The sequence below is a fragment of the Misgurnus anguillicaudatus genome, chromosome 2 (assembly GCF_027580225.2).
Source record: "Misgurnus anguillicaudatus chromosome 2, ASM2758022v2, whole genome shotgun sequence".
NCBI lineage: Eukaryota > Metazoa > Chordata > Actinopteri > Cypriniformes > Cobitidae > Misgurnus > Misgurnus anguillicaudatus.
The window spans coordinates 30379595-30482507 of record NC_073338.2 but is presented as its reverse complement, the minus strand read 5'-3'; the positions used below and the strand labels follow the sequence as shown (position 1 = coordinate 30482507).

Sequence of the window (102913 nt, the reverse complement as noted above, 5' to 3'; positions counted from 1 at the left end):
TACTACAAATAGACAAAAGAGGCTACAATTTGCACGAGCTCATCAAAATCTGTTGAGACATTCAGGTGGTAGAGTCAGAATATGGCGTAAACAGAATGAGGACATGTATCAATCATGCTTTATTACCACTGTGCAGGCTCCTGGTGGTTGTGTAATTGTGTGGGGGATGTTTTCTTGGCACACTTTAGGCCCCTTAGTGCCAATTGGGCATTGTTTAAATGCCATGGCCTACCTGAGCATTGTTTCTGACCATGTACCCATCCTCTGATGGCTACTTCCAGCAGGATAATGCACCATGTCACAAAGCTCGAATCATTTCAAATTGGTCTCTTGAACATGACAATGAGTTCACTGTACTAAAATGGCCCCCACAGTCACCAGATCTTAACCCAATAGAGCATCTTTGGGATGTGGTGGAACGGGAGCTTCGTGCCCTGGATGTGCATCCCACAAATCTCCATTAACTGCAAGATGCTATCCTATCAATATGGGCCAACATTTCTAAAGAATGCTTTCAGCAGCTTGTTGAATCAATGCCACGTAGAATGTTCTGGCAGTTCTGAAGGCGAAAGGGGGTCAAACAAAGTATAAGTATGGTGTTCCTAATAATCCTTTAGGTGAGTGTACATTGGCACTACACCAGAGATATGTGCTGCTTAAAGGGATAGTTCACCAAAAAATAAAATGGTACCACTCATTTCATTTTTATATTTGTTGTGATTAAAGCAACTATCATAATGAAATGATATCATGTTTTGGAGGCAAAAAGGCAATCTGTCAGGTGTTCGAAGAATTTTGGCTACCACTGTAAAAAGCATTCAGATTTTTTTACTATAGGTCAAGAGTCATAAAAAAACAGGATTCCAAATTATTCACCTTACAAACACAATACAAGAAATTACTGAAAAAATACTCAAGTGGGCCTGTCGTAACTTTTTTCAATGATTATATTTTAGAATCAGTTTTTGTGGAAATGATGCAGTATATAAAAAAAGAAGACAGAAACTTACTATAGCTAAATGTCACTCCACCCCATACTTCCACACTGCAGATGAAACATTTTTGGGTGCATCTCTAAATAATAAACATCCACCCAGAACATCACCTGAGCCCGTGATCAATAGGACCCCCTTGCTTAGCTGAATCTTTTGACAATAACTGCAGCATTTTTGGAACTAAAGGTTCATATACAGTCCTTAGAAACTTTGCATATACATGATAAGCAGTTGGAAAAAAACATTTCTTACACCAAGGACTATAAACGTATAAACCATCAGAAGCCTTTTTGAGGATTTACATTCCAGATCTTCTCTAAACGTTAGCTCTTTCAAAATAACAAAATAAAAAGTTAGACCCGAACAGGATGGGATGTACAGAATGTTCGTAAAATAAATATGTATACAAATGCAGCTTGGGGGTGGGCCTATGAACTACAAACTGTTCCATGTAACCAGGACTTATTAAAAAATAAAAGTGGAAAACAGGGCACAGTCAATTCAGTCTTTCTAGGGCACAAGTGACGGGACAGGAGGGGTGTGTGGCTTATACACATGGTGAGGGGCTAATTCCTCTCTTGCACAAACACAGTTTCTTGCGGACACAATCCTGCTTCCTGCAATGTGATGTCATAGTCCAAATGAGCGAGTCTTCGACGGGGGAAGTTGGTGACAAGTTCAAAGCGTTCATTGGGGAACCCCTTCGACTGGACATGTCTTACCAGTGCCTGCAAAAGTAAAAAAAGGATTATTGCATACAGTACAGATTAATACTTTAACTAAATACTGAAAAGGAAACTATAGAAATCCTAAAATAATGCACACCATGAGCTTAGCTTTAGCAGACAGTGCTATCTGTTCCCTCTGGCCATCTGGGTATCGCAGCATTAAGCGGGCTTTTGGACCTGTAGACAGACATATTAGTTATGAAGGTATTAGATGTATTTTTGTGCCATTTAAAGGTGCAGTGTGTAAATTTTAGCAGCATCTAGTGGTGAGGTTGCGAATGCAACCAACGGCGTAGTCCCCTGCTCACCCCTCGCTTTTGAAACACATAGAGAAGCTACGGTAGCCACCACCAGACAAACATGTCATTGTCGGAGACAACTTGGTGAAAAAATTTGTCCGTTAAGGGCTTCTGTAGAAAAATGGCAGCACAAAATGGCAACTTCCATGTAAGGGGACCCCCGGTGTATGTAGATAAAGGTCTTGTTCTAAGGTAATAAACACATAACGGTTCATTATGAAATGTCTTTATACACCCCTGATAATATAGTTTTGTATATTATTTTGCATTTCTTTCAACAGATTCTTCTAAAAATTACACACTGCACCTTTAAGGTAATGTGATTATTTACCGCTTCACTACTGTCACCAAAAAGAATAGAAATATTAATTTTAAAGGTGCAGTGTTTAATTTTAGAAGGATCTCTTGACAGAAATGCAAAATAATATACAAAACTATATTATCAGGGATGTACAAAGACCTTTCATAATGAAAAGTTATGTTTATTACCTTAGAACGGGACCTTTTTATCTACATACACCAGGGGTCCCCTTATATGGAAGTCATCATTTTGTGCCGCCATGTTTCTACAGAAGCCCTTAACGGACAACTTTTATTACTAAGTTGTCTCCGATGATGACATGTTTGTCTGGTGGCGGCTACCGTAGCTTTTCAATATGTTTCAAAAGCGAGGGATGAGCAGCGGACTAAGCCATTGGTTGCAATTCTCACCACTAGATGCCGCTAAAATTGACACACTGCACTTTAATAATAAAAGTTACTTTCAAACATGTTTCCTTGAATGCTACTCCCGTTTTAACAAAAATATAAACAAATGACACGCTTCAGTTTCACATAAAAATTTATTTACAAGAAATGATGTCATACCATTATCTTCAGGGTCTGCTGTGCTGGTGCCAGTCGGTTCTGAAGGATGGTGTGATATGGATCTGTGGTTCTCTCCAAGCCTATCATGGGACTCTGTCTGTCTGTGAGTAAAACCTGTTGGCTCTAGGTGGTTCTTCTTACTCTCCTCTTTCCTGTAGCACGTCTCTTTGTGTGGGGACTTCCTGTGATGGGCGGGGCTATCCGGCCTGGTGGGTTGGGCTGTGGAAGGGGATACCTCTTTGGAGACATGTCCGTCTAAAGAATCCTCCTCCGCTCCGATCTCATTATCCGAGCCATCCACCGAGATCAGGCCCTCACTGTCAGAGAAAGGCTCTGCATCAGAATCATCATCCGAGCGTGACTCTGCCTTTTCCTTGGTAGACTCATAGTGCGTTTCTTGAAGAGAGGCGCGGATCGCTGCCTCTAACTGACTGTCTTCACTGGCGTCTATTAAACTCTCCTGTATAGAGAGATAAACAACAACACTGCAGTGTAAACAAAACATCTGCTTAAAGCTTTTTTAGGACGTCTGTGGACTGTGAACTCAAACCTACAGAACGGGCACGTTTGGCAGGAGGTTGACTGGACTGCCCATCCAGCTGGCCATGCTCTGACAGGAAGCCTGTGACCTGATCCAGGAATGAGGTCACATCTAACTGGTTCCACTCAACCATCTTTTGTCCTGCAACAAAGCATGCAAAAATAAGACATCACATGCCAATAGTATGTAAAATTTATATATATATATATATATATATATATATATATATATATATATATATATATATATATATATTTATTTATTTATTTATTTATTTATTTATTTATTTATATATAAAGCACAAATTAAGAGTTTGGTTCCAAAATGCAATAAATCCATTTTGACTAATTTCGGAAAACCTGTTTTCTAAACCAAGAAGGTGACAAGATGAAAACCACTATTTTCTGTTATAAACTTTCACATAGCATCTTTAGGTTTTAAAACATAAAAAAATTAAATCCATAATTTGATTTTTTAAAGATTTATTATAACAATAAATAATTTTTTACACAAAATGCAATAAATCCATAAGTTTTTTTTCAAAATACTATAAATCTATTGAATCAATCAATAAATATGCATTCATCTTTCATGTTATATTAATTTATTATTTAAAAAAATAAACATTAATGGCATTAAACAAAACACTTAATTTGTCATATTAATAATATACTTGGGACGTCGCTCCTGAACTTTTTTTCACAGCGATCAGCATTTTCGTTGGCTTTGCGTAAAATAATGGAAAGTTTTTCATAAGGTCGCCTGGGGTCAATTTGTTAGCATGACAGAAGCTTGATGCTGTCAGGAGAACAAGCAACCGGCATTTTTCCGTCTCCCGAGCGCCTCTCGCGTAAATTATTAGATGTTGATGGCTTGCGTTTCTTTCCCGTCACAGAAAACCACCACAGGTTTATCAATGCCATGAAAGTATTATTTTGTTTTTGTTTGTTTGTTGATCACAAGTAAAAGATGAGGAAAACTAGTATTCTGTGTATTCAACATGCCGCCATTATTGTTTACAATGCGTGGAATGGTGCGCTGCCATTTGTTGAGCGGATTAATTGCATTCTGCAGAAAAGGAGGAGTGGCGTTTATTGCGTTTTGAGAAAAAAGGGAGGAAAGATGACAGAATAACATGGCGGATATTGAATTTTACATAAAATTAAAAATTTACTTTTGAATACTGACCTGATACAATATTGATTTTGGCGGTAGCTCGTTTTTTTAAAATGGCGATTATCGCGTTCAAATATTCTTGTTTTTAAGTTGACATTCTAAGGTCAAAAAAACATTCATGTACATTTACAAGCACACTTTTGTTATTTTTAAAATGTCACAATATTATTTTAGGAAAGCTGAACATTCTTTAAAGGTCACGTTCTTTTGTTCTTTTTAAACCCTAGTTAGCGTGTAGTGTTGCTATAATAGCATAAATAATACCTGTAAAATGATAAAGTTCAAAGTTCACTGCCAGGCGATATATTTTCTTTAACAGAATTCCCCTTTCAAAGCCTACAGTGAACGTCCGGTTTGGACAGCCCTCCATTTCCTGCTTTAATGATGTCACAGTTTTCTGACTAAACTCTGCCCTCAGGAATACGTCAGTCGCCAGCTAAGCTAACGGCAAGCTAAGCTGCTATCAAATCACAGCACACTAAACAAACTACACAATCAGAACTCGATACGTATTTCTGAAGGAGGGACTTCATAGAACAAGGAAGACATCAGCCTGTTTTGAGGACAGTGAAAACAGCACTATACAAATAAATTGTGTGAAAAATACTGCGTTTTTTACAAGTGAAACATAAACACATGCAATAATGTGCGCTGTAAACACAATCAAAGCTTCAAAAACACAGAAAGAACGGGACCTTTAATACGTGGATCAACAAAAAACAGCAAGGCAGGAGGAAGAATGTCTATATCACTTTCCCCGCTAACATTCTTCTTTTAAATATTCGATTACACATTACACATCATAATGGTTCATGTAAATGTACTGATTGAGGGTTGATTACACCCAAGGTCCCTTACCTGTACGTGGGTCCAGAATAGAAATATATGGGAACTTGTTAAGCTTGTAAAATTGAATGTACCTCTGCCCTTCCTCACTGTCATGGTAGACCTACAAACAAAAATGGCCTAAATGTAAATGCAATCCATCAGCTCACATTGAAACGTTTTGTCATGGATGGACAGGGCATTTATGTTTGCATAAACATACCTGCCAGAATATAAAATGTTCTCTGATGATGGTTTTCACAGCATCATTGCTCCACACGTCTCTGTTCAGGCACTGGCAGGCAAAATCCTGGACGTTTTGAATGTTGATCATCAACCATTTGTTTTCAAGCTGACCACTGTCTTTTGCCTGAGGTAAGATAAACACATGGTAAGTAAATACACAGTAGATTATAAATGCCACCTACAAATGGATTTATTAAAAATCATAGAAACTACCGTCTCAAAGCTGCCTTTGTGCATGAGTTCAATAGGAGGGCGAAAAAGATCGGCTAATGTGCTGAGCTTCTTGTCCATAGCACTTCCGTTTCTCAACTCCTGCTCCTGTCGGACTACAGGGACACAGAACAACAGCAGGGTTGGAGGACGCACCTGCTCACTGATTCTTCAATATGTCTGAGTAAGCTTATGTCATCAGCATGCCTCACAGGTACTCACTGGTTTCAGTCTGAAAATCCCGAAATCCGTCAAAGATTGATCGCGCTGGTCTACGCCTCTTTGGTACTGTGCGAGAGAGAAATTACTAGTTGATATAAATAGAACAAGTTAGACTTGTTTCACAAACCTGTGCATATTTCTGTTTGTGCACATATTAAGTAAAGGTTAAACAAATGTGACCCTGCCTGAGAAAACCCAGCTAAAGCCAATAGCCTCTTTCACAGACTAATTTCAGAAAATTCCCATTGATTTACCAGAATGACTTTACCAGTCAATACAAAAATGTGCAATTCACACACACAGTGACGTTCTGTGTTTTTAGTAGTAAGATATCATTCACACATCGGTACCAAAAATACTGGTAAACTTGGTGAGAAAGTGGAAATTATCTCTAAACTGGTGCACAGAAGGTTCAGTGTTGTTTTGGCGGGTTTATGACTACCGGTACATATTTAAGGTCCGAAATTTGTTGTTGTCACTTGTGTTGCAAAAACAAGTGAAACACAAGTGTGTGAAACACAAGTGTTGCCTGTGACCAAATAATGTATCAGAAAGTGTCCGAAGGATGTGCGCACTGAAATTGACATCACTGATTTACCAAAAAGGATCTGTTCAGACATGTTAACTGAAATTTACCAGTAAAGTCTGTACAGTATGTTTGAAGGTAACTATTTTTTTGTTGTTTTCTACATAATGTACATGCTTAACCTTATTGGGGTGGGTTTCCCGGACATGGATTAGCTTAATCCAGGACTAGGCCTTAGTTTAATTAGGAAATATAACATGTTTTAACAAATATGCCTTACTAAAAACATTACCTGTGTGCATTTTGATGCAAAACAAAGGGCCCTGATGTATTTTAAGATACGTTAGTGCAAGTTGTTTTCATTTTGGACAGCTTTTAAAAATGTTTTAGTCTAGGACTAGTCTAAACCCTGTCCGGGAAACCGCCCCTTTATCTTTAATATTGACTTAAACTGGGTACGGTCACATAAAGTTTGTTTGTTTGTTTATTTAATTATTATTGCAATTTGAGGATCTATGGCTATATGCATGGTGAGAACCGTTAACCAGTCTACACACAAGTTAGGGAAAGAAAATGTGTCATCTTCAGTATGCCTATGCATGTCTTTGGGCCTTGGGAGGAGTCCGGAGTACCGAAGCTGAGAACATGCAAACTCCACAAAGTAAGGCCTCCTGACTCAGATGAGGCTCGAACTTGGGACATTCTTGCTACTCACTGACCCACCCAAGGTGATGTCATAAAATTAAACCAAACTTTGATTCTCCTATCTCATAATTATATGAGACGTCAGCCTTGATTTTACAGGCACAAAACCCAAGTATTTTTATAGAATATGTAGAAATATGGTTTAAAAATCATTGCTTGAACAACAAAATATTAGGTCTCATTCAAATATTGCTTGAACAACAAAATATTAGGTCTCATTCGTTAAGAATGCTTATACCACGGGACTGTTGAATGCTGTATACTGATTGGCTGAAAAATGTTCTGTGGGTATGCCTTAATTTCTGATAACCGCACACCTAACTTGTCAAATTTCTTAAAAATAGGCACCAGAGCAATGTTTGTGGTAACCGTGGTATAAGAGGAATAATTGACTCCGGTCCTTTGAATTATTTGAAAATAATGAACACTCCGCTTCGCGTCGTGCCGCATTGCACCTTGGGTGTGCATTATTTTCTTATAATTCAATGGCCCGTCATCAATTATTCCTTACTTATAACACTGGTCTGTTGAATGCTGTATTCAGATTAGTTGAGAAATGTTCCATGGGTGTTGATTATTTTCAGTAAACCGCACAACTTAAAAATAGGCACCAGAGCAATGTTTGTGGTAACCGTGGTATAAGAGGAATAATTGACTCCGGTCCTTTAAATTATTTGAAAATAATGCACACTCCCCTTCGCATCGTGCCGCATTACCACCTTGGTGTGCATTATCTTCTCATAATTCAACGGCGGTCATCAATTATTCCGTACGTATGCACAAAAAAAACCTAAAACCACTCGTACGCAATAATCACATACACTATAATAAAATACTAGGCTATAATTATAAATGTTTATAATAATGTTAATATATAATATTTACATGATTATATTTTATATTATAATATTTTCTGTATTATATATTATATATTGTACATGATCTATATTATTTTTATTATAATATACATTATATTATACATTATTATAGCCTACTTATTTTTTCTACACATATAAAGATGCACATAATGACAAATCTTCACACTTTCCTTCCTCCCTTTTTAAATGTCTATATGAAAGTGTCTGCTTAATGCCTAGTGCAAACATCATGTAAATGTAATTAGAAGTCCAAACTCAATCACTTGATCTCCTGTTGGTTTATTTTTAGATACAGATGCGCGTCTCTGTCATATTAATTAAATGTCATATTTGTTAACGGATCCAATACTTCTTTAATGTTACTCCGGTCGGTGGACAGCACTGGCTTCCTCCAGCGACAGCAAAACTTTCAAATAAAAAAATGCTAGCAAAACAGATCTTTACAGATAATAAATATGATCATGGATTTATTTAGAGCTCTTTTGCTTCTATGACAAACTGCTCTAAAATGTTCTGTGCCCCAGCGCTGTGGAAAGCCCTTATATGGAGCTAATTTGGGCGTGTTTTATGCAAATTACCAACCTTGTGCACGCGGCCGCTCGTGTAGCATACTTCAAATTCACTAACGTAAGAACAAGTATAAGAACAAACTCATGTGCTTACGAACGTGTTGTGAATTAGGCGGAAAGTTTTCGTTAGAGGTTCAATTGTGCTTATAAATACGAAAAACGTACGCAATTATTAGTGAATGAGACCCATTGTTATTTAGTGCCTGTATGTAAATTCTGACTATTATAAAGCCTTAATTTCCTTATGGAGTCGCAGATGCTATCCAGTAAAGCTTATGCTCTGCTTACATGTGCAGCGTGAAACAGGCATAGTGTATAGACATCTGCAAGACACAACAAAAAATAGGCACTGTGTTACCTCCAAACAACGGCTCTGGCTCCACCAGAATATCTTGCTTCTGAGGAATTGGTGCTCGAACATCATCCCTGCCAGAAAGAAGGACAAACTATTCAAACAAGCTGCTTCAGACTGACAGGACAGACTGACAAACAAACATCTTACTTCTGCAGAGCAGAGAGCATTCACTACAATATTAGGCCACGTGAAGTTACTCACTCTGCAGGTGGATGTCTGCTGCTGGAGGCAATGGCTGAACTGGAGCTTGTGCTGGGTTCCTCCGCGATCCCACCTCCATCCAAAAACATGGTAACTGCCATCTCTAGGTTGTTGTTGCATGCTTCTAGCATATGCTTCCCTACACTCTCTGTAGCTCCTGCAAACAAACATACATACACATTTAATACCTTTAAGTGCATTTATAATGGGAAACTCACAGGAACACCTTTTTTGGTCCAACATGTGAGTCTCCAAAAATAATTATAAGATCTCTTACAAAAATTGACCATGGTAATTATAGTTTCACAAAACACAAACAGTTATTTGCCACAGCTGTCATCAAAAATAAAAAGCACAGATTTACATGAAGGTTATAACAATAACCAATATTTCTGCTTTAGAGACGGAAACTTTATTTTGTTGTAGGCTTAGTAAAGGAATAAGTTATTTTCAATACCTATTTGACCCATTTTTACGTTTATTTGTCCAGTTTATTCACGGTGTTTCTTTACGAGTGTACTATTAACAAAATGTTGCCAACATGGTGATTTTAAATTTCATTTCATTCAACGTCGTAAATGTACTGATAAGAGAAGAGCTGCGCTCAACTTTCGCTCGTTTTTAATCCTAAACCCCGCCCCCTTCAGCAGCGCATGCGCACATCCAGTGCATCTTTCACCTTTGCAAAAAAGTGTCGAGAGCCCAGCTAGCTAAACAGAGCTAGGTATTTCTTATCAGCACAACCAAAACGACAAAATGATACATATTTTCACGCGAGGCTTTACATCTCCCTCTTTGTGCACGTTACAGAACAGTTACATTAAACAGCCCGTGTCTGCTAAGCACACGCATGTGTTTATCTTTCACTTTGATGGGAGTTTGAGAGCACCACACACACGAAACGGGTAATTGATTTAGGATCTGCCTACACAAACCGCCATGTTGTGGACCATGGTTTATCATCCACACTTGCTGAAGTTATCCAACATAGTCGAGGTGGCTGAAAACATCCCAACAATCACAGTCAACCTGTAGCGTTTAAATGTGAACTGCTGTCACTGATCCAAAACACACACTGCATAAATAATCTAGCTTTTACGAGTGGCGTGAATGTAAAGGTGTTACACAAACACCAATGATGGAATAACAGAAGAAACGTTACAATCGCCTGCACAAAGTACACTTCGAGAGAGTTTAACATGAGCCTCGACATACTTTCAGTAGACTACACCTAATGGTCATTTATATGTTCTGATTTTAGCATGCATTTAGACCCATTAAAAGCAAGTGCAAATAGCAGCTAGCCGAAGCTCTCTTTCGTTACAGTCTCTTTCCTTTGCATGACAGAGGGGGCAGTAATGATGATGAGTCTCGATCATTCCTCCCCACGTACCGCTTTTAAAGGCGCCCGATTCTTTATAAGCAAAATACTCTAGGTAAAAAGCCCGACAAATGTAAAATGTCAATATTTACCAGTTATGGCTGTGAACTGTTGTATTAACCCATTAACCCCCGGGGCTGATGCGTCTCCGAGAGTCGCCATCTTGCCGCCACTGACAACAACACGAATGCACGCATGCGTGTCGTTAACCAATCAGATTGCTTTCTGCCTGTTCCTTAATGCGTCCCACTGGAATTCTGGGTAATGTAGTTCTTATGTAGTGTGGCTTGTACAATGAATTCGGTATATATTCTACGGAAATGTCAATTTTTTCTGTCCCTAGCCTTTATACAGACATATTAAACTTGAAAAACACTTAAGATTACACATTTTTTATATTTGAAATGAAACAATACGTCATTTGAACAATTACACCTTCTTGAGCCATCAATGTAGCAATATTTGATTTTTCTTAATTAATTAGAATTCCAAGCACCACAGTCATGTACAGAGGGAAAATGCTTTATTTTGAGATCGAAAACATGTTTTCTTCCATTTAAAATACAATAATGTGTCCATAACTATCAAATATATTATGTAAATTACATTAAAAAACAAAATGCTAAATAAATATTATAAAATGTATAATGAAAGTAGTGGTCCCCTGGAGTTGTGTCACTGGTGTAACCTTTTAACAAAAAAGCTCTTATTTTTAAATAAAAATCATCACTTGACTTCCTTCTTTCACTTTCCTGGAGATCTATGAAGATAAACACATGGTAAGTCCACTGCCTCTTTTAAGTTGAGAGACAGCAAGCTCAAATCGCGGCAGTGGCACTTCCGGCATCAGTAGTGGCACTTCCGGCATCTGACTCATTTTGAGGCGTCTAGTAGTGGCAGAAATCAGTTTCAGTTATCAGAAATCTTTTCATTTATCTCATGATTTCACATGAAGCTTTTAGTTTAAGTCACTGGTATGGCCTCCTTTATTGTTTGGGAATTGCAAAAAAATTGAATACAAATGCATTCCACTACTTAATTTAGTGAGTATATAATGATTGACAACATGTGGTTTGATACTTTGCAGCAGCAATCTTGTAAAATGCAGTTTTCATTAAAATTGTCACTGGTGTTACTTGCCTTATGGGTAACAACAGTGAAGATCAGTAACACCAGTGACTGGTGATTTGTTGTCACTGGTGTTACTGTGTTTTTTTTCTTTCAAATTAAATAAAATCATGTGACATGATGATGATTTTAAATGCATTGAATTCTGGTACACTTAAGAATTAAGCTTTAAAGCTGAAAAAAATAATAAATAATATTTCATAAACACCTTTAATATTGATAAAGAACTAAGGTAACACCAGTGACAAAAAATGGTGTATGCAGTCTTTAAGTACATGCACACAAAAAAATAAAAAATCATTAAGCTGTAATTTATGTGTACTCATATAGTCAAAGAGTAATCTAATAATGTGGTCTAAGTTTAAATGTTAGAAAAAGAAATCAATTTTAAGACATAACAAAAGTGGACGTTTCTGTAGAATGAACCATAACGTGCTCACTCAAGTATTAAAACAGGTTTAATTGTAAAACAAATAAGACAAAATTCAAATGCGTAAATTGTTCAAATTCAGTTTATTATTTATAGTACATTCAATCCAGAAACAGTCAAACAAACTTGCTTGTAAAAACAAAATGTAAGCTAATAAAAAAAATCTATGCTTTCATCCTTGACACATTAAAAGGGACCGTTTATCCCTTAAAATGAGACCCCTTACACACACACACACCTCCAATCAAGTATGAATGGCCTACCTGACAGTCACAACACAGTTGAAAAAACTTCTAGCTGTGTGAATATTTTGAGTGCATTTTAAATAATGTTTCAGAAACGTCACATATAAAAAATAAAAACAAAAATACAAATGTAGATATTAAAGAGATAGTTCACACAAAAATTAAAAATATTTATTCACCCTCATATAGCTCTCAACCTGTGTAAGTTTCCTATTCTGTTAAACACAAAAGAAAACATTTTGATAAATTATATAAGCACACAGTAGATGGTACCCATTGACTTCCATAGTATTTTTTTTCAACTACAGAAGTCAATGGTTACCATCATTTATCAAAATATCTAGTGTTTTACAAATTAAAGAAATTTATTTCAGTTTAAAACCACATGAGGGTGAGCAAATAATAATAGATTTTTCATTTTTGGGTGAACTATCCCTTTAAGGCTTGGTCTAAAATTGCATTCATTACAACTTAAGATGTTGCGGCATAACTTGTTTTTTTTTTTAATAATTGAGGCTGCTAATATTTAGTATCAATGAAAAGCGAACAAGTGTCATCACATAAAAAACAGTTGTGAACTCCAAAACTTAAAATAAGTTTAAAAGAGCTTTTAATATATTCAACAGTGTTTCAGCATAGTGCTGCAACCAAATATATGAAACAGAACTGATATGCAAGTTTAATCCATTGCAGCATAGCCTACATATTGCTCTAGTGAGCAGTCCCTGTAGCGTTCAGTGCTAGATCAGGTGTCACAGGAATAATTCTAGTACCTGAATGCACAATGAACACTGATCTTTTATCACCCCATATAGTCAACAAGAATTTACAACTGATGTAAACCATACCGGGTAAGCTGTATGGTGATCTCTAATATTATACATGCCTCTTTTGTTTATATAAGACGCTGCTATGATGAAGCAAGAAAGATAGTTACAATACAATAATTTCCTAACCATAATGCAGCAACGGTCACTATTAAACCATTCCTAAACCGCAGAAGTCAGCTTCTTTCCTATCACTCTTTTTCTGCTTCAGTCCTAAATTGAAAATAAATTAATATTCATTCACACTATAGCATACGTCAGAGTATAATATTTCTGTGTGTAAATAAAAGGTGCCAGCACATTGAATGGCAACACTGGGAGTGTGAGATTTTCTTATTTTTTGTTAAAAAGCAAATTTAAGACAAACAGGGCAGAGAGTGTTGAGGTCAATGATGTAAAGATAGTGCTGGAGATGTGTTTATAATCTGCATATGATGGCAGGGTGAGGGAGGAAACAATGGTGTGGTGCAGGTGAAGTGAAAGGTCAGAAACGGATAAAGGTTGCATCAATCTGCCTGACACTGGGCAGTGCCAGCATGATCTTGCGTCTGTATTGAGGATCCTTCTGCAGGGGGTTTCTCTCCAGATAGACAGTCTCTAGATCTTTGGCATTCTTAAGTTCATCCAAGTCAGCCCAGTTTTCAATCTGGTTGTCATTCATCTGTGAGAGATAAAAATAAGTATAAATACCAAAAAATAGAGAATCTATCAATGCACCAATTCATGGAGAAAAAACAACAATGCCTTTCACACAAAGCATATATTTAGTTATTAATTGGATTTAAATTGATATTTTATATTTAAAAAAATGTATTTGATGACAACTAAGTGTTATTTTTATGGACAGCTACAAAATGTTTTTTATGCAAGTATACCATACATAATATGCACAACTATTTCATAGCTTACCCAGAATTCTTTTAAATCAGTCAAGTGGCTAATATTTTCAATCTTTTTTATCCTGTTTGCAGCAATATCCAAAGTTGTCAGCTTTTTCTAAAAAAAAACAAAAAAAGAGGGGAGAATAAAAAACTAAATATTCATATTCTGGAACAATAAAAAAAACACAGCTAATGTGACGAAAGATAAGAAAACAATGAAAATCCCTAATGCTGCGTTCACACCAGCCGCGGTAGAGGTGTCAAGCGTGAGTGATTTCAAATTGAAGTCAATGTGAAGACGCGTTGACGCACGTCTGGAGGTCTCGCGATGCTAATGAGGCATTTAGCGTGGCGCGGTAGACGCGATTACGCCTCCTTCGCGTGTCTAGTTCGCGTGAATCAGGAGCTTGCTGACGAATTGGTTAATCAACTGTTTTGTCCTATTTTCTTACCATTGTCGCTTTGGTTTAGGGTTAGATTTACATGATATGACATCCTTACAAAAACCCAACTCTAACCCCAACGCCAGGCGACAATTGTTTAAAGTTTAGAAAATATAAAAGAATAAATCAGAAAAAATATTATAAACCAATAGTTAAATTGACATACTAACGCAAAGACCAATGTGACTATCCCACAGAACTTTGGGAGATAATGTTGGAATTTCACGCGCGGCTTTCACACGCGAATGAAACGAGTAAACTCAAATTGTTCAAGCGGCAAACTAGATGCAATAGATGCGAATTTGACGCCTCAAACGCGGTTGGTGTGACCCACAGTAAGGAATAAAGGTACAGTGAAGCAGAGGAAATTCACATATACTAGATAGTTTGACATATAATTTAGCAAAGCATCTTATCGATAAATCCAAAGCTGTCACCACCAAATAATCAAAAAGAAAAGGCTTTCACATCAGTGGGCATCCATAGTGGGACTTACGTTGTTCTCCAGGCCTTCTATGACTTCAATGCCATTATGACTCAAGTAAAGCTCTCGCAGGTTCCCAAGATTCTGGAGTCCCTCCAACTTTGTGATTCGATTACTCTGTCAAGCGGAAACAGATGTTAACATTGAAATGAATGAGAAATTAGGATTTGGAAAAATACACTCACCCAAAGGATTATTAGGAACACCATACTAATACTGTGTTTGACCCCCTTTGCCTTCAGAACTGCCTTAAGGTAAAAAAAACTATTTGGTGTTGCTTTAATTCTACGTGGCATTGATTCAACAAGGTGCTGAAAGCATTCTTTAGAAATGTTGGCCCATATTGATAGGATAGCATCTTGCAGTTAATTTGTGGGATGCACATCCAGGGCACGAAGCTCCCGTTCCACCACATCCCAAAGATGCTCTATTGGGTTGAGATTTGGTGACTGTGGGGGCCATTTTAGTACAGTGAACTCATTTTCATGTTCAAGAAAACAATTTGAAATGATTTGAGCTTTGTGACATGGTGCATTATCCTGCTGGAAATAGCCATCAGAGGATGGGTACATGGTGGTCATGAAGGGATGGACATGGTCAGAAACAATGCTCAGGTAGGCCGTGGCATTTAAATGATGTCCATTTGGAACTAAGGGGCCTAAAGTGTGCTAAGAAAACATCCCCACACCATTACATTAATGAGAAATTGAACAGGTGTTCCTAATAATCCTTTAGGTGAGTGTATTCCCTATTTAGTAGAAGGATACCTGGATACTGAGAACCGTCAGATTGTGCAGTCCATCAAGGTTCTGTAGCCGACTGATTTTATTTGTACCAAGAAACAAACTTTCCAAAGATGCAAGAGAATCCAGATTCTCAATAACCTGAAATAGGAATTACATTTATCAAATTTAAGTTTCATCCTACAGTACTAACAGAAAAATGTTATTCTGAATATTTGACATATTGACAACAGATTTGTCCTTTTATTCCTCACCCTGATACGATTAGAGCCCAGCTCGAGCATCTCAAGGATGGTTAGTTGATCAAGGTTGGCAATGGTTGTGATCTTATTATGAAGCAGGAAGAGCTTCTTCAGTTTTGTAAGACACTCCAATCCCTCAATCTTTCTCAATATGTTGAACGATACATCTAACTGCCTGTAAATCAAAAATTAGAAGATTTATCTACTGATCTTTTGTACTGTATTGTGTGAATTGTCTGAGAATAAGGCCATCTGAAATTACTTCAGCTTTGATCAACAAAGATTACAACGACTTACTCAAGCTCTGTTAGCGCCTGAAGATTTTCAAGTTTGCGAATCTGGTTGTCATAAAGGTCAAGTTCCTTCAATGAGACAAGGCTTTCCAAGTTCTCAATCTGTTTGATGAGGTTTTGTCTGAGAGAAATTGTCTGTTGAATAAAAGTAAATAACTTAATCACTTGTGTAATAAGTAACTTTAAAAAAAAAAATTCAAGGAAATGTGTGAAGTACTCTAGATGCATAATCTGCAAACGCAACTGTTTAATACTCTTACCTTTACTTTCCTAAGGACCTCTAGACCTTCGATCTTCCCAATTCTACAGTGAACTAGATCGACATCCTAGAAGAATAAGCAGCGCTTAGTATATACAAGTAGTAATAAGGTTTTTAGTTTATTTTGGTCACAAACCCTGGCATTTATCCTGAATTACCTCCTCATCTGGGTCTAAGGTTATGGTGTCCATGTCAACCGGTGACTCCTCTGGTACTAGAAATGGGTAAAAGAGTATCATATTCAGTTAATAAAGATAATCTTTTCATTTCTTTCCTCTGACACTTCTATAGTGCTAATGAAATGTCTCACCAGTGGAAGGAGCTTGTAGAGATTCAACCTCTCCATTGAAGCTCTTTCTTTTGGTTTCATCATCACCAGATTCCTCAGATTCACCCCTCCTGTCAACTATAAATATATGATATTGAAAAGTTTAGAAACACAAAACAATTGTTTTGTTTGCTCAAATGAAATAAATAACAAACTTGATTATAAGCTCAGCATTTCATCACTGTAAGTTAACATAGATGAAATGTTGAACTGCTGTCTCAAATAAATCATGCATGATCATTCATACTTAATTGTGATTTAATCAATCTAAAAGGACGATTTAAATGCCTCAGTGATGCACTTAACCTTATAAAACAATGCTATTTGCAAGCCCATCCTACACACACGCCCTGATCCCAACAGTACATGCGTGCTAGCAAACTCTGCTGATCAAGCAAATGAAAACTATCAGGGTCATCGGAAAAACCTCGATGTGTAAAGTCCGATACTTTAAATTCATACATTATAATTGATTCATCTGAACAGGTACTGCTACTGCGAGCCTGTGGGCTACACTAGCTAACTTAACCAGAAAGATGTGCGTGCATTGACACCACGTACACGACTATAAACACAACTAAACAGCTAAAAATGAGATGTGGACTAACAACTGTTGTTTAAATACACCCAACGGAGACATCGGTTAAATAAAGCATATATTATCGTTATTTTAATGATGCACACTCACAACTGGAGTGTATTGAGTTAACGTTAGCTAGGTATTTCACGTAAACATGCATTACACATTACAGTGTAAATAAATGATATGAATGTACCAAAATAGTAGCAATTAGAAAACACAACCCCCGTATTACTTATAAAGGCGGTGAGATGCGTTACTGTTCATTTATGAAAAAATAATCGTTATAAATATACAAGTCATTTTACCTTCCATCTCTTGAGGTTCTCCGACAGATAAGGTCGCCATTTTCTGCTAGACCCGCCCACTTTCTGGATGATTGACACCCGCATGTACCAATAGAAAATAGAACTGCGTACGTACTATAAATAATTGCAATTATATTATTTTAATACACGGCAGTGTAAAATAGTCAAGATGTTCTGAGAATAATTGTATTATTTATTCATATTATTATTATTTATAATTATATAATGGGTGAAATCTGGTCCACACTCCACAGCAGGTGGCGATAATGCACCTTATTATTGGTGGCATTTGGTCTCTTTGGGGAAAACTGCTTTATTTTGTTCTGTCTTGTATGTCCAGTTATTGTTCAGTATGCCAAGCAAATTATTCGTCATTAATATTACAAATATATATAGTTATTTGTTTGCATGATAAAACAATTAAGACACTTAAAAGCATTTAAAATGTTTAATTTTTACAAACTGACATAAAACAGTGACATTAACAGTTCTTTGACAGTTACTTAATAAAACACAAATTAGTCTGCCTTTTCATTCTTTGATATAATAACAGTTATGTTACAGTTTCACAGTCACGTATTTGCTATAATTAAATGCTTGACATTATATGCCATTGACTCACTGTTCATACTGTCAATTGTGGCACAGTTTTTGCCAAAGCAAGTATAGCAGGTTGAATGCTTTGATCACACGGTGAAAATAAACTTCAGTTTCTCCTTTCTGCAGCATTTTGCATAATGAGGTACATTATTAAAGGTACATATTAAAAACACATTTAACCTGCACAATATAAACATACCCAATTAAGAAGAAAACGAAGACAATAATTCTTAGATAAATTATTCCATTATACTAATGGAAGCACAATAACCGTTATATCAATTAAAAGTTAGAGAGCTCAGTTTTTTAAAAATTCTCACCTCTATGTAAACAACTAGATTTCCTCTAGGGTGAGAAAATGTATTGTGGGAGATGAATAACCATTTCTTGTATAAAAGCACCCCAATAAAGGTACATTGTGAGTTTAAAAAAAAATACTTAAAAAAAAACAGTAGTTAGATAAAGGCACACAGTGACTGATTTGCTGAATTACTGATTGGCAAAGTCAAAATACCACATATAGATTCTTGGCATAAAGTAGGACGTAAAGTAGGACATAAAGCAGCCTGCCACCTGTCATAATAATACCATAACTTATGATGTGCACATTTCCAAACTAGAGCTCCAGTTTGGATGCCATTCAAGTGTTTTTCTTAGTAAGAGACTTGTTACTCGAATTGTTACTATGAATTGCCCCACAGCTGATCACATGAACATGGAGTTGGTCTACTACATAGTGATGACTTGTAGTTATTCAGGGCTGGTTGTACCAGTGCATGGACCGCTGCAGAGCTCTTTCCCAGCTCTGAAGTCCACTTCTGTATTGCCCTCCCTTATCCCTGTCTGCTTTATTCCATCGAGGAAGAAAATGTTGGTCAGTGGACTGTATCTTCTTGAGCTCCTCTTTGTTCCTCCAGTAGCCTAATGGTTAATAGAAAACAGGATTATAATAAAAGTAGCTCCAGCGCAAATGAGAAAGAAAACAGATTAAACATATTTTAAGGCAAATAGAAATATCTTCATATATACTAATTTTCCAGCTCTTCTAGAGTTAAACTGATTTTTACCGTTTTGGAATCTATTCAGCTGATCACCGGGTCTGGCGCTACCACTTTTAGCATAATCCAGTGAATCTGATTAGACCATTAACTTCATGCTAAAAATAACCAAAGAGCTTTGATATTTTTCCTATTTAAAACTTGACTCTTCTGTAGTTACATTGTGTACTAAGACCGACAGAAAATTTAAACTTGCGATTTTCTAGGCCGATATGGCTAGGAACTATACTCTCTTTGTGGTGTAATAATTAGCACTTTGCTGCTGTAACATGGCTGCAGCAGGCGTAGTGATACCACGCACTGCCCGAAAATAGTCCCCGGCTATTGAAAGTTACTAAGGGGACTATTTTCGGCTGCTGCAGCCATGTTACTTATTATGGCAGAAGGAGAGTATAGTTCCTAGCCATATCTGCCTAGAGAATTGCAACTTTACATTTTCTGTCGGTCCTAGCACACAATGCAACTACAGAAGAGTCAAGTTTTCAATAGGAAAAATATCAAAACTCTTTGATTATTTTTTAGCGCAATGCTAATGGTCTAATCAGATTTAATGGATTATGCTAAGCTATGCTAAAATTGCTAGCGCCAGACCCAGAGTTCAGCTGAATGGATTCCACAATTGTAAAAAATCAAATGTTTAACTCTAGGGGAGCTGAAAAATTAGTATATTTTAAAAAAAAGTGGAATGTCCCTTTAACAGTTGCATAACATGTCTGAAATAAAAAAGCAAGGTGTGATGCAACATCATACTCATCCATCTGAGGCATGTGATGTATAGTGTGACACTTCCCATTCAAAGTATTCAAAAACTTGATTTAGCTGTTGCATACTTCAGTATGAAAAATAATATACAAAGCACATTCCAGGCTTCAATGCTTACCGTATTTTCCGGATTATAAGTCACACTGTTTTCATAGTTTGGCGGGTCATGGAACTTAAGTTCAGGTGTGTCTTATACGTCAAAATTATTTCATATGAACCAAGAGAAACCATTACCGTCTACAGCCGCGAGAGTCCGCTCTATGCTGCTCCTGTATTTATGTAATTCAATGGATTCAGTGATGCCGAATGACTTTGGGACCTTTTTGAACTTGATTTAGCTTGTCGTGTTAATTTAGCCTTCCAGGTGTGTTCTGTATGCTATTGTGTATCGTGTAAATAACTGTTTATGTTACTTTAACATGTAAGGACAACTATTCACCCTGCTGGTCTGTGCTATTGTTTAGTTGAATATCTTGCTTTTCAAAAATAAATGTCTGTTCTTCAGCTTGGATTTTGTGGAATAATTTTCTAAATAAACGCGACGTATAGGCCAGTGTGACTTATATACGTTTTACCTCTTAAAAACACAGTTTTGACTGATGTGACTTATACTCCGGAGCGACTTATAGTCTGGAAAATAAAGTAGTGCACGTTTTATTCTGGTGGTTTTGTTAGAGTAAACTTTTGATTGTATTAAAAAGTTACTTATTAGCTACAATTAGGCTACTCGCCACAGTGCACCTAAATATTTTTTATGGCTTTCAGTTGCAAATGTGACTGAAATGATCACACTGTCAAACCCTGAATCCCTATTTTAAAAGTGACTGGATTCTTACCTGTTCCTAGCCCTGCAACAAAAGCAGCTCCAAGGCAGGACATATCAAAGTGACTAGGCCTTGCTATTTTCCGTCCCAGTAGATCGCATGTCAGTTGCATGATGAAGTCATTAGTACATACACCTCCGTCTGCCCTATTAAAATAAATCCACATGCAAGTGCAAATCATGTAGGGAGTTCAGATCTTAGGGTGTATTTTAAGAATTAGGGGATTGAAGCCCTTACCTGATTTTAGTGATGGGAATACGTGTTTCTCGAAGCATGACATCAAATAGCTGCTTATTTCTGAAAGATTAGAGTCAAAATCCCTGTAATTATCCAGCATCTATGTATTAGGTATAATATGTATTAATATTTGTAGAGGTCATATTCTGTAGGTAAAAAAATTATGCTTTTTAATAGAGTCGATGAGAAAAAAAAAACTGTTGACATTCATTAACAACATGAAGGTACTCAACCTCTGAAACCAAAGTATTCTCATATCTTAATACCACAGGCTGTTAAATGCTTTATTCTGATAGAGTGTTGATCATTTTTCGGTAAAACACACACCTAACCTGTCAAATGTCTTTGTTAATGTTTGTGGCAACCGTGGTATAAGAGGAATAATTGACTCTGATGCTTTGAAAATAATGCACACCTGCGGTGTAATGGCTTTGGGTGTGCATTATTTTTTAATAATTCAACTATTCCTTACATGCACAACATTATTCCAGACATATACAACATTTAGAATAAACAATACTGTTTACAACATAATAATACTTTTTAAACAGTACTATAAACAAAGGTATATTATGCTAACATAAACATTTTAGCAATGAATGTTAGTCATGTTATTAGTTAAAGTGCAGCGCAGTATTTACATTGCCCCATCACTGTCCTATTTGCCTCTGTTTGTAAACTGCAAGGGTTCAAGGTTGTGTAGAGAAACTTCATTTACTTAAAGGTACAGTAACACTAACACAAGTCTTTGAAGCAACATAGTCTGAGAAATCATTGATTATTCAGCTGGCCAAAACTTAAAAACCTTAAAGTTAAAGTTTTCTTTGTGAACCAATCCTAAGACTGCAGTTGGCATAACAGATAATCTCATGTAAGAAAACGATCTGGGCCATAAGACATTTAATAAAATAACATACCTAAATGCAATAGACTCTAGAATTGCTCGGACCAGGTGACTTTTGGTTGTTGAAGGTTTTAAGCCCATGAAAGAAGCACATGCTTTTGGATCATTCAAGGGGGCCTATGACACACAAACAATCATTTAAGCATTCAAACAATAAACTTAATAACTGGGTGGGGTAAAATGTGATTTATTTGTACATATGTGCAGGTGGGTTTGCTTTATAAGTTTGTTTAAATAGCTCAATCTGCACACGTCCATCCTTTAAAGACTGTGGGGAGGTTTCCCGGACAGGGCTTATCTCAGTCCAAGACTAAAATGGATGTTTAAGCTGTCTTAACTGAAAACAGATTGTGCTGACATATCTTAACATATATCAGTGCCATTGTTTTGTCTCAAGATGCACACCAGTATTGTCTTTTATAGAGGCAGTTTTCCGGACAGGGTTTAGAATAATCCAGGACTAGGCCTTAATGATATTAGGACAATACTGGTGTGCATCTTGAGACAAAACAATGCCACAGATATATGTTAATATATGTTACAATATCTCATACCTGTAAGCCACTGAAAGAAGGCACAAAATACACTCCATCCGAGTCTGCCACACTAGTGGCTATGGCTTCTGTCTCCTTCACATCAGAAAAAAGCTCTGTAAAACAAAGTTTACTAAAGTCACTAAACAAAACCTAATACATGTAGATGCTACGTAAGATGCACACACATAATTATTAAATATCTGTCTACATTTGATATATCTGCTGTTAAACACTTCCTCACAGACTCACCCAGATCCTGTGCCCATTTAATGGCAGCACCTGTTCCAGCAGCATTACCTTCAGCCAGATACACAACTTCAGCACCAATCTTCCAGCCCACCAGAGGATAAAGACCTATTCAGAAAGCAGATGACTGATGTTTGACCATAAAGTCTCTTTGTGTATGTTTCCCGTATTAATATATATACACACACATAATAATAGACCAGTATGAAAACAAAGAGGAAGATTGATAAAACATAATAATTGTTGAAATATGCATTAAAGGATTAGTCCTTTCTCTTTAAAAAAATCCAGATAATTTACTCACCACCATGTCATTCAAAATGGCATGAAAATGTTTTTCTTTGTTCAGTCGAGAGGAAATTGTGTTTTTTGAGGAGGGCATTCCAGGATTTTTCTCGTTTTGATGGACTTTAATGGACCCCAGCACTTGGCAGTTTTGGTGCAGTTGGAAATGGCAGTTTTTAAAGGACTCTAAACGATCCCAAACGAGGCATAAGGGTCTTATTTAGCGAAACGATTGTCATTTTTGACAAGAAAAATAAAAAATATGCACTTTTAAACCACAACTTCTCGTCTCCATCCGGTCATGTGACGCGCCAGCGCGACCTCATGCAATGCGTCATCATGTCAAGAGGTCACGGATGACGTATCGAAACTATGCCCCAGTGTTTACAAGTGTGGAGAAATAGAACCGTTCCGACGTTGTTGTATGTCGAATGATACTAATTAATGTCTTTTGTGTCAGTTTATTATTTAAAATGGTCTGCAAATGTGCGTTTCATATATGTAACACGTGACCTTTTCGACTTCATTACGCAATTACGTTAGGTCGCCCTGGCTCGTCACACAGCCGGAGGAAGATGAAAAGTTGTGATTTAAAAGTTTTTTCTTTTTTACAAAAATGACAATTGTTTCGCTTATGCCTCATTTGAAATCATTTTGAGTCCTTTGAAACTGCATTAAAACTGTTAAGGATTGAGGTCCATTAAAGTCCATTAAAATGAGAAAAATCCTGGAGTGTTTTCCTCAAGGAAACAGTTTCTTCTCGGCTGAACAAGGAGGGACGTCAACATTTTGGATGACATGTTGGTGAGTAAATTATCTGGATTTTTTTTAAGAAAATGGACTAATCCTTTAAGGGTCTTGTGAGAAATGCAGTGTAGCTGTAAACTGTTTGTATGGTTCTGCAGTCTTTAACACTAAATAAAGGTAACTGTAAGCCTTAAGTTATAGCATTGCAAAGTGCATACCAGCCACAGACGTATGTGGTTTGCTTCCCGTATTAATGTCCATAAAGGTCCCCGTTCCCATTGTGATTTTCACATCACCCGTGTCAAAACAGCATTCTCCAAACATGGCTGCCTGTTGGTCCGCCATCTGTGACAAAGACACAAGTAGAGTTGACTTTACAAATCAAACCCACAATCGTTACAGGGGGGGGGGGGTCTATTGGCGTTTCATGCATTCTGACATATTTGTTAAGGAGTTGGATTCTCATGCTAAACATAGGGAAAGTTTTAAAAAGCCAGATGGACGTATGACAAGTGTCTTTTTGTGCCGAATACTCTTTGTCAGGGATCGTACAAGTTTCTGAACGTTTTTTGTCTACTGAATCTGTTACATCACAACTTGCGGAGGTACAGTGGAAGTCCTTTTAGGGGAACTTCTCACCAAAAAGCGCCAACCAGAGCAAGAGCAATAGCCCATCGATGCTCTTTGTTTGGTTTACGGAAATCGTGGGTAGCTCTGCACAGTATTTGTCCAGGACAGATTTGTCATTTTGTTTTTAGATCACAAAGTCAGTGTGACCAAAGAAGTGTGTTTTTATTTGTGAGGAAAAGATTACCATGTTCCTCTTCCCACAGAACCCAGCATTATGGGAAAGGTGCATGCAGTTTGTTTATCCGGGGCAGCACAGAGTTGTGCAAGTGAGCACAGAGTTGTGCAAGTGAGCTTGTTCCCGGCATTTTGGTGACAAATGTTTTATAAACAATGACCAGTTCGACGCTGGATTTGCAGAACGATTAAAACTGAATGATGAAGCGGTCCAGTGCCGCAGGCGGCAGGTAAAACTGCATGAAATATCTGTTTTATTGGCAATCGGCACATAAGAGCATATTATGTAAACAACAAAGTATATATTATCAAAAGTTATCCAGGGATAATGCGATGATGTATTGTGTATGTTGCATGCTTGTGACTCGCTCCACGGTAGACCTGATCTTTCTTCTATGAATCTGACAAAACTAAAGACTCTTTGGAGATACGAATGATGCTATATTACTCTATAGGTATCCAAGATTTTCATGAGATTGGCAGAAATATGTGTGCATTATCTGACCTTTAAACCATATCTAATTGTGAATGAAAACGTTCATACTCACAACACACATGATTGGGATGGGTACTCCAAATATGGACGGATCAGATGAGCCAAATTTGTGACTGGATATAAAAAAGAGAACCTTATTGTTTAGTAAAAAAATGGACAAGCAAGGAAATGTGAGCTATTCAGAAAGCACAGGAGACACAGTACCTTGTGTTCTCCACCCTGGGGAGGATTGAGAGAGGTATAGAAAGCAGCGAGCACAGAAATCCACTCCAACACATCTGGTATGATCACACAAACACATTGAGCGCAGTTGGCGTTACCACCAGCATACACTATTTAAAGGAATAGTCCACTCATTTTCAATATTAAAATATGTTATTACCTTAACTAAGAATTGTTGATACATCCCTCTATCATCTGTGTGTGTGCACGTAAGCGCTGGAGCGCGCTGCGACGCTTCGATAGCATTTAGCTTAGCCCCATTCATTCAACGGCACCATCTAGAGACAAAGTCAGAAGCGACCAAACACATCAACGCTCCTCCCATCCAAGACGAGTAGTTATACGAGCAAGTTTGGTGGTACAAAACAAAACGCAGCGCCTTTCCAAGCGGACCCAAAAGAGGAACTATATTCTACGGCGCAACAGCACCCTTGGGAGTACCTCGACTCGGCGCAGTAACACCCTCCCTCTCCCATTATGAGAGTGAGAAGGGGAGCGGACTTTTCAGTATTAACAAACACATGTTCAAGTCGAAGTACTCCCAAAAGTGCTATTACGTATCCAGCGCTTATGTGCACGCACACAGATGATAGAGGGATGTATCAACAATTCTTAGTTAAGGTAATAACATATTTTAATATTGAAAATGAGTAGACTATTCCTTTAAGGCCGAAGTATAGTCAATTTTTATCTGTACGTGGACCAAATTATGCATTTTCGTCATCTTTTTGTTACAATGCGCATGCGTTGGTGTACACGAAAGATATCGTCAAATAAACAACTCTTTGCAAGGTTGTATACTCGACTATGCACCCATGTTCACGTACACGTAAAAAAAACAGACTATACTTCAGGCTTTACTCAGCATATAGAGAAAATAAGCCTTATTGCTCCAAACCAATGTTGCTCTAGTCCAAACCTGTATGATTTTCAATGTTTACCAAAATGTGTTATTTATAATTGAATGTGTTGAAGTCGAAAACTACATTTTTATTTTTGGTGAACTACTTCAATTTTTAGTTTTTTCTATCTGTCTCTCGCTCTCTCTCACTTCTCCGCAAATGTGTTTTTACTGAAGTCCAAAATCCAAAAGGTAATGACCAGTTAAGATGACAGCAGTTACACCAAAACATTAACTGACCTGGTATGAATCAAATATTCCTGTTGCACTGGCATTAGAGTAGTCTGTTGCATGCACCGTGCCTGTACATACACAACAATAAAACCAAATTGTAACACGTTGAAAACAAGAAAATGCCCTATACATCCATCACTGTATAGGTATAATGGAAATATATTGTAGTATATGATTATCTATTAATAAAGATTGGTGTGACATTAGCCTTTCACAGAGGTTGTGGGAAAATGGCTTCCTAAAAATAGCGGCAGCCAGTGATGTAAGCCGTTCAGATTTATTGCATGCTTTTACCGTGTGCTTTCATTGACCAGGTCACTATAAAAAGCTTCTTAAAGGAATATTCCATTTTCTCAAAAGAAAAATCCACACAATCCACTCACCACCATGTCATCCAAAATGCCGATGTCCCTCCTCGCTCAGTCGAGAAGAAATTATGTCATTTTAATGGACTTTAATAGAGCCCAACATTTAATACTTAACTCAACACTTAACAGTTTTTTTCAACGGAGTTTTAAAGGTCTATAAATGATCCCAAACGAGGCATAAGGGATCTAGCGAAACGATTGTCATTTTTGACAAGAAAAAAAAAAATGCTCTTTTAAACCACAACTTTACGTCCAGGTCCGGTCCAGCGCGACCTAACGTAAATGCGTAGTGACGTAGGGAGGTCACGTGTTACATATATAAAACGCACATTTGCGGACCATTTTAAACAATAAACTGCCACAAAGACATTAATTAGTATCAGTTCCTCTTTCAAGACGCTTGTAAACACTGGGGCGGAGTTTCGCGTTCGTCCTCTGTGACCTCTTGACATCATGACGTATTGCGTGGGGTCAGCTGGCGCATCACGACACGATCTACATGACGAGAAGTTGTGCTTTAAAAGTGTATATTTGTTATTTTTATTGTCAAAAATGATAATCGTTTCACTAGATAAGACCCTTATGCCTCATTTGGGATCGTTTATAGTCCTTTGAAACTCCGTTGAAAAAAACTGTTAAGTGTTGAGTTAAGTATTAAATGTTGGGCTCTATTAAAGTCCATTAAAATGAGAAAAATCCTGCAATGTCTTCCCCAAAAAACATAATTTCTTCTAGACTGAACAAAGAAAGACAATAACATTTTGGATGACATGGTGGTGAGTAAATTATCTGGATTTTTCTTTTTTAAGAAAATGGAATATTCCTTTAAGGATCTAATTGGTTCCTTAACCCATTGATTAGTTACCAAATACTCACCTTTAGTAAGTTTGTAAAGCAACCAGGTGTCTATGGTCCCAAAATAACAGTTGCCATCTTCAATTGCCTGTCTTAACTGTGGAGAAAAAAGGATAAAGGTTGGCTAGGGATATTTTTAAAGAGGACCGAGTGAATGATGATTAATATATTTTCTGGTTTACCTGAGGGAAATTATTCAATGCCCAGACAAGGCGCAGAGACACATGCTGGGTGGAAAAAACAACCAGGCTGGCTGCAAGGAACCGCTTCTGTCTGGTGAGGAAGTGCAGTATCTTCATCACACCATGTACCGTCTGCCATAACAAACAGAACAAATGTTGTATAGCAACATCTTTTCTTCACCTCGTCCTCCAAGAACATCTTAGATCTTTTACAAAAGACCACCACCAACATTTTGACATCTAGCCTAAATGACAATAAAATACTATGAAAACAATTTCCACCTGTTAAAATCTGTTCTTTTAATTATTGCATACACAAAAGATGTTTAAGGTAATGTCAACTGAAAACAAGCAGGGAAAGCTTTATTCTGTCCATTGGCGGGGCAACCAAAGAACTTGAGCTGACATATGAGCAATATCTGATTACACTGGATTTCCTACAGCAAGATCCATCTAACCACTAAAAAGGGAAACCAGCTGATTCAAACATATAGTAAAAAGGTAACCTATATAGACAAACTAAGTTGTTTTCAAAAGGTGCTTTGTGTTCATGCATTACATATTAGGCTTACAAATGAAAGACATTATGTTTGGTCCATCACTCACTCTTTGATGTACACAACAATGACGAACATTAAAACCAGTTGCACTTCAACCAATATAAGTTGCATACTTTTTAAATTTTTACTTTTGTAAACATTAGTCAAGATATTTTTAGCATCAAGACTTGGTCAAATGTTTGTAAGAAGTCATTCTTATAAAGGTTATTCTTACAACAGTTTTTCTTATAGGCAGTAATGTGGAGTGCAGCATTATATAATACTGTAGTTTACAGAGGTAGCAGTAGGGGTATGCTTTTGTGAAATGTTAAAAAAAGATGAATTAATTTGATTAAAGAAATCACATAATATAACACACACAGTAGCAATTTTAAAACATTTGACTGAAATTTTACCCATGATCCTAATTTTTTAGTCTGAAGCTGTATGCTTAAAGGATTAGTCAATTTTCTAAAAAATCCAGATAATTTACTCACCACCATGTCATCCAAAATGTTGATGTCTTTCTTTGTTCAGTCGAGAAGAAATTATGTTTTTTGAGGAAAACATTCCAGGATTTTTCTCATTTTAATGGACTTTAATGGACCCCAACACGCAAATCAAAGTAAATGAGACTTTAGAATGTGGGTGTCTGTTGGTGTCTGTTGGTATCTATTGGTGTCTGTTGTAGTTGGTAGTTGTCTGGCCAGTGTGAATTGGCCTTAAGACTTCTGTCTTATGTTGTTGGAAATAGGCGCGTCCATGTTATATAAATGACACGTTATCGGAAAGATTTGGTAAAGCGTATCTTTTTTTTTAGAAATCTGATTAAACTAAAGACTCTTTGGAGATATAAAGGATGTAATACTACTCTAAAGGTACTCCAGATTAACATAAAAAATGCAGAAACAGCTTGTGTTATGTGAGCTTTAATGATAAATGCAAATTCTAGGTAAAGGGTGACTACACTGCAGATGATAAAATATAACATAGTTTTGACTTATTTTAGATGCTTTCCAAAATCACAACATAATTCTTAGTTACATGTGTGTTATACTGTTTTCTAGAATATTAAACTAATTCAAAACTATAGAATGAGCAGTGTTTTTAAAACATTTGACTGGTAGTGTACGAATTTCACCCCAAACACACAATTTTTTTTCTTTTTAATACCAAGCTAGCTTCTATAGAGACAGAGCGCAGCGTGTCATAACCTGAAAACCACGCCCACTAGGGGGGGGAAGCAATCCAACCGTCTCCATTGACTTTGTATTGCGAGAGGACGCCTCCTTGTCATTTCTGGCTTATAACAAAAAACTGAATAATGCCTAAAAGCTGCTGTGTGACAATATGTACAGCTAACAAGCCAAAGAACCCAGAAATACGTTTTTATAAGCTGTCGAGCCGTAAAACCCAGTCTTTAAGGAGAATAAAGTGGATTGCCGACTACGTTTCCCCCTATTGGACGCAGTTTTACTAATAGGAGTACTATGAAAAGTTGCCTGTCTCAATTTCTGTGTCTTTAAACGCTCGTTTTTTGAAGTCGAAAGCTTATAAAAACTTTTTTTTTTTTGGTTGTTAGATGTACACCTTGTCACACAGCAGCTTTTAGGTATTAATCTGTTTTTAAGTTTAATCTGTAAATAAGTTTTTATAACCTGTCGACCCCAAAGAGCGAGCGTTTAAGGACACGGGGATTGATGCAGGCAACTTTTCATGGTGCTTCTATTGGTGGAGCTGCGTCCACTGGGGGGAGGCGTGGTCGGCGATCCACTTTGTTCTCCTTAAAGGCTGGGTTTTACAGCTCGACAGCTTATAAAAACATATTTCTGGGTTCTTTGGCTTGTTAGCTGTACATATTGTCACACAGCAGCTTTTAGGCATTATTTAGTTTTTTTGTTATAAGCCAGAAATGACAAGGAGGCGGCTTCTCGCAATACAAAGTCAATGGAGACGGTTGGATTGCTTTCCCCCCCGGTGGGCGTGGTTTTCAAATTTGCATAACTGCGCTCTGTCTCTATGGCCATGTTCATACATACAAATAATGTATAAAAAGCAAATGTAAATTCAGGTTGTAATCATTTTGTAACCGGCTGATTTAGAATATTAAAAGGGAAGGCATCAGAAATACAAGCCAGCTGAATAATGCGAAACTGAAACTGATGAAACTGAAATTTTTACCAGCTTTTACCAGAGGGGCTTGTAGTTTTGTCTAACTACAAGTTTATAATCGTGTGGTTCTGAAATCATTATCTCTTGATGAGTTCTGGCCAGAAATTACGCATTTCTAGTTTTTTCCCCAGAATGTAACTTATCTTAAACAAAACGAGGAGAGTTTGAAATGAAAACATACTTGATCCTTATGCGAGGTAAAAGCCACCATAGCTGCCTTACCTTCATAGTGCAAGACCTGTTCCACGTTTTCGCCAACTCTACTGCCCTCATGTCTTGCCAGGTGATGAAATTATGAAAAGGCTTTCCTGTGTTACTGCAGAAAATACGTTAAATTGCATCAGTGCATCCATGAATCACTCTGTATGTGGTGTTATCTGGAACTGGGGCACAAATGTCTACTAACCTGTCCCAGTTCATGAATGTTGCCCTCTGGGTGGAGATGCCAAGACTTTCCATTTGGCACATCTGTAAACCTGAGTCTAAACCAATGAAACAGAGGGGTCAGTTATGTACCCAAAATAGCATAAGCCTAAAACTATAGCCATGTAACTTGCTGATCCATATTTCAAACTGAACCAAAAAATGAATTAGACTGAACCACTTAAAAACACCACTTCAAAATGTTAGAAAATATCCAGGCACAAAACGTCTGCTGCGATTCATTAAATATATTAGATATACAGGTCAAATTACAATATTGAACTTAGGGAAACATGTCTATGTATTTGCTACCCAAAGCTGTGGATCTCAACCATTTTGATTTTAAGGTCACCCATTGTTCACAACAATATTTAAAGAGTTTGGGTCCAAAACGCAATAAATCCATTTTGACTAATTACAGTAAAAATGTGTTTTCTATACCATGAAAGTGACAAGATGAAAACCACTATTTTCTGTTACAAACTTTCACATAGCATCTTTAGGTTATAAAAACATAAAAAAAATTCAAAATCCATAATATGATTTTCAAGTTTTTTTTTCAAAATGCTATAAATCTATTCAATCAATTTTATATTAATTTAGTTGACTAGTGGTATACACTGATTAAAAATTAAACAATAAATGGCATTAATCAAAACACTTACTTTGTCATATTAAGAACACTGTCATCGCTGCGATTATACTTGGGACGTCGTTGGGACGAAACTTTTTTTTCACAGTGATCAGCTGTAAAATGTTTTGGTCCTGCTCAATTTTCGTTGGCTTCGCGTAAAATAATGGAAGGTTTTTCATAAGATCCGCTGGGGTCAATGTGTTAGCATGACAGAAGCTTGATGCTGTTGTGTGAGAACAAGCCACAGCTGGCATTTTCCGTCTCCCGAGTGCCTCTCGCGTAAATTATTAGATGTTGATGGCTTACGTTACTTTTCCGTCACAGAAAAACACCACAGGTTTATCAATGCCATCAAATGATTATTTTGTTTTTGTTTGTTTGTTGATAACGTACAAGATGAGGAAAACTAGGATTCCGTGTATTCAACGCGCCACCATTGTTTTTTAAAATATGTCATGGTGCGCTGTAATTTGCTGAGCGGATTTATTGCATTCTGCAGAGAAGGAGAACTGACGTTTATTGCATTTTGGGGAAAAGGGAAAAAAGATGACAGAATAACACAGCGGATATTGTATTTTGCATAAAATTAAGAATTTACTTTTAAATACTGACCTGATACAATACTGATTACTCTTTTTTTTTAATGGCGTTTATCGCGTTTTGGAACCAAACTCTTCATTTAAAGAAACAGTGTGTAAGAAATGTATATCAATTAATCATAAATAGGCCCTGATATGTCACTAGACATTTAGAAATCATTTTCATTTCAAATACTTATATCACTGACAACAGTGGTCTGGCCAGGATATTGTCATTTAAAAAGTTGATTTGCAGCCCTCAACTGATGTTTATGTTGTCATGTTGTGTATTGGCCACCAGGGGTGTATTCCAGAAAGCTGGTTATATGGCTTAACGGGGTAAGTTTAGGAGTAAGTAAGTGGATAACCTCTGCTTTCGGTTCCAAAAACGGAGGTAACTTTCGGGTTATGTAAGTAACCATAGCAACGGACTCCGGAGCAGGTTATGTTGCAGGGTAAGTTAATTTTAGTTAATAAAACGACGCTCCGGAGGAAGTCTGCGCATGCGTGTACGAGCGTACAGCGGGCGTGGAAGCATATATTTTGCATAATATTACAATGTTAAAGCATTTATTTTATTTTATTTTATTACATATACAGTCGCTAATATTTATTGCTGTCTTGAAAAAAATGTGTGATATGAATTTTTTTTAAAGAAACTTTTTTTAATAACATGGATTGATATTTGTGATTGGACTAATTACTGTACATTTAATTATGTTCATTATTAATATATCTCCAAATATCAGTAGATGTATCACAATTCCATCAGTTAATTAATTTTAACAATAAAGTACATTTCCATATCAATTTTGTCAATTCATAAATAACCTCATCTTTCACTTACTAGATAATTTGAGATGAATCTAAAGTTATAATAAATGTGTGTGCAAATACATTGTCATTAATGAATCTTAACCTATGTTACTTAAGTGACAATGTGACAATGTTACAGTAAATGGGTATAACAAATAGAAACACATGATGCCTATCATAATAATAATTACTGAGGGACAGAAGTTACCCCTGATGTGCATCTAACCTGACCCACAGAGTGACACCCATGAAGCACAGGCATGATTTAACACTGACCCACAGAGTGACACAGGTGAAGCACAGACTTCATTAGGTGAAACACTATTGAATTACAGACATGGCATAGTGGTCAGAGATTTTCTATTATATCAGTTAGAATCAGGTACACAATGAAATGAAATTATAAATATATATTTCATAGTATAATATTTATTTCTTAAACATGCACTTCAGATCCTTAGCCCCCTCTCTACATTTGATCTATAGTTGGTGTTTTTCTAAATCACCTTTATTTCTTTAAAATGGGCCTTTTGTAGCTGCTCTCCAGAGCTATCATTTTTGAGCAAAAGGAAATTGAGATATTTGCATATTAGATGATACAGGACATATTAGAACATGTTACTATTGACACTAATGTAACATTTCTATTCTCCAATTTTGTCACAGCAGATCCTAATCGTCCAATGCAAATGAATGATTATTCTTAGTGTAGTGTACTGAAAAGCATTACACAACATTATTGAAAATCTGTAAGGACTGTAAGGAAGCTTTACAATTAAAAGAGGGTGCATATCAGCTATCAGTAAATGTTAAAAAAAATGGTGACACAGTGTCATACAAGGAAAGTCCTAAAACTAAACAGGGTCACCCAAAGGAGCAGAAGTAAAATAAGTACAATAGTGAATATTGTCATTGTGCATTTTATGCCTACACAATTCAATCATAATAGATTTGCACTTTATGTGCCACAACCCTTATGAAATTAACCATGGTTTTATTGGTGTATAGTTGTAGTAACCATGTTTTTTTTTTTTTTGGTTTTTTTTTTGGTGCATTGATTACTATCAGCAGAACCATGGTTTTACTAACCATGGTTTAACTATGTTTTTTGAAAACCATGGTTATTTTGTGGTTACCATGGTTTTACTGTAACCATGTTTTTAGTAAAACCATTATTACTTTTCATAAGGGAAAAGATATTCATAATTCATATGTTTACAGTCATATATAAAATCTATGATTATTTTTACAGGCTTTTAAATAATATTTAAATAATATTGTGTGTATTTTCGTTGAGACACATATAATATTGGACTTAAATGGGGTAATATAGGTTTGTATTAATTATTTAATTAATTAATTTTATCTGTTTTGTAATCACGCACTTCTAAGCCGATTATAAAACGTTGATTTTGCCAGAAAGTATTGGTTTATAATGTTATTTCTCATTTAAAAACTTTTAAGTTCTCTGACGTTTCCATGGTGACTCGTGAAATCTGCGATCCATTGACAATGCCTTTATGTTGTTACCGTGAGCGCGCGTTAACTCTGGGTTACTTTCAGCAAGTTGATTGAACTAACTCTTAAACTGTGTTTTGGAACCAACATACCCCGAGTAAGCAAGTTTGGGGTTGATCAACCCAAAGTTCGGGGTTAATCTGATGGTAAGTTAACCCTGCTTTCTGGAATACACCCCAGTTGTGTGATTGCTGTACCAGTTTTAGCCACAAGTTTTGTTATTGCAATACCAGTTTTGGCCACAATCCTACATACTGTTCCTTTAAAGGGGCCCTCATTTTCTACACTAAAATATTACAGACCCTGGCACAATTAGAACGTTATAACTTATTTTAATGCTTGTTTGGCTTACTATAATAATAATTACGTTATCTTGAGCCATCATTTTAAGTTTGTTGAGGAGTCGGACCCAGCCCCCTGGTTGATATCTTCCAGCACAGTGGCCCTTTAACATCCACTGCTGTTAACATTAACTTATCCAAGACATATCTTACAAAGTATCAGATGGCACAAAAAGTTACATGTTTAATTTGGGGCCAATGGGGAGGAGGGCACTGTCCTTTGATCCACACATAAAACAACCTTTGGAAACATTCATTAAAGTCCTTGATTTGTTATTTTACTCATAAAAAAATCATTAATGGGACAAATGTCAGGCCCTGCATGCATGTGCTTCACCGGAGAAAGAAACTAAACTAAATGAGCTCTGACCTTGTACAGCTCCTTTCACTACCGTGACAAACGCCGTCCAAAGCTCTTCAGGGTCAATCTCCACCCATCCAGTTTGAGGATACAGAAGGGACACCTGTGACAAGGAAGCAGTTATCAGATTTCACACACAAAAAAACACGTGATAGCAAGTATATCGGAAATAATATACTACTCAAATAAGTCCTTAACTGCTGCTTACTTTTGCACTGCATGATCCTCTGATGTTGGCACTCTTATCGTACACATGGCATCTTATCGAGGTTGTTCCTACGTCAACAGAAAGTATGAAAGTCTCTCTTTTGCTGAACCCGTTTCTCTGACTCCCCATTGCACAATGCGCTTATTCAGAAAACCGCCTATACACGTTTGCCGCCATATATAGATCTGACATAGATCCGTGTAGTTTTTTGAGTTTATTTCCTACGCAGACTTCTTAATATTGCTGATACAAATAATCCAGTTTCCAACTTGACGTCGTAAATCTTTACGTCGCATTCCTTTGAAGTCTTCGATTGCCAAACATGTGGCAGAGTTGAACCGGGCGAGAAAGCCGGGCGACACGACTCAAAACATCCTTCATTGGCGTTTAACTGTATTTTAACCATCAGCAATGAACACACACATTATGTGTGACTCCCAACATTCCCAAACTTTCGCATGTGATTCCCAGCGCGCCCGGTTTCAAATATTTCCACAAGCAGTACGTCCTGATTTACGTAAAGAAAATGTCCGCTTAATTTCTGAAGTGAACGATGTGTTTACGACTCGCTGTGTATATCCAAAAACTAAATGCTGGAGGTCGTACAATAGTACCAATCTGTACGTCACACATCAGTCGATAGGTGTGGAGAGAGTTCTTAAAGAGACAGTACTACTATAATAAGAGGGCGGGGGCCGTGACGTAAAGATGACGTTTAATGATGTTTAAAGGGCTATTATGCCCATTTTTACAAGGTGCAATAAAAGTCTCAGGTGTGCGTAGAATGTGTCTGTGAAGTTTCAGCTTAAAATGCCCCTCAGATCATGTGTTTTAGCATGTAACTAGCTCAGAGAAAATGAAGTCACCAAACGGAAGTTGAGATTGGGCATTTCCAAATGGCATTTATGCACCCTTAAAGGGCCCTTTGCAAAGGGGACACAACATAAACAGTCGCTCCAGATTAAGAGAAAACAATGTTGTTTTTTATTGCTCTGTTTGTTAAGAATAGTTTAATTGGCCACAGTATGATACACAATTTCGTAACTCCGTCTAGAGTTTACACATCAACAGTTCTCTGATCTTTGAAGATGGCTTCTTAAATGTGCTTTGTGTAACTTTTAAAAGGATCTCTTGACAGGAATGCAATATTATATATGTAACTATTTTATCTGTGGTGTATAAGACCTTACATGATGAACTGTATTGTTTTTATTACCTCAGAATGAGACGTTTTTATCTCCATACACAGCGGGTCCGCTTACATGGAAGTCGCTGTCATGTTTCTACAGTAGCTCTAAATGGACAAACTGTTCTACAGAGCGTTTCATCTCTATGTTTTCTCAGACGCTGACATGTTTGTCCTGTGGCAGCTGCCATATGCATTTTGAAATTGAGGGGTTAGCTGTTGGTTGCATTTCGCAATCTCACCACTAGATGCCGCAAAAATTTACACACACCACCTTTAAGTTAGGGGCGTGGCTTGATTTCATCCTTTGGGAATTGATTGAATTGTTGGAAGTTGGGCGTTGCTAAAAATGGAGGGATATTTAAATGCCAGTTGGCATTTAGTTGTGGAGGATTACTATTCAGCGGACTCACCGTAACAGACCCTGATAACCCCGCTCTCACGCCATAGCACATGAAGAGTGTCTTTTCGAGGGGGGAGGGAAGGTTAATGTATTTGATTAAAGATTATAAGGGCACATTCATTTTTCAAAAAATAATGAAGTGCACAGATAAATCATTTATAATAAACACTACATTACATATAAAATAAGAATTTTCATTTTGATTTCATGGCAACTGTAATGATACCAAATTTGTTTTTTTTTTACTTTTATTACAAATGTGTCAGCCTTAGAGGAGGCATAGTGTGAAAATTAGACTTTTTCCATGTTTAAGTGCTATAATTTGGTCCCCAGTGCTTCTATCAACCTAGAAAATGTGATAAAGATTAACCAAGTAACTTAATTTGAGTAAACCATTTTCTGCAAGCATGTGAAAAATTAGGTCGTTCAGATTTCGTATGTTTTGTGAGGTAGGCAAATAGGCGAATTACAATAATACACAATTTATTTGCACTATCCAACCACAGCACTGCCATTTAGTGCAGAGAGAAAGAGGGAGAAAAAAAGGGCTTGATAGCACAATTGAATTTCAATTACAACAAACGACCATCATTGTGATCAGTGTTTGCATTTCATGAGCTCATTTGCATTTTAAACGACACAGTCCAAAACGGAACACTTTTGCTCAGGCCTACAAATTTGCGATTTTAACATGCTATAATAAATTATCTATATGGTATTTTGAGCTAAAACTTCACATACACACTCTGGGGACACCAAAGATGTATTTTACATATTTAAAATATCTCATGATATGACCCCTTTAAGGATATCTAATGTGCTCCAAACACTAAAAATAGGAGACGGTCAATGTCCCACACTAAATTATGTCAACATATCAAACGAAGCATCACATTTCAAGGCACTTCAATAGGTCTGTAACTCTTATTAGATTGGTAACTCTATTAATAATTATACAATCAGAGGCATTGTGATAGCAAAAGTTTATTATGATAACAAAATGTCTTTACTGCACACCATCCAAATAGAAGGTGCACATTTTTGTCATTCTGGTTCTTAATTCATTAAATAAACAACCCAATGTCTTTAAAAATAAAAGTGTTATTTTTAACATTTTAAAACTTAGATGAAAAAAATCAAAAGACCAGCATAGTTTTAAAGAGAAATATTAACAATTGTTATTTACCATTTGTAAAATGGTGTATATAAAATCCATAGATCTAAATACACAAAATTCAATTAAAAATCAAAGAACCTAACAATCCTCCCAAAAAATAAAGGTAGCCTAATACAAAAATAAAATCAGTTTGAAATGTCCGAAAACCCTTTGAAAAGACATAAATTGAACAACAAACATCTCATTAGAAAGGCAGGTGTGTTCAAATTTATCCCCCACATTAAATCCAGTACATCGAATAATCCACAGACGTTACATTTGACTTAAATCTATGTGCTTTCTGGCCAGGTAAACATAATGAGCTCATCATCTAGTTAAGGTCTATGAAAATTTCGGCAGTTTCAAGAACTTAAAGACAGCCTCTAAAAATGGATCCAATCGTTCAGTTCTGATAGTTTTACTGCGTAATAAGATAATCTTTTTTATCATGCTCGACTCACATCACTGTGTGATATAAAAATATATACCAGTAAAGATGTTGTATTGCAGAGGTTTGTGCCAAATTGCATTATGTCTTTAGTGCATAATGTTCCATTACTACAAAACAAGTTATTGCACTTTGAATATTAAAATCCAGCAATAGAAAGTAACCAGTGAATATAATAAAAGCTTCAGGATTTGATATAGGGTCAAAAAATAGAATAGCGAAATTAAATGTAAAACCTGTTTCATAATCAACTATTCTATAATAATTTTGGTGCAATTATTAATACCAATACAAGTTTTCTCCACAAGTTAACTCCACTCAAAATATGGCAACTAAAACAAATACAAAACAGTTTCAGAGCCAGAGACAAAAACATTTCGTCTCACCAAGCATGATTAATTTAACTGCATTTTGACACGGCATTCTCAGTCCTTGTAACTATAATCATTAAGAGAGCTAAAGAGATGGCCAGCATAGTAAAACTGTCAGTCAGTCAGTCACAGTCATTTCAGTCTGTCACTTTAGCAGCCTCAAAGTTGACTGCCAGTTTTCTTTGCTTCCGCTTGGATGCCGAGCCTGGTGTGTGAGGGTTGGCACCTTGCCTGGGTGTCTTGGGTGTGGTAGGGTTGGGCTTTTGTACGGGCTCATTAATACTGGTGGGAGGGGGAGTCTTGGTTGGAGCTGGTTGGGATGGTCCACTGCTTTGACCAGCATGGAAAGAGGAGGTCGACAACGGCTTTGCCTCTTGGTTCTTGGTTCGGCCTGATACCCGCTTCTTAGTCACCTAAAGACATGATATTACGTTATAGCTAGAGTGATGAGCAGAAGTTAAACCTGATAGAAATACGAATTGAAACCCATCTAGAGCACTTAAAAAGGTCTTGCCTGGAGGGGAACAAATTGGTTGTGAGATCCACTGGATGCTAAGGGTGCAGGTCCCCGTGCTCCAGGGAAAGTACCTCCATAGAATGGCTGTCCCTGGTGGTGAGGCAGTTGCATACCCCAGCGAAGAGGTCCATAACCTTGTGGGGGCATCAAAAGACCACCTGTGTAAAATAAAGACAGAATTGCAAATGTAGACGATGACAGAGGCAAAAGCACGAAAGAGCGCTTGTTAAAGGCGGAGTCCACGATGTTTGAAAAACGCTTTGGAAAAGGAGACGGGCCGACTACCAAAACACACTTATAGCCAGTAAGGAGCGTGTCTACTAACCGACATCCTTGCCGGGTTGCGTATGTGTGGGGCGGGTCTATCAACAAAAGGTCCAGATTCTATTGGGGTAGGGGCGTGTTTGTTTAGGTGATTTCAAATATCAACATTGGCTTTCAAACATCGTGGACTCCGCCTTTAATAAAAGTTGTGCACTTCATGAACAGCCACACCATTGAGACGCTCCCGGTAAACATTTGTTTGAAGCATATCTCCACTTTTTAACACCTACAAGCAATTCAGGAGAACCGAACTTTTTGACTTCACTAACTGCCTCAAGCAAAACTCTTGGACGTCTTTTAGAAAGTGTATGCTGCGAACTTTGAATATTTTTGAGAATTCAATGTTTAGCTGCTCATGATAACTGGTCATTATTATTCACGTGAACACGACTGATTCTCTTCCTCAATGGAACGTCAGAGCTTTGTTTTCCAAAGACCGAAACTAATCGCAACACTCGCGTCTCCTGGAAATCCGGTTTATTTCAACCAATCACAGACTACTTCAACATTACCACAGTGTTTCCAGGAAAGTGTATAATAAACATCAGGCGTTTAGCCAACATTCTGTGGGCGTAGGTGAAGCTGAAGTGACTGGTTGCTGAAACCACGCCCCCCTAGCTCGACGGTAGTGACAGCAGTGGCAGTTCACCGGTCACTCAAATGGCCATTCCCTAATTATGCAGAACTTGAAGGCTTTTTAAAATTTAAACAGATAAGTTATAAAAAAATTCACTGCCTATTACAGTTATCATGAAGGGCAAAATTAGCTATACAGACCAAAAACACTTTTTGTACCAGGCTGTAAACATATTTATTTCTGCTGTAGACGATGAATGGCAGTTCAACACTCAGAGCAGGCGCTACAAACTCTTTATTTTTCAATCACTCCACAAAGAGACTAAGATTACTCTGCTGATTTTGGATATAAAGATATGATCCAGTCTCTCCATTCCTTGATATGCTGAGTTGTTTCATCCGAGTGCACCAAACATGACATCTAAATCCTTATTTACTTCTATATGTGTCACTAAAAGTTATTTTCAGATGCGAGTGTTTTCTTTGTGCTTCCCCCAAACAGTACACAAGACGGGCACACATGACACATACACAAACACATGAGTAAGGAAATTTGAGGCGCCTTTTGGCATTCTTATAAAAGACATGATTGCAAACAGCACAACTAAATCCTTATTACGCCTTATTCACGTCTATGCGTATATCTCTGCACAGCAAGTTTATTAAAAGCAGGATCACACGCATTCATTTTAAAGAAAAAAAACTCTAGACTACTAAATCTGGTATTGAAAAGTCTTGGGAAAACATGTTTAGAATAAGTTTTGTGGACTTATATTAGTGACGTAAAAATGTTGCTTTTTCAAAAACCATGGATAATTATTTTTCTCTCAAAAATAAAAACATGTTGCTCATATAATATTGTAGCCCAGTTTGTGCTGAACACAGTGTTATGAGACTTGTGCCATTATTATGTTTTTAAGCAACTGAAAAAAGCACTTTTGCGGTCATCACTTATAATCATTTTGGTGCAGGCACACAGGCCATATGAGTGTGTTACAGAGAAAATAGATGCTAAAAGTGGCAAAATAAATTATAAAAAACTAGGTGCCTTTTAGAAAAAAAGTTGCTAGGGTAGACTGAAAAGTTACTCAATCTAGCAACAAAGTTGCTAAGTTGTCATCACTGGCCAATGCAGAGCCTAAAAGACAACTTTCGTGGTTTTTGAGAAACTGTCACTTTTTCAACTAAATTTGTGCCCTCAATGTCTTGTATAACATTTAAAATACTGCATTAACTTTTCATATGTTATTTTCATACAAGGTTATATATTAATTTTGTAAAAAATTTAACCTGCAGTTTGTCTTTGTTTTATTGTTGTTGGCTTTTCATAATATCTTTAGTAATGAATCTGTTTTAAGGTAAGGGGGAAATCCTGGTCTTTTGTTTATTTCTGTTTGTTTGGTTAATAATGAATAATGTTAAAACTCAAAGTTAAAATTAGTTTATTAATCTGTGGCAAAATTTCCTCACCAAACTTTTTATTTTAAGGAAAATGTAATGTATGTAAGAAATGTATATCAATGAATCATAAAATGGCCCTGATATGTTGCTAGTAGACATTAAGAAATCATTTTCATTTCAAATACTTATAATCACTGACAACAGTGGTCCAGCCGGGATATTGTCATTTAAAAAGTGGAGTTGCAGCCCTCAACTGATGTTTATGTTGTCATGTTGTGTATTGGCCACCAGTTGTGTGATTGCAGTACCAGTTTTAGCCACAAGTTTTGTGATTGCAGTACCAGTTTTGGCTACAATGCTACATACTGTTCCCTTAAGTCGTAAAATATAAAAATGAAAGATTATAGTAAAACTCGATGTGTGGTTTTTGCACTTTTTAAAGTACACCTCTGTACATGAATACTCTTATTTAGGGATTTATTTAGCTATAATAAGTTAAAAATCTAATTGAACAGATGTTTAGACTTTTATCCAATTAATTAAACAAAATGATCGTCCGATTAATAGATTATAAGAATAATTGTTAGTTGCAGCCCTACTTTATACAAAAATAAATCAAAACACTGTAATGATTTAAAGGACTTGCTTAAGTGAATTGGTTCTCAAACATTCAGCGTACACTGCCCTTGTGTATGGTGTATCCCTTTGTGCCCCCCCAAATAAAATTCATGACATAAAACAATCTCAAACTTAGAATTTGAATGAAACAAAACTGTTAAATTATACAATGTAGTGGTAGTAGCCTATTTATCTGAGGTTTACTTGCACAGAATTTAAGATTAATTAAAGGGCACCTATTTCATTGCTAAAAACAACGTTATTTTATCCATTTGGTATAATATAATGTGTTCATGTGGTTTATGGTTAAAAAAAATTTTTTTCCACAAAACATACATTTTTGTAGCTCCCGATTTTACTCTCTTCTGAAACTCACGAATCTAAAAATGCTCTGTGTCCCTGATTGGCCAGCTAATCTGTACATTGTGATTGGCCTGAATACCTTTAAAGTCAGCCGGAAATGTGACGCTCCTTAGCTTGTTTGAAAGATTCGGTCACAATGCAATGCTAACTCTCTAATCCTTACAGGCTGTATTTTAGAAGCGGGAGGAATTGTGATAATGTCTGTCTTGTCTACATCACCAATGTCAGGAAGTAAACTGTTGCCTACAATCCGTGTGATTGTTGTATTTCAAGAAAAGAGATTTACGTTGGAGACGATAACTTACGTCATCGTTAACTTTGGGGTTTGTACCTTTTGCATATCGTTAACATGTACTAATACACAGCTACACACCCAAGGAAATGTAAAAATGTGAATCGAACAATAGGTGCTCTTTAATGTATTTTTAAAAATAAAACTGGGGCCCCACTAGCACCATCTCACACCCCCCAGTTTGGTAACCACTGATTTAGAGTAAAGGATAGAGGACACTTACTTGCCGGCTGACCAAAAATAGATGGATGAGGTGCAAGAGGCCTCATCTGTTGAACTCCAGGAAATATAGGAGGAGGAGGAAGTGGGAATGAACCCAACGAGTTCTGCAGAATACCAGAAGCATATATTCAGTTTATTTAACTTAAACTAACAGACTAAACAAACACAATAATTCTGCAAGAAATCATTGTTGCCCGCTTATGCAGTACTTAATTCATACTGTCAATTCATTAGTGTTTTAATGAGCTAGTACAAATTGTTCAATGAGTTCAAGCGCTGAAGAGCAAAGAGAGCAGCCTTTTCTTTGGCTTCAGTTTCAGACTGACACTGAGGACCATGGACCAGTAGACCATTAGACAACTTCACCTGACACACCATCAGATTCTGCACACCAAGATAAAGACAAAAGAAGATAAAATCTGAGCAATGACTGGAAATACAATATAAGGTTATGTATTAGGTTCTGTGTCTCTCAATATTCAAGATTACACAGACATGTAAACCTTGTGTGACAGACCAACCTGTCTGTGGCGGAGTAAGGCGAACTCTGGAGGTCCCATCCCAAGACCCATGCATATCCGGCCAAGCTCACCAGCCATGCTAGGCATAATGGGCGGCTGTCCAACCAGAGGAGGAGGTGGGGTCTCAGTCTGCGGTGTGTTTATCCGAGCAGCTATGAGAAAGAGAGCACCATCAATTACTTGCAATACACATTTCCACATGATAACAGAAAGTAGCTATTTATGAATATTTCATGATCTCATTAGAAAAAGTGTTAAATGCTCTTTCAATTGCAAGTCATTTTGGATAAAGCATCTTCGATTTAAATATCTCTGTAAGTTAAAGTATTCCCATTGTTGGACTCTGAAATACCTAGCTTTTTGCTGGAGCGTCTCTTGCCCTGCTGTTGGGCGTTGAAGTTTGCTGAATGCTGGCCTTCAGACTGTAAAGTAGACTCAGGGGCAGAGGAAGTTGTCCCAGAACTGTCAATCTTCAACATTTCTTTCAACATAAGTGTTCCCTTCTGTTTTAAGAAAAAAAATGTGCTTTTTATAACATTTTGTAACAAAATCAAACATGCCTTTAGATGTGTGCAGGCATGTCTTAAAATACTGTGGCTAAAACAAACATGAATTGCGCACCATGGCAAAGGATTGAGGAGAGAGAGGTTCTCCTGATTGGCTCTTGGGCTCTTTAGTCGTATAGTGCTGGGCTGGCTCAGGTTCCTTTGAAATCTTAAGATTGGCTATAAGCTCCTCAAATTCTGCAGATACCTGTAAAATAGACATTGTGTGTAAGATACCATTTAACCAAAGTTACCATTTATCTGTTTGGTTGAATACAAAACCAACATAAAAATTTAAAGAAGAAAATACATTATTTCTTTAAGTGGATTTAGACAATACTTAACATTTATCTTAAAAATTATCTAAAGGCAAAAGCAAATATTAACGCCGTTTACTACATGTTTTTTAGGATACTTATTGAAAAGTGAACGAGTTTTGTACCTTATTTGAAGGCTCTTGTAAATGAGCAGAATTCAAATCCTCATTTCTTTTTAGAAGTCTAATGTTGCCACCAAAGCCCTGCAAAACCAACATTTAGTAGATATATATGGCATAACATTCATTAATCTTTATTCATTCATGGATTTTTTGACTTGTCTTTAGCATGCCAAGATAGCAGCTTTTGTTAAAACAGCAGGAAATGTAGTAGGCTTTATGCCCAGCAGCACTACTTCCCGAACCCCAGCCAGCTCCTTGTTTCCTGTCTGCCATTATTGGACAAACTGATTAATCCAGGTGTGCCTGACCTCAGTAGTCACAACAACAATAATCAGACACACCTGGATTAATCAGTTTGTCCAATAATGGCAGACAGGAAACAAGGAGCTGGCTGAAGTTCAGGAAGTAGTGCAGCCGGGCACATGCAGCATCATGCCTGCTTATCATGGCACGGTGTAAGCTTAAGTAAGAAGTGACTATGCCACACAACCCAGGGGTCTTTTAAAAACATTTTTATACATATAATATGCTTGTTATCTCTCACAGTGTGTATGTTTGTTGGAAATTGTTTGCACAGCGTGAGCACAACAGCTGTGATTCCCAGCATTCTAAATTCAAAAGCCAACTTATTGGCCTTTGTTAAAGGAGCCATGGCATAAAAATCTGACTTTTTCCGTGTTTAAGGTGCTATGATTGGGTCCCAGTGCTTCTGTCAACCTAGAAAATGTGAAAAAGATCAACCCAGTAACTTAGTTTTGGTAAACCATTCTCTGCAAGCATGTGAAAAATAGGTTGTTGAAATTTGGGTCTCCTTATGATGTCATAAGGAGTTCTTATCATAACAATACTGCCCCTTAATCTGCACTATCCAACCACGACACTGCCATTTAGTGCAGAGAGAAAGAGAAAATAATTCACAGCACAATTCAGTTTCAATTTCAATAAACCACCATCATTGTGATCAGTGTTTGAATTTCATCAGCTCATTTGCATTTTAAAGGTCACACCCAAAACGGCACATTTTTGCACACACCTACAAAGTGGCAATTTTAACATGTTATAATAAATTATCTATATGGTATTTTGAGTTAAAACTTCACATACGTGCTTTGGGGACACCGAAGATTTATATGACGTCTTGTGAAATGTCCCCTTTAAGATCAGTGTGAAATAGCTCTTACAGATTTATGGTGAAATTGTGAATGAGCAATGGTGAATTAAGCTTACGGGTTTACTGGATGGGTCATTCCATTCGCTCTGTTTATTATGTCCCTCTGGTTGCTGCTGTTGTGGTACTACGCCACTGGTTTTCCCAGCCTGTTACAAATAATACAACCATATAAATTATTAAGAAATTATTAAGATTATCACACAGTATTAAACATCATGGTCATCATCTCAAAGCAGCTTTGAACCTGTAGCTCATTGGTAAAACCAAATCATTCATTAGAACGGCAAAGGTCATGGGTACGATACTATTCAGATAAAACCAAATTCTACCAAATGTGCCTATCAAATTGGCTAAATTTGTCTAAATGGAGGTTGTGATTAGTGCCTAAATACTTTCATCAGTGAAGAGAAGAAAACTCACATTGTTTTGCCAGTGAGCAGGTGGTTTCTGAGGCATTCCTGTACCCTGCAGGGATTGCCATACATTACTGAACTCTCTCTCACTGCTAAAGCCCTGTAGAAAAACACAACAAAAGTGTTTAAATACATCACAGCCTTTTAGCTTCAGGCAAAATTCCCAGAGCAGAATGGCCTATAGTAACCTCAGTTATTCACAGACATCATGACGCAAGCAAACTTTGCGTTGGCTTCATACCTTGTGTTGGTTTTTCTGGTTGAGGCCTTTATGAGGCGAGTTTCTGTTGCCCTGAGTGTCGGCACTGTGATTAACACCTTGTCTGCCATTCTGCTGCTTTCAATAGGAAATTTAATACTGTTAGACATTACATTAGCACAACATACATTCCTTTTACATTAATAAGCGGTTGGCACTGCATGGATGTTTTCAGAATTGTATATATGTATTTGTATGTGTATGTGCATGTGTATAAATATACATCATACATAACATATGCATAAATCAATGCACTAAAGAGTATTTAAAGGGCACCTATGCAAAATCCCAAAAAATTTGACAAGGTGTTTGGACATAATGTGTGTTGGCAGGGTGTGAACACAACTACCCTATGATGAAAAAGATTCACCCACTCCTTGTTTTTTAATCACCATTAAATCAAAGCGGTCTCATTAGACATGCACTGCAAAAAATGTATGCCTTACGTAGAATTTTCCAGTAAAAATATCTAAGAATTCCTAAATTGAGATACATTTAATTGAGAAGCAAAGTGGCTTAAGATTTTAAGTCTTGTTTACTAAACTAAATTATGAAAATCAAGTTTTTTTACTTAAAAAATATCTGCCAGTGGGGTAAGAAAAATACATTTAAATCGTGTTTATTGAATTAAGTTGAAACTGGAATTAAGTTTACTTTTCTTTCTGCACTAGCAGATATTTTTACTTGTTTTAAGTGTAAACCTTTTGATTTTCATCATTTATTTTAATAAACAAGACTTAATATCTTAAGCCACTTTGCTTACCAAGTAAATGTATCTCAATTTAAGAATTTTAAGATTTATACTAGAAAAGAAGACAAAAATACTAAGTAAGAGAAAACGTTTTCTTTTTTCTCAAACACTTAATTCAAGCAACATTTTCTCAACCCATTGGCAGATTTTTTTGCTTGTTTTAAGCACAAATTTACTTAAATTGTATATTTTTGTCTAAAAACTAGACTTTTTTATGAAAATCTTGATTTAAGAATTTTTAAATATTTTTACTGAAAACAAGACAAAAATACTAAGTAAGAAAGTTGCAGTGATTTTAATTCTCTTATCAATGTGAGGTCACATAAAAAGCACCGCCGACTTACAGTTCTGCATTACCATAGTTTCCACCCTCAGCGAGTTGGACTAGATACTATTATCTAAGACTGTATTAATCAGATCCATTTTAACTAAAGTGCTCACTGTCTGTAAGGAAGTGAGGAGCTTTAGCTCATTTGCATTTAAAGGTACAGACATTAAAAAGCACCATTTTGCTCCCACCAAAATAGGGGCATTTTGGACATGCTACAATAAATGATCTGTGGGGTATTTTGAGCCGAACTTCACAGACACATTCCGGGCACACCTAAGACTTATATTAAATCTTGAAAAAAAAAAACATAATAGGTGCCCTTTAAATTTTCTGATATACATCGAGCTGTGACCCAAAGTTAAGCACACATGCTCCACATTTTAAGCTATGGCAGACAACAACTTTAAACCTGGCCTGTGTCATTTTCTGATCCTCCTGTTCTACAAATAATTTCCTGACCAAAGCTAAAACCTGAAAAACCTGAAACAGTGAAAGTGTTACCCAACAGTGTTTGGTTTTAAAGGGTGAGTGTGTATCCATTACCCGTGTAGGTATAAACGGTGAACGTGGAGAGTGGTTAAGGCCGCCGAGTTGGCTCTTGTGTGTGAGATGGGAGGAGGGCTGGGGTTTGACAATGGCAGTGAGTTTGTGTGATCCCTGCTCCTTCCTGCTGCCATGGCTCAGGTTAATTAAGGCACTGGGGGGCAATCGATATCCACGTCCAGGAGAGCACCTATAGACCAATATCAGTCTTAGTAAAGCATTTCTTTACTTAACGTAAGTGCATTGTTCAAGTATATTAGCACATTCCTTCAATTTGAAATAACTGAGTAAAATTATTGAATTTTTTAGAATATTGCCACCGCCTTGCGGTAGAATATTGTCATTTTCCCACCCATATAAAAACCTATTTTATACCTGATAGTGAGACCTCCAGCAAATTCCTCATCAAACAGAACCTCGTACAGAACCTCAGCCTCTCGTTCAGCTGAAAATCCAGGACAGAAAGAAATTAGGAACTGAGACTTAATGGAGCTCTTTAGCCAACAAGAAAAGATGCCTTTCAATTTGTAATTTGTCTACGCAGTTACCTCCTTTGATACCAATGACAGTTCCCCGAAGGCCGAGAGGAACAGAGAAACTCTCTCTGACGTTGACAACGCGATCAAACAGGAGATATTCTGCATCAGGATCAGGAATTACACCGTGCTGCTGCTCCAGAGGCTGTACACACACAAAACTACACATTAACTTATGCATTATATACCCATTTACCCATACGTTAACACAACACAATTAAAATAACCGTTTTGTGCTCTCTTTCTTTCTCATAAACAGCACACACACACATACATACCCTGAAGAGCAGGTGGGGCTTGACAGTCACTCGCACTTTCTTGTTCATCTTTTTGAGCTGTCACACAGAGAAAGAAACACAACATTTAAATAAAGATAGCAATAAAGCTGTCAAACTTAAGTGCTTGGTGTGTTCCTCACCTTTGTTTCCTCCAGCTCTTCCTCAATTTTCTCGACAATGCCAGCGTCCAGGATCTGCAGGTCACATGACGCTCGAGAAGAAGAGCTTACTGGGTGAGCTTTCAACCAGGCCTGGATCTCCTGGACTTTTTCAGCCCTGATAGAGTAAGATCATCACAAACATCATCATAAACATGCCGGTAACCAATCAAATGTGTTCGCGTTTAGCATGTTAACTAGAACAACTACAGCAGTTATCTGTTATTAACCAGTAGGTTACAATGACATTATGTAATCCAATAATCTCTATCCAATAAATCTAGTTGTTGTATATAGTATAGTTTAGAGTATAAGCACATTTAAACACAGCTTACAAGCTAAGCAAAGTCCTGTACAAAAAAACCTAACTAAATAGTAGGGGTGCGCGGGGCAAAAACTAACGCAGGGTTAGTTGTAACACGGACTGTTTACATCGTTGCACAGGGTTGAGCGATGGTTTTTTTTCGTATTGATTTCACGCTGCCATAAGACAATCTCCGGCAAATTATTGGAAATGTTTAATGTTTTTACAGAGAGTTATTGATAAAAGAGTGTTTTGGTGGCATGTAAGTACATTTTTTCATTATGTTTTTTTTTCGGTTTCTAAGTTGGGTATGTAAGATACCAAGTCCAATGTTATGTCATCTTTATCAGTGTTTTGTTCACTAAAACATAGCATCGTTTTGAAATATGTCTGCAGCTCTTAGCAACTTTTTTGGTGGTCTTAAAAATATTTTGACCCAGCGGGGTTAATTGTAACGCTGTGTTACAACTAACCCCTCAGCACTTACAATATGAAAACAGCTAATGTTAGCGTAATTCTTGCTGTTGTTTGTGCCTGTCTTGTCAAAAATTGTGTGTCAAATTTATTTTTGTTCATATCTTTAATATTGATTGAATAAGGTCACCTCAAGGATTGAAATCATAATGAAATAAATGGCTAAAATGAGACTTTGATGCTCATTATCGCAGAATTTGATTTTGAAAATGTAGTATGGTTATTAGACTGGGTCACATATAAAAAATATTTTTTGTCATAACTGTGCTGCTTTTTTCTCACATATTTAGACATTTGTATCCATTTATAATTGAACTATTGTTAGAAAAGGGCTGGATGAATGAATACAGTGTGGATACCCGTCTATTATAGACAGATATATAAACAATATCCACTTCAAGTATATAGACAAAATAATATTGAAATATTTGCCTGCAAACTTAATTTTTAGCAAGTGTTCCAACTAACCCCCTGCCTGTTACAATTAACCCCACCTATGGGGTAAGTTGTAACGTTTGCACATTTGTCACGTTTGGTGTAATTGTCCAAGAATGGTAAGTACTAGAAACAAACTTCAAATGTTCATTTGTAGCAGATACGTGTGTGTTGCTTGTGTAAAAATATAATTAATCAAACTCAAATATTTTTTGAATGATTGAGCCAAAACCAAAAAGCGTTTGGTTGTGCCCCGCTCTCCCCTATATAGATAAATGTCAGTCAACAAACTTTATACAGTGTTAAATGCCACTGAAAATAAATGACTTCAGCAAAGTCCTTCAATATATATATATATATATATTTTATGTTATAAAATATATACAGTAAATTCACTATCTTCCATTGTAATGAATTAATTTGGACTATGACATTACACGTGTGCTTTGGTGTACTGTGACTAGCAAGCGCTTGGAGCATAAACTGCCTTTCTGAACGGATCATCCAAAACGGAAAGTTTTACACACCCATTCTCATCTTCTCCTGACCAGATATCATCTTCATAAAAGGCATCATCATGACTGTTTCTCGCTACATAGTCAAACACCTCTGAAAATCTGTAAGACAAAATTTTGTTAAAATACCCAGATGGATATACACGAGGTAGCAGGACAACCATAAACACACTCGCATACACACCTCTCTAAGTATTCAGCTAAAAGATCTTCCACAGCAGCAGAGTAAAGCCACTCCTTTTCCGTTCTCTTGGTGTAACCAGGAACTTCCTCGTTCTTCTTGTTGAACTTGAGATTAAGTCCAGCGTTTACTTTCTGCTCTCCATGAGGACTGAATGGGAGCAGCAATAGCACGGGTTACCAAAAAATAACAATGGTAAATCGTTGACGCACAAGACATTTCTTTAATCAAATTATTAACTTTCATCTGATTGAGTAACCAGTTTCATGTTGTGAGCCCTTTAAAGTTAACGTCCAAATTGTTTAAAACAGCTTGCCATCTATTTGCCAAATTACCCACTTCCTTCGCACACCCTCCGTGAAGCCTCATGTGTAAACATTGCTGACGCATGTTGCAATCTTTACCACTACAATTCAGTTTGAATTGATCTAAAACAATATTGTTTGGTCAAGAGCAACCAACCGCATGACTGTCAGCACTTGCCACAGAAGTGAAAACAACAAATCATAAACCACCACCACAAATACAACAAAACCAGCCTCGCCGCATGCTGGTTTTGAGGAAACTTCTGCTTTTTGACCGAATTTACCAATGTGGGAATTTTTTTTAAGAGGGCCCATGCATAACACTGGGTAATCTTTATTTCACTTCCTATTCAGATTATTAAATATTTTCTAAACGAGTCACTGAAGTTTACATTCATCATGCAAACTTTCATGGTAAATCTGAATTGCACTGACTTTTTCTTGGATCCTCTTCCGATGAAGATGCTACCGGAGAACCTTGAGACGAGGTAGCTGGTGATTCCAAGGCGGGAGGCGAGCACATACCCGGGACTATACTTCACAGAGTATTTCTGAGTGAATAAACAAAAATATTAATTGTAAAATCTGCACAGAATTGTACAGATAAGACATTACGATTCATTTAATTAATAGATATAAAGAAAACTCAGTATTTTTGTCATGTGCAATATAGGGAATCCATAGGAATTTAAGATGTGCGCTAAACAAGAACAAGTCTTACATGCTGGTTCTGTATTAAGGCATCCAGTTGAGGTTCACATGGTACAGAAAAGACCACTCGGACTCGTCCTTCATTGATGACATCACTAGAATCTTGCACCTACAGCCAACAAAAAGCATCTACATAAACAATAACTATTACAATACAATTTAAACATGTTTTAAGCATCAGAACTAACTGGAAAGCACAAAACAAAGTTACATACATCTCCCATTGCACCATAATATGGATTTCCAACCATAAAGACAGAAGTTCCTGGAGTAAACAGCTCCTCCAATGTTTTGAAGCGTGCCAGTGAGGAGTCAAATGCTTTGATATCCTGAAGTGCAAAATAAAAGACCAGTTTCTTTAACATAATGAATTAAATCACAAAAATGTTGAAAATCTTTTAGAGAAATAATATTAGATAAGAAAATAACACAAATAGTTTGAATTCTTATAGTAAACCAACATAAAGAAACTTTCCTGTGTAAACGTTTACTTTTGATACGCTAGATGAGAATTTACCTTCACAATGGTCTGGTATGGAAAGGGCAGGATCTGTTTGGCAAACTGCTTCTCCAAATGTACCGTTCCATTTTGACCAATGACATATTTTCTTCCCGTCAGCAGCTGGGCATACAACACCACATCTGTGTCGCTGATCACAATGCCCTTACGCCTGCCATAGCTGGAAAAAAACGAAGGTATTAACTTTAGGATGCGACTCAAACAAAACTAGTATCTTTTAATAATTTGGTGCCATGAATCTCAGACATAAAGTGACTAGATATTCTTTAAAAGAGCTCATTGCTGTACACCTATTTCCTTGTAACATAATCTACAGAAGTAAGATTTTTATACATTAGTGAATGAACCGAATGGACCACCCCACTCACAGTGAAGCCAAAATATACACTGAGTGTGGGTGGACTTTTAACATACAGTTTGTGCACTATACAACTGTACTGCCATACTTCAAAACTAAACACATCTTTATATTCCAACTGGAATGATTTATTGTCAGGACAGCTGCCCATTGTTGTCATTACTGTTTGTTGGCAACTGTTCATTTTATTAGTTTTTTTTATCTGTTTGCTTGAAAGACAGTACAGCTTCGTTTTGAGTGTTGCCACCTAGTGGACCTTTCGGTGAGATTTTATCACTCCACAACTCGTGCAACGGATATTCGTGGTTTGTACTGGTTTCCCCCAGACCATCTCGATCTTAAATAGTTAACTGCTAAACGAGTGCAATATTTCACCATTTACTCTATTTCCCACTGTACATAATGACACTGCGTTACACCTTTGCATAAGTGTATATACTACACACCATCTATAAATATGTAAATGTGATAATATAGTACCCTATACAAATGTCTAAACTTTTTTTTTTTACTATTTTACTATTCCAATTTCAAAACATGTCTTTAAATTATTGTGTCGTCTTGATTTTGGCAATAAAGCTTTTTTGATTCTGATGTCAAAAACGATCACACACGCCAATGCACACTGACTGAGCAAAATGCAGACAAGCAATCGATGCTCACGGTCAACACAGTACAATTACAGATATGATATGTAGGCCTACTAATATATTTACAGCTGCTAATATAAAGCTACATACTATTCTGTGAGGCCTTGAACTTCTTTAATCCACTCTTTCTGCTCTTTATCGGTCAGACGGGTCACTTTAGTAGGGGGTGGCGTGTCGTCCATATACAGCAACTGAGGCCCTGAGGGTTCCTCTAAAAAAAACCTACAAAGCAAGAGGATACACATCATTAAACAACCTAAAAAGAGAGAAAATGTATGTGAGCTATACGAGTATATAATAATTAAAGTAAATCTGTCATTATTGCAAAATGAAACACAACAGGGTGATCAGGTTCGATAGGTGTGACTGTGCATTTGTCAATGTATTACACATTAAATAAACAATAAACAGACAATTTTGAAATATTCATATGGGCCTAAATCTTAAACGAATTGATTACATGAGAAGAGACCTACGAGTACTATAGTACAACAGTAAACTATACAGTTTAGTTGCCATTTTACAAACATGCATAATCGACTGACTTTGTTTCTCCATCTGAAACAGCCACAATTCGAGCTTCCATTAGATGAGGCCAGTTAACAAACACAGTCTTTCCCAAAACCAAAGCTGCAACATCATCCACCTGCAACATAGCGAAACATACAAAGCATCACATCACAATGAAACAATCACACATCTTCAAAATGGAATAGTTGCATAGATAAAGATAACACAAAATCAGAGAAAAGCACTGCTTTTCTGGAATAGAAGTCAAGCTATACATATATTTAAATTCAGGCATCAAAATCGCGTCTAGTTTGCCGCTTGAACATTTTGAATGCATTCGCCCTTCTAGAGCTAAAAGCAAGCATTTGACGCGCGTCAGAGGCGAAATCCGCTTCTTGTGGGAGGGGCAAGTGCTATGCGGTTGTCTGTTTGCAAGATGGCTGATGTTGATCGTGCATTTAAGGAGAGAGTTACCGGTTTGTATTTAGTAACCCTACTATAGGGGGAAAATAGTTTAAAAAACGGCGGGAATGTCACAGGTCGATTAACGTAACGTAATTTAAAAGTGAAATGTGTATTTACAACTTACCAGGTTGCCTAATGTCCTCACTTTTCCAAGCGAGGTCCTTTTTATTCCTGTCTCTATAGAAATAAGAACTTGTGTCGTATAGCTTCAGGTGACTGCTCACGGACAATATCAAGCGTTCCTCCATGTTGAATGAGTGACTCCGGGCAGGGCTGCCGTCACAGCAGCAAGCAGGCTCCTGATTGGTTAACGTGGCGCAAAAATCCGCCAAAGTTCAAATTTTTCAACTCGGGCGTCAGCGGCAAACTTGCGTCAAATGCAAAATGCACAGAAAGCACCATTCGCGTGTACCGCATCAGACACTCAATTCGCAGCATTGAAGCGGAATCGCGTCTACCGCGCCGTGCTAACTGCCTCATTTGTGCCGCGAGACCTCCAGACGCGTGTCAACGCGTCTGCCATTGACTTAACATTGAAATCACTCGCGCTTGACTCCCTTACCGGGGCTGGTGTCAATGCAGCATTACACTGTTAGCGCAATGTTGGGTCACAAGCTCCACATTTTGAGGATTTAAAACGCTTACCTGCTCCACCTGGCCAGGGAAAATTTCCAGAATCATGTTCTCTCCCCTGCTGCTTTGTTGAAACACCATGACCCCACTTTTCTTTTTATAAAACTGTGTGAAAGAGATAGAAAAGTATAATCTGTGTGAATTCTCAGAGCTCGGATTATAATGTTTTGTTTACAGTCAGGTGGGAATGAGGTTCGCTTACTTTATGACGGATGTGCTGTAAGGTGGGGAAACCGCAGAAGTAAAGCGCTCCTCTGTCAAACCTGCACCTCACGTGATCCACTGACAAACGCCACGCGTCCATCGGGATTGGCGTTTGCCTAGGAATATGGGACAACCATTCAAAGTCAATCGACAACAAATGAAAGTGTTAACATAGTTCACAATGAAAAAATAAAATGAATGAAAATATATTAAGTGAGCAAGTTTATTTTTTGAAAGATGTCCTAATTGAGGTAAAATGTATGTAATGTTTTGCAAAACACTGGTATGTTGAATATCCTAAATTTGTAAAAATCATTGTGAGTGGTAGGTCATACCTGACATGACAGTGGACGATATTGGGGAAGATCTGGGGGGCAGGAGAGTCGTAGGCATAGTCAAGCTCTTTATCAAAGCAGTAGACGGCACATTCAGTATGTCTGTTTCTGGCCTTCTCAGACGGCATCAGTTTATGCGAGTAGGGCTCCATCGCTGCTAACAAACATTTCTGAATAATGCAAGCACACATAAAACATTAAAACTCACTTTCAGCACACATATGCTACACCATAAATATGATGCGATACGCTGTGATAAATGAAATATGCAAAGTATTAAAGCACCTCATCAATAAATGGGATGAGCACCACAGCTTCCCACTCCTGCTGCTTGCCGTTTAGGTCCGTTTTGAAGTCTTGTGGGTAATACTCAACAATAGGTGAGCTCAACGATGTCATTAGGTGCTACGAAAAAAGAAAGCGACAAAGAATCAAGTTTTTCTGAAGATGAAAGAGACCTGATGATGGCTTACATATAGACAGAACGACATTAACTCTTGTGCATTGTTCAAATTCACTACCCTTTCGTATTGTTCGGGAAGAAAAACTTTTTTGCATAAATCTGTTATTCCACTTCTGTCCTGATCAAAACTACTAAATGTTTACAAAGATTTTAACTCTTTAATTCTCCAAGTTCATAAATGATGTCACTGATTTGGACACAGACACACATATAATCATGCATTCTTAATTGTTGGTGTTATTTTCTGTTGCAAAGAGGTAAAATTTGTAATTTTTATTGTTCATCTTTTATGAACTTGGCAATCAAAGAGTTAAAATCCTGTAATTTTGGTAAACATGTAGTAGTTTTGGTTAATTAACAGATTAATGCAAAAAAAAAAAAAAATTTATCTGATACATTTTTTACAGCCATTTAATATAGTGGATGTTTTCATCCCAAACAACACAAAAGGGTAATGAATTTACCCGCAGTGTATTGTTGAGTTTTTGAAAAATAAAAATCCCCAAAATATGTGTCAATATAAGATTTGACACCAAAAATCATTCCATTGGCTGAAACAGAGAAAATTGTGGCCAAACTAAGACTCAAAAGCGCCCCATAGTGGATGAAAACCAGCCCAACTATACATAAGGGTTAAAGCCATGAAGGTGTGTGGCTCACCTGGTAACACTGTGGAAGTAGATCTTTGCTGGCTGCGGGCAGGACACCCAAAAGCTGCTCAAAAGGCATGAAAGGTTTGCCAAGGTCAAAGGTCAATTTGAGATTAGAGATGTTTCTCACATCAGAAAGGAAGGGGGCATAGTGGTACGGATAATACCAGCAATGATATGTTTAACACAGAACACAAATGGGACAAGCAAAGGTTAAAAGGGTCACAAAGTTATCTGAAAATCTTCAGCATTGCCTGTTTATGTATTATGTACACAAAGATGATCTTTACATTTTCAAAACAAACAAAGATACAGTTGTTGCACTCTCATAAATACACACCAGCTCCATGACTGGACTCCATGATAGTAATAATGTAGAATCCACTGGATGCCTTCCACATAACATTTAGCCTGATTGGCCAAAAACTCACTGCAAGATGAACACATAGGAAATTTCAGATGCAAGTATACTTTACATATTTATCGTGATTCAAGTTAAATGTTAAAGGCTCACTCTGAGACGACTTCAACTTCCATCTTGGTCATGTAGTATGTGCGCTTATACTGGCGAAACTCTGCTTCAAACATGTCATCATCCTCGCCGTCCTCTTCTGTGCCATCTGGTGCATTATGGGAAATCAGAGTCTTTATTAGACATAGCGCTACTCAGCTTTAATTACAGTCTTTAAAAATAACCAATGAGCTTAAATTTTTGTGCGCATGTTAATGTTTACCTTTTCCTGTAGTGTTTGTGTCCTTAACTCCATCAAGAGCAGCAAGACACAGGGAGTTATCTACAGACTGAATACATGCAGGACAGGTCATGAGTCAGAATCAAAGCATAATAATGGTCTACATTAGTGACACATGTGTGTTAACACTCTGATTGTTTGCACTCACCCTGCTCTTCTTCACGCCTTTGGCATCAGCTTCCTCAGCCGCCAGCCCAGCTGCCTCATTCAGGTACTTGTTTCCCACTTTACTCTCAAACCACTTCAGATCCACAAACACTTCACTGAAGTGCTCCCGGTCAAACTGACAAAAAAGAAGCACATGTAGAGTATAGGTCCGGGCACAAAGAGTAGTTATATATAGAATTGCACAACAATACAATATAGCTGTGTGTTATAGGGGAAGGCTAGATAGCCAATCAAAAATGAAAAACTCAGTTGTAAAACCCTCTAAAAGCATCTAATGTTTTCTTGTAAAAAAGGTCTTTGAGGTCCAAAATAAAACATCCCAATCTTGAGTAATTTCATTTCTATAGGAAAGGCATTAGGTATTTAGTATGTGCCTTTATCAAAAAACAGCAAATTGATTTTTCTAAAGATAACTTATATCCACCTTTTTCTCGAACGCGGAAGTAAGTGATGTGACGTATTTCCCTTTGTTCGAGACTTCTGGTTCAATAGCCAGCCGGTAAAAAACAGTGTAGTGGGAGCACGCATAAAACATGATTTAAACAGTTAATATTTACTACACGTGCCATGTATGAACCAGTGTGAGGATGAAATTAAGAAGTGGCTTGATATATCATATGAAGATATATTCAATCATTTCGTGTTGTTGATAGGAGGTGACGGGTCTTCAATGTGCAAATATAAAAGCACAGAGACATACCAGTATCTTTACAATGGGAAAGTCAGTCGAGTGTTTGTAGATGGAATTTACCAAGACTTCGTGTTTTGAACCTTTTCAGGAGCTGGTATAAAATGTCACAACTGTCCCTTTGGTGTGAGTTTTTTTTTTTTTTTACTTTTAATGGACTTGTTTATGGCGACACGTCAAGTTTTACGCGGTCTGACACAGTCGGCAGTATTTTTCTCATTCAAAATATTGCAAGTTATTTGAACAAACCATAATAAACATATTAAACTATATGTATTGAGTATTGTTTTCGTTTTATGACAATATTATTACATTGCTTCTTCCGCACTAAGTGGAGCTTATGAAATTATTTGCTTACTTTTTAAAGTATTTGCTTTTTCATTTAAAAACATATAACAAAAGTACGTTCAAACACATTACTATTATAAACATAAACTAAGCAGATTATGTCGTATTCTGTACTGTAATGGCATCTTTGTAATAATATATAGTAGCAGAATAAATAAATCAGCTAAATCAGCATATTTTTTATCAGAATAATAGTTGTTTTTAAACAATTATTGTATTTATTGTTTACTGGCAGTTTCTATGAAAGGTTTCACTGGATGGATTTGTAAATACAGATCATGAGTGCATGTGCGCCACATACACATTGAGTTCTTGTGCATGGATTATGGTTAAAACAAATGTTTTGTAGAGATTTACTGCGTTTGCATTAGCTATTATGGCAACCCCTAACTGCACAAATTATGTCGGTTTTCCAGGATTTCATAACAAACATTAAACAGCCAGTCAAAACGGCACAGTTGTGTCCTTCGCAATAGACTACCATTAGCTTTAGTGGCTCACCAGAAGTCATAAACAGGAAAGCTCAAAGATGGCGGTGCCCACATTTACATCAAGAAACAGGTGGATACAAGGATCATTTTATACAGTATATTGTCCAGCCTCTGCTTTGCTAATGTATTTACAACCCAGCATCAATAATAAAAGATAGAAGTGTAAAATACACTTATACTAGTGTAGTACAGTATTACAGTATACAAAACTGGTGGACTTTTTAATGTAGATGTTATATTGGTGTGCATTACTAATAATTTATTAATAAAAACAGCAAACACTCACATCTGATAGCTTCTCCAGGTACTTCTCAAAGTTTACGAGGTTAAGGTGACCATTTTCATTCAGGTAACCTAAAGGAGGCCACACAAAATCATTACTACAGAAACATCACTTTAAAAGGTACATTCCACAAGACTTTTTACAATGTTAGATAAATCTTTGGTGTCCCCAGAGTACATATGTGAAGTTTTAGCTCAAAATATATAATCTATTATAACATGTTAAAATTGCCACTTTGTAGGTGTGAGCAAAAATGTGCCGTTTTTGGATGTCCTTTAAAATGCAAATGAGCTGATCTGTGCACTAAATGGTAGTGCTGTGGTTGGATAGTGCTGATTAAGGGGCAGTATTAACCCCTTCTGACATCACAAGGGGAGCCAAATTTCAATGACCTATTTTTCTAAATGCTTGAAGAGAATGATTTACCAAAACTAAGTTACTGGGTTGTTCTTTATCACATTTTATAGCACTTAAACATGTAAAAGTCAGATTTTCATGATATGTCAATCATCAATACGAACTAATGTCCGCATACACAGGCTCCCTAAGCGGCAGTCATGCTAACTCACCTCCTAAAGTGGGAAGCACACTGATGTAAGTTCTGTAGAGCAGCGGTAGTGCGTCATGATTGATGTGAAGGTTAGGAAGATGAGGGATAAAGTCATTGCCCACCAGGAAACCCATTAAGACCCAGTCATCTATGATCCGATCCACATCATACTCAAAAGGGATCTTATTCTGATATACATTGACAAAACATAGAGTTGATTTAGTGTAACATCACACATGTACCAGTATACTGTTTATCATGGTTAATGAGGCATTACAATAATTTCATTTGATCTAGCATGTGTCGAGAAGGGCAAGATAAATGAGAGTTCACATATCCTCACCCTGAGCTCTGAGAACTCATAGTCAATGTATTCCCTCATTAGGGAGAGATGGAGCAGGTGAAATGTTGTCTCCTCAGGTGCTGTTATCCTACATGTCACATAAAACTCATTTATCATAAATGATCACAAACTTTATTTTTAAACATCTGTCTACAATTAGAATTTATCACAACTGGGCCAGACGTTTTTTAACAAAAAAAAGCTATATGGTAACATACAAGATAACTTACATAAGACAACATAACCAACATTATCAACAATTTAAAAATTGAAAACCTGTCGGGCGTCTCCATATATCTCCTATAACATACACACCTCTTCTGTGACTTTTTGCCTCCAAAACGCACCTCCTCTCGGAGGAGAGAAAAATTTGGCTCATGGCTAGTCAAGCCAAGCATTATCTGCACATAAGAAAAGACAGAAGGGTAAAAATGATTATAAAAAATACATGACAAGACACAGGATTTTTCACAAGATGGAAACACATTAATTTCTTTATAGTACACGAGTACAAAAATGTTCTCACCAGATCGGCATCCAGACCATAAAGGCAGTGCCTTGTGTTTGGATTATGATTTGGTTTGGCACTCTCAGCGCGAATGAACTCCATGATTTTGTGCTCTCCTTCACCGGGGGTCTATGAATGAACAGTTCCAAAAACTCAAAGTTGAAAACACAGAAACACGCATGACACAAAGCTCTGAATGTATTAACTCACCTCATGACCAGACAGGTACACATTCACTCCCTGCCATGATTTATCTGTGGACAGTTTATTGTGAACAAAATATTTAAGCTGATCCTGCAGCCTGGCCATGAAATCCGTTCCTATGGAGGTTAAGAAAAACACAAATATATAAGATACATAATGTGAGTATTCATAGAAATCTTCATAGAACAAAACAGCAGACAGTAACGATGGTAAAAGTAAAAAAAAAAGCATTCTGGCTTGCTTTTCGCCAAACAATTTAGTATTTTTTTAAAGTTTCTTTAGGAATTTAAAGGGGAAGACATGGAAAACATGTTCGGAAAACAATTATTTATATTCACTAACTTATTAAATTATAAGAGATTATTAAAAGATCAGTAATACATATTTTCAATGTAGTTCATAATATATCATTATTGGCATAAGACAAGTAAGAACAAACACACAGGTACAGCATGTTACTCATTTCAATTTATGTAGCAACTTTACTGTCACTATCTCCCTTTTACTTATTACTTTCATATTGACGACAGGAATATAAATCTTAAAAAAATAACCCATTCATTTCATAATGACGACAGGACTATAAATCTTTAAAAAAATTGACAAAACGCAGTTAAATTAGTCCATATGAATTCTGTTAAGTAATTTAAAGGTGCTGTGTGTAGATTTTAGCGGCATCTAGGGGTGATATTGCGAATTGCAACCAACGGTTCAATCCACAGCTCATCCCTCCCTTTTTTATAGGGTGCATCCCAATTCAGGGGTTGCGGCCTTCCAAGGCCGTATCTGAAGGCAAAGGACATCACCGGGCCGCAACAAAGGCTGTCAATTCGAAAGCTCCTTCACATACAAGCCTCCAAATGTGGCCGTTTTTCCAATGTGCCCCCGTGATGTATTGGTATTTTGAAATACACATTCAAAATTGTAGTTAAATAATAGTGTATATATATTGCAAATTAAAGGTCCTTGTGACTGTTTTACTAATAAAAATGATGTTTTAGTGATGTGAATTAATATTACTGCTGCAATATTGGGTTGCATTTTGCTTTTTGTATTTCTAAGGTTGGTGAATTTTGCATACTGTTGAATAGTTTAATCAGCATCAATGTGCTATATTTTCTATAAAAAATATATATATATATATATATATATATATATATATATATATATATATATGCCTCCATATTTAATTTTTAAATGTCTGATAGGTCACAGCTGGTATGTCCCGCTGACAAGCATAGTGGGCGGGAACACCAAGTGATGCAATTCCCCCGTAGGCTGGACCGACTTATTTTAGTTTGCTTCATGGCCTTTGGAGGCTGCCGCCTTCAATTATCGAGCCTTGCCTTCAAAGTCTGCGGCCTTCAAAGGATCCAGACCCTGAATTGGGATGCACCCATAGGGAAGCTACGGTAGCCACCACAGAACAAACATGTCGTCTTTTGAGACTACATTGTGATGTAAAGCACTTTGTCCATTTAGAAACATGGCATGGCAAAATGAATTACATGCCGACAGAAATCGCTCATTCTAAGGTAATAAAAACATAACAGTTCATTATGTAAGGTCTTTATACACCACTGAAAATATAGTTGTGTAAATTATTTCGCATTTCTATCAATAAATCCTCCTAAAATGTACACACTGCACCTTTAAAGGTGCAGTGTGTACATTTTTGCGGTACTAGTGGTGAGGATGCGAATTGCAACCAATAGCTTAGTCCACTGCTCACCCCTCGCTTTTGAAACGCATAGAGAAGCTACAGTAACCGCCACGGGAAAACATGTCATTGATGGAGACAACCTAGCAAAAAAAGTTTGTCCGTTAAGGGCTTCTGTAAAAACATGGCAGCACAAAATGGCAACTTCCACGTAAGGGGACCCTCTGTGTATTTAGATAAAAATGTCTCATTCCAAGGTAATAAAAACTTAACGGGTCATTATAAAAAGGTCTTTATACACCCCAGATAATATAATTTTGTATATTATTTTGCATTTCTGTCAAGAGATCCTTTTAAAAATTACACACTGCACCTTTAATGGTGTTAACATTCCATCTTTTTCTCATGGAAAGCTACTTAATTGCTTCAGAACTATTTTTGAATATTCTCTTTACGTTAATTTTGGAGTTCATGAGTCACTATTATGAAGAAGAGTACTCTGAAGAATCTGCAGAACATCTATGGCAAAATAATGACAGAGTTTTCATTTTTAGAATCACAAACCAGGAGTGATGCAGTTAGAATCAAATCTGGCCTCTGTGGGTAAAACTTCACCCTTCTCCAAAGCCTTCTTGATTTTCTCCTCGGCTTCTTTTGCTGACCTTTAAAAAACATATAAAGTACTGACACTGAAGTTATCATGTTTTTTTGCACAACATGTTGTTTATCTAAACAGCGTAATGCCCTGTTTCAGAAGAACTTGTAAGGAAAAGACAAAAGTACACCAATTAATGTACTCTGTATCTGAAAATGTAAAAACTAAATGCTAAATATACTTTAGTGAATGAAATGTACAGTACTGCAGAGACTATTCTGCCATACCTGAATCTTCGTCCACGTTGCTGGTTCATCTTGGCCCTGGGTGCTACTCCATCGACCGCCATGAAAAACACTTTCCTAGGCTTAATAATGCGAAAGAGTACTTCCAGGTAGTGAAAAATATCAGCAAATATCTTCTCCTCAGAAATGCGGAAGTGCACGTCCTCATCATTAGGGTGGGAACATTGATGGATGATACCGTTCATATCTAAATAAAGGTTGTCGAACTCTGGGATCTGTGATGAAAGAGACATTGTTGAGAGAAGGAAAAGAGAGAAAATGATTGATGTCATATATAACTGCAATAAACTGTAAATCCAGGGTAAATTCTCATAATCGATTTATGAAATTAACATCATGAAAGTTTGATTTCATGGCCCTACTTAATAAATAGTTAAGATAGCAATGTTATATTTGTATCATACAATTGTTAACACAGTTGTTAAAATACACACAAATATGAAAATGGCATCAACATTGATGTATTATTAGTTGACTAATAAAAGTGTAAGGAGTAATCAATATAATTTGTTTCGCATATGTTTAGTTATGAAATTGGAGAAAGGTTTTTGTGCTTTTTCAAGTACATTTTATGTTGCTGTTTTTTTTATCTGCTTGTGTATGGTGATCGATTAAGTTTTTTATGTCAATGTGCATTGGTTAGCATTGAGCCTTACAGCACAGTATTTTTGAATGGCAAAAACTGCAAGTATTTTGACTGTCTGCTTCAGCTGGCTGAATATTTGCATAGCTCAACGTGATTGGCTGTTCTTAACAAACGTTTAGAGCAAGCCAAATATATGGTGTCTATGTAGGCAGTTCACTAGGTTTTAAAACACGGCCGTCATATTTTACATTAAGCAACAACGACATTAAACGCAAGGTTATATTTTGTTATCTACATAACGTGATATTCACCAGAAACTATTAAAGTTTTAGTCTGTACTGTGAAGTGTAAAGTTTAAGGGTCTTGATCATAAAGCTGTTAACGATCTATGCGGCCCTGTTATATTAGCCAAACAAGCTTACCTGATGCTCTTTGACAACTTCACTTAAACACGGATACCGCTCTGATATCCATCGGTAAAATTTAGGCACTCCCATCTTTTCGCCTAACTCTTCGAATAAGTATAATGTAGATAAAATCTATAAAAAAGTCAAAATGAGCGGGTTTTCATAGATTGGTGTTGCTAGCTCTGTCGGTTTTGTTTCTGTATGAGCTGTTACTTTCCAGTCAGTAAAAATGTCCGTGTGGAAACTCATGATGTCACATCGTAACAGCGTTCCGATACAGACACTGAAAATATGAATATAGGCTAAATAAAAATATATACTGTAAAAATAAACTTTATTAGTACTTTAAAAATACAGATGTAGATCACTCGTTATGGTATTTTAAAAACCTCAGCAATGTACGACCAACACACTTTTTAGTGAGCTAGACCTACTACTAGGGTCTATGTGAATGATGTAATATGAGCAACTAAAGACCATTGTAAACATTTCGAAAGATAATTGCAGTTCACCAGTCCATTGTGTAAACATATTTGTTTACACTTTGAACTCAATGTTTATTTGACATTAGCTGAATACGTATATTAGCAGATTGCCTTTATTAGATATAAGATAAAGGATGAATTTGGTTATGCAGTTAATTTTATTGCAGAAAATACATTTATAATAAACAAAATCCAGAATTACTTTATTAGATTCGATTGAATATATTATAGTGACCATGTCTGTGAAAACCCAGCTAAAGTCATTTTTTGTGATTTACTGTTTTCTACATATAATCATCCTACACAATTTTGCAAAAAACATTTTGGTGAAAATAACATTGATATCTTTAATATTGACCAAGTAGGGCTATTACAAATATTGAAATCAATGTAAAATCAATTACTAAAATTTACCTTTGCTCCTACTTAATTAATAGATTCTGAGACTTTAGCCTGTATTTCACAGACATGGTAACATACATACAAGGTAAAGTTTTATTTTATTGCAATGAATGTACAGCAAGTGTCTGGTAAGGACAAATATGTATTTAAAAAAAAAATGTGCTGATGCATTCCAACATGATATTAGTCATAAAACAAGCAGGTAGCACAATTAAAGTGGTAACACTTTACAATAATGTTGTATTTGTTAACATTAATAAATGCATTAGCTAACAATGAACTAACTGTGTGCAATAGTTTATCAGCATTTAATATTCTTTGATATAGTTAATGACAAAACAGTTGTTCAAGTTAGTTCATTGTGCATTAACGAATGTTAATAGTTACGTTTGTTACACAGTAACTTTTATTTTAAAATGTATTAGTAAATGCTGAAATGAACATGAACTAAGATGAATAAATGCTGTGAAAGTATTGTTAATTTAGCTATACATTAATGTTAACAAATACAACCTTATTGTTAAGTGTTACCACTAAAACACATTATTTATGTTTTACGTGAATATCTTGGAACATCAAAACATAAAGAAAAGAAATGTACATTTACACAATTAACATACATATACATACTTGTGCATGTTGCAACAGTACCCTATTGTTTATATTAATACTTGTAATATTTCAAGATTGCCTCATGCTAATTTATTTCCTAATTTATATTAGAAAATAAAGAATTAAAATCCCCTAACTACCATAATACCTAAAGAGTGTGCTTTTTTGTTAGCTCTATTCACATCGGAGCCAGTACAGACAGATGAATGTGGTGGGGCAGGTTTGGTAATTGATCATCTGTGACTTAACTCTGCTGAAAGAGACCCTTCAGCATTGGAGTAACTTGTTGTTTTATCTCTGCCCCTGTGCTGGACTTCTGTCCAAATAAAGGAACGTCATGATGATGGGCTGGGTAATGTATAATTGAGCCTATAACACCTATGGGAATCCATAAAATGACAGCATAAAATTAAAGAACACCATGTGAATGCACCTGTTTCCTATTTAAATGCTTAAAAAACTACATCCAACACTACAAGTTGTAATACATATCTGTTTACATATTAAATTACACAAAAACATGACCATGTGGGCCCTAAGCTTAGTTCAAAGCTTTTTTATTAGGTGTTAAAATACCTCTTCATGGAAAATTATGTTTAGCTGTATTTGATTATAACACTGTGCACTTAAAAAAATCCCTCATGCAAATGCATTTAAACCAATTCAGCATCAGGTTATTAGATAATATATTATTATTTTATCAAAAGTTCTAACGTTTCACTAACTAGAGTAAAGGTACATAGCACAATACACAGTAGTATATCTCTGACTAAAAAAATAGATTACCATCCAATATAGGGCACTTCACCCATTGTCAATATTTAATCTGTACTGTAAACCTTCACTCTATATTGCATTAATTGCAGCAATTTAAACATATGGCATACAACATAAATCAGCTTACCACCTGGATGTTGACCTGAATCAAGCAAAAGAGGAAGAGCAAAAAAGAAAGAAGAATAAAAGCACTCTTGTTACATCTGACAACCAACATTACTTAACTGGAATGTTTTAATATCTTATTATCAATTTCACCATTTTATAGTAGTTAGACTTTATATGGATGTTTGAGCCATTATCACAAAAATCAGCATATGACAAAGCACATGATTACAGCAGTATACTCACCCTGCCGCTTGAACATAAGAATGCTTGTAAAAACAAATCCTAAGAATACAGCTGTGGTAAAAACTGGAGCAATCACTCTCAAAACTTCAAGCTCTGAAAAATAGAACATAGCAAACTTAATACCATTGTGTACCGTGCAAGACATTAAAATCTATGACATTAACACCTAACTATGTATAATATGGCTCTCACTGTCAAAAGGTGAAGTATAAACAAACTTCGGATTTTGCAATGCCCCATTTAAGGCACATATCAACAAACTATTCTGTCACAGCAATAAAAATATATGTTTTCACAAAGGGCATTCAATCAAGGAATCATGTGACTGTAAAAAAATATCCTTAATCCTTTTATGCTTTCATCCAACTGCTAGCGTACCAAGAAATATAACATGACAAAATAAACTAGTGGTTAGGTCAGTTTGAAATCATTGTCTAGGATGTTAATTTGTTGCTAACTGTAAAAATGCATAAAGTTAAGCATAAAGTCAATTAAACCAACTATTTTAAGTTTTGGCTTGTGAAAAGTTGATATAACTTATAAAATCAAGTTGAAATTGTTTAACTTATTTTTTATGTATAAATTATGTTAATTTGACAAAAATGGTTTATATTTTTTTCATAGAGCATGAAAGAACTTTCATGTATTTTCAAACCTTTACAAATTAATATATATATTAATAAAAGTTTACCCTCTTGGTTCTGCTTGTCATCGATTTGTTTAACGAACTCCTTGCAATCTTCTTTCAACTGAGTTTTCTCAAGGCGCGTGAGGTCAGTCTCCAGCGCCCATGTTTTCTTTAGATCATTCGCCTCAGGGACCAACACCGTCCACGAATCAGCTTGTGGCTCTAACACCAGATAATCTCGTCCATTCATCTGAAACCGGTCGGACAGTCTGAGGACTTCATAGCCCCGCAGGTTGCATTCTCTTAAACGCATATACGTGCAATTGTCTGAAAAGATAAACAAGTAATTGTACCGTATAGTGACTGCGCGATACTTTAATTATTAGTCAACTTTTTATTATTCATTATTGCACAAATATCGTTTACTTGCTGTTGCACGATCACGCTCCACGATCATCCTCAGAGCCTCATCTTTAGTTGATCTAACAACAGGATGCTGTCCCATAGAACTGTCAAACGCGCCATTGACAACGATTCTCTCCACCACAGTGCCGTTCGTCAATACACTGCGCTCGAACTTAATTACAAGATCTAACAAAATACATGGTACAGATAGACAGGTTTTTGTTTATGATAAACAGTTCATAAAGCGCACGCAAAATTAAAGAAACATATTGTGGATGACAAACTATAAGAGGATGAAAGTCTTACCCCTAGGAAGACCCCAGGACGAAGGCAGGAGCAAAGCAAGAGTTAAAACGAAGATCATTTCTTCGAAATTTAAAAGCACAATCAGGTTTGTTGGTGGCGATAACAACAGTTTGCTTGTAATGGAACTGTGTTTCAGTTTCTCTTTCTTTTGTTATCATTTACACAATACGCGATGCGCAAACACAGAAGCGCATATCCACAGTATTTAGCATGGTTGGGTTAGACATGTAATAGCTAGTAAAAGCACTTGCTTGTCATTGGCTGGATCTCTGAGAAGGGTAACAGTCTCACACCAGGGTGAAACTGCCTACAAACACTGACCCGAGGTTGACATTTAACAGCTATGAAAACAATGCTGAGTTCACTTTTTGTGCCCTTTTAACCAAATCAGCTGGGTTGCTGTAGTTTAGATGATGTGCATTTCTGTTTTTGAATTTTAAACCAATCGTGTATTTTGTAGTAGCTACATTTCCCTATTTGAGCAATTGATTTAATTGCTTTAATTTATTTTGATTTAATGTTACAAATTGTCATTTTTATGTTACACACAATCACACATTATATAATAGTTATAATAAAATAGTTAAAATGAAAGTTCGAAGTAACCACACACCATGAAATAGTTCAAATTATTTTAACACTTTTTAAAATTTATTTAACACTCAGTTAAATTCATCCATGATCAGTTTTCTGACACTGTTACTGATTAATCAATACACAGACATATCTTACCAGGTTTAGTTATATATTTCTGCATAAATAAGCCAGAGAGCAAAGAAGCAAGCATAACCATATATGGCAAAAGACAAGAGCCGGAGATGTATGCTGGTTGAATATGAAAAGGAAAAGTAGACCATTTGCATTAGCCATAAACAATGTACTTAAAGGAACAGTATGTAAGAAATGTATATCAATTAATCTTAAAATGCCTCTTATATGTAACTAGACATTAAGAAATCATTTTCATTTCAAATTCTTATATCACTGGCAACAGTGGTCTGCACAGGATATTGTCATTTAAAAAGTGGAGTTGCAGCCCTGGGGTGTATTCCAGAAAGCAGGGTTAACTTACCATCAGATTAACCCTGAACTTTGGGTTGATCAACCCCAAACTTGCTTACTCTGGGTATGTCGGTTCCAAAACACAGTTTAAGAGTTAGTTCAATCAACCCACTGAAAGTAACCCATGCGCGCTCACGGTAACAACAGTCAATGGATCACAGATTTCACGAGTCACCATGGAAACGTCAGAGAACTTAAAAGTTTTTAAATGAGAAATAACATTATAAACCAATACTTTCTGTCAAAATGTTTTATAATCGGCTTAGAAGTGTGTGATTACAAAACAGATAAAATTAATTAATTAAATAATTAATACAAACCTATTTTACCCCATTTAAGTCCAATATTATATGTGTCTCAACGAAAATACACATAATATTATTTAAATATTATTTAAAAGCCTGTAAAAATAATCATAGATTTCATATATGATTTTAAATATATTAATTATATCTAATTAGATATAATTAGACATAATTAAGATTATCTTTTCTCTTACAAAAATTAACAATGGTTTTACTACAGTTAAAACAAAAAACATGGTTACAGTAAAACCATGGTAACCACAAAATAACCATGGTTGTTCAAAAACCATAGTTAAACCATGGTTAGTGTAGTAAAACCATGGTTTGCTGATCAATGCCCCCCCAAAAAAAAAACATGGTTACCACAACTTTACACTAATAAAACCATAGTTAATTTTTGTAAAGGTTGTGGCACATCAAGTGCATAATCTGTCATAAGGCTTGCAGTTTTTTTTAGATATGATTGTATGCATAAAATGCACTATGATTATATTCACTATTGTACTTATTTCACTTTTGCTCCTTTGGGTGACCCTGTTTAGTTTTTGGACTTTCCATTGTATGACACTGTATCACATTGGAACTTTAGATTAATCTAAAATTATCTAGTAAGTAAAAGATGAGGTTATTTATGAATTGACAAAATTGATACGGAAATGTACTTTATTGTTAACATTAATTAACTGATGGAAATGTGTTTCATACATACACTGATATTTGGAGATATATTAATAATGAACATAATTAAATGTATTTAGTCCACACACAAATATGAATCAATTTTTATTAATAATGGACATAATTTAATGTATAGTAATTAGTCCAATCACAAATATCAATCCATGTTATTAAAAAACTGTTTCTTTTAAGAAAAATCATGATTTTTTAAGAAGGCAATGAATATTTGCGACTGTAAATGTAATAAAATAAATGCTTTAACATTGTAATATTATGCAAAATATATGCTTCCACGCCCGCTGCACGCTCATCATATGTACATGCATGCGCAGACATCCTCCGGAGCCTCGTTTTATTAACTAAAATGAACTTACCCTGCAACATAACCTGGTCCGGAGCAGGTTATCTTCAGAGAGTCAGTTGCTATGGTTACTTACATAACCCGAAAGTTACCTCCGTTTTTGGAACCAAAAGCAGAGGTTATCCGCTACTTACTCCTAAACTTACCCGGATAAGTCACATAACCTGCTTTCTGGAATACACCCCTGAACTGATGTTTATGTTGTCATTTTGTGTATTGGCCACCAGTTTTGTGATTGCAGTACCAGTTTTAACCACAATCCTACATACTGTTCCTTTAAAGGAATATTCAATTTTCTTAAAAGAAAAATCCAGATAATTTACTCACCACCATGTCATCCAAAATGTTGATGTCTTTCTTTGTTCAGTCGAAAAGAAATTATGTTTTGGTTTCGAAAAGTTGTGCTTTAAAAGTGTATATTTCTTATTTTTCTTGTCAAAAATGATAATCGTTTTGCTAGATAAGACCCTTATGCCTCGTTTGGGATCATTTATAGTCCTTTGAAACTCTGTTGAAAAAACCTGTTAAGTGTTGAGTTAAGTGTTAATTGTTGGTGTCTATGAGAAAAATCCTGCAATGTTTTCCTCAAAAAACATAATTTCTTATCGACTGAACAAAGAAAGACATCAACATTTTGGATGACATGGTGGTGAGTACATTTTTCTTTTAAGAAAATGGAATATTCCTTTAAGTATGTGTGTGTGTGTGTGTGTGTGTGTGTGTGTGTGTGTGTGTGTGTGTGTGTGTGTGTGTGTGTGTGCGTGCGCGTGAGCGTGTGAGTGTGCGTGTGTGTGTGGGTGTGTGTGCGTGTGAGTGAGTGTGAGTGTGTGTGTGCGTGTGCGTGTGCGTGTTTGTTTACATTCATTCATCACAGACACTTTAATCTACATAATAATTAGTGCTAATGAAAGTGATATATCATGAAAAGAAAGAAAGGAACAGGAGAGGCACTGCATTAAATGCTCTAATGTGACTTACAAAGATGAACACAGGTGTGAAAAAGGGAAGAGAGTTAAGGTTAATAGTGTCTTATTAGTTGAAAAGTTTTAGTACAGTTTCCTGAAGATAGAAAAACCAACCCATAGTTAAACAAATTTTTAATATAAAAAACGATTTTTTTATTGTACTGAGTAATACATTTGTTATTGTAATAAATTCAAAATTCAATGACCAAATTAATTTAGTCTTGCCACTGTATTCACTAAATTGTCACTCATGTCATCAGTTATAAATAAACCAAATACAAACAAAATGACATTTATGTCTAAAAATATAGCCTATATGAAATCAGATTAAACAAATTAAATAAATATGCAGCAGAAGCATGAAGTCAGGCCAGCAAAGTTAAAAAAACAAGCAGGAGTAGTGCAATACAATTAAATCTAACAGCTAAAGGCACAATCTAAAAATGCTGGGTTCACTGATTATTTCACATTCAATTATGGACCCAGTTTCACATGATTGATTGACCAATTAATCATTAATTTCATTTTAAGAAAACTTGATTCAATCATGTTGAACCGGTGTCCATAATTGAATTACGTAGATCCAACAAGTTTTTTTAAAAATTATAATTTTAAGAAAACTTAGTTCAATCATGTGAAACACATGCTGGTTAAATATTGGACAGAACACACCGATGGGTTAAAAATGGTCTAATGCTGGGTTGTTGCAACCTAACTACTGGGTTATTACAATTCATGTGTAACAACAACCAGCATTGTAATACTGTGAACCTGGTGGAAATGTTACCATGTTTGCATTTTATTTAAATTGAAACAGTGTATTTACATATGCAGCTGTTATGACATTAGATATGTTTTACCCAAATAAGTCTGTAACCAACCTTCCACATAAAATGCACCTAAAACAGTCAATTTCTGAGCCCACCAGGTTAACACACTAAATGTATGTCATATTTATTTACCTTTAGTAAAAAATGTTATGGTTCATCAATTCTCTGTCATGTCATGTCATACCAAACCAAACCAAACCATAAATATATATATATATCACTTGAATAATACATTTAAATAAATACAAAAATAAAATACATATAATACAATAGCCCTGGCAAAATCTTTTATGCCATTTTAAAATCTGAATTTTCGGGTTGCAAAGTTTGCGCATGCGCCAAACCTCTGCCTGGTCTCCCTCCCCCACGACATGCTGCTGTTGATCTGGTTTTTGGGGAGCGAGGATCAGAATTGCACAGCAGTGTATTTGGAGACGCTAGAAGTCGGAGGTTTGCAGCTCTTCCATCGGGGCATCAGCCCACTGATTTTAGCCTTATTAGATAAGGGCTTTTACTAGACTTTTTCTCTCGTCGGTTACGTCAAATCTAACCCCAAAACATAATGTCTAATAAGACTGAAAACCCAGATAAAGGCAAAGAGCCTGAAAGCAGCTGGAAAGACGCGATCTACAATCCACGAACTGGAGAATTCTTCGGTCGGACTGGTAAAAACTGGGGTAGGTAACGTTACTACTAGAAAAATATTTTCACATCATTCAGTTGAGCATTGGATGCTTGCATGTTCATGTGTCTTAGCTTTTATTAATACATTGTGACAGAAAAAAATATCAAGAAAAGAAACGACGCACATTTTGTGAATATGTTACGATATAGAGGACATCATTAGAGTCAATGAATGGAGATTCCCATGTGCACTTTAAAAATGATGAAATCTGTTATCGGATGCATCTTGATGTCATCAGCCCTTGCACTGATGACATTAGTGACAATTTAGTGAATACAGTGGCAAGACTGAATTAATTTGGTCATTGAATCTTGAATCAATTACAATAACAAATGTATTACTCAATACAATAAAAAATTCGGTTTTTATAAAATGTGCTGTTAAATTACGTCCATTTTCAATTCAGTTGATTGTGTCGTCATTTAAACTGTAAGTAAACGCCAGTGTTTTGCTACAATTTGGTATATCGCGTGATTTTTTCTCGGTACGTGTGAATATTCCCTGTAGAGTTAAAAAAAGAAACGCAAACGCACGTCGTCCATATACATACGCATTTAATTATTCTATCTAGACATTAGTGTGGTTTTCATCATTTTTTATTTATCAATAAAGGCTTCGTTTGGGCTTTTGCTGAAAACGTCTTTTTGCAGCATCTCATTATAAATAAAATGAAAGAGTTCAATTCTGTGTTTTAACCCTTCGCTCTTGTAATTGGCATACATACATATTCTAGTCACCACTTCTTGTGAGAATTAAGATGTGCTTATCAAATGGGTCATTAACCTTCTCTTGTTTTTATTGTGCAAAGGCCGATCATCTCTAGTCAATTCAGTTTGTACGTTTTGGCTTATAATGCCAGGTACAAATATTGATAAAATGATTTAAATTAGTCAAAATATAGTTTAAATTTGAAAAAGCCCAAGGCAAACAGAACACATTTCTGGTTCTTTTGAAGATAAACCTGAATATTGACAACGTTCAGTACACCAGCAGTACGCCTTTGGGGCCCGACCCGTGACGTAACCTGTGGGATTTACGTTTTCGCGCCTCACCAAACCTCTGTTAACAACAGAGGAAGGTCTGAACCTTACTAAGAAAAACAGGTTTCACATGGGTTTCTTTACAATGACAATTTAAATTTTTGTTACTTTTGATGTTTGTTAATGTTTTATTTTATGCTGCATAGTAATTTCACTTGTTAATAGTTTCATTTGTTGACACTTTTACCCCATTAAATTAAAATCAAATTACCTTTACTGTCACACCACCATAGATCAGATCAGAAGTGTAGTAGTTGCATTTTTATGACTTCTTTGACTTAAATGTGTAGTTTTCCCATGTCAATAAAACACCTTAAACTAAAATTGTGATTATTTAAAAATGTTTTTATTGTTTTGAATTAGATGAAAGTAAGTTGTTGGATATCTTTATATTTTATACAGTTCAAAAGTATGACTGGTTAAAGGCGGGGTGCATGATCTCTGAAAGCCAATGTTGATATTTGAAATCACCTAAACAAACACGCCCCTACTCCAATAAAATCTTGACTTTCTTTTGATAGACTCACGCCACACTAGAGGTCTACATGGAAGACCCGCGACCGGGTTCGGGTCTATATTTTAAATGATCAGCCGGGTCGGGTCCCAATCTATTACTTCGGGTCCCGGGTCTGTAATCCCAAGTTGATCGGACTCGGAAAACACACACACCCACTTTTAGATAAAATATTTCAAAAACAGCAACAAAATCTTAGATGAACTGTCGCATAATTTTTTTCTATGACGCTCAAATTGCATTTAAAATTTTATCTTCGGTTGCTCCAGCCAGGCAGCTAACGCTGCTACCCAGTCTCACAAAGTTTTGTGATATAGTCACGTATTTTTTGATTGTTTTTTTGTGCTATGATCACAAATTTTCGCGTTTTTTCATGATCGTATAACGAATTCCTGTTTTCGTGTGATTATCACGTATTTGTTACTCAACTGCTTTTCCCTATTTTTAAACCATTGTCGCTTCGGTTTAGGGTTGGTGCTTGCATTAGAATGTCACTTTATATATTGGTTTATACTTTTTTTTCTGATTTATTTTTTTATATGTCGCCTGGCGTTAGGGTTAGAGTTGGGTTTGGTTAAGGATGTCATTTATGTAAATCTAAACCGAAGCGACAATGGTAAGAAAATAGGACAAAACAGTTGAGTAATACGTGATAATCACACGAAAACAGGAATTTGTTATATGATTACGAAAAAAACGAAAATTTGTGACGCACGAAAAAAGAATAAAAAATACGTGTGTGCAGTGACGCAATGACTGTTCCTTTGACAACTGGCTCTTTTATTTAGAAGGCGGGACTTATTCCGCCATACCGCGCGTTTTGCACTGTAGGCTACTCTGCATTTTTCCAATTTTTATAATAATATTATAAATTGACCAACTTGTGGTTATATCTAATGTTTTCGTGCAGACTCTGCTCAAAGAGCACAGTAAAGCTAACGTCAGCAGCCATGGCACTGAACAAGCAATCGTTATTTTTATAATCCAAATGGGCAAACAGTCTAAATTATAATGCAAGTTGACTCGAGAAACAAGAAATGCAAAACTGCGTTATTCATCACCGTGACTGTAAGTGGACTTTTAAATCTGGAATAATGAGTGGATTAAGCATTTCAATCGTAAAGAGAGAGGAATAACATAGATGGAGCTTTCTTGCCAAGGAGGGTTGTGCATCACAATCAGGTACAAGGAGGGAGAAGGCTATATGGGTAAGACAAAAAGTTAATTTTCGCTACTTGTTTATTGACTTATTAATAGCATTTAGCTGAAGAATATTTGCCGATCGAGTCCAGTTGGGTCTGTGTCTGCCCGGAAGAGTTCGGGTCCAGCTTTTAAATAATTGACGGGTCTGCGTCAGTTCCGGGTCCAACTTTCAAAATAAAAGACGGGTCAGTTCAGTGTAGCACATTTATGGGTCTCTTCGGGTATGAATTTTGGACCCATGTGGACCTCTACCACACATATGCAACCTAGGCAATGATGTCAGTAGTAGACATGCCCCTTACTGCTGATTGGCTACAAGTGTGTTTAGTCGGCCTGACTCCCGTTTCCAAAGTGTTTTTCAAAAATCACGCACCCTGCCTTTAACGTGGGTTTTTATTTTTAATCAATTCAGTTGAACAAGGACAATGATTTATTTTTAAACTTTCTTTCAAGGTCTCATTCTTCTTTTTTACCTGGTCTTCTATGGCTTCTTGGCTGCTATGTTTGCCTTCACAATGTGGGTTATGCTTCAGATGCTTAATGACGATGCACCAAAGTATCGAGATCGTGTTGCATCCCCAGGTGAGTTCAGGTTGTGTTTATTGTGCAGCTGTGGAATGTATAGAATAATGTATATAAATGATTATAGAAACGCATTTGTTGATATTAGTTGAGCATTTGAAGAGTTTTGTTCCAAAACGAGATAACTCAGTTTTTTAAATTTGTCAAAAATCAAATATTTTGATTGTGCATTCCAATTAATATTATTCAAAATTAAACTTTAATCCTTCATAACAAAAAAATACAAGTAGCTCATAAAACACAATAAAAACATGATAACATAATAATAAACATATTTTGACAAAAATTTAAAATGGAGTTATCTTGTTTTGGAACCAAACTTTTCATTTGCTGATAGTTAAAAGAACCCTCTACCTAATATGTGACCCTGGACCACAAAACCAGTCATAAGTGTCATGATTCTGCCCTCTTGTCCTTGTTTTACTAGTCTTGAGATCATGACAGGAGCATATTTTGTGTGGTAGCACATAGCCTTTGTTTATGCTGTGTGCTTCCGTGTGTCTTCTCCTCTTTAATCACCTTGTTATTGTTTTATCATTGTCACCTGCTGCCCTCCTGCCTTATTTAATGCCCTTGTGTTTGTTGTCTTGTGCTGATTCGTCTTGTCATGTGCCTCTGCAAGTCTTCTTGTATAATAAGAATATTGTTAAGAGAAGTTTTGTTAAGTTCTTTGTTTTGTTAGTCTTGCCTGTTTAGTATTGTGTTTACCCTGTTTTGCCCTCTATGGGGTCTTTTGTTTGTGTTTTGTTTAAATAAAGTCTGCTTGGTGTTCATTTAAAGGAACAGTATGTAGGATTGTGGCCAAAACTGGTATTGCAATAACAAAACTTGTGGCTAAAACTGGTACTGCAATCACCCAACTGGTGGCCAATACACAACATGACAACATAAACATCAGTTGAGGGCTGCAACTCAACTTTTTTAAAGACAATATCCTGGCCAGACCACTGTTGTCAGTGATATAAGTATTTGAAATGAAAATTATTTCTTAAATGTCTAGTGACATATCAGGGTCATTTTATGATTAATTGATATAAATTTCTTACATACTGTTCCTTTAAGCCTGCACCTGGGCTCTCTCTCCTTTCTGGAGAATCGTAACAGAAAGCATGACATTGACAAGGGTCAATTTTTTTGAATTTGAGACTTATATGTCCTGAAAGCTGATGAATAAATTAGATTTCCATTGATGTATGGTTTGTTAGGAAATGACAATATGTTACAAAATCTAGAATCTGATGGTGCAAAACAATCATCTTTAAATTGCCCAAATTAAAGGGGAAATATCATGAAAATCTGACTTTGCCCATGTTTAAGTGCTATAATTGGGTCCCCAGTGCTTCTATTAAACTAGAAAATGTGTAAAAGATCAACCCAGTAACTTAGTTTTGGTAAATCATTCTCTGCAAGCATGTGAAATAATAGGTTATTGAAATTTGGCTCCCCTTGTGATGTCAGAAGGGGATAATACCACCCTCTAATCTGCACTATCCAACCAAAGCACTACTATTTAGTGCTGAGATCAGCTCATTTGCATTTTAAAGGACACCCAAAAACGGCAAATTTTTGCTCACACCTACAAAGTGGCAATTTTAACATGTTATAAAAAATTATTTAAATGGTATTTTGAGCTAAAACTTCACATACGTACTCTGGAGACACCAAAGATTTATTTGACATCTTAAAATGGTCTTGTGAAATGTCCCCTTTAAGTCCTTAGCATTTCGTCCACTCACAAAAATAGAAGTTTTTATATATTTATGGTTGGAGTTTTATAAAATATCTTTACATAATATCTTAATGATTTTTGGCATCAAAGAAAAATCAATCATTTTGACCCATATGTATCTTTGCCTATTGCTACAAATATACCCATACTACTTATGCTTTTGTGTTCCAGTGTCACATATTACTAGATATTAAACTAGATGAGTTCATTCATGACTGACTCTCTTGTTTTTGCAGGGTTGGTTATCAGGCCAAACTCTTTGAATATAGTTTTCAACAGGTCAAATCCTCTTGAATATGGCCAGTATGTACAACATCTAGAATCACTTCTGCAGCGGTAAGTGTTGTAATTGTTTTAATCTTATTGCACAGATTTGGAAAGATGCACACAAAGCATCAATAAATGCACACAGTGTTATCTTAACTGGAATAAGAGGCTTGCTGTATAGACGGTTTCAGCAGTAACAACATAAACAAGTGCTTTCGTGGTCAACACCGAACTTCTGGTAAACTCCGCTTAGAAGAATAAATAACAACAAAGTACTTTAAACATAGTTTATTTATATAAGAAGCAAAATAAACTACACGTAGATTACATAGGAAACCAACCGTGTGTCTCAATTCGTTCCCTAGCTCCCGAGGTCGTGAATCAGTATATCGTGTACACAGGTTCGGGCACTGGTAAGGACCCTAGCTCACTTCACATTGGGACAATGTTCACTTATTTTTCGGTCACGTGGCTATAAGCGCGTTGTAATCACTCACAGCTGTTACTCATCAACAACCGGCAAAACCAACATCTCTCTGACTTAATTTTAAAAACAGTACATTGTGAAAAATGCTGTCATTATTCTCTTACATATCTGTGCATAAAATTGGAGGCATATAATTACATTTTAAATGTAATAAATATATTTACAATTTTAAATAAATATTATTATTTTAAATATTGAGTAGATTGTGGTTCCTTACTGTGTAGCAATGTGTGTTTATATTTACAACTAAAACAAACGTTTGTCTTTATAAAAGTTCTGTAACATTTCATACAGTTTATTGAGTTGGATCACGTGACGTTCGGTTGGCGAGCTTCAGAAAAGATCACGTGATTTCCGGTTAGGGAACATAGGGAACATCGATGCTCACTGGTTTTTGCGGTGCATTGTGGGAATTTTTAGGGAACGAACGTTCCAGTGCACTGAACGGATTTTGCGATTGAGACAGCCCTTAAAATGGCTGACTCCCTGATCAGTGCCCTGACTACTGAACAAGGGAGCTGATTGAGACACACGGCAAAACATTTGTTATTTTCGAAGAGGTATTTGTTCAAGAGTTCAGTTTAGCAACTAGTCAGACCATTAAAAAAACTAAAACTGGAAGTAAAGTTCGGACAAGACGCGCATCGCGTCACTCCATGTGCGTCCGATGAAACATATATACAGGTCTGGACTGAGTATTGAAGTTTTGTTTTGCCAGGATTTGTCTTCATTAGTAATAGATGCTAAATAAAGTACGGTAAATCAATTGTCTGTAACAATTTGGATTGTTTTCTTTTTTAAAGATTTTTTATTCAACAATACCTCACAAACAATAATGTTTGTGTTCTTAAAAATTGACCTAGCTGCACAGGATAACCTACCAGTAGTTTAAACTCTCATGTTTAAATGATACAATCTGTGCCATGTGTTGAGCCTAAACATTATGTTAAATGTCCCATGTTTTTATTCTCCAGTTTTGGTCAAATCTTTTACTTTTTTTTGGATGAGACAGATTTTTTTAATTAGAATATAATTAATAATTTATTTTATTTCATGCCCAGGGTATAATGATTCAGAGCAGACCAAAAATGACTTGTGTATGGCGGGTCAGTTCTCTGAACAGGATGATGAACCTCTGAAGAAGGTGTGTCAGTTTAGGAGGAGTGTCCTTCACCAGTGCTCTGGTTTGGAGGACACCACCTTTGGTTATGCAGAGGGAAGGCCGTGTGTAATTGTCAAAATGAACAGAGTGAGTGACCTTGCATATATACACTACAGTTCATTGTAATTTATGAATGCATGATCAAGGCGGACACTACTTGAGTACTTTGAGTAAATGTTCCAAGCATCTGTGCTTTATTAGAGTGTTTGTCTTGGGAAAAAAATTACTTTACTTTACTAAAAATGTCCACTACATTCTAAAGCATAGAATCATACTGTGTATCGCATATTAAAATTGATTTAATACCTTATTACATAAAAATGGTGTACTTTTACTTTCTTGAGTAAAAGTACAGAAGTACTTTTTACTTAAGTAAAAGTAAAAAAAAATACTAGATGTTTAATGTACTTAAAACTCCCGTTCTGTCTGTGATTTTGAAGCTTTGATTGTGTTTACAGTGGGCAATATAACATGTGTTCATGTTTCACGTGTAAAAAAACACGGTATTTTTCACGCAATTTACTTATCTGTATAGCGCTGTTTTCACTGTCCTCAAAACAGGCTGATGTCTTCCTTGTTTTGTGAAGTCCCTCCTTCAGAAATACTTAACAAGTTCTGATTGTGTAGTTTGTTCAGTGTGTTGTGATTCGATAGCAGCTTAGCTTAGCAGAGCCGTTTGAGCCAAAGCTGGTGACTGACGTATTCATGTGGGCGGAGTTTAGTCAACGAACTGTTTTACTGACGTCATTAAAGCAGGAAATAGAGGGCTGTAGTCCAAACCAGCCGTTCGTTGTAGGCTTTTAAAGAGGAATTATATTGAAGAAAATATATCGCCTGGCAGTGAACTTTGAGCTTTATAATTTTAAAGGTATTATTTATTCTATTATAGCAACATTACACACTAACAAGGGTTTAAAAAATGGTATCAGGAAGAACGTGACCTTTAAATATTAAATATAAACCAAAAACTTGAAATTTTGAAATGTAGTGGAGTAAAAATTATGATAATATGCTTTGGAATGTATGTTTTCCAAAGAAAAACACTGATAAAATATGAATACATGAATATGTACTTTTATGTAAAAATACTTACTGTAAATTGACACTAATCCAAACATTTAACAAATGGCTGAGTGTTTGTGATGACCTCTTGAAAATGATTGGCTTTGTGTTTTGTTTACTGACAGAAGGTATATCAAAACTTTTATCTTTTTTAACTTTTAGATCATCGGTCTTAAGCCAGCCGGAGATCCATACATCAACTGCACATCAAAGGTGAACAACTGTAAACCAGTTTAATATGAGTGCAGTTTAAAACCATAGACTGGTTTATATTTCTTACAGGCATAACCTGTATATCTATATTGTTTATAATGTAACTTTGTAGTTGTATATGTAAATGTTTGCATCTGTGGTGTTTTTATCATTTAAAGCTGAAATTTGTAATTTGAAAGTGATTTAGGACATGAAAATAAACAAAGCGAGATTGAGATTTCCCATAATAGCGGCTTCTTTAATGTTTACTTTGAGCCAGCCAAACGACGATGAGCTCCTCCTGCTGAGACTTGGTTCCTCCCAAGGGGTCTTTCTCGCCTACATAACCATCTCAGGGAGTTTGACATTATCATATTAACTGGCTCACTGGGCATTATCTCAACCTATAAGGAATATAAAAAGAAACTGTCCTATATTAGTGTAAGACAACCAAAAGCAGGAACTTAATATAGAAAGTTGATTGATCTTCAAAACTTCACACTTCAAAACTAAGAGTGTTTGTAATTATCATTTTATTATGAATTTCAGCTTTAAGCTTTGTAATGTGTTGTGTTACCTGTCTGGGCTTGTCAGTCCATCCTCTCTCACATGTGTTTTTTTTTTCTTTTTCTCTTTTCTTTTCATTATTTTTCTCTCATCTCTCTATTGCATGCTGCCAGTTGAACTCCTTAGTAAAGTGATGGGTAAGATCACTGTAAATATAGTCTCCTGCTCTCCTGGCTCTTTGATTTCCAGTTATCAATGAGATTAAGCATGCTTATACAATGTATGCTGTGTCAATCTTTGGGACTAATTTTTTAGTAAGCCACAATGTATAAATAAATGCTTTGCATGATTTAGTACAGAATGGGATGATTTAACCAAACTTTCCCAGTTATCTGCATACTTTCCTAATGAATAGCTAGATGCTAAGAAGTGCAGCTACAGCTAGTGCGTTATGCAGATTGTAATCAATTTAGCATGGCTTAAAGTGTTTGATTTGCCATTTATTTTTAAAGGCATACTTTTTAAAAGTCTGCTTAGCTGGGTACCTGATTACAATTGTATTCAGTTGCTAAATAGCTCTGTGTGGGGCTTGCAATAGCAATAGCAACTGCATAATCCACTTTCACTTAGTAGTTATCTGTGTGGTTGTTGTTTTTATGGTATTTCTTCTTTACAGGGTGGGAAACCTCTGCAGATGCAGTACTTTCCTCATGAAGGGACTATTGATAGGATGTACTTCCCTTACTATGGTAAAAAGTCACATGTAAGTGTGTATCTCAGCGCATACACATACACAGAAAAATGGTCCCTGACTGTCACTCGGGCAGTACCCTTTTAAAAAACAGACCTTGGTACCTAAAGAGTTCACAATAGTACCTCAGATGTACATAATGGTACTATACACTCACCTAAAGGATTATTAGGAACACCATACTAATACTGTGTTTGACCCACTTTCACCTTCAGCATTCTTTAGAAATGTTGGCTCATATTGATAGGATAGCATCTTGCATTTGATGGAGATTTGTGGGATGCACATTCAGGGCACGAAGCTCCCGTTCCACCACATCCCAAATATGCTCCATTGGGTGGAGATCTGGTGACTGTGGGGGCCATTTTAGTACAGTGAACTCATTGTCATGTTCAAGAAACCAATTTGAAATGATTCGAGCTTTGTGACATGGTGTATTATCCTGCTGGAAGTAGCCATTAGAGGATGGCATAAAGGGATGGATATGGTCAGAAACAATGCTCAGGTAGGCCGTGGCATTTAAACAATGCCCAATTGGCACTAAGGGGCCTAAAGTGTGCCAAGAAAATATCCCCCACACCATTACACCAATGAGAAATTGAACAGGTGTTCCTAATAATCCTTTAGGTGAGTGTATGTATACAAATCAGTACCTAAATAGTACATGTTATAGGAGCTTTTTTAAAGAGTACCACCCCATTGACAGCTTGGGACTGTTTTTTTTTCTGACAGTGTATTATGAATAAAAATACATTATCAAATGACATTTCTGTATTTGTAGTGGGTGTTTTATTTTATTTAAACTACCAATTAAATAGTTTTCCTAAAATTTACTATACTAACTTATTTTTAAGTAAGTACTTATTTAGTACGTTTTGCATTTTCTCACTTTCTGTCTTTAGGAGGGTTATGTTCAGCCTCTGGTGGCGGTAAAGCTGATGCTTAATAAGGAAGACTTCAACACTGACCTCTTTGTAGAGTGCAAGGTTGAAGGATCTAACCTTAAGAACAACGACGAGCGGGACAAGTTTCTCGGACGCGTCACCTTTCAGGTCCTGGTGACTGAGTAAAGCGGTAGCTTAGTGGAAGCTTAAGAAGAACTTGCACTACATTTCTCCCTGTTGTCCCTGTTCTCCTCCTAAGCTCTCCTGCTGGTCCCCAGCAGGACTATGTCCCGATTTAACTCTCCATAGACCAGGCATGACTGATTGATTTCCGTTAATGTCCCATTCGAAATGTCTCAGCAGGTTCCCAGATTAGTCTCTCGCCTATGACCTCCTTCATGCCGAAGACAGGGCGAACGCTTAAAATTAAATTGTATTTCACCCTGGGCTTTGCATTCCTTAGATGTTTTGAATTCTTGAACATAAATGCATTGTACCTTAAACGGGATTTTTGTTTACAATGTGCTTGATAAGATAAGGTTTAGTCACTCTTTGATGGTTGTTTTTGTGGTTGCTTTGTGTTGCTATCTGTGAATATATTTAATGATCGTAATGTCAAACTACTGTAAGATTGAAGTGGCATTTTTGCAATAAGATATGAACCAAATTTGTAACCTAAATGATTTTCAGTACCTCTGCGTGAACATGCAGATGCCTTAAGAACCATTTAACATCTTGGAACAAATGCTATTTTGACAAATAAAATGAAAACTAAGGTTGTGCGGTGGATTTGTATTGTCTGTTATATTCAAAACCGACCACATGATGGCACTAATACACAACATTACTTTTTGAAAAGAAATTAAAGGGATAGTTCACGCGAAAATGAAAATGCTGTCATTATTTACTCACTCTCATGTTGTTGCAGACCTGTGTACATTTCTTTGTTCTGATGAGCACGGGGGAGGATGTTTTGATGATTGTTTGTGGCCGGGCCGTTTGTGGACCCCATTCACTTTTATAGTATGAAAAAATAACACTGTGGAAGTGAGTGGGGTCCACGAATGGTTTGGTTACAAACATTCCTCAAAATATCTTCCTTCCTGTTCATCAGAACAAAGAAATTTATAGAATTGTAACAACATGGGGGTGAGTAAATTGTGACAGAGTTTTCATTTTTGGGTGAACTATCCCTTTAAAGGTGCAGTGTGTAATTTTTAGAAGGATCTCTTGACAGCAATGCAAAATAATATACAAAACTAAATTATCAGGGGTGTATAAAGACCTTTCATAATGAACCGTTATGTGTTTATTGCCTTAGAATGAGATGTTTTATCTACATACACAGAGGGTCCCCTTACATGGAAGCCGCCATTTTGTGCAGCGATGTTTCAACAGAAGCCCTTTACAGACAAACCTTTTTACTAAGTTGTCTCCAACCATGACATGTTTGTCCGGTGGCGGCTACCGTAGCTTCTCTATGAGTTTCAAAAGCAAGACGTGAGCAGTGGACTGAGCTGTTAGTTGCAATTCACAACCTCACCACTAGATGCCACTAAAATTTACACACTGCACCTTTAAAACGAAAATTCTGCCATATGGTGCTTATATTTACACACATACCATACAACCTAGATAGTGCTGTAGCAATTGGTAGAGTATTGTATTAGCAGTGCCAAATGTCATATTTGTTTAACCGTGTCACCTAAAGATAGCACTGTCTGTTCCTGACAACAGCTATCAATATAAGCACTTTACAGCTGATTTGTTGACCAGATTTAGAATCTGTCTCCGTCAATACATGCTTGATCTTTACAATTTAGTCATGGCCAGTGACGAAACGTGAATGTTTTGTGTTTTAATTGCATTTAAACATCTGTGAAAGTTTAACACACTGACAAATGTTCAGAGTTTGCATGTATGTAGTGCTTATTGAACACTAACATCAACTAGATTGAACACTCTTTCAACATCCTGAAATAAATGTTTTGATCACACATAACAAGAGATTTTAATATTTGTCATATACATCGTATATCATATCCACACTTTCACAAACACCTCCCGTGGGCCACATATAAGCTTATTTGCAGCTTTAGTGGATGCGTTTGGATTATGAGGAGGTGGGATCCGCTTGTCTTAACAGGGTCTTTAGCTTTATCAACTTGAGAAATAAACTTACTGGTATGCATCAAAAGCAAGTCATTAGCAGAATAACCCAAAGTCACATAATCATTTCAATAGGTTTAAGTGTATAAATAGGCTACACATTATCTCTGTGTACGTGGTACAATGAGTACAAGAAGTCTGATTTATCAGTGTCAAACTAAAACATTGCATTGATCCTAAAAGACATCAAAAATGAAACGTGGGTCTGGTGAGAGTCGCTTGTCTTGGTTCTGCAAATAAGGTTGGAGATTACAGAGATTAGAGGTTGATTTAAGTACGCAAGTCTAAGACAGATTATCGCCTTATAAGATAAATGTGGCACTCTGAAATCAGCCAAAAACTTTTCAGGCAGTCTGTGATTTGATTTTACAGTATAATCTGTGGTATATTTTTAGGTTTTTACAGGTGTCAGATTTAAATCTGGTTTTAGTTTCATGATGCATTGCGTGTGAGATTAAACAAAATGGAGAAAAAAACACATTCAAACCAATATGATGGCAGACTAACCGTGAAACTGAACTATAACTCTTAAAGGGATAGTTCACCTTAAAATGAAAATTCTGTCATCATTTACTCATCCTCATGTTGTTTTAAACCTGTATGAATTTCTTTTTTCTGATGAACACAAAAGAAGATACCTTGAGAAATGATGGTAAACACACAGCAGATAGTGACCATTGACTTCCATAGTAGGAAAAAAATATTTTGGAAGTATTGTGATAAATGATGAAGAAAATATTTTGATAAATGATGGTAAGCACACAGTTGACGGTACCCATTAAATTCCATCATATTTTTTTTATTCCTACTGTGGAAGTCAATGGTCACTATATGCAGCGGAGTAAATAATGACAGAATTTTCATTGTAAGGTGAACTATCCCTTTAACCCAAATTTGCAGATTTTAAACTGAATTAATTCTAAACACCAGTAAAAGACACAGATGTTTTAATGATTCTTTCATATATATAAACTCAAGGTTTATTTACAATTACATTTGAATCATTATTATCTAGCACACACACAACAATTTAAAACAGAAAGAACACAAAATCCATTCACAGACAGGTTGGTTGGTCCATTTTACATCACATATGTTGTTTTTCCAGTAAGAAGTTTTACTCATGACATTGTTTTAGATTAGTTATTGTTTTAAATCCCATTCCAATTTAAACCCTGGTTACACCAATGTTTCATAGTTATAATCCTAAAAGTTATTTATGGCTTAAAGTCCCACTGTGGTAAAAATCAGGTTTTTATTGTTGTTTATGTCTATGTGGTGTTTTTAATATGCTCTAAGACAACCTATTTGCAAATTCATCATTCAACAATATTGCTGAGTATTTATATACATAAGTTTTCCAAAGACATCTTGTTTCTGCAGTTTGAAATCACCTTAGTTTTCTACGTCACACAGAGGCGGGACAAATTTTCATATTCATATCTATGGTCCGAGCTATAGAGACAGAGCGCAGTTATGCTAATTTGAAAACCACGCCCACCGGGGAAAACAATCCAACCGTCTCCATTCACTCCGTATTTTCGAGAGGCTGCCTCCCCGTCATTTCTGGCCCACAACAAAAAACTGAACAATGCCCAAAAGCTGCTGCGTGACAAGGTGTACAGCAAACAAGCAAAAAAACCCAGAAATACGTTATAAGCTGTCAACCCCAAAAAACAAGCGTTTAAAGACACAAAAGTGGATTGCCGATTACGTTTCCTTCTAGTGGGCGCAGTTCTACTAATAGTAGTACTATGAAAAGGTGCCTGTATCCACCTTAATGTCTTTAAACTAGTGATGCACCGATGTATCGGCCACCGATATTTATCGGCCGATTTTTGATGAATTTGAAACCATCGGCATATCGGCAATAGCACGAGAAAGGCCGATACCGATTGTTTATTAATTAACTGCATACAGAAATCCATTATATGTAAAAAAATGAGTTAATGTTGTTTATCAAATAAATGCTAAATAGCAAAAACCACCTTTGAAGGTTGTCATGCTGTCTTATTATATTTGTTTTAGCTTAATTTGTGTCTCTCTTATTATGTTGGTCAGTTGAATGTTAATTAGATCCAATCCATGTTCAGTAAAAATAATTTGATGCAGAAATAAACTAGCTAATAGACCAACTGTATAGTATTGTATACAAGTGTTTAATATCGGTATCGGCATCGGTATCGGACAGAAGTTGTCTGTTTAAATCGGTATCGGCCCAAACAAATCCTATCGGTGCATCCCTACTTTAAACGCTCATTTTTTGGGGTCGACAGCCTACAAAAATGTATGTCTGGGTTTTTTGGCCTGCCAGCTGCACATCCCGTCACACAGCAGCTCCCGGGCATCACTCCGCCCCCGCTATAAGCCCGAAATGACAAGGAGGCAGCCTCTCGCAACACAAAGTCAATGGAGACGGACGGATTGTACCCCCCGGTGGGCGTGGTCTCTATGCGATCGAGTAGAGGCAGAGACTAATTTGCATATTCATGGAAGCATATACAGGAATTTCTATATATAAAGATTTTATTCATTTATATTTATAGTGTATGTACACATTTATACATATTATTATTTAAAAATCTTAGTGCATAACCAAAACAGCCTTGCTTTAAAATCAGCAAGATCACAAGCATGGTCATAAAGTTGCTTGCCTGTGTCATAGGCACGCTTATTTGCATCTGCGCACAAAGATGTCTGGAAAAGTTTATATATTCCATCACATTTGCATATTAAATAAATACTTTTTATAACTTACTTTTATTTTAAGATACTAATGTTATATTCTCTGCTAATTTAATCCATCTCCCTGAAAATCAGTTCAGGAAAATTCACCTGGGCTGGGTCATAGCCTCTTATAGTCTTACAGGAGTACGTCTAGGTGCCAGTTGTGTACTAGTACACCTTGAACTAATCCAAAAATAAACTGTGATTTGGCAAGGAGAGAGGTGTTTGGAGAGCAAGCCACTTCTTACTGATAATGACTCAACTTTATATATCCAGACATCTCCGCCTCATTTAACATTAAGTTGTTAGTTACAGTACATCCGTATATCCAAGTCTGTTTATGTGGAGTGTAGTTTCTACTACTCATCAATTTTACTTTCATTCACTGTGGGATAAGTGGGATAAGAGGTTGACTACTACATAGAACATAAAGAAAGTGCAGAAAGTAAGATGGATACCCACATCCCCGTCTGGTCCAAAGCTCAGTCCAGCACATCATAAATGGTCTAGGGTGTTTCTCAGACCATTCGTCTCTGCAACTGAAGCAATAAGAATCTCCTTCTATGCTAAAGGCTTCTGCCATCTCTTTCAAGCCATGCTCAACGCAGAGCACAGTGTCAATAATATTTGTGATGCCACTCAAAGGATGGCGGGATTGTTCATTCACAAAAGTGTGCAGGTACCTGATTTCTTATCGCCGTCTAAGCCAGCAGATGATTCTTTCCGGTTGGGGTCATTGAGCTCATCGAAGAGTCCAGTTTCAATCATCTCGTTCTGCCAGGCAATAGGTACAGCGCCTGTGCCGAACTCCTTGAAAAATTTGTCATCCTTAGCATCGAATTCAATACCTTTTATTTCAGAGAACTCTGCAATGTCACTCGTGTCCTTTGCATAGACAACATTGGGTTTGGGTACCCAGGGTGGATCGATAAGGCCAGCCTCCAAACGAGCAAAGTTGATAGACTTGAACCACTCGTGTTTCCTGGGATCATCACCCCTACAGAATCAGAATCATATTTATACAAATACTGTTGACGTATCTGATGCTTTTTGAAATATTCCTATCATGTTAGGGCAAGTAAACGGAGAGTAAACAGCTAAAGATGTATCTGGGAATACTTGATAGGAACATGTTGATAGCTCATTCTGTATACTCTCAGAAATGTACCTTAAAGGAATAGTCCATTTTCTTAAAAGAAAAATCCAGATAATTTACTCACCACCATGTCATCCAAAATGTTGATGTCTTTCTTTGTTCAGTCGAGAAGAAATTATGTTTTTTGAGAAAAACATTGCAGGATTTTTCTCATTTTAATGGACTTTAATAGACACCAACAATTAATACTTAACTCAACACCTAACAGTTTTTTTCAACGGAGTTTCAAAGGACTATAAACAATCCCAAACGAGGCATAAGGGTCTTATCTAGCAAAACGATTGTCATTTTTGACAATAAAAATAACAAATATACACTTTTAAAGCACAACTTCTCATCTAGATCTGGTCGTGATGCGCCAGCGCGACCTCACACAATACTTCATGACGTCAAGAGGTCACAGAGGACGAGCGCGAAACTCCTCACCAGTGTTTACAAGTGTGTTGAAAGAGGACCGTTCATACGTTGTTGTATGTCAACTGATACTAATTAATGTCTTTATGTCTGTTTGTTGTTTACAATGGTCCGCAAATGTGCGTTTTATATGTAACACGTGACCTCCCTACATCACTACGGATTTATGTTAGGTCGCGCTAGACCGGACCTAGATGAAAAGTTGTGGTTTAAAAGAGCATATTTTTTATTTTTCTTGTCAAAAATGACAATCGTTTTGCTAGATAAGACCCTAATGCCTCGTTTGGGATCGTTTATAGTCCTTTGAAACTCTGAAACTTTGAAAAACTGTTAAGTGTTGAGTTAAGTGTTGGTGTCCATCAAAGTCCATCAAAACGAGAAAAATCCTGCAATGTTTTCCCCAAAAAACACAACTTCCTCTCGACTGAACAAAGAAAGACATCAACACCCTGGATGACATGGTGGTGAGCAAACCATCTGGATTTTTCTCCCAAGAAAATGGAATATTCCTTTAATATATACCTATTGGTACCTCTCAAAGGTACATATTAGGACCTTTTAAAAGGTACAGTGACAATATTTGTACCATTTTATCTGATAGTGTATATAAGACTCTTCTCATTTCTCTCTCCTCTTTTCAGTATACGCTGTCAGAAAAATTTTTCAATAATACAAGTAGGCAATAATATAAGAATATATAAGGCAATATTATAAGGCAGTGCAATACAAAGATACCATGTTTACTACAATATTAGAGACAAATACTCCCAGTAAAAATTCAAACAGTGGTTTCAAGATGTCAGTGGGGCAGTACCCTTTAAAAAGGTCCTAACATGTACCAAATACAGGTATATACATTTGGTACCAATATGTACCTTTGAGGTACTAATATGCACTCTTTGATACCTGTATGTACCTGTGAGGTACTATTATAAACTATTTATGTACATATGTATATGTTTAAAAGGGTACCACCCCAGTGACAGCAAGAAATATTTTTTTCTGGCAGCAGTGGCGGCTCGTGACTGCTCATCCGAGGGTCGCAATTTCAAAATATGTGTTCAGAGTGTCATGTGTGTTGCTCGTGTTTTCAAAATATGTGTTTGTTGCGTCATATGAACCATGTGCATCACGTGTTTTGTCAAAATGAGTGCTTGCTGCACACGCGTCAAAACCGTTTATGATCAAAGAGACGCCCATGTTCACAAAATACACGCAAGACACACCCTTAACAGTAAACTATGATTATGCAAGTATTTGGCAAACGCGAGCGTCTCTTTTATCATAAACCCTTTAGATGCGTCTGCAGCAGGCACTTATTTTGAAAAAACACGTGAAGCACATAGGATCACTCGGCGCACAGAACACATATTTTGAAATTATGAACAACACACATGAAGGGCTACAAACATCGAGCACATTTGAAAAAAGAAGTCACCGGCCGCCACTGTCAGTATTGGTCTCTAATAGTTGATTAAACATTGTCACTTTGTTTTGCACTTCTTATATTATTGCCTCCCTCCTTATTGTATGTTGCATTAAATAATAGCTAAATGTAACTACAAAGCAAATTTTGCTTGTTATCTTGCCATAAATTGGTTGAGAGTTTGTTTGTCCATCCTTGAAAATCATCTTTGCCAAGTGATACAATTTTTCTACAATAGTTCTGACAGGTGAAGTTGCCTTAGAATGTTAAAATGAATGATTTTAGACAGGTTATTATCCACATATCAATCAAACTAAAGGATGAGGAGGTTAAGTAGGATAGCAGGACTTACTTGCATCCAAGACGTTCATCAATCTTTTTTTTAAGGAACAGCTTGATGATCTCTATTGTGCCGGTATCAAAGTTCTTGTGTTCATACTTGGGCTCCTCACTGATGATGCGCCTCTGTACTTCCTCCTTGTCCACTTTCTCCTTCTTGACTTCGGGACCTTTAAAGGGGGTGTAGCCAACCACCATTTCATAGATACTGCAGCCCAGAGCCCACCAATCCACTGATGTCCTGTATGGGATTTCAGTGAGGATTTCAGGTGCCATGTATGCACCGGTTCCAGCCTGTGAATAAAGAAACAAAGGGTCTGAAGGGAAAGCTAAATGACAACATTAAAGGGCCTGTTTTTTCTGTGTTTTCGAAGCTTTGATTGTGTTTACAGTGCGCAATATAACGTGTTTATGTTTCGTATGTAAAGAAACTACACATTTTTACACAATTTACTTATGTTTTCTAAAAACGGGCTGATGTCTTATTTGTTCTACGATGTCCCTCGTTTAGAAATACATAATGAGTTCTGATTGTGTAGCTGGATTAGTGTGTTGTGATTCAACAGCAGCTTAGCTTAGCTGGTGTATTCCTGTGTGTGGAGGTTAGTCAAAACTCAGAATTGGCATCACATATCAGGGAATAGAGGACTGAAGTCCAAACCGGCCGTTCACTGTAGCCCTTGAAAAGTGAATTCTGTTTAAAAAAATATATCGCTTGCCATTGAACTTTGAGCTTTATATTTAGCACGTATAATTTATGCTCTAACAGCAAAATTACACACTAACTAAAGTTTGAAAAATGGGATCATGAAAAACAAGCCATACATTTTATTAGTATGTGTGTCCCCTCCTGGGGTTTAAACCCATGACCTTTGCTTTGCTACTGCAAGGCTTTACCAGCTAAGTTGATAGACTAACATGTGACCCAGTCTGTGAAAAAGTCACACTTATATTATACTACATAATATATACTCTCACCTAAAGGATTATTAGGAACACCAGACTAATATTGTGTTTGACACCCCTTTCGCCTTCAGAACTGCCTTATTCTACATGGCATTTTATTCAACAAGGTGCTAAAAGCATTCTTTAGAAATGTTGGCTCATATTGATAGGATAGCATCTTGCAGTTGATGGAGATTTGTGGGATGCACATCCAGGGCACGAAGCTCCCGTTCCACCACATCCCAAAGATGCTCTATTGGGTTGAGATCTGGTGACTGTGGGGGTCATAAAGGGATGGACATGGTCAGAAACAATGCTCAGGTAGGCTGTGGCATTTAAACAATGCCCAATTGGCACTAAGGGGCCTAAAGTGTGCCAAGAAAACATCCCCCACACCATTACACCACCACCACCATGCAGTGTTAACAAGGCAGGTAATGGGTCCATGTTCTCATTCTGTTTACGCCAAATCCTGACTCTACCATCTGAATGTTTCAACAGAAATCCAGACTCATCAGACCAGGGAACATTTTTCCAGTCTTCAACTGTCCTATTTTGGATAGCTTGTGCAAATTGTAGCCTCTTTTTCCTATTTTTAGTGGAGATGAGTGGTACGCGGTGGGGTCTTCTGCTGTTGTAGCCATCCGCCTCAAGGTTGTGCGTGTTGTGGCTTCACAAATGCTTTGCTGCATACCTCGGTTGTATTTCAGTCAAAGTTGCTCTTCTATCAGCTTGAATCAGTCGGCCCATTCTCCTCTGACCTCTAGCATTAACAAGGCATGTTCGCCCACAGGACTGCCGCATACTGGATGTTTTTCCCTTTTCACGCCATTCTTTGTAAACCCTAGAAATGGTTTGCATGAAAATCCCAGTAATTGAGCAGATTGTGAAATACTCAGACTGGTACCAACAACCATGCCACGTTCAAAAATGCTTAAATCACCTTTCTATTCCATTCTGACATTCAGTTTTGAGTTCAGGAAAATGTCTTGACCAGGACCACACCCCTAAATGCATTGAAGCAATTGCCATGTGATTGGTTGATTAGATAATTGCATTAATGAGAAATTGAATAGGTGAAAAGAATATTCTGCTTCCAGTCAGACTTCAGCCTGGATTGTATGAAAGGGTTTGTGTACTTACAGTACTGCAGTAGGGAACATTTTATGTAAGTGCACAACCCTATCTGTTCCTCTTACCTCAGCTCTGCTCTTTGCCAGATAAACGAGGCTTAATCCTAATCTTCATTACCTGTCAGAAGTCATGTGCCGATCCACTGTGATGAACCTGACTGTCTACTTATGTAAAGATCGGCATTCTTAGCCTGAAATGGACATGTGCGTATACTTTCACCTGGATTATTTCATTAATGCTTATATTTAACACCCACCTAAGTATATTTGTTTATAAAAACAATATCACACAACAGTTTTACATGTTGAGTTATGTTTTTATCTTTTTCATCTGATTTAAATTACAATAGCACAAAAATATTCCAGGATGTTCTAGGCATAAATGTTATATTTTGGTCATTAAACCAAACAGGTTATTGCCATTTATTAGACATTGGTATTTTACGTGGCTTAAATTCAGTCAATATTGAGCATAAATGCAGAGATCTGCAAGTAGGAATTGATATGAATTGCTTCATAAGATGCTTTGTGTTTGTGCTTGCTAACATGCTGTTATTGGAATGCTAGCATATCAACCGCATTGTAATGTCAACGTATCAATTTTAGATGTATTAAGGTAAATAAATAGTCTGTTTATACAGATCAAACTACTTTAAATGTTGAAAAAAAATAGAGGAACAAAGACTCTATTTATAAAAGCCAATATAGCGATCAGGACAAAGGGAAATCAAACATATCAACCCTCATGCAACACATACAAAATGTATCGCTTCCATCTACATGTGGTAGTCTGATCAGAGACGGATTTGGGTAATTCTTTCTAAGAGGATCAGGAGTGTAAAGCCAACCAAACCCCTGGTGGTTCAGCTTGGGCTTCAACCTACACTGAGGACTCAAGAAAAAAGGCTTAGGACCACACATGAACGTTGTGTTGATCATTGGATCATACATCAGAAATGAGCAAGTCATGAGAAGTATGCACACTCCTTTAGACCAAATGTGCACCTTGAAATATACTGATGGACTTCCATCTGTTATAATACTTATCATTTAAATGTGACATTTATCATGAAACTTTTAAGACATTGAATTTAAAATTGTGCTTAATAAGTACAATAAATAAATTTCATTTACCTAATAATTCAAATATTGCCCTAATCATTTGCATATTCATAAAACATTTCCTGTATTGGATATGTTTGGAGCTTGATATTAATGATGCATATAGTATTAAACATGTCAATATCTACACTGTTAGTACAACAATTTTATGAATCATTACAGTAGGATGAAAGTATGACTTTAACGGATCAGTGCACTCTCTCAACCTCAATTATCTACGGCCTAACAATGAAAGGTGCAAGTAAGGACACTGTGGCTATTTTATCCTTACATGTCATATAACTACTGTATGTGTCTATTGGCAGATTTCAGTGTAGCTGCCCTCAAGATTACCAAGAATAACATAACAGGTACAGAATACAATGCTAACACGTTATCCCCTTATTTACCACGTAAAAGATGAACAATCCAAGGTTAGTGATATTAAAAAGAAATCTTAAGTGTCTTTACCTCTTTTAAAACATCTATAGATTGTACTATAAACCTGCCATTATATGCCCCCACTCAAAAAACTTAAAGGTCATTTATTCTGTTTCATAATTTTATTAAAGAACATCTATTTCATTGCTAAAAACAACTTTATTTTGTGTATTTGGTATTATACAATGTGTTTGCGTGGTTTATGGTTTATTTTTCACATACCATTTTTGTAGCTCCAGATTTCACTCTCATCCTGAAACGCATTGATTTTGTACCAAACTCATCGATTTGAAAAGCGCTGTGTCCCTGATTGGCCAGCTAATCTATAATTTGTGATTGGCTTAAATACCTCTGACGTCAGCCGGAAACGTGACGCTCCTTACCATTTTTCAAAGATTCACTCACAATGCAATGCTAACAGGAGTTAACTTACAGACTGTGAGTCCGAAACGGGAGGATTTATGATAATATCGGTCTTGTCTACGTTAACAATCCCAGGAAGTAAACTGTTTCCTACAATCCGTGTGTTTGTTGTAGTCCAAGAAAGAGATTTATGTATGTGCCTTTTGCATATCGTTATCGGTTCTAACTTCTAACTATACAAAGCTTAATGCAAATGGGTAAAGTATCCCTTTAAGGTACATATACACAAAAGGAAATGTAAAATCGTGAATTGGACCATAGGTGCCCTTTAACATTTCTAAATTGTATAATAGTTAACAAAACAATAAAATAACACAAATTAAACTATGAATGTTGTAACATTTTTAACTGGCTTGAGGTATCACGTGGGATGCTTTTATCATTTTTATTTAGTGTTTAGTAAGCAAGGTTATAACATCTGGCCACTTATTGGCTGCTTTTTCTTAATTGATCAGTCCAAGTCGTGTCCAGTAAATTTGAATAAAACTTAAGCTTTGTATTGGGGAAAAGTAATATGTACAACATATAAATAATTTGTTTTAACTACATAAAAACATTTAAGTTAGCTTTTAGGATCACGAGAATCAATTCAGCCATAGCTGAGCTTTCAAATGGTCATGTTTTTGAGGTAGCACTGTTATTGTATGTTTCTCATTTCTCTTTTGAGAAAAGCATCCAGTTACTGAATACATGTAAATGTTTCATCATTGTTGCCCCTATAATTACCGCTTTTAGTTTGCTCATGTAAATTATGTATTCTGTTATTTGGATTTTTTTTTTAAATAACTTTGAACTTACCTTTTGGGTGATGGCTTTTCCAACTGGAATCTCCACAGCAAGACCGAGATCCGAAAGACGGCATTGACCTTGACTATCCAAGAGCACGTTCTCAGGCTTCATGTCACGATACACAATGTCCATGGCGTGTAGGTGAAGAATCCCGGTACAAATCTGAGCTGTGTAATAGACGATCCGATCCATTTCGATTCCCTTCTCGCCAATGTTGTAGATGTGATACTTGAGATCACCTCCATTCATCAAGGTCATGACCATGCAGAGGTGGGTCTTGGTGTCATAAGCATAAGCCAGGGTGACAATGAAGGGGCTGTTGACCTTCTCTAAAATCTTCTTTTCCAACAGGGCCATTTTCTCACCGTGTTTCTTCTTTAGTCGCTTCTTGCACAGCTTCTTGCAGGCATACATCTGTCCGGTGTGCTTCACCTGCACTGCGCACACCTTGAAGTGAATGCAATAAACATGGTCAGTTAACAGGTTGGAGGGATTACATATCAGGTATTTTTGTATGTACTCATCTTTATCATCAGGTTTAGGTTTTATGTCAATATTTTGTATAACTTTATGAAAAAAACCTACCTCTCCAAATCCACCCTTTCCAAGTGTCCTAAATTCATAGAAGTATTTTTCAGTGATGGGCTGTTTCTCATATACTTTCCACTGCAGAAACTTGTCGAAGAATGGGCTTGCTTGGTAATCGGAAAATGGTTTGCCTTTGAGATACTCTTTGGTGGCTGCCTTCACCTGTCCCATCACCTCCTCAAAATCTTTGTCCGTAACTGCCTTGCACTTGGACGCTACATCTCCAGTCAGGTAGGTTAGTGAGGTCTTTGACCCATCTTTGCAGAATTTATTGATGATATTTGTACGGGCCTTGTCTTTGGCAGCAGCCTCGGACAATTCCCAGTCAGTCAGATCATCCAGAAATTCAGCAGCAGCATTGCACTCGGGTTCAGCTTGATCAAGATACTGGCGAAAAAACTTCTTTCCTATTGGCTGTTTTTCGCAAAGGGAGTCAAAGTCCTTGTCCAGGTTTGATTTGATTTCTGCGCATTGCTCCGGCTTGGGCAGAGCCAGACTTCGCCGACGTTTCTTCATCTCCTTGTCATCTCCCCCTTGGGCTTTCAGGTAGGCCGTGTTGGCCACCAAGTTATCCAGTCCACCCATGTCACACATTTTGGCGGCTGTGTTGGGTAACTTGTTCCTGAGAAATGAAAGCCTCTCCGACTTCTGGTTATCAGGTTGGTGCTACTACCAGCGGTCGGTGCGTTTGTGTGCAACTCTCTTCAAAGCCGAGACACAAATGAGCCACTTACGCACCCGCAGGCCAAGACCCAGTGACAACCTAGCAATTACTTATTTAGAATTAAATACCTGCAAGGGATTTTCACTTAAGTATATTTGTGTGATCTATACTCAGCTACTATTCAAGGAAAGGAACTTATAAGAAGGTTCTCCCGCTAAGAAGCTTTAGGGCTGGCTATATTTAGGCTGATGCAGAACAGTAGCTAATGGCTGTTGTCCAATGATTAAAGGTGATACGATGAGAAGAGCAAAAATGTGGAAGTTAACAGCTCAGCGTGGAGTGTAGAAAATGCTGAGACTAGACGAATGCATGAAAACTTTCATCTGGTGTTCATAGGCCAACAGACAAGTAAGGAATAATTAACAACGGGCTACTGAATCATAAGAAAACAATGCACACCCAAGGTGCAACGTCGTGCCGTTACACCACGGCTGTGCATTATTTTCAAATAATTCAAAGGACCGGAGTCAATTATTCCTCTTATACCACGGTTACCACACACATTGCTCTGGTGCCTTTTTTAAGACATTTGACAAGTTAGGTGTGCGGTTATCAGAAATTAATGCATACCCATGGAACATTTTTCAGCCACTCAAAATACAGCATTCAACACACCTGTAGTATAACTAAATACTAAATATGATGACATTATTAATTATGTAACATTTTAATATGTAACATTCAAATTTAATTAGCCAAAATGTTTCTTAATTCGCTCAGTTTTGTTAATGATTTAGTTCATGAATTTGAATTTAAACAATTGAACTTCAGTGTCAGAAATAAAGGTACGAAACTGTACGTTTTCTGTCACTAGGGTGGTACCCTGAGCTTTGGTTTAGTGCACCTTTACAGGTATACTGAAAAAATTACAATGTTGTACTTTTTTGGGTACATTACTGTATCTTATTTACCCAGTCTCACAAGGTTTCGTGATATAGTCACGTAATTTTTTATTCTTATTTCGTGATATTATCACAAATTTCCGTTTTTTTTTTCGTGATCGTATAACGAATTCCTGTTTTCGTGTGATTATCACGTATTGGTTACTCAACTGCTTTTTCCTATTTTTAAATCATTGTCGCTTCAGTTTAGGGTTAGATTTGGTGCTTTTAGACCCCTTCAAGGTTTGTAAACATTAAATGACTATCGGGTGCGCGTGCATCATCAAACTGTTCATACCATCCAGGCTTTATAATTTAATCTAACAGGGCTGAAAAATTATGACTTATGAAGTGATGCACTACAAACACAAGCCTCTTTTATATATTTGCATTGTTCCAGTCTGCACGTTAATTGCTTGCAGCCGCAGATGTTGTATTTTTTTGTTTTTGAGATTCTGCATGAATCGCGAAAACTTAACGGAAGACCTGGTGCGATTTTCACAGCCCACAATGTAAGTAGGCATTTTTGACGATACCGAATAATACGCAACTCAATCTGCCGTAATGACTTTTCTGACCCCGACATGCGCAGTGGGAACCGCCTGTGACGTGAACCGTGAAGGGGTCTATTGTTTTTTTATATGTTGCCTGGCGTTAGGGTTAGAGTTGGGTAGGGATGTCATTTTGTGTAAATCTAACTCTAAACCAAAGTGACAATGGTAAGAAAATAGGACAAAACAGTTAAGTAACCAATACGTGATAATCACACGAAAACAGGAATTCGTTATACGATTAGGGCTGGGAAAAAAATTAGTTTTCGATTAATCGTTTTCTTTATGTGGTCAAAATCGATTCTCAAAGAGCAGAATCGATTTTTTTCTGTCATATTTATTTCCGCAAACATTGAAGGTAAGATTAACGTTAATCTAATTGCTAGTCTTCTCCACTAGATGTCACCCTTTTTTTGCCTTGCGCGATGTTACCAAGGAGCGAGAGGCAAGCCTGTCATTCATTCATTCAGTGCTTAAAATGGCAGTTTCAGGTGCTTCATCGACGTTGATGCCACCTTCACATAAAAAGTCATAAGTATGGAAGCATCGAGTATAAAAACTGACCTGAGAACCAGAATCGAAAGTTAAATCGAGAATCGAAATCGAATCGATCTGGAACATCTGAATCGATACCCAGCCCTATATACGCTATGGAAATTCGTGATAATATCGCGAAAAAAGAATAAAAAAATTACGTGAGACTGGGCTGATCTTATCTATTATGTACCTTTAAAGGTACAGATAACTCGTTAGTACCCCCCCAAAAATGTAACTGGTACAAAATTGTTCACATATACAATACTGTAGTTCCTTGGGGTATAATACTGTACCCCAAAAGGGGCAACATTTCAATTTGTTGTATACCTAAAAAGGTACAAAAATGAACTTTTGAGGGTACCAACCCAGTGACTTAAAAGTTACCGTTTTTTTTTTACTTTATTTCCATTTTCTGACAATGTTAAGTCATTTTACTTTAGCAATAGTCATTTTAGAAGTTGCAGTTTATTGCCATTAACTGTAATAATATCTGTTTATTTTAGCATGTAGTTAAATAGTGACTGTTATTTATATAACAATTTATGCAAAAGGTTAAAGCACAGATCTCAGAATATGTCAAACGTGTGTCCACTGAAAGTCAGACATCAGAAAAATATTGTGTGTTTGATTGTAGGCTTGGTCATTTTCTCAGGAGAAATACACGATGAAACACATGAGCAAAATGTACAATTTGCTCTCAATTTAATCTCACTGCTGTGATTTTTTTTTTTTTAAGATTAAATAGTAAGGCAAAATTATAATCTTATAAGATTTATTTTACATTTGACATTTCATATCTATAAAATGGGTAAATGATTAAAGTAAAATAATGCGACTAAAGATGATGTAGCCCACGGATACAATTAAAGAACTCAAAACACCACGCTAATATTTATTTATTACATATTTATTATTTTAGCTTGGCTTATTTTATGTATGTTAACATCTTAAACAATGATAAAACATATCAACAAGTAAAATAAAAAAATCAAGTAAAACAATACAAGTTTTGAGTAGACTATACCAACAAAGTAGTTGTACAGATTGTTTTATCCATTGTGGTAGCCCTTGCTCACAAAAATGTTGGAGACCCCTGGTGTAAATAATTTTAGCCTGTCATAATTAAAAATTTAAGTTTAATAGCTGTCTTGTTGCAATTTGTTTGTACATTATGTAAACACGTAAACTATGTATGAATTCCTGTGAGATCAAGTAATAAGTTCTCTGGTCTTTTGGTGACATGTGAGGGGGAATTTCTGTATCTAAAAGGCCGTGAATCAGTGTAAACTAATTCAGTCTGTTAATTTATACCAAAAGTTGCCTAATACAGTGAAGCTGAGAGGGAGGAGGGTCTCATTCATGTACTGTACACTGAGATAAAGTTAATCAACCAAACATTTAGGTCAATGTTGATAAGCAGCCAAGCATACACAAAACAGATCATTAAAAAGTTACGAGATTAATTACGCCACATGCAGGTTCAAAGTTAGTTTGGGAAATTAAAAATGAATTTGCATTGTGAATTTGCACACAGATTGCAAGAACTATTTTTACTATTTTTTTTATTTCAGTTTTAGCTTTATTTTATGTGTATACATTTTATTTAAAAAAACAAATGTGTAACAACACTCAAACAGAAATTTTAATTCAGAGATTGGTTCTTAATTTTATACAGCTAGGCAACCATCTCTGTCCTTTATGGCAAAAGGATTGCCTTGTCTCACCTACAGTAGAGATCACCTCTTCTGGCAGAGGAGGATTATGGAGGTGGGGAAGGGAGACAACACACTAACAATCCCCTATCTGCTTTTCAACTTACAGACAAAGTACAGAGGAGATCAGCGGGTCACTCACACTGAGACAATTGAGGACCTCAGATGCAAAAGCCTCTAAATGCCACCTCTGTAAAAAATGAGATAATATGAACCAAATACTCTCAGCATGTTTGTGCACATGTAAATACAAAATGAAACATGGGGCATTTTAAAAGTAATACTCTACTATTGCTTGTACCTCACTGCAGTGTGAAAAACTGCCTGTGATTCTGTTTTGTTATGATGTCAGAGGCTGTTGTAAAGTGTTATATGTTTTGTTTTTTAAATAGAATAGACATGGCTCTCATGATAAAAGCAACTCTGTTAATGTTAT

General features: G+C 36.5%; 7 protein-coding genes across 13 annotated transcripts; 1 reads left to right on the top strand and 6 right to left on the bottom strand.

Annotated features, from left to right (window-relative positions):
- Positions 1-929: 929 nt before the first annotated feature.
- Positions 930-10971, bottom strand: ubxn7 (UBX domain protein 7). 3 transcript variants are annotated; one of them, XM_055202509.2, is made up of 11 exons: positions 10817-10971; positions 9344-9500; positions 9146-9213; positions 6110-6175; positions 5891-6003; positions 5655-5801; positions 5465-5555; positions 3444-3571; positions 2890-3349; positions 1821-1900; positions 930-1723 (listed from the first exon to the last, which is right to left on the bottom strand). In XM_055202509.2, the coding sequence occupies exons 1-11, from the start codon at positions 10884-10886 to the stop codon at positions 1562-1564; spliced, it is 1542 nt and encodes a 513-aa protein (XP_055058484.1). In that variant the 5' UTR covers positions 10887-10971; the 3' UTR covers positions 930-1561. The 3 variants fall into 3 exon arrangements, with proteins under 3 accessions (XP_055058484.1, XP_055058487.1, XP_055058485.1); XM_055202512.2 differs by lacking the exon at positions 10817-10971 and adding an exon at positions 10559-10702; XM_055202510.2 differs by lacking the exon at positions 10817-10971 and adding an exon at positions 9801-9828.
- A 1375-nt stretch (positions 10972-12346) lies between these two features.
- ppp1r7 (protein phosphatase 1, regulatory (inhibitor) subunit 7) lies at positions 12347-18058 on the bottom strand. The gene is made up of 10 exons (XM_055202508.2): positions 17916-18058; positions 17010-17105; positions 16858-16913; positions 16701-16766; positions 16445-16575; positions 16160-16322; positions 15930-16046; positions 15175-15279; positions 14264-14350; positions 12347-14015 (listed from the first exon to the last, which is right to left on the bottom strand). The coding sequence occupies exons 1-10, from the start codon at positions 17953-17955 to the stop codon at positions 13839-13841; spliced, it is 1038 nt and encodes a 345-aa protein (XP_055058483.2). The 5' UTR covers positions 17956-18058; the 3' UTR covers positions 12347-13838.
- A 291-nt stretch (positions 18059-18349) lies between these two features.
- gk5 (glycerol kinase 5) lies at positions 18350-36415 on the bottom strand. The gene is made up of 16 exons (XM_055202507.2): positions 35767-36415; positions 35568-35661; positions 31294-31369; positions 31110-31203; positions 28177-28308; positions 28016-28091; positions 26778-26839; positions 25619-25692; positions 25467-25527; positions 24333-24459; positions 23086-23190; positions 22855-22949; positions 22314-22417; positions 21397-21456; positions 21172-21305; positions 18350-19436 (listed from the first exon to the last, which is right to left on the bottom strand). Exons 1-16 carry the CDS (start codon positions 35893-35895, stop codon positions 19270-19272), a joined length of 1590 nt encoding a protein of 529 aa, XP_055058482.1. The 5' UTR covers positions 35896-36415; the 3' UTR covers positions 18350-19269.
- Positions 36416-38321: 1906 nt separating this feature from the next.
- On the bottom strand, positions 38322-65436 carry xrn1 (5'-3' exoribonuclease 1). Of its 3 annotated transcripts, none has more exons than XM_073853265.1 (42): positions 65205-65433; positions 64179-64411; positions 63861-63958; positions 61643-61752; positions 61451-61561; positions 61240-61325; positions 60925-61012; positions 60601-60769; positions 60035-60102; positions 58202-58336; positions 58036-58102; positions 57816-57921; positions 57646-57731; positions 57312-57472; positions 56474-56593; positions 56189-56358; positions 55852-55969; positions 55662-55754; positions 54587-54687; positions 54132-54263; positions 53031-53193; positions 52729-52842; positions 52524-52622; positions 52238-52353; positions 51501-51647; positions 51329-51418; positions 49571-49706; positions 49431-49487; positions 49165-49297; positions 48992-49061; positions 48617-48806; positions 46974-47069; positions 46740-46832; positions 46376-46465; positions 45152-45229; positions 44786-44917; positions 44517-44667; positions 44165-44316; positions 43915-44027; positions 43645-43748; positions 39845-40005; positions 38322-39743 (listed from the first exon to the last, which is right to left on the bottom strand). In XM_073853265.1, exons 1-42 carry the CDS (start codon positions 65277-65279, stop codon positions 39468-39470), a joined length of 5088 nt encoding a protein of 1695 aa, XP_073709366.1. In that variant the 5' UTR covers positions 65280-65433; the 3' UTR covers positions 38322-39467. The 3 variants fall into 3 exon arrangements, 2 of the variants coding, with proteins under 2 accessions (XP_073709366.1, XP_073709367.1); XM_073853266.1 differs by having other exon boundaries at positions 46974-47066; XR_012357597.1 differs by lacking the exons at positions 38322-39743; positions 39845-40005; positions 43645-43748; ... (16 more) ...; positions 52524-52622; positions 52729-52842 and having other exon boundaries at positions 53053-53193; positions 54132-54262; positions 54585-54687; positions 65205-65436.
- Positions 65437-66227: 791 nt separating this feature from the next.
- On the bottom strand, positions 66228-69370 carry LOC129442439 (uncharacterized). The gene is made up of 6 exons (XM_055202506.2): positions 69156-69370; positions 68871-69035; positions 68508-68771; positions 67817-67909; positions 67593-67607; positions 66228-67066 (listed from the first exon to the last, which is right to left on the bottom strand). The coding sequence occupies exons 1-6, from the start codon at positions 69211-69213 to the stop codon at positions 66933-66935; spliced, it is 729 nt and encodes a 242-aa protein (XP_055058481.2). The 5' UTR covers positions 69214-69370; the 3' UTR covers positions 66228-66932.
- Positions 69371-73714: 4344 nt separating this feature from the next.
- atp1b3a (ATPase Na+/K+ transporting subunit beta 3a) lies at positions 73715-85197 on the top strand. 2 transcript variants are annotated; one of them, XM_073853263.1, is made up of 7 exons: positions 73718-74033; positions 77252-77380; positions 79346-79448; positions 80929-81112; positions 82250-82300; positions 83463-83549; positions 84440-85197. In XM_073853263.1, exons 1-7 carry the CDS (start codon positions 73919-73921, stop codon positions 84605-84607), a joined length of 837 nt encoding a protein of 278 aa, XP_073709364.1. In that variant the 5' UTR covers positions 73718-73918; the 3' UTR covers positions 84608-85197. The 2 variants fall into 2 exon arrangements, with proteins under 2 accessions (XP_073709365.1, XP_073709364.1); XM_073853264.1 differs by lacking the exon at positions 82250-82300 and having other exon boundaries at positions 73715-74033.
- Positions 85198-86096: 899 nt separating this feature from the next.
- On the bottom strand, positions 86097-99735 carry grk7a (G protein-coupled receptor kinase 7a). 2 transcript variants are annotated; one of them, XR_012357596.1, is made up of 5 exons: positions 98070-99733; positions 97494-97931; positions 92666-92946; positions 89780-90314; positions 86097-86820 (listed from the first exon to the last, which is right to left on the bottom strand). XR_012357596.1 is itself a non-coding variant. In XM_073853262.1 (5 exons), exons 1-5 carry the CDS (start codon positions 98664-98666, stop codon positions 86777-86779), a joined length of 1674 nt encoding a protein of 557 aa, XP_073709363.1. In that variant the 5' UTR covers positions 98667-99735; the 3' UTR covers positions 86097-86776. The 2 variants fall into 2 exon arrangements, 1 of the variants encoding a protein (XP_073709363.1); XM_073853262.1 differs by having other exon boundaries at positions 90001-90314; positions 98070-99735.
- Between the last annotated feature and the right edge of the window lie 3178 nt (positions 99736-102913).

Coding starts and splice junctions, on each gene's coding strand:
- LOC129442439 (XM_055202506.2), bottom strand. CDS start 69,213: ATGATCTTCGTTTTAACTCTTGCTTTGCTCCTGCCTTCGTCCTGGGGT. Junction 69,036..69,155: donor GTCCTGGGGTCTTCCTAGGG/GTAAGACTTTCA, acceptor GTATTTTGTTAG/ATCTTGTAATTAAGTTCGAG. Junction 67,910..68,507: donor TGACAAGCAGAACCAAGAGG/GTAAACTTTTAT, acceptor TCTATTTTTCAG/AGCTTGAAGTTTTGAGAGTG.
- ubxn7 (XM_055202509.2), bottom strand. CDS start 10,886: ATGGCGACTCTCGGAGACGCATCAGCCCCGGGGGTTAATGGGTTAATA. Junction 9,501..10,816: donor ACAGTTCACAGCCATAACTG/GTAAATATTGAC, acceptor GTTTGTTTGCAG/GAGCTACAGAGAGTGTAGGG. Junction 9,214..9,343: donor AGCAGACATCCACCTGCAGA/GTGAGTAACTTC, acceptor TCTTTCTGGCAG/GGATGATGTTCGAGCACCAA.
- ppp1r7 (XM_055202508.2), bottom strand. CDS start 17,955: ATGGCGACCTTATCTGTCGGAGAACCTCAAGAGATGGAAG. Junction 16,323..16,444: donor CAGGCGCTAACAGAGCTTGA/GTAAGTCGTTGT, acceptor TTTGATTTACAG/GCAGTTAGATGTATCGTTCA. Junction 14,016..14,263: donor CTGATTTAAAAGAATTCTGG/GTAAGCTATGAA, acceptor TATCTCTCACAG/ATGAATGACAACCAGATTGA.
- gk5 (XM_055202507.2), bottom strand. CDS start 35,895: ATGGGGAGTCAGAGAAACGGGTTCAGCAAAAGAGAGACTTTCATACTT. Junction 24,460..25,466: donor CCATCCCAATCATGTGTGTT/GTGAGTATGAAC, acceptor TCTTTGTCACAG/ATGGCGGACCAACAGGCAGC. Junction 21,457..22,313: donor CTAGAGTCTATTGCATTTAG/GTATGTTATTTT, acceptor CTAATCTTTCAG/AAATAAGCAGCTATTTGATG.
- grk7a (XM_073853262.1), bottom strand. CDS start 98,666: ATGTGTGACATGGGTGGACTGGATAACTTGGTGGCCAACACGGCCTAC. Junction 92,947..97,493: donor GAAAAGCCATCACCCAAAAG/GTAAGTTCAAAG, acceptor CTTTATTCACAG/GCTGGAACCGGTGCATACAT. Junction 90,315..92,665: donor GATGAACGTCTTGGATGCAA/GTAAGTCCTGCT, acceptor CTGATTCTGTAG/GGGTGATGATCCCAGGAAAC.
- atp1b3a (XM_073853263.1), top strand. CDS start 73,919: ATGTCTAATAAGACTGAAAACCCAGATAAAGGCAAAGAGCCTGAAAGC. Junction 74,034..77,251: donor TCGGACTGGTAAAAACTGGG/GTAGGTAACGTT, acceptor CTTTCTTTCAAG/GTCTCATTCTTCTTTTTTAC. Junction 81,113..82,249: donor TAATTGTCAAAATGAACAGA/GTGAGTGACCTT, acceptor TTTAACTTTTAG/ATCATCGGTCTTAAGCCAGC.
- xrn1 (XM_073853265.1), bottom strand. CDS start 65,279: ATGGGAGTGCCTAAATTTTACCGATGGATATCAGAGCGGTATCCGTGT. Junction 52,843..53,030: donor CATACCAGACCATTGTGAAG/GTAAATTCTCAT, acceptor TTTGCACTTCAG/GATATCAAAGCATTTGACTC. Junction 44,317..44,516: donor ACGCTCCAGCAAAAAGCTAG/GTATTTCAGAGT, acceptor TCTTTCTCATAG/CTGCTCGGATAAACACACCG.